Consider the following 135413-nt stretch of genomic DNA (forward strand, 5'->3'; position numbering starts at 1 on the left):
CCCGGCCGTCCGCGGCGCCCGGAGGCGCTGCCCTGCTGTACGGCCCCATCCCGCTCAGCTCGACAGCATCCCAGGCGGGATTGGTGACTGCTCCTCCCGCCAGCGGGAGACGTGGCAGTGAGACAGAACTGCCCGAAACGGGACTCGGTCCCGCATGAGTTGCGACCGTACTGCTCCTTGAGTGCTGGATCTACCTCATAATTTCTTGCCATTAAAAAATAAACAAAACCCAACCAACTAAGCGAGCAAGCAAACACCACCACCCTCCCCTCAAACTGTACTTTTGTGAATAAAATATGAAGTACTCTTTATGAAATAATTAATGCAAAGGAATATCTCGAAGGCAGATGCCAAGAAGATTGTGCCAGACCATTTTCAGTGGTGCCAAGTGACAGGATGAGGAGCAATGGCCATAACTAAAACACAAGTTTCATCTCAACATGAGGAAGAACTTTATGTTTAGGGTGGCAGAGCACTGGAGCCGGCTGCCCGGGAAGGGCTGGAGTCTTCCTCTCCGGAGACATTCAAAACTCACCTGGATGCATTCCAAAATATAGAAGTAATACAAGTAATCCTTTCTTACATCCCTACACACATGTAATGATCTTTATGTCCTTACATACATTCATGTGTACACATACAGTGGTAACCTGTGGGATAAGTAAGTAAATTGTCAAATGAGAACTGAGGCTGTTTATTTCCAGATTTATTTATGTCCTGGTACAGCCATTAGTAGTTTTTAACTTCCCATGTACAAGTTTTATGATTTAGGTAAGAACAGTTTCAAAGCCCAAGGCAGATGGGAATGCTGAGCATATTATACTTCAAGCATTTTGGATTTTATGGAATGAATTCTAAGCATTCTCTGATTTAAAAAAAAAAAAAAAAAAAAAAAAAAGGTGCTGTGATCCTCTTAAACTTTGCTAGTAAAAGTGCATCTCTTAATCAGCTGCCACAGCATGACAGGCAGCTTATCATATGGCTTATATCTAGACTACATAGTAGTTTAAAGATCAATACAATGCACTGCCTCCAAAAAATGAAACATTCCACTTCTTACAGCCACATTCTGCATGAACTGACATGTTTCATCATCATTATTCAGTAAGGGGAGAACGGTAAGATTGTCACAGAAATAAAGATACAGCAGTAAATACAGAGAAAGCATTGCTAAGACGATCAGTTACACCTCGTGAGCACCATTACCCAGTGCTCACTGGTGAGAGCTATGCACATTTCATTTGCAGGGCCGAAGTGTGCACGTCTTCACTTTGTTCCTAATTCTACAACATAGTATGGCCTTTCAGGAGCATGAATTGCATTAAGCATCATTTTATCCTTTCGCATCTCAGCAAAGCTCTAGGAATCCAGACACTCAACCACTAGCTCTATAACATCAATGTGCGCTGTAAAGCAATCACACATTCAGCTGCTTGGCCTAAGCAACTATATGTGCTTGTGTGTGCTTAAAGAGAACAGCAGAGTTCACTTCAAAGTATCCATGTATGATGAGTAATTTGCCACGTTTTCCTCAACTTTCACTAAAGGAGAGAAACAGAGAGCTCTAAGGTAGCCCAGCCTCACCTCTCTTATTTGAGTCAGCAAGTGTTTCCTACTCAGTGGAATGAGGCCACTGCTAGAGAAAATGAAGTGAATGCTTGTCTTTTGTCTGCATCTGTAAGCTCTAAATTCCTTCTTGTAACAACCTGAAAATTGGTCGATGGTATAACAAAATGGAGGCAATTCTAGTCATGTTGCTACCATCTTTGTAATTACCTTGTCCTTAAGCGTCAGGCTATTTCACAAATACTTGTAGGTACTGACTAGTGGTTGGATTGGACCAATTATTTTTGCATGCCAGAAAACAAGAGGGGATCAATCAAATTACAATCAATTACATTTCAAGCGAACTGTGTAATTTTTGCAGTCTCTGGCTGTATCTTAAGCCTAAAACCAGTAATTATTCAGTAGTCCCTAATTTATGCTTAGATGCAGGTTTTCTCCTTTTGCTAAAAAATACAAACAACACATATCGTTTTTAGGACCTTTATAGCAATAAAATGTGGGTGAGTATCTCAGAAAAGAGAGACACACCAGATTCTAACACAGCAAACCTGAAAAGATCATACTCCACAGTGTTCAAGTTGTCACCAAAAGCAAATACCTCACTTTCTTCTTTATGTGTATAACTGTCTTTGGGTTACAATTGAAAAATCCCTTGAAATGTTTAAGATGGACAGTGATGTCTCAAGATGCCCTGAGCGTCAGGTTGAGAGGCTGTTTTGGAGAAATCACTTTTCAGCCCAGGGTTTATTCAACACATCTGTGTGAAAGACTCTCCTTGAAGAATGTTTCACATCCCATCTCACATTGTTTCTGTGTTGTCAAAGCCACCAAGCACTAAATGTAGAATCTCAACTTTATTTCCTCCCAAAATTGGACAGGCTAATATTAAAATAAGCAAAAACTGTGCTAAAGAAGACAAAAAGCTAATTTTTTACATGCAAGTTTCAAAGCAGTCTGTAACAGCCTGTAAGACAACAGAACTGTATCTTATGCACACACAGAATCTTTTGCAGAGCAACAAAGAAACACGCTTCTGGTTTAAATATAACAGCTAAGGTTAGGCTTAGATCCTAGCTGAGGTTAGGCTTAGACTTTTCTATCTAAAATTGTCTTAAAAGATGGTTTAGTTCCACAGCAGCTTTTGCTGATGAGACTTGTGGTATCTGGGTCCTGCTCTAATCAGAAATAGTTGTTCTTTTTTTCAGCACTGATGTTCATCTGATCCAGGGTGAGAGAGTTTGGAGCCTTGAACTTGCAAAACCCCAGGAATCTCCTACATCAGTGATACAATATATATATAACCAGGTAAAGCTACACCAAATAAAACTTACATTACACCTCGAGGGAAAGAAAAAAACCATATTTACAGGTCCCCATCATATTAAATTCATTCTAGGCAAAGATTTTCTCTTTTCTATGGAACTATGAAGTTTTAAAACATGAACACCCCATATAGCTCAGAGAAAAGCCTAACTAGAAGGGAAGCATCTAAAAATAGCAGCTATTGAACATGGAACACCTCCCTTATTGCTCTACCATTTAGAAACAAAAAAAAAAGGGGATGTCAAGCTCTTCCCATTGATCTAGATTTTCTTTATGTTTTATCTCTTCAGCTCAAACTGTGCAACAACCACAAATGGAGAACATACCTCCTGTGTGAGGAATGTTTACAGCATTACATGTTCTTTATTTACTAAAGAAAGAAGCTAGTGCTACTCTCAGAAAAAAACAGTGCACAGTACTGCTCCTGCTATATAGATTTTTTTTGTAAAGGCAAAGAGGGAATTCTGAATCCTCTTCCCGAGGCTTTGTCTTCATTCTGTCATTACCTGGGATTCCTCCAGTTTGGGTGGGAGCCTTATATCTGAAATGAGCTTTGAAGAGCCAAAGTAGGACATTTTTTCCAACCTTTTCTCTCTGCCTCTGGTCTGGAGGATTAAAAATATTTTGAACATGGAAATCCGAAAACTGTTAGAATAATGATCCCTTGTAGACACTAGCTTGTACCATTCTAGATCTAAAGGAAGCTCAGATACACAGTGTGCAATCTTGTTTCTTGTGATAAGTATTACCGACGGTTTTAGTGCAAGGAACAAAGAACCTGGTAAGCATGTATTTGAATGAGTAGCTATGAGGAGAAACTGATACTTGTATTATTTTTCTTTTTACATTGTAAGAAAGATGAGTGATAGGGAGGCAAGCTCATTCCTACAATTTTCCCACCAGCTATAAGCCAGTATGATGGCAGATAGCGTGCCCTGCCTGAGCTAAGCTTGCATCTATTTGTATTGCTTTGTGTAATAGCCTTCCATTTTTACTGGCCACACTAAATTTTTAGCCTCACAATTCCAAATATTGTCACTGGTGTGGTTAACTGCCTTTTGTAAACGGAATGTTTTAACAGAAAGAACCCAGGGTTAGATTGAAATGTTTCTGATAATTGGAGAAAAGAGTTAGCAGTGTAAACCAGCTGAAATGATTGAAAATCATGAATGACAGCATGGGGAAAAATATTTCTGATGGCTTTCAGATTTTTTCAGAAAATGGAAATATCTGCAACACATACCTGCTTATGAGATACAGATGTTAATATTTCACTTTGCTTTTTTTCAACTTCAAGTACAAATTATCCTAGCAAGCAATGTTTCACAAAGCAGCAGCATTACAGAATAATTTTAAATTTGAAAGCTGAAACTCCAAGGTTTTATATGATAGGCTTACCAATGTAACAGGTATTTCTAGTTCTAACAGTTTGATACTGAAGAAAGCAGGTCAGAACTGACACTGTGAGGAAAGGTAAAATGGCAAAATATGCAACATGAGATTTTCAAGCTTTCTAGTGTCTGACAGTCATAAAACATTATAAAGGAGAATCATAAAGAACAACAAAGTCTCAGTGAGAGACAAAAAAAGGAATTGAAAAAAATCTATATAAGCACACACAAATCCTTCATACAGACATTGTGGGCTGCTTACCCTCCTGCTGACATTGCAGAGAGACAATAGGTCAGTCTTGAATTGCCTAAACTGCCACATAGCAGCTTTGTGTGTTGGTTCGTAGGAGGCAAAGACATTTGCTGCCCAAGACACTCCTTCAGCAACACACAGACCTTTATTCCCCCAACTGCAGCAGTTAGTGTCCTTCAAATCCTGCAGCTTCTGGTAGTTTGCTTTCTCAGTTCTGAAGCTATAGGTATTCTGTTGTATTTCTTGAGATTACTAGTTGTTGAACAAGAAGTTGTTTCCTAGTATCTGCAGTAGGTAACTTTTATGTTTCAAAATACCTGAAAGGGAACAGTTTGACCCAGGTTTCTGAACATAAAACACTTTTCAGGGCTTTATTTACCTCTTACGACAAAATCTTGTATTAGCACCACTGACAATATCTTTACATTGGAAGACAACTTGTGTCTGTCAGTTGAACTAAATTCACTATTTTACGGACTTTTTTTGAAGTAGATTCATTGTTGCCATGGCTGGATTTGTAAGTGATGGAAGGGCAAACCAGCATCCTGATGCCAGAAGCATCTACAATGAAAAACTATATAAATATACTCAGAGATCTTATGTACATTCTGAATATTCAGATGGAAAAAAAAACTCTCTAAAATGCTTTATCAGTATGTTGTGCAAAGTTTCACTGGAAATTGAGTGAAGCAAGTGAAAAATCTGGATTCTTTCAAAATGCAGAAAAAAAGTCCCACAAACCTATTATTAATAAGACTGTTATTAATAATTGCATGAAGTTTGTTAGCTAGTAATAACTAAAAAGAATAATAGCAGCTTAAGAAACCTAAGATAACAGATTCAGTATTTGAACAAAAATATTTTTAATCCAGGATTACTTTAGCATCATATTGTGCCCAGAATAGGAGAGGGCTCCAATAGCATTCAGCTTCAGCTATCCAATTCTCATGCCCCCAACATCTTGCGTGAAAGAGCTGCTACTAAGCCTCAGTGTTAATTTGTCAGCTCACAAATCCGCACAATTGAACCCCTCCAGTACCTACTTGCAATTCCAGACAGCTGTTAGTAGTTCACAGGTCTTCTCAGCACACAAAAGTCAAACAACACTGGTTGTGCACTACACCACAAAGTATTTGTTTAAATATAGTAGGAGGTCCCTGTTCTTACTTATGTTAATACAGAAATACAAACATTACACAAAACTTACTAAACTTTTATGAATAGTATTTCACTTTTTTATTTCACAATATGACTCAGTGAACAGCTGGAGTTGCTGCTGTGTTTACTTCTGAGGCAAGCATCCTGCAGTTCACTTGTAGGTGAAATTTGTTATCCTGTTGAAAATCATGAACAAAATATCCAGACTGGCAAGCCAGGAGTTTATCTAGCGGCATCCTGAAATGTCAATTTTACCAACAATGCAGAGTGTCTAAAATGTTAGCTTGAACAGATGCACCCCACAAGCCTACTGGAGGAAACTGGCACATGCCCCACAGCAATGTCAGAAGAGCTGCTGCAGTTTTCTAGCTGTCCTGCAAGATTATTGCCTCCTTCTTTATGCCAAGGGAAAGGATAGTCCAGACAGTTAAGACCACTTCAGGCAAAGGCAGCAGGGCTAGTTTAATTAGCTGATGAAGATTGCTTCGGATAATTGGCCTAATTTACTGTAATGGATTAGGGTGTACTCACAAGGTGTCTCCTGGCAGCAGAGCTGCAGAAGCTGTAACCTGCTGCAGGGTGGAAGGATTCAAAGTTTCTAGACCTCTAGGAAGCTGCTTATTCCTGTTTTTCATGCCAAGAAGTTTTGCAGTTCACAGGCACAGCCCAACATCTTAGAATGTTTCCATGGCCATACTGGAATGAGAAACCACTAAAGGAACTGGAAGCACTAATTCAAACTGTTTCAACTGTGTCAATGAAGAAAGAAAAAAAAAATGTCATCTGTTATGAAAAAATAAATCTGCCCTCATCACTGTGTGAGAGAAGTTTCACTATTCGTGAATAGCAAAAGGAAACTGTGATTAAGGAAAGCAATTTTGTGCTTTTTGGCACAATAATTTCTAAGTAGGCAAACAGCCCATTAGGCAGTGTTTCTTCTTGTCAGTGCTACAGTTTCTTCAATGGCTTAAGCTCAGAGACTGTTAGCACAGGCTGCCCCAGAAGCACCAGAAATACCCTGGACATCTATGCAGGAACCAAATTTTAGTACAATTGTTCAGTCCAGCTTTCCCACTTCTGACTTATCATCAAGATCTGAACATGTTCAGATCAATAAAAAGCCAAAACCATCCACAGAAAAAAACCAAACTCCAAGTTGCCCAACTTAACCTCAGCCTTACTACTGCTATGAGGAAAGGGCTTTTAACAATTGTTACTATTGATTAATAGATTTGGATACTACAGTAGATGAAAGACGTATGATAGAGCCAAGATAACCTAATCCAGAATTAAAATTTCTAAAAATAATTTAATAGAAAATACAAAAAATCCCACAGGTTCTAAACATTTAAAAATTATTTCACTTCCTCCACATCACAATAGATAGTGGAGAACTGTCAACCTACAAGCTCCAGTTCTGAAAGCTAGACCTGAATCCCATTAGGACCATCAAACATTGTTAATAAATTTCAATGATCCTTATTCAGATTAAATCCTCTGAAGTCTGAACTACCAGAAAAGATACTAAATTATTCCTTTGAGGGAGGACAGACAGGATATTTAAGAACTAACCTCAGGTCTGAGAAGTAATGGATAGCAGAACAGAATCAAGAAACTATATAAAGGCACTTGCTTCCTGCAGATTCATGCTTCTTTCACCAGAAGTGCTTTTGGAATCCTCACAAAGTCTTGGCTGGTTCCCCAGCTGTGAGGTATCTTCCTGAAAATCATGAACCCGAAAACTTGTGCATTTGAAAAAAAATGTGCTTGAGGCACTTTAGAGACTTAAACAGAATGGGTCTGTTTGCTTCCAGCAGCAGGATCCACGTTTAGCAAAGGGTAAAGAATCTGCACACAGGAAACACCTGAGAGACCACAGAACCAATCTTGTGCCCTGCTCATGACATTAAACCTGCACAGGCCCTACACCGCACAACGGGATCTATGGTGAACACCCTGAGGAGAATCAAGTTAGGAGAAATCTGAGATTGCTTAGATTTATATGTTAACTTCCTATTCAAGTATCTATTAAACCTTGATCAAAATAAAAGGGTAAAAGAAAACCCATACAATTGAAGTAACACTGTATCTGAGAATCTACATTGTTTATTTCATCAAGAAGTGCTCCCAAACCTAAAGTACAACATTTTTAAATCTACAACACAAAAATAGAAAATATTCAAAATGCACAGGAACACAAGTCACCTTTAATGTGATTAAAACGTCACATGAGATTTTTTTGCAGTTAAGTGGCAATTAAGGATGTGCTTTACAACACTGTATAGATATCTGCAAGTCTGCTGTACAGGTAGGATCCTCATGCTTGTGCAAGTCGTTCTAGGACTCTTCGGTAATCTGAAACAAGCTGTTGGAAGCTCTCTTCTAACTGTTCACGTTGCAAGTTTAGGTCTATTTGGTTCAACTGATTAGTCATCTCCTCTGGTCTTAGACACCTTCTCATCTTGGCAAGTTCTCTCTGTTTTTTCTAAGCAATCAAACAAACAGTAGTTTGAACACAGCCAGTAATTATCAAGAATATGGTATTTCATTATGGTGTTTCATTAAAGTTTATTCAATTCCAGTATCTAGTTCTTTAAATGCCCCTAATCCCAAGAGAAGCAGTAACCATGTTTGATTAGTACATTTGATCTGTTAAAGGCCCACAGTTTCTGTATTGCTGATGAGCTAGTGAAGGGAGGAATGGTTTCAATTTTTTTTCCTTAACCAAACAGATCAGGTCTAACAGTACACCTACTACTGAAGACATATGGCACGAAAAACTTGACTGTAGAAATCTGTCCAGGATATTTAGTCCTACATTAACATTAATTACACTGGTGTCCCATTACGTGACTGTTTAGCCAATGAATTTTTTTATAACTGACTATCAGAAATTAATTTCAAGCCTTCAGTACACAGAAAAAGTTTCACAAACTCTTAAAAATTATTCAAGTTACCAGGGACTAGTGGTAACCACACTGAAAAGCGGTAGAATTATTTGTAAGCATAAACATATTTGTACAGAAAGATGAGTTGTCCTTGCTCTTGTCACATGAGATTTTTACCTGGTTCTTAAAAACACCTCAAAACACTTCTGTATTTTTTTTACCCAGATATACCTTTATATAGCTGATACCTACTTCTGAACTACTCAGTTCTTCAAGTACTTTCCACTCCTCTGTCTTTTCTAGCTTTGTAAAAGCAGAATATCATTCAACACTTCCATTTTAAAAAAAGTACTAGGTAAGTCTGGTATCTTATCAATAAAACTTTGCAATACCTACGGAATCAATGTATTAAAACAACAACATTTCATCAAATTATTCTATTTCTAACAGTCTCAAAACCAAAGCCCTTTTTGGGTTCTAATTTTACGTTTATCTCACAAAGGAATATATGTTTTCTTTCTGTGACTGATACTGAGAGTCAGGAGGGAGGAGTGGAGACTACAGTAAACTGTAAATGAGTAAGACCAGAAAAATTTTTATAATCTCCCAAAGATTCCACAGATAGGCAAAGTTCAGTTCAGAAAAGGAGGTTCTGTACTCTAGTCCCGACAGGCATTCAGGAACATTTCTGGCCAATAATCAAGAAATCTTTCCTTGTTGAAAGGATGTGAAAAGCAGCAGAGATGTTCCAATTTTAGCTTCACATCAGCTCTATGCAGTCAAAATGAGTAAGGTACTTAAAACATATGATGAGCTGCCCAAATGAAAATAGAGATGAGTACCTTTCGGCCAAGCTTCTGTCAGTAGAACAACCAAAACCCTATTCTAGAATTAATTCAAAGTCCGCCTAACAGGAGTGTCTGTTTAGATTATAAACAGTAGTTCTGAAAAAAAGCGTGTCAGCTTTTAAATGCCCACTACAATTGATCCTGTAGTATGAGGCCATCTTTAAGTTCCAGATTCCTGCTAAAAAGCAAACTCTTTGCATCTTTCAGATAATCAGTTGTTTCAATATCCATTTCTCCCCCAAATATACTACAAGCATATCCAGGCACACAAGATTTTGAAAACTGCCATCAGTAACATTTTACCTGGGCAGCTTCAAAAGGATTCTTTGGGAGCAAGTTGTTGGGCTGGGCAGAAAAGCAAATTCAAGTAGCAAACAAAGTTTTACAATTATGAAAAGCAGTGTAGCAATGGTATTTACTTCCAAGAGGGATGACATGAAGACGTGATCGAGGACATAAGTTTAGCAGCACAATCCACTAATAAAAAGCAGAGTTTGTCAGAAATGGAGAAGCCACAGTGAAACTGAAATTTCACAAGCTGCTCACCCTTCAACTACCTTGGAGTGAAGCCCTGTTAACCAATATACCAATATCTTTTATTTCCTGTATTAATACTACTTATACATACAGCAACACATCCTGCTGCATCAGTCACCCCAATCTAGTGATGCCACCTGCATAAAGGTCTCAGTATCTTTAGGAACCACCTCCTTGCTAATGTAACAACTCCAAGGGGAATAAAGCTATTACATGTTTTTCCCCTGAGGTTTCTGCATATAGTGTTTTTCACTGCTACTGTTAGCCAGGAAATAATTCTAAGATGGAATACCATTTTTATTAAACTAAGGTAGCGTCAACTTAGAATTATTCTACATCTGTACAGCGCTGTTCAAAGGAAGCTATCAGTTTATGTAATAAAATGGCACCAGTATTAGAGTATGCAGTAATATTCCTGATTATATGTTAATAAAGTCTGATTCCCCCCCCCCCCCCCCCCCCCCCCAATTACCCTCTCTGTATTAAAAGCTAGTTTCATTACATCTTTGAAGACTTTTTGAAAACAGCACTGTGACTAAAATTTACTGGAAATTTTTTAAAATGAGTGTATGAGTAAGCTATTTACTAGGTAGAATTACCATAAACAAGATGACTATTTCAGAACATGAAATTTAAAATCAGGGAAAAGAGGTGTTGGCTGCTGTAAGGATTCTTTGGAATCCATACTGAAATAACAAAAAAACTAAAAATGCAATGTTCTAAAGTAGCAATATTGCATATTTAGCAATACATAATCCATTTCATTATCTATGCACTTATTGTGTGCAAAGACTGAAGTGGAAACACCTGCCAGAAGCACTAGTATTGAAGCTGCTTATGAACTTCTGGATTTCGCCTGCAGGACCTCAGTGATAAGTGAGTGAATTGAAACCATGTAACAGTCATGAAAAACAGTTGCTAAAAAATCACCTTATTTACAGTGGACATTGAGTGAAATTCAACAAATGACACAAGACACTTGTGAAAGAGTGTGTTTTGATTAAGGTCCTGGCACTCAGCATGACACAAAATTATCACCAGATCAGATAGGTATTTAATACAATGCTGGCCTCTCATTTCTACTAACAGCCCCTGTAAGCCCAACATGACTACAAGCAGTGTTTTGCCATCTTGCTGTAACAGGGTAAATGCTGCTTTAGGAAGCTTTTCAAGCTGATCAAGGTACTCCTTGTGCTCTGTGTACCTCTATATAGAAGATTTCAGTTTGCTAGGCAAGTACTTAATTGACAACAGTAGCTAACATGCTAGTTACAGCAATAAACCTAGATTTATTTGTGGCCTTTTTGACTCTTACTACAAAGACTGATGCCATTAGCAACTAAAATACAACTTTTTAAATCCATATCTCAAAGGGTCAGTTTATGTAACACAGACCAACCACATTGAAAATCCAGGATACATAAATGATAGGAACTAAGAGAATTACTTGGTACTATGTTTAATACTTGCTTGAATTTTACTGCTGGTATTATTTTATATTCCATCTGCATGGACTTGTACTATGTTGATGTGACTTGATTACTTCTAGCAAGCTGTTTTCTTAAGACTTAGCAAACAATTAGAACAGGAATCTAAGCTGCATGTAGTCTGCAGTGTAAACTTTACCTCTCTTCAAATGTCCGGCTTGTCTATTTAAGGTATGTTTTTAACCTCTTCCACGAAACTGACCATTTCCCCTGCTTAAACCTACCTGGGCGTAATGCCCCTTGTAGCTAGATAGCATAAGTTTAATAGTAACCTCCTGCTGGAACTGGACAGGAAACAGTCAGGAGCCAAGCACAGGATCTTCAGTGCTGCTGTGTACGAATGTCCCCTGCATCTGTAGCTATGTCAGCTGAACACTGCACAGCTAATAGTAGTTGATTGGCAACATAATTGGCATCAACTACACTTATGGAAATTAAAGTAAAATCAAGTATAATTAGCCTTGAAATAAATATTAAATGATACTTAAGTCATATACACCTTATAGGGCCCAATCAGTCTTCTTTTAACATCCAACCGATAGCTTCTGGACTGTTCTGCATCACCCATATTTGTTGCACGCAATCGGAGAATTTCATAAACTCGTCTTGTGTGTTGCTAATGAACAGAAAGGAGAATAAAAACCACATCTGAATAAAGAGGTCACTCAACAGAACACCACGTGGAGAAATACTGAAATGTTAGAGTAATTCCGCATCCTATCAGAAGACAGGGGCATGGATAAACCTGTCCTCCTATCTGGTGGGTTCAGTGAATCAACTTTTTTTTTTTTTTTTTTTACTTCAAAACCATTTTCTTCCACGCACCCAGTGTCTCATCTTTCAAGTGTTGCCCCAGCTGTAGAGGTGCTTCAAGGACTCTGCTGGACTAAGTGGACAGCAGAAAGCCCAGAAGCCAGAGTCCAAAAACACTTCTAAGAACAAGGACTGGAACTAGAGTGACATTAAGCAATACCAAGCAGTAGCCACCTTACTAATTTTAACAATCCACATACACCTACTACCCTCCACTAGGCCCCCTGAAAGTTCTAAATATGAACATGAAACAAGAATATTTAAAGTTTCCTATTTGCTAGGGAAGAATATTAATCAGCAAATGGAAAAACTGAAGTGCTCTTGCTATCGGGATCACAAAATACAACATCTGGGGAGAAAATTATGTTGCTACAATATTAATATTAACTTGCATCAGTATGAAAACAGAATTTAAGACCAAGGTTTTTTTTCTGAACAGCAGAACAAAAAAAAAGTTGTTTGTTTGCTAAACTACCACATTTATATACTGCTAAAAAACCAAGTGAAACTTATTTCTCCTTTCAGATTTAAAATATAGAAGGCCGCAGATGCAGTTTCCTTATATAAGCGATACCATTTTCATGAACAGATCTGATTATGGCTTCACACTGCCCACCCCTCAAGGTTTAAAGTCTTCAGTACAGCACATTCAAATATGTTTTTAATTAAGCAACTCTACTATTTCACTACCATACTCAAAAATGAGCATAATAACTTACGATTACGAGCAAATTTAATTGTTCAATTTAACTCTTTTAGTTCTTCAAGTGTTTAGAGTTGCATTAGTAAGTTGTTTGCCACTCTAGCATTCTGCATTCCCAAAACAACACTTATTTGCACAAATATTCTTGAAAGAAATCAAACCCATGTCATTACAGTAGAATTTGTAGGTTAAAAAGGCATTTATCTAAAACCATGAGCCATGTATCTCCTGACACACCCTTAAGAACTGTCAAAATTAGCCAGTGTGTAAATTCCATGTCTCTAAGTTTAAATTGTATTGTACTTGTTTGATAAGAATATGTCCAACTGCAACTGTACCGATTTAATACCTTATTTATTTTCAATTTTTGTTGAGCTTCCGTCACCATTTCTTGACTGAAACCTTGCATTAACTTTACTGGGGAAAAGCAAAGTAAATCTTGACAGAGCTTTACAAGAACAAAGTCTCTAAGCTTCACATAGTTCTCAGATGGATCTTCAGCTAGAAAGAATAAAAAAAGCTTATCAGCATTATTTGTTTCCTCATCTCTGGTATGTAATTACAAAGAACTATGGAAAACAAAAGCACATGCAGTACTCATCAGTATATAAACAACTGTGCTCAATTTTTAGCACCGTTATCAAAGGTTTTGATGTTTGACAGTAGACATCAAACAGGTCACAGAAAGAGAAACTTTTAATACTTTGTGTATGCAGTGCTGTACATATTCTACATATGTATTATGAAACTGACTTGTTTAAACCCATTTAACTCCTCAGAAAAAAGTCTAGCCTAAGAACCTTTTTTCTTGTATCTTTCATCTATTCTATATTTGACAGTGGTAGGACTACTAAAACACAAACAAATGGGAAGATGTGGGAAAAGATTGGTGAAAATATCCTATTGTATACAAGTAAACTAGCTGAAGACATGTATTGAGTAGGTGTTAGTCTTTGTTAGCAGGGAAGGCAGGAAAAGGTACAAGAACCCAAAGGACAAGATTATCCAAACTTAAAAAGGCTGAAAGGACCTAAACAAAACCTGATCACATCAAGTTACTTCCATTTCACTCAAAAAGACAGCTATACATGCATCAGTATCAAAACTTTTGCTTTAGAAAAAAACACTGAAATTGAGAACTAGCCTCAGTTAAGATCAATATGAGCCCATATGCAACAATTTAATGCAGAAGGAAAATATATACAACATTGTGAATATATTTCTTTTTTCCTTGCTTTAGACAAGCTCACTACAAACAAGTAGCGGGGCCATGCTTCCCATTTAACACTCATTTTTCTGGGAGCTAGCACTGTGGAGTTTATTGCTAACCAGCTTACATTCCAGGTGTGTTTTCCTTTAGTTTTGAGGTACGCCGCAAGCAGTTAAAATTTGCAGTTTTAGGATGATCCAAAGCAAAACAAAGCTACCAAGAAGGACTGGGACAGAAGCTTTTGGTATGCAGTGTATGTGGCACCACGCAACTAACAATTTATTTTTCTGGGTTGTGTTAAAATGTATTGTACATGAGTGGCTTAATTTTGTATGGCAAGCCTTATAGCACTTATTCTGCAAAAGAGATTGGAGAAGTGCACTAAAGTAAATAGATTCATTCTTTTGCACTCAGATTAGTTAAAAGAAAAATGAGGCAGTTTCTGTCCAGTAAGCACTATCAGCATACATTTTGCTTGTGTCAGGATGACAAGGTATAAGCAGAACAAAATATATGCTGCAAACGTGAAACTCAGAATTTTAATTAGTAAATCATAAGCTTTTCCAAAGAAATTAATTAGATCTTCATTTCCTCTTTACAGAAAGGTTAAAGGCTTTATTTCACACTTTTAGATGATATGTAACTAAATATCCTGCCATATCAAGACTGTCCAAGCCCAATGCCCCCCTCAAAAAGGACAAGAAATACTTCTCTAAGAGTTGGAATTTTCATAAAATGAATGCCATGTAGAATACTGAAAGCTTTCTTCTGCTTCATTCCACAAAAACATGGAACCCTGTTTTAGTGCACATTTACTGCTTGCTATAACCCTGCACTTAAGGCATTGAGCCATGAACATGTCATAGGATTTATGCAGTAGCATGTTAAGACTTTGTTCATCCTCAATTATAAAAGCATGGTTTGTACTACGAAAAGGAAAAAGTAAATGCATGATGCACATGAGTTCCTGTTGCCTAAACTAAGTTATATTTCTTAGGTTCCCACTAACTGGATTGAAATTATGAGGTGGGTTATTTTGTTATGATGATCCAGCAACAAATGCATTATGAAAGCAAGTGGTCTATTGCGTTTTAATTAGAATGGAGAATTATTTATAACCAAGATGGGACTACACATAGAACTGAATGCTCAACGCGTTTGAACTGCATTTCTTCCTTGAAACCACAGGACTGGTGTCATGCCTGTGGCAATTTTTAATGTTAGTTTTGCTACGCACATGGACCCTTTATTTGCCATTTCCATAATATTTTGTTTTTAGGTATTTGTGCACACACATCCAGTATCATGGATACTTTCAGCCAGTGAATGTGCTCCTAGAGCACAAATCTTCTACAAACTCTTACTGTCTGCAAAATTTCAGCTTGCACACTAATATTAATATGCTGTTTTAGTGTCCCCCCTCAAGTTCGAGTTTTGGCTAATAGGAGTAAGTTGGACAAGGAATTTGACAAAGCTTGATGTCTTGGCAAACTCAGCTGTGTATCTCACAATAAAATAGTTAATTAGCTGGTAATCCGTTCATGCTAGGGATTGAATTTTCCTGGTGTGCTGTTCTCTGAGTTAAGTATTTAAGAAGCTACACCATTTACACTCTTGTAAACCAGCAGAGTACTATTAATTCTGAACTGAGCAGAAGCTAAATCTTTAAAAGGCTTTAAATTCAGACAAATGAAGATAACTTTTATCTTATGGGCTAACAACCTGTGAAAGTTCCTTATTAAAAATATAACACAAACCTGTTATATCAAGTACCGTAGGAGATGACATATAGTATCTATGAACTGTTTCAAGCAGCTGAGCACCATGGCCTTCTCCTTGGAATGGTGGCAAGATCAGCATCTGGCTACAGACAAAGGAATGCATTTTCAGTTCAAATAAAATCATTTGGAAACATAACGTGAAGTCTTAAGAACAAAATCGTATTTCATTTTAGATTAAGGTATGTGCAATCTTTATGTTAAAATGTAATTTTTAACAGAATCCTAAAATTGTTAAATATTCAAAACTTGCTTGAGATTCCCTCTGCTTCAAGAAGGAAACAATGAAATAAATCAGTGCATAGACAGTTAATAATGGGGATTTTTTTAAACAAATCAACACTATTATAAACAAGTATTGGGAACTTCAGCAGTTCCCTCTTCTGAAATAAAAGGCAAGGCACGAGTTACACCACCAATTACCTTACACGTGGCCGGGTTTTGTCTGGGTACACATAGTAATTATAGACTGTCATGTAGCCTACGGTCGCAAAGAGCGTAGCTCCATCCTTATTATACTTCTCAAATCTGCAGATAAAACAGAAAGCCAAGCAGGTCAATTACAGTTGCGCTCCCATGCAGTGTCCATTTTCTTTTCCATTCTCCAACTGAATTTTCAGTGTCAGCAAGCTACTCTGTGAGGGCCCAATGGGTACACCTGCTATGTTCTGAATGTACAATTCACTTAATTGGTGTGCAGCAACTTGGATAAATCAGACCTCTTTACAGCACTTCAGTGCACTTGCCTATTATAAAGATGAATAGGTGGCAAGTAAAAGAAAACACAGGCAAAGCTCATTTTACTGTTTAAGCCTACATTCAGGGCTCTAACGGACAACAGCATTTAATTCAGCTCTATTCTCAAGCTTTCCCGAAGCATAATGGAGGAAAACTCAAGCCTCATAAACAATGTTTTTTCTTTCCTGGGAAAAATATCATTATACTGCTCCAATAATTGGCCAGCCACAATTAAAATGCAGGCTTTGTGGAGGTAATAAGGTCCACTGTTGCTTTAGAACTGTACTTACACTAGAAAGTAGTTCCATCTTTCATCATCTACATCAATAAAGCTAGCAGTTTCAATAAACCACATCAAGAACGTCTGAAGCCTTTCATGATATTCTCGAAAGCCTGGACATGTCATGTCAGCCTAGGGAAAAAGCCAGGAGAAGTCAGGTGAAACCTATCACAGATGCAAGAGGAAAACCTATGCAAAACCTAATTAAATTCTCTGATATAAAAAAAGCATGTTACTAATTAATAAATAGGTAAAATTATAGTATCTATACACTACAGTTGAATCACTACAGGAGGTGCATCTCTGCAAAATAAAATTGAATTTGGTCGCTCAAACGCAGATGCTTAACTTTACTTTTCATACCTTGTATATCTGATATGTTATATCTTCACCAGCTTCCTCATTATGGATAGAATATGTGTGTAGCAGCATTCCAAAGGGCTTGAAGTTGACCTCCTTCTCCAGCAGAGACACAAAGTCATCTGTGTTTGTGCAAAAACCAGGCGGAATGATTTCTCTAATTTTACTTTCAACATCATCTGCCTGAAGATTACAAAATGGGAAAGGATCAGTGGAAGATTAGAAAAAGACAGCATTGATGTCAGTGTTGTGTTCAAGAAATGAATGTATGAGATATAGTCATTTCTATCTCTACCAGTGTCATCACTGTATCCACCAGTAATTAAAAAACAAAGAGGAGAGAAAAAAAAAAGAAAAAGCAAGTATTCTTGTTCATTAGTGATCTTCCAGCAAGTAAAGGAGCTCATGAGATCAGAAATGTCACAATCCAGCCTTTCTAAGCATCAAAAAGCTCTTGGTTACAGCCTAAGTTCACAAACATTTTTATGTTTAGAGATTGTTATATTTGTTCAAGCTTGACTAAGAGCGTTGGTAGCTATTTTGTAAGCACAGCATGTTCAGAAGCCAAGACTTTCCAGACAGCAATTCACCAAGACTATGCTATGCTACACAGCCTTGCAGAACTCAGGTTCCCAAACAAGCAGCTTACAAGAGGTATTAGGTGATGCAGAACTAAGTGGAGAAAAAGGGACAAAGATCAAAAACGGTAGCTCCCAAATAGGAAAGTGACAGCTAGCACACTCTGGCATTCTTATGGCCCCCTGCTTGAAATGCCTGTCTATAGAATCAGCTGCAAAACACAGTACAAACTCAGACAACCACATCCTGCATTCTAATAAAAGAAAGTTTTGAAAACAAAGTTTGACATAAAATAGTACAACTTATGAATACTGTCAGCAAATCTGACCTGTAGTCTAACATACTGTAGAAGACAAAATATTCTGACACCAAAATTTAATTCAGAGATTATTCTTTTCAGATACCCAAAGTTAGAGACTATCAGCTGAGCAGACTTCATAATCCTTTTCAGACCCCCAAAAGACCACTTGATTGAATACATTTACTACTTCTTTTTAACCATGAATATTTGATGAAGCTTCACAATAACGTATTACTGCTTCTCACCAGGCAATAAAACTTAATGAATTGGTCTCAACTTAACAAAACCATACTCCTCAATACAACTCCTAAAAGCCTGACATTACATTCAACAAAATGAGCTTACATTCAATTCAAACTTTCCTCTGGACAATGAATCCAGGTTTTTACTTAATGGAGTTTGCCGTGAGTTCAGCTGTAATGTTTGTATTGTATCTATTTCCACAAGGGCGGACACAAGAACACTTTGTGTTAACTTACTAAGCAGCTCTTTCACACCGTTTACATGCATGATGGGTATTAGTTCAAAACCAAGACCCTTGCTACTTAGCATTCAAAACAGGGAAATTAAGATGCTTAGAACAAAATACACTACAAAAGGCTAATACAACATGCTACTAATTCCTGTCCTTTCAACCATGGGCCCTTAAGCAGAAGCAATGCACCTGCAAATGAATAGCACTTTATCATTCAGTTACATTTTTAGTGTAGAGAAAGACAGACTTAGTTCAGCACAAACAAGTTTTATTCTTAATGGTTTGGTACTACCAACATTTATATTTATATTTGGAGAGAGAGCTATTAAGCAGTTAAAATACAGCTCTACAATACCTGGTATAAGAACTCAGTAAAAACATGTACAATCTTTACACTCATTTCATTTTCAAAACAAAGATAATTTGTTGGCGCCTTCAGTATTCATCATAAACCGATATTAGCTAAAATACGTTTTCCTTACACTTACTAAGGGCATTACACAAAACCAGCCACTTCTTCAGAATCATTGCATTACATAAAAAAATGTATTTATATGGAACACAATTAAAAAATGCCTTTTTAAAAAATTGTGCAAATGTACTGTTTACACAGATCTTACGTCTGCTCTACTGACAGAGCTGTAAGAAACCACAATTAAGAAGCTGTTGCGATTTGCATTTTATATAGCTGAATTAGCATGCAAAAATAATCTAGAATTAAAACAGTCTTTCCAAGCAACAGTACAGTAACTCAGACTATGGAGACAAAATCTAAAAAGGGTGAATATACAGTAGGAAGTACTATCTACATAATGTTTAAGTAATTTTGCTTCTCCTCGCATTTGTAAGTTTCTTCATTAGTGGCGAGAAGGAAGCCTAACTGTGACCTGCTCAAAGCCTGTAAGGTAGCAGATCCATCACTGGCTGCCACCAGAGAAAAGTCTTGTTTTCAGTACAGCAGAAAGAATTAAAATATGACAGAGGCTTAGCAAATACAGCACTAGATAATGCTTCTTGATTCTATAGGACTACAACATATTTTCACCTATTGCCTCCTAAAAATTCTCTCCCCTTGGAATGGGGTCTGACACAAGAAAATAGAGTCTTCAATTACTTTTAGGGTTAACAGGATCTCTCCTTCTTACAGAGCAAATCCCAGAATCCTCAGTTTGAGCAGTGGCAGAAGTTTAAGCCATGCAATTTTCAGTTAATAAGACCTAAAATACTGGAATCTCGGCATATCAACCACATAAAAAAAGGAATTTATTTCATTAAAACCTGTACTTTTTAATGGAAACATTCATTACTCAGCATATCTTTTTCAAACGCTTCTCTTTGAGGTGCCCACAATCCAAGGAGGTACCAAAATGTGTTTACTGCCTTCCCTTGTGCATTTCTTTGACATTGGTGAGAAGCCGATTATTTTATCAGAGCAAGACACCCATATCTTACCAACTGGAATGGATGCACACAAGTTTCTCTTCAGAAAAACAATCCTGTTGGCTACTACAGCAACGTTTAACAGAGGCAAAGTCACTTACAAGGAAGCACGCAAAAACCTAAATTAAGCCAGCCAAGAGTTGTTAAGCCTACAGTTCATGGAAGTGCTGCCTGTAATGTTTTACCTTCACAATCAGAATCATGTGAGGTGGTGACAGGGAATTTGGTATAGGCTGGTAACTACACTTGATTTGTAGTAGGACTGCTGAAGTGTGTAATGTCTCTTTGTACATCACATTTGACTCTGGGTAATTTTAATTTAGAAATTATTATTGTACCAATAGGCAGCTATGATATTTGCATACCATGTAGATGCTGTTTCAAAGTTACAATTTAAAATAACTATAGAAGCACATCTGAGAGGTGAATTTCTCTAAAAATTGTATGCACGTATTTCAGAGGGGAGCAATGGAGTGATCAGCAGTATTACATTACAAAAGCACCAAATATTGAAACAATACTTTTTAATTAACTTTTGTATAAAGCAAATGCATACACTAAATGCAAAGCAAGATACAAAGTTTAGTAAAATACTTTACCCCTATCCCATCATAAAATGCAGATGAAAAGGAAGATACTGGAACAGCCACAAATCTCAAAGCAGCAAGCAATTCAGAGGTCATTGCTATTAATATTTACACTAGAAGAAAGCAGCTTCTCTTCAGTTATTTGAAAGAATTAACTCCATTCAAGGGATAAATTCTGTCTCCTTTCACTAAATGAAGTGCCAGCTTCTGTTCAAAACATGATCATCCTTTGCTGAGGCTTCCCCAATAATATAATCTCCTTAAAGATGAACCTAAACCATGTTACGATGCATAAGTATGACTGGAGTTCTGCCTTTTGACATTTCAGGGTTGTATCTCTTCTTCATGTTCAAAAAGATCTTGGACAAAAAAAATCAGTGGTATTAGGATGAATACTTCTGTCAGTCCCTAGTAGGAATAGCAGTAGCTGCTTTAGCAATAATGAACCCAAACTTAATATTACAAAATAAAACCACCTGTTGTTGATTGAACTTGTATGGGTATTTGGATAAAAATCCTCAGCTGTGAATAACTTTGTGGAGCACTAACACCAACGTGCTTGTAACCAGTTATGGTAAAGGCAGAAACCGCTGTCCTCTCCTTAATGCCATCTATTCACAACACATGATTATCTGTCACCTGTGGTGGATAGTCTGTATCTTAGTATAATTATTGTCAAGGAGGAGAGATCATCAAATAGTTAACTTAGAAAAAGAAATGTTAATATGCATTGAAATCAACATCCTGCTGTAATGACAGCTTATGTTCTAACCTCTGCAGATGCATTCTCGTAGGGTGGTTAAACTGAGGGCAAATACAAATGCAGAAAAAGACTGACTACAGTCGTATCTTTCTTCTACGTATGTTTAGATATAGCAATATAAGCAGCTTTTGTGAATGTACAGTGCAAGTAACACTAAGGGAAGCACAGGGTAAGCAACCACATTCTTCCCCTTCAGTCAAGGCATGTAAATCCTCTGGAAAGCATGCAGAAGTGCTGCTCAAAAAGATCTTTTTTGCCCCCATCTCAGTCCCTAAAGAAATTGGAGGAATAATTCAGTATAGGAAACAGGGCTTGAAAAAAGTAACCATTTTGAGCAATCAAAGAAGTTGCAGTGTGCATAGGGCAAGACAGACCTTGTTTAGACCTCCAGAGAAGTAAATTGGGTTTTCCATTTGTACAGAAAATAGATGAAGCAAAAAGGTTTTCTTCCTTATTTCCAAAGAATCCTTCATTAGATTGAAGAGCATGACCTTTCACTCCTAAGACATGTTGCTCTAGCCTCCAAAGTATTTCAGACATGTCCAGAAACTTAACTGTTGAACTGAGTACATTAATATATATATATTAATTATATATAATACACCTTCAAAACTAGGAAGGACAAATCTTTAAAATCATGTATTTCTCCTGTTACAATAGGCCTTTAAAATCTTTAAAATCAATGTATTTCTCCTGTTACAATAGGCCTTTCCTTGAAATTATTTAAATAAACTCCAAGGAATTTCAAAGTAGTAACTTAAATGCAGACTGAAGTCATATTTGGAGAACAGATGGACAGTAGGAGAGAAAGGAAAAAGAAAGCTATTCTGTAAGTATTCTATAAGCCTGGAATTTCTGCAGGAAAAAAGAAACAACCAAACAAAAACCCTGTAGGTAATCGTATTATCACATTCCTTTATGAAAGATATAAAGCATACATGATACCCATGCAGTTTATAATCTCTTTTCTGCCTTACTTGTTCCCCAGGTTTTAGAGAGAGACAGTCAAGTGTACCATCTCATGAAGTTCTTACAGAAACCTTCTTTTCCTTCTCACTGATTCTCTCCACCATAAACCCACCAATGACAGTCCTCCTCCTGGTCACAGTTACTATGAAAATACAGACTTGCTAAGTTGAAGTCTATTTTGTGGAACTGGCTTTGGCATCAGCACTTCAAATCTGACTGTGTTGTTCGACACAATTCTGATTTGATTGTACTGTCATCAGGCAATGGGAAATCTACAGATGAAGTTCAAAGCTTTTTATTGGCTTAGCAAATGGAAGCTTTGCTCGTTCCTTTGTAATTTAAACCATGTTTAGGTGGGCAATTACCAAACCTAGAACTCGTGTCCATACCAAAGTAAGCCTTGTCAATATTATGTCCACGCCAGAAGCAGAGTTGCACTCACCTCCACACAGTCAAACTTGTCATTGACTTTCGAAGTGTACTCGATGCGGAAGAGCGTTGACAGGTTTCCAGCGATGTAATACAAGAGGATCTTGAGTCCCTTGTAGCCAAAAGCAACTTCACTGAGAAAGGAGGAAACAACAACCAGGAACTCGATACATAACAAAACATTCACATCACAGTGGTTTCATTTCACGGGACACTCGTGTAATCTTTCCCAGGAAGGTAAAGTCAGCTTCCTAACAGGAAAAGGGAATCCAATTGGATGTGCACTACCTAGACAGAGAGAATGCCTGACACTGTTGCTGTAATTTTGCTCCTCTAGTGGAAATGTTCTCAACTCAGTAAGGCAGTGCCTGTGTCCTTACTGTGACAGCTCAGAAAGAATACCTGAAACAGTTAATACTGTGTTCATGCTTCTTCAACAGCTTTAACTCATTAACAGTTTTTTACATTCATTGACTGCAAACATTTCTTAAAAATTACTTTGTAGTGTAGTACAATATTTTGGAACAAACGACTTCAATCTATAGAGGACAAAGCACAGATAACCAGGTGTAGCAATTTGTGGAGTTTTTAGTTGATGGTTCCTATTTAGTTCTCCAATTTAACCAGAAATTAGTACAGGTAAAAGAAGTATAGAATACAAAAGACTTTTTTACACTTTGAAAATACACGTTGCCTGAACACAAACTCTATAACCTTATGAAGAACGGAGACTTTTTTTCTGAAAAAAAATGTGCAGAAAATAGTAATCTTCACCAAGAAACAGGCCAATTTTTTTTTTTTTTTGTTAAAGCATAGCTAAAACTTTTTTTACTGTGATTTTTCTTTTATGGCAGTACATTCATAGTTCAAAATTTGAAATGTAAGTGCCAGAAGAAGAATTTGCTTGTTAATTAAACTTGCAGACTGGAGATTTCTCTGATTACTAAAACTATAATTATTGTCAACGATAGCTGCAGTAGATGTCTAGTAGTGTAACTAACTTATTAGATTTAATGTAGGTAGTTCACTCTAATTGGAGTACTTAGCATGCTTTCAAAAGGAAACTGAAATTAAGAAACACAACTACTTAAAGAAGTCCACAGAAACATGCAGCTGGATTTTCCTGAGGGGGTTTTCTGTGGGTTTTTTTTTGTTTGGTTGGTTTTTATCTATGGCCAGATTGTTGAACATCACTCCACTGAAAACAGTAAATGACACTTCAGCACTAATTAATTCAGCATACTCAAAATAAGAGAAACAACACTTTTTTACCTACACTTCAGGGAAGACTTTGATACCAGCATTCTCCTGGAGAAACTGGCAGCTCATGGCCTGAACAGGTGTACTCTGCATTGTCTGGATGGCCATGGCCAAAGGGTGGCCATCCAGACAATGGGGAATGGAGTTAAATGCACCAGACAGCGTTCCCCTGTGGTGTTCCCCAAGGCTCAGTGCTGGGGACAGTCCTACTTAATCTCTTTACGAGTGATCTGAACGCTTTCTAAGTCAGACTGCAGTCAACACCAGGCTGGACATGGGTCACAAGTGACAGACCTGGGGAAGAAGAGCTGGAAAAGGAGCTGGGAGTGCTGGTTGACAATTGACTGCACATGAGTGGGTCAGCATGTGCCCAGCTGGTCACAAAGGCCAGAGGCATCCTGGCCTGTATCAGCAAATATCAGCAAAATCAGGGCAGTTCTTCTTCCCCTGCACTCAGTATTAGCGACATTTCTTGGTTTTTAATGATTTGGAAACAACTTTGCCGTTCGGGGCCTATTAATTTGAATCTGGAAACTTTAACTTACTCATCTCCAAACACTTGATGGCTGTACTCTGGATTAAATGTTGTGTTCTCATCCTCCAAATCCTCAGGAAAGCGAACTGAGAAAAAAAATAAGAGCATGACCAACTCACCACCTTCCACTTGTTTATCCAGACTCCCTGCTAGCTGTTCATGCAGGTGCCCACTAGAGTCAGACAACTTTAGTTAAGAAACTATGTGAAGGTGGCATACAAATGAAATCAAGGCATCCTATGCATGCATGTTATTTGAATGCTAGATGCATGTTACTTGATCTGAGAATATCAAATCAGGAATCAGACTAGAACTGAGAAATTGACACAGATGTATACATGTATGTATTTCATTGGAAGGCACTAGAATACTTCAGTATCACTTGTATAATATTTAAAAGGTGGTATTACCTAGCTTCAGCTGAATTGCTTCATTCGTATTACACTTGTATTCAGCCAGCTTCTTCTCCATAGCAGTAAGTCCTGAAAGAAAAAGGTTTTCTTAAGAGTTAAGAGATGTCCAACCTCTCTGTCACTATTACTCAAAAAAATACATTAGAAAAAGGATCATAAACAAGAACTAATACACAACACAAAACCACTGAACAAGAAAGATTGAAAAAGCTACTACATGCCACAACACATCAATACAGAGGATAAAGAAATATATCTCATCCACCTTCCTGAAACTAGAAAATATACAAGTACCCCTTTTTATTTTCTGAGAGTTAGTCATCGCTATTAAGTATTCTAAGTTACTAATGATTAAATATATATTTAATGATGTCAGTAAGAAAATAAGAATTCACTACAACATGTTATTTAAGTAACATGTGTCAGGACACTTTAAGTGTTTGCATTCAGTCATTCTCATAAACAGCTGCTAATGAACTACAGTGGCACGTACACCACTAGCAATTATTTAGCCAGCACTACTCTTCCAGAGCGGATGTGGAAGAAAAATGCAAATAAACTGTATTCAATCTGATTTCCAAAGCCTAATCCAGGACAGAAGACATGTTTCACTTCAGGTATGTTCCAAATGCTTTATAAACATAGCTCCCCTTCATTTCAGAAGTACCAGAAGTTCTACATCTTCAGGCAGCAGGCTTTAAGTAAACACGTCTTCGGGTTTTTAATTCCCTGCCCACCGCCAGCAAACTCGTGGCCACGGATACGGAGATACATTCTGGTTTAACACTACCAGACCGCGGCGGCCGTACGCCCGAAGACAGGCAGGAGCAGGACCATGGGAGCCGGTGGCAGAGGCAGCCACGCTTCCCCCCCTCACACCCCATTCCCCGTCCGCCCGCATCCGCCGGCCCCGAGCTCACGCTCCCCCGCCCCGCGCCCCGGTCACGGCGCTCCCCCCGGGCCCCCCGCCCGCTCCCGGAGCGGCGGGGCCGGGACTCACCCGCCATGTCCGAGTCCCCGCGCACAGCGAATCAACCCGCGCGCCCGCCCGCCGGAAATGAGGACGGGCGCACACGCGCTTCCGCTTCCGCCCGCCGAAACCCGGCGGGGAGCCAATGGCCGCCCCGCACGGCGCGCTCCGCCCTTGCGCATGCCCAACGCCGCCTCGAGCCTCGAGCCGGCTCGCGGGGCCGGCCCCGCCTCGCCCCCCCAGAACGCGGGCCGGGCGGCGCGCGTGCGCAGCGGCGCTCGCGCCTGTCACGTGCGGCGGCGCGGCTCGGCTCGGCGCGCGCGGCTGGCGTCGCGGGCCCGGTGCCGCCCCGAGCGCGGGGCCAGCGAGCGCCCCCGGGTGCGGCAGCGACCTCCGCGGGCCGCGTCCGCCCCCGCTCCTTCGTCACGCACAGACCTCGTTTCTCATTGCTGCAGTTAGCCTTTGGCCGAACAAACAACCGCAGCTTTGTCATTAGTAGAAAAAACAAAACGCTCTGTGCTGAACCCTTGCTGCAGCCACTGCGGGAAGGACCACGGGGATTTTTTGCCATTTTCTTTCAAAGGACTGGATTTTGATGTACCTTGGTATTCTAGGTGCTGGTTTGGACTGGCGTAGAATTACTTTTCGCAGTGGCTTGTGTGGGGATCGTGAGTTCGATCTTTGAGGGTCCCTTCCAACTCAGCTTATTCTGTGATTCTGTGATTTGTGCTGAACACTGGGTGGATAATACAGAGATGGTTTTATTATTGCTGAGCAGGGCTTATACAGAGCCAAGGCATTTGCTGCTTTTTGTGCTGCCATGCTGGTAAGAATGTTGGGGCTGAATGAAAGCTTGGGAAGGGACACAGCTGGGACAGGTGTTCCCAAGAGCCAAAGGGATATTTTTGACCAGAGGGCATGATGCTCCGTATATAAAGTGGGGAGAAGAAGAAAGAAGGGAGAGGATGTTTGGGGTAATGATGATTGTCTTCCCAAGTAACTGCTGGAGGTGATGAAGCCCTGCCCTACTGCAGATGGCTGAACACCTTTCTGCATGTGGGAAGCAATGAATTAATTCCTTATTTTGCTTTGCTTATATGCGTGGCTTTTGCGTTTCCTATTAAACTGTATCTCAACCCACGATTTTTCTACTTGCTACTCTTCCAATTCTCTCACCAGTCCTGTTGGTGGGGAACAAGTGACTGTGTGGGGCTTGGCTGCTGGCTAGGGTTAAACCACGACACTCTGCAGCTAGCATATATATACATGGATTTGCTGAACAAGATGCTTACCAAATAGGCATATTTCTAGCAAAACTGTTCCTGCTGTCAGCTGGGACATAGGCATATATGTAGTATACGAACTCTAGGATATATGCAGAAAGTTTTTGTTGACGTGTAATAACTAAAAGAAGTTGTTTTCCAGAGAAAAGTTGTATGACACTCAAGTGAGTCATTGTTTCATGACCATGATTATAAACTACCAGCTACTGTATTGTAGTTTAATGTCTCACTATGTTATTTGAGGAGTACCAGAATCTGCCCTTTTTAATGTTTTCCAGTGGCATCTAATGAAAGACACTTTGTTGGGCCCTTAAAATAGCACAGCAAGACAAAATATGCAGTATCATTTAAGTCAGGTTTTATAAGCACTGCTTGAACTGTTGAAACAAAGTATAAACTTACCCTTTCTTAAGGCTGTGACCTTCATGCTTTTCATTTTGAAGTGTAAAGCATATGTGTGGTCTGCTGATAAAAGATTATAAGACCCTGTCAGAAGTTACTGAGTTCCAGCCAGATTTTGGGCCTCTGGTTCTATGTTTGAAATATGGAACTACAGCCGATTTGCAGCCAAGCTGCCCGAACATCAGTCTATGAACGGTTTCGGCGCTTGAAACCAACAGGTACACCCCTGCTGACGCTCAGGGGCACGGCTGCATCTGTTACGCCAGAAATGAGATTCAGCAGCATTTAAAAAGGCTCCGTTTTGCGCTGTGGAGGTGCCACCAGCAGCCCCCGGCCCAGGCCGCACACCCGGTGCCGTGGCGGGGCGGAGGCGGCCGGCGCTCGGGGCCGGGGCGGGGCCGGGGCGGGGCGGGGGCGGGGCGGGGCCGGGGCGGGGCCGGGGCGGGGCAGGGCGCTCACCCCCAGCGCTGCGCTGAGGCGGCGGCTGCTGCGGCGGCGCGGCGGGCGGGCGGCTCCTCCTCCTCCTCCTCCTCCTCGGCGGGCGCAGCATGGCGGTCAAGGTGACTCTCCTACCCGCCGCTGGTGGCGGGAGGAGTCGGGCGGATCCTGCGCGGGGCCGGGGGCAGGCGGGGGGAGGCGGCCGCCGCCGCCGCCGCGGGATTCCCGCGGGGGCCGGGGAACGGCGCCGCCGGGCGCGATGATGGCGGGGCGGCCCCGGGGGAGCGGCAGCGCAGCCCGCGCTGCCCCCGCCCGCCGGAGTGCCCCGGGGGGCGCGGGCCGGGGTCCCCGGGGCGGCGGCGGCGGTGCTGGGTGTCCTGTGGGGCCGGGGCTCGGCGGCGCTCGCAGGCAGCCCGGTGCTGACAGCTGTCACCGGCGCGGAGCCCGGTGCCGTCCCGCGGCAGCGCGGCGCGGTCATGGCTGAGGCTGGGCCTGTCGGGCTGACAGGGCACCCCGTATTGCCTTTGGCCGGCGGGCGGGTTTGTCTGCGCTCTGACAGTAGCCCGGCTAAGCATTAATTTGCTTGTGTTTACAGGTGCATTCAACCAAAAGAGCGGATCCTGCTGAACTACGAAATATTTTTTTGCAGGTAAAAAGAGCTAATGTTGTTTGAGTGTCAGACTTCTGCGTTTTGCAGTTCCAGCAGTTTGCCACGGCATCAAACGCATGTCGTGCTGGTGGGACACTTAAAAGTTCACTTTGCAGGCACTGTGTATTGAAGAGGCTGTCAGGCATTGAGGAGAAACTGCTGCTGGCACAAATTGTGATAACCATTTCCAAATTATAATATTAAATAACTTCCTGAAGTAATTTCTAATTCTCTATAAAGCAAATAATTGTAACAAAGTACTGTTGTTGTTTTTTTTTTTTTTAAATACACCTTTATAGAATTCAAAAACATTCTTCTTCCATGGCTGTATGTTTTGTCCTTGGGATTTATACGTCTTCTTACAAATGTTTGGGCCACTGGCAATGTTTTTAGAACTTGAAATTGATTTGTCAAGATTTATATATTTTGTAATATTGTCCCTTGCAGGCCCTGAGAATTGACTTATATAAATAATAGTTTGAAGGTTTCTTCACTCCTGTAGTTTCAGTAAAGCATGATCAGAAAGGAAAGTGCAGTCAATCCTAAAACTTTGATGCTAAGGTTTGAATCGGGCATATGGAATGTGAGGAACAAGAGCTGTGTTTTAGGTCCATAATAGGGCCTAAATAGGATATTTCAAAATGACTAGCATATCTTTTTTTCTGCCAATATTGAGTGTTAGACAGTATATTTAAGAAGCTTTTCACTATTTAAAAATTAAGAGTATAAAATTAGAGCTAGTACTGTGAATAATAAAACCTATTATTTAACTAGTTATACCTATCTTCTGATTCTGCTATACCATCTGACAATTTCCATAAATGATGAGTAGTCAGAGAGACTTTTTTGCCTGAGAGAGAGGAGTTATATCCCAGCCATAATTTTGGTGGCCTTTTCTTTTGCTTACTGGATTACACTGTAACGTTGCTGGAGTGCCAAAACTTAGAATGCTGGCATCAAACTCTGGAAGCTCAACATGTAGTTTCTAGTATAAAATACTCCAGCACAGGTTCATTTTTGATTGACAGGGCATTCAGCTTTTGTGGATAAAGATTACAGTAGAGTATGTTAATAAAATTAGCAACATCAAAATATAACTTTTAAAACATATATTAATACAGTATAAAAATGTGATTCTACAACATCTTTTCCCAACTTCTTGCAAGATACTTTTGCACATTTGAATGAGAAAAAGTTAAATGAGGTGTCAAAACACTCTAATCAATTGTAAAAGTGAACTCTGTGTGATTCTTGACATCCAGTCAGTAGAAGTTCTTGCTTCTGGAAATAAACAGTTGAAGTTCTTGATAGTAGTCATACAGAGAACAGTGGAGAGGAAGAACATTGTACCACTAGATGTTGACATTTTCTTCCTGACAGTATTAGTTTTATTGACCTAAAAAGCAGTCTGTTTTTTAAAATTGACTTTTTGGTCTTCCCCAAAGAATGTCTATCTTGTTTTCTTCAGAGAAGCGTGCAAGGGAAGTTGTGGATTGTTTGGTGCTCTGAGGAATGAAAAATAGGACAGCTCTCCTCTCTCCCTTTGAGTATCTGAGATTTTGCAGTAAAAAAAAGAAGTACAGAAAAAGAGTTTGTATTTCTTCTGCATTCTGTTGACTTTGAAATTGTGTTTTTGTTTGATGCTTAGAAATTGAACTTAGTTGCAGGCTTTAAATCAAAAGAGAATCATTCTTTTCAAGACTAAGTTGCAGAAAGTCTTGTTATGAAATATTGCAAGTGTTTAGGGGTCAGATATGTTATACTCTTTGCTGAGAGTACTGGCCTCTTCTGTGAGCTTCAGCTAAAGGTCGTGCATTCCTTCCTAAATTTGGCTTCCCTTGGAAATGGTTAGAAGGGAAGATGTGAGCTCTAGGCCTCATCACCATCCACCTTAATCATAGAGCCTACTTAAATTTCCTTCTCTTCATGCTTGTCTTCTAGTGTTATACCTGCCTCTCACTGTGCAGTTTATGTTGTATCTTAAAGGATATTTGGTTTATACCTTTCTCTTCAGAATTTCTGAAGGGTGCTATCTGCTTCTTCTAACTGTTTTAAACTGTAAAAAGACGAAATTTGACTTGCATTGAAAAGATGTGCTGTTTCTCTTAATCCTGTAACTGTGAAATGCAGGCATTGAAATGTCATGTCTGTGCACCATAGAATAAGTTACCTCTTAGGTGTTTGCTAACCACAGGCTTCAGAAACAACCATAAAAGAACCAATTTTGTAACAAATTATCACAGAAGGATAAAAGAGTTGAGTGGAAAAACAGTTACCAGATTTCTTAGCGAATCTTCATTATTTTTCTTAGACAAGACACAGTCAGCATTTGGAAAATATTGTTGAATTATTCCCTGCCCGTTAAATTCTGGTGTAACCTGTTCAAGCAAGGTGGAGAAGGAAACAAAAAGAGATTTCCAAAGCATTGTTTCTGAAAGTGTGGTGATACCTAGCATCAGCTTGTAAACTAGAGTAGGGGGTTTGTATGTTTGTCTTATGTGAGGATGTTTTAAAAAAAAGTCTCATGGAAATTCATCAAGTGCTTACCTGAGGCAATCTGCAAATGTATACTAAAATTTTGTGTTATAAAGTAACAGAGTTCAAGACTGAGAAGAACACAAATTTAATTGATGTGTTATGTTTTATATTCAAATTAGGTTATAATTTAAAATTGGGCTAAAAGATTCTTGACGTAAGTTATCTGGTGCAAACACAGGACTAATATATGAACATGCTTAGCTACTTTGTCGGGCCCTAATTTATTGACTAGCTGCCAAACTCTTCCAAAATGCCATGACCTTCTCATATGGAGCTCAATGTATCTGTCAGTTAATTATTTTTGTCTCAAATTTTTTTAAACAAAACTTCCTCCAAACAGTTTTTATAGTGGAAGGTATTATTATAAATTATTATCTGTGATAAACTCAGGTAAATTGGTGTCTTGAGAAAAAAAGGTGGTGTTTAGGTTTTGACTGTCTTCAGTATGCACTCTACTGTCACGCAGTTGCCTTCAGTGATTCTTGAAGATATGTTCCATGCTCTGCATGTTTGAAGGGTCTTCATACATAACATTTTCTTTGGATTTCATGTCTTGCAGCAGAATTGTGCTTCGTAAGGCATTTTTCAGTCACTTGTGTGTACACCTGAGAGGAGAACCTTTCAGAGTTGATTCAAGGAAGCCACAGTTTCGTTATGCTGTCGTATTGGCAGTAGTGCTGAATTAAGGGATTCCTGTCCACTGCTTTGTGTTCCTTTTTTTAGTGGAAATACTCTATTTTAATTCTCCCTAAATTCAGTAATCTGGTTTAAAGTCCAGTCTTGCAAACAGCTGTCATCCCAGCTGTAGAGTGGAAGAGGAAGAGCTGATGAGGTGATGTGAGGAGCTGATATTGTAGAAGAGATACATGAGATGCTGAAGCAAGCACTGTGTGTGTAAATTTATCCTTAAAAACATTAGTTTCAGGATAAAAATTATTCTGAACATTTATTTCTCACAGAAAGAGAAAAGAAATAATTTATGTTTTCCAAAATTAATATATTAAGATCAGGAACAATTTTTCAGAAGATATCTGCCACTAGAAATTGTAAGAAAATTTACGTGCTGTGTTTTCAGTGTAGCTACAAATGGAACGCTATAGCATGGTTGTAATTTTTAGAGATTTTTGCAATTACCTGACAGTTTCTGAAATATGTAGTTTTCTTCTAGTTAGAAGATACTGGTCATTATGTGAACACATCTACCGTACAGGGAAACCTGACTGTTGGTAGTATAAAGCTAATACAGTAACACCTTTAGTTTAATCCAGCCCTTTAATGTCAGAGCAGTTGTGTGCAGAGAGTTGTGCACCATTTTAAGTTATATTCAGTAAAGATACTACTCTGGTCATCATTGATAATTAGCATCTAAATGGATTAATTTTTGTTTGTGTGGCTTTGGTTTTTGATTTTTACTGTAGTATGCAAGTGTTGAGAAGGATGGTGAGCATTACATGACCCCAGAGGATTTTGTGCAGAAATACCTGGGACTTCATACAGATCCGCATCACAATCCTAAAACAGTGCAGCTCTTGGCCGGAGTGGCAGATCAAACTAAGGATGGGTGAGAATTTTGCTTTCCATATGAAACTTGTAGTGCATTGTTAAATGTGTGAGTGCATGAGTTTGATAACTTCGTGTTCTAAAATGCGTTATTGATTTTACTACACTTTAGGCTTATTTAAATGAGAAGCTTTTTCACAAGTACAATAGACTATGAATTTGTGAAAACTGAGAAAAAGTTATGGGGTTTAGCACGGATTTTTTTAAAGCTAAGATTTATTTTGATGATATTTTGTTAAATTCTACAAAAGCTGAGGAAGTTGAACAGCAGGTAAGTGTAGTATGGTTGCCTTAGAAAAGTTTATTTCTGTATGTCTGTGTCCATCATCAGGTACTTTGTAAAGTCTTCAGTACCTGTAATTAAACACAAAAATACGGAAGAGCTTTCTTATTTCTGTGGTGTACAATTCAAATCCAACCACTGAGGTCTTCTGAAAAGTGCTGACTTTTAGAAAAGAGAGACACTAGTGGATTTCTGAAGGAAGAAGTTGTTTGCCTGATGAAGATCAGGTCACACCACATAAAGCTTTTCCAGCTGTGCTTACCGATGCTCCTGCTTGCTTTCAGACAGTTCCCTGAAACTAATTTACAAAATGCCTGCTCTGCTGAGGTAGTGTCCTCTAACTCATTTGTTTTCCAAGGAGCCTTCTCTTTTACTTTATGTAGGCTTCTACTTTTGGCCTTGGATTGTAGTAGGAGGCCTGGACATAGTTAAAGTAAAGAGAGAAGTTAAGATGGATCAGAGAAGAGCTCAAGAATGCAGGAGTGAGTTGTTATTTTTTTGAGAAGAAAATGCTGTTAAAGCAGTATACAATACATTTGTAAATATGTAAATATAACTTATTTTAAGTTGAAAACTCCTTAATTTCCTTGGTTACCTAAATTTTGGGTTTGTTTTCCTGCATTCTGCTGTAGAGCATTTTATTAGTTTGCTTAGTATCCTGGGCAGCTTGCAGAGTATCTGTGCTATGGAGCTGAAATTGTATGTACTTCTTAATCTAAATGACAAATATAGGATTTCCTGTTTGATGTAATGCTATATGATTTTGCTTTCCATAAGACTGCAGCACTTTGATAATATATTTGATGAATCTTAGTAACCTGTCTCTGTTTCCAATACATGGCTGCAGTTTGTTGCTTTATTATGGATTAAAAAGGTAATTTTGTATGTATCTGTTCAAATAATAGTTTAATTGATAAAGTAAACCAACACGCTTAGCATATTGTTTCTCTGAAAGCTGTTGGTTATCTTTTACGGTGTGCATTTCTTTGGAAAACATCTTATAAAGGGGTCTTTCGTACAGTAGGAAATCAGTTTGTTTTAATGCAACAACAGAACTTTTAAGCATTGCTTTTTTGTTACTTTCTCTGTGAGTAAGATTTTTGTTGATTTTTTGGGTTTTTTTTGTTTTTTTTAATCCAAGTAATATTTGAAGTGAGATAATCACGTATGGGTAAGTGTGCTTTACCACCTTCTTTATGGGAAGAGTGGAATTTTTATTTTGCACTGCATTGCAGTTCAAAGTGTAGAATGTTTGTGTTTGAATACTTGTCTGAAACTTATTTTCTAAATGTTTTAATCTATATTTATATTTAATCTATATTTCGTGTGAAGAATTTGTTATAGCCCCATTATCAACATCAGGGTTTTTTTTACATTCACATTCTTTCATTTGTAGTGAGCTATAATATATCAAAATCCAGACTCTAGTAGCATGAATAACTATTGGAGTCTTCAATTGAATTCCAGGATGCATTGCATCTTTCCATGGACTTACTTTATGAAGTCCAAGGAAGAACCAATACTCCTGCTCTGTATATACAGTTTTACATTAAATGACAGCCCAGTGTCATGCAGCAAGTCACTGAGAAGCTTTGGGTCTGTTACAAAATTTCATTCCTGCTATCATATTCTCTTAGCCTTGCTTGCCCTTGAAATAAATACTCCAGAGTGTTGATGGTTGCTTCCATTGTTAATATTTTTTATTTCTTTTAGGTTTAAGTTTGGCACTTTACAGAAACAGCACATTTTGGAACTGGCGCTCTGTAGGCATGTGTTTAAAAAAAAGTGGTTTTACATTTTTCTAATGGTAACTTGATCCTTACTTAGCTGTTCCAGAGCACTATTGCCTTCTCCCATTACTGCTGTACAAGACTGGTTTGCTTTAGTGGAAGTCACTAAGGTAGTTCTTAAAACAGATGACTGTTCATTTCGAAAATGTTTATTCCTCATTGTTACAAGTGCGTGTTGCTAGAAATCTATGTGATGACCTCTAAATTAGAACTTGGTTTAAACTTGCCTGTTATCTATATGTACTGTTACCTAGTACAATAGGATTTCAGTGATGCTGAAAGCACTCCTGTGTCTTCAGGCTGCAGGCACTGGTTTTGAAATTAGGATAAATTGCCTCTCTGAAGAATATACTTACATGCATATATGTGCTAAAACCAAATCTGAAATGTGTTCTTTAGTCTCCAAGAAAGAGTTCATATTTCACCTAATGGAGAGTCACAACAGAGCTATACATAATGTCTAAAAAGCTATGTTGTGTAGGGAAAAATTAGAAAATACTTGTAGTAGGGAAAAAGGAAAGATGGAGAAGAGTTGCAAACACATGGGTTACTTTGTGTGCTTTTAAGGGCTAGCAGTACAGAAGAAATCAGAGGAAAATAAATTTTTAAAAATGTTACGGATAAAACGAAAGGTGAGTGATTTTATATTGTTCTGGACTCTGTAATGCAGTGGGTTCACTGGATGATGCTTGAGTAGTGATTGGGTGGGAAGCTCCATCATTCTGTTCAATCCACGTCCTGTTATCTCTGCCCTAGTGGCTCGTGGAGGATCACAGAGGCTGTCCCTGCTCTCAGGCCTTGCAAGTTGGATATGTGGAAAGGGAATTGGATGTGTCTATCTCCTTTTGCTGTAGGCACTGTTATAGTGAGACTGGTGAAGGCATCTTCTCTCAGGTTCAGGCTTCTACAAATGCATTCTGCAGAGATCAGCACTTGATTTTGTCAGTTATAAAGCTTCCTGGTTAGGAGTTAATTTGTGTGTCAGCTTTATGCACGTCTGTGAAATGTATTTTGAAATGATAGTATTTACAATTATTTTAAAGGAACATTTGTTTCTTTGATGCTAACCGTTTATTTATCAAGATCATCCTTTGGATGAAATTGACTTTGCATGTGAAGAGCCGTTCTCATATCTCTGATTTTTCTGGCTAAAATGCGGTAAATATGATAATTTTGTATTTTCAGTATCTTCATTAATTATTTTCAAAGTCACTAGTTTTTTTCCTGTCTTTCTTATGCAGTGCCTATATACAAGAATGTTAATGTATTTAACCTTTTTAAAGTATATCAATTCTGCTTCATGTGTACTTAGAGAAAGACTAGATGTCCTAATGAATGGTGTGAATATTGTGATTTTTTTTTTTTTTCCTGTGAGGAACAGACTTTATAATTGGCTCTTTAGCAGTGAGCAGTAATGTTTGAAGTAATCACTATGAGCTAATGATCTCATATGATGAATACTAAGTTGAGATCAATTATGTACATTCTCTAGGAAAATTTCTAGGAAACAGTGATACTCTCTGCTTTAACAGCAATTACTGATACATAGTAAATTTTTTGTTGAATATAAAAGATGTAATTGAAATTCTTATTCCCATTGATTGTTTAATGCTAAAATATTGTAGTAGTTTGAAGGCAAAACAAATGAGAGGCTCCAAGTCAGAAATACAATTTAATAGGAAAAAAAAGAAAAAAAGGAAAGAAAGTAAAATAAAATCAATGCAATAATACAAAAGACCACTGACAGAGTCAGAATACAACCTGAGCGTAGTGATGGAAGCAGTCCAGATGAGGTGGTCTTCCTGAAGCAGTGATCCTGTAGAAAAGTCTGGTAGCTCGGGTCCTCTGGGAATCCAGTGGGTAAGCGCCCCCCTGGTGTTCAGAGTCTCAGCTTATATCCAGGCTGGAATGCTTGGTTTCTCCCTCTGGGCGGAGGATCTCACAATGGGATGGTGAGTCATGTGATAAGGCCTGATGGGCCCATTAACAGGAGGTAGTCCAGGAGGGGGTTATCTGTGAGCTGTGTAGCAAAGGTGCTGATGGCCCATTAACAGAAGATAAGCCAGAGTGGAGGAGGCAGGGAGCACTGCCTCACCTGGTTTCAACAGTTCTTGAAGATGGTGATAGAATATACTTCAACCCAGGACAAATATATATCCTGTCATTTATCCCATTATTTTCTTGTGCCAGCATTGTTCTTTATCTATGCTTAGTAAGCTAATCTTACTTAATCAGGTTTATCTTTCTGCAGCTGTTCATACATACAGCATTTGGATGCCTTCTGAAGGCTTTTTTTTTAATATATATTAGTCAGAATAAGTAGAGTTTCTCTAGAAAAGTTACTTATTATCCTAATAAGATGCCTGTGCATACATTCAAGTCTGAGTTTATATGTGGTGACCACAAGGACTTGGATTTACCAGTGCATCCTGAGTCACAGCACAGTGACTGTCTTGCATACCCAGCTCAGGATGTTGTGGTCTGCTGTTACACTCACATTCTCCACTGCCTTGTCATGTCTGTCCTTGAGTCCAGATGTTTTATGTTTGGCCCTGAGTACGTGACTTGACCATTCATGTTATTTTTGGAGTGTAGGATTCTTTCCAAATGCATAGTAAAGTGTAACTTTTTCTGAACCTCTGTGTTTTATAGTGTATTCCTGTACTTGCACTACAGTATCTTTTCTTAGTAGATACACATATGTAGTAATACAATGACAGAGCTGTAAATTTCCTGCTGTTAGAATTTTTGTGGTGTTTTTATGTCTTAATTTTCAGGTGCTGATTACATTTATAATTAAGAAGCAATAACCTGTAGGCGTTCAGTGAGAATTCAGTGGCTTCATAGGGGAAGAAACTGAGTTGCATAAATGTTAACCATTTAAACGTAACATACTTTTCAGTCTCTAGAGTGTTAATTATTTTAAGTTAGAATTTTATTTACTATTTGTATCACACTTTTTTCAAGAGTATCAAATGCAAATTATCATTGGTATTATGAACAATTAAAAAAAAATCTTTATAACTTTTCTGTTTTCCTTTCTAGGTTAATTTCCTTCCAAGAATTTTTGGCATTTGAATCAGTTTTGTGTACTCCAGATGCAATATTCATTGTTGCTTTTCAGTTATTTGACAGGAATGGCAATGGAGAAGTAACATTTGGTAAGAATACCTAAAGAAAAAAGTTTTAAGAAAGTGATTATAGTAGTATCTGTCATAATAATGGTTCATGACCACAGGTGCATAGAAATGCATTTTGTGCAGTACTGTACTCTTTTCCTAAGACTCCGCATGAGTAGAACTTCTTTTTCTCTCCCATTTCAAACTTAAGAAGTACACAGAGACAAAATACATTTTTCTCTGTCTTCTTGAATCAAGGTTTTCCATTTTCCTGAAGTAGTAAATACAGCAATGTTCAGTGTCATCCTGAGTAAAATTCTATATCCTGGACCTCAAACTCCTTCAGCCATGAGGGAGTTTTAAGATATGGTATGGATGGATCTTCACATACCTTTGAATAATTGTCATTTCATACAGGAAATGTATGAAATTCCTTTTCTTGAGGAGCAAACCTTACTTTAATGTTATAAGTGTAACTTATGACTAGATCATATACTTGAAAAATTAGGAAGAAAATCTGGCCTTTGGTTTTGTTACCTAATCACATATATTAGTAACTAGACCAAAGTCTTGAGGCTAACTATACTGCTTTGTGATTTTGCTAAATAAGTGTTACTAACAATGCAGTTTAAGGAGGATTAGGCTTTATTTTTAAAGCTTCATGTTTATGAAAATTAGATAAATCAATGGTAAGAATTTTAATAAAATGGAATGAGAATTAAATGTTATTTCTATCCAAAATAATAAAGCACTCAATAAAGAAAATACAAACTGCTTGGATTTGTAACCACTTGGTGTTTGTACTATTTCATTATTATGAAAATTGCTGTAACTTGTTGGGAAAAAAAAAGCAAAGGTCTTTTTATGGAAACAAATTGTTTGACTTATGATTCCTGTTAAATTACATCATTAACTGAAGAGTCAGGTACTAAGCAGTTCGGGTGCACAACATCTTGAAAAGAAAATCTTAAAAATTAAATAAAGGTGAAGTCAGTAAATGCAGTCATTAGGATTTGGACAAACTACTACAACCAGTGTGACCATGTTAACAGTGGTTTATTTAATAATCTTACAAAATGGGGGTTTGAACTTGGTAGCTCTCATGAACACACTTGAAATAGGAAGGAAAGGAAATTCTTGAGGAAATTTTTAATTCACTACTGGTTTATTGGATTTTTTTACAAAATTAATTGCAAATATTACTATATTTAACACTATTCTATTAACATAACATAGTACATATTTTTTGTGCTACAGTTTGCACATTCACTGCTGCTTTTTTGTCTTTGTTTGTAACATGTGCTACTTTTACTTCATATGCATATCATACATATTAATACAACTGTGAAAAATGTGAATGATGATCTGTGACGTCTTCAGAATATGGTAACCCTGCAGTCAGTTTCCAAGTCAGTCTTATGGCTGTTTTATAAATGTACCCTTTCATTTTCATACCACATAAGCAGAAAGGACAGGGTTTAGTTTCATGTAAAAACTGGACAATATAGAAACATAAGTTTTAAAGTTAAAAGTTTTAGTAAATGATTGGAAATATACTGAAATGGAGTAAGTTTTGCCAATTGGTGTGAGAATCACCATCAGACAAGTCAGGTCTTTTATGGACTGCGTACTGTATGCAGTCTGCACTTAAACTGTGTTGGTTATAAGAGCAAACGTAAGTCAAGATTTTCTAGCTCAGATGAAATGCTCTGTGGATGTGATTGCATTGATACCAAAGCTGTCTCAAACCAGTAAGTCTTGCCAGAAGCAACATGGATTTACTGTGGTTTTTCTGCCCTGTGCATCGAAAGTAAGGGACGGAATCAAGTGGGGTCTGTTACACCAGTAACTAGAACCAACGCTGGCCTTGTGTGAGGTAACATGTTCTCAAAAAATACGCTCTACTCTAATTTTCAGTTTTCTGGGGGAAGTTAAGTGTGCTTGTTGAATTTTGGAACTGTCTCTGTTTTTGAAAGCAAGCTGCTCTAGATGGGTTGGTTCACTTCTGTTTAGGATTTATTTACTGACGTGATTTTGAGCCATTCTCAAGCACTTCAGCATTTTACAGTCATCTTGACCCTCAGTCTGCTACTCTTAAAATACTTAGCTTCCAACTCTCCATTGATGAAACTGTTGTCACAGAAGAACTGTCTTTGAAGAAGACTTAAGATGCAGTTTTGTCGAAATACTTGTTTACTACGTTAATCACTGTCTTTGTTTGCCATATCATGTTGAAACATGAAGCCTTCTATCACTTTAATGTCATCTACTATTTTCTTACTGCTTTGGGACACTTTTCCAGGAGCTTTGGATATCCAGAAATCCTGTATGAACGACTGCCATAGAAGTGTAGTTGGTATTCTGCAACGTTTTTAAAGTAGATCCATTGCAAGAACATTAAAGTGGACCTACTTTGCCCGAGCAAACTGCACAGCATGCTCAGTACTCTCTATGTGTTTCACCTGCACTGGACTTGCTGTCAGCTTGGATAATAAAAAGCAGTAAAATGACTGTTTTAGTAACCCATTGATACAAGTGACAGTGTGGTTTAAACAAGTTTTTAATCATGGAGAAGTAGAGAAAAAGCATGTATTCCTAACCAAGTGCTCCTACATCTTCATCAGTGCTTCCATAGTGAATATTTTATGCTAAATGTGTTGCTGCTGAGCCCTTACAATACTGCATTATCCATAAAATATTTAAATGCTAACAGCTAAAGCTGATGAAGACAAGTGGGGTTTTTTTTTCAGGTTGTTGTCTGTAGCCAGAGAAGACTGACAAGCGCTTTGCTCCTTTGATTGTGGAATGTATTGACTGTGCTATTTAAGATGAGTGAAATACTCAAAAACACTCCATAAAATTAACACTATTCTGCTAAGGAATATTATTTTTATTTCTTTTCTGTGCAGGTCTTCTGACCTGAATTCAGGTTAAAGCAAACCTGAATATTAAATCTGCTCAAGCTATTTGTTTTTTTCTGATGTTGAAGCAGATAATCTTTACTGTGTTTAAAAGGTGAAGTCTGTGATTATCTGTGAAACTTCTCTGTAAAATAGGTTGTCCAACTGAAAGTAAAAGGATTCATTGTAATTTATCTCTCTGGCACACCATACAGTGATCTGGACTGCATCACTTTTAATTGGAATATACAATTTCAAGGCATTTTCCAGCTGTTCTTCCTTGTAGAGTCACCACAAAGAAAGCCATTCTCTGATGAACGAGAGAGTTTCACAGATGCTTTTTCAGTTAAATACACATGCTGGTATGGATAGAAAGATAGAAGTAAAATATGTTTGTGATTCTTCTGTATGCAGAATTATTTTGGAGGTAATTGGAAAATATTTATGGAACTGAATTTAAGACTTTTAAAAACATCCTGCACTCAAAATCTAATTACAACCATTTTGCAGGGTACAACAGCATCTTCTTCAAAGGCATTGGGGGGAGGAAGGCAATCAGATGCCTCATAATGCAACTATGAGAAAATGTACAGTACTGGTGAACTGAAATAATAAACATCAAATTAATAGTTTCAGCATTTGAGTATACAGGGATAGTGAAGTTTTGCCCAATCTGTTTTTTAGACAAGTTTTAATCTGAGAGGGAAAGTTCAGGTTTCCCTTAATCAGGACACAGGGTTTGAGAACACTGCAAGAAGATGGGCAAGAACAAGAGAAAGAAGTTGAATATGTGTTTATGCTTTGCTTATGAGTGTTATTTCTCAGGGAACAGGGATCACTTCTAGTACTCACTCTTCACCATATCTAAAAGGGCAGTTGTGTTGAAAATGCTGGGATTTGGATTTAATCTTAAAAGTTCTGCTTTCGAAAATATTACTGACAGCCATGAAGACTGGAAATATATTTTAAAAATCAAACAGAAAGATGCAGTCACATGACTACAGACATGAGGAGAGGATGGAAAACCCCACATTTTCATCAAGGACTGTAAACCAGAACTGCTGGTTTTTTTGGCCTGTTAGTTCTAAATTACATTCTACTACATTAGTTGCCTGTTTTCAAAGTGTCTTTTGCTTAACACGTGCAGATAATGTAGGAAATATCACTGTTAAGACTTTATTTTTTCCTTTTATTTTGCATTCTATGATTTTTTTCAGGCTTAAAGTACAGTTTTGAATGCTTCTTTGTGATGCAGAATGGGAACCCCTCTTACTACTGCTACTACTACTGCTAATGTTTTTTCAAAACCATAGTTCAACAAGAGGGAACAGAAAAGGAGAACTTCATGTTAAAATTATATGTATTGACAGCTTTTTATTATGGCTGTCATTCTTCTTTCAACAGAATCAGTAATCCTGTTAAAATAAGAGTAGAAATAAAATGTAACTATTTCTATTTAAACTTTCTCATGTAAAAGCAATTATTGTATTATTACATTTGGATTACTCTTTATACACTTCTCCTGCATCAGGTGCTACAAAAATGTCTTTTTGCCCTTAACTGTGGTTCCTTATTTTATCCTTCAAAGTGAAAATATGCTCTTAGCATAAATAGTGAACAATAGCAACACATAAATGTTAAAATTCATTATGTACATTAGGAGTGAATATGCAAAAATTGGACAGTAGATTACTGAGTAGGCAGATTTAAAGAAACCCAGAACAACTCTGTTAAACAACAAATCTTTACCGTACTTATGCTGCTGCTTAAAACTTACCACTTCTATATTTTTGTGTCCCTAAGAAGTGTGATTGCTTTTTATCACTGGTGTGAGGGAATGGCAAACTGTTAACAGGTTGATGGCACTGGAATTGTATGAGCTTTCCACTCTGCTTCTTGGGGAGCTGATAAGTCAAAATAAATAATAGGTACTGCCACAAGGATTACTTGGAGTATTGAGCTCATCCCCACAATGGGCCACCAACGAGACCTCATAGTGTTTATAATTTAAAGTATTCTTCCTCCTTATATGAAATTGATTATTGCCTGGAATCTTTGAGGTTTTGTATCGTTTTTCTGAGCCTGATAGGTAACAGTGTTTGATGGAAGTTGAGCCAGTCATGTGTGTGCTGCCTGCAGATAGCTGCTCCAAGCATCTATAATTTGTTTAAAATGATTGGGTGGGGAAATTCTGAAGCAATCTTGTGAGAATGTGTGTCGCCTTGGAGGTAATGTACTAGTACGCTAGAGTAGTAGGTTTATTGTTCCTGGGGCTGATGGTAAGTTGAGGATGTCATCAGGCTTCTGACTCATGTGCCTATCTGAGAAGAAAATGCATTACTATAAGCCTGGAAAGAAAGTTATCAGCTCAGTGGGAAAGAATTCCACTACAGAAAGGTGAGCAAAGACTAGAAGACATTAGTAAATGAGCAACATGTATTGACAGGGACAATGAATGCGTTCTGGAAAGTGTCCTACTAAAATGAAAGGCTTGAAAAATAATTTGCTGTTTGCCCCCTGCAGAATAGCTCTGTTGGAAATTTGAAACACTTGTAGTTTATCTTAATTTAGAAGCATTACTAGGTTTTGACTGAGAAAGATGGGGAAAAAAAAAAAAAGCAAAGCCAGCATCTGTACATTAATGTTGCCTCTTTTCTTTGTTGTCAGTGCTTTGCTTCTACTGTGAAAAAAAAATTAAAAATTGAACATTTGTTGATAATTCAGAGTGGTCAAAGTGTAGGTGATGATCACATTGTGTATAATTTCTGCAATGTGATTGGCTGTTTGCTGCTTCTTGTCACACAAGTTCTTAGCTGTGGTGATAGCCATTTCTATTAATGTAATAGAAGAGCCAACAGAATTGGATCATAAAGGTATTGTTGATACAGGGTGAGGAAAGCACCGCTGCTCTTGGGTAGCCATAGTCAGTTTTAGCACCTAACAAGAGGTGTTTGAGAATCACGGGTGGCTTTGGTCAGCTGTTCAGTGTTTCCGTGGGTTTAACGGGGTCAGTTACTTTGCTGTGGGGGTGGCGAGGCACTGGCATAGGTTTCTCAGAGAAGCTGTGCATGCTTCATCCCTGGAAGTGCTCAAGGCCAGGCTGGATGGAGCTCTGAACAACCTGGTCTAGTGGAAGGTGTCCCTGCCCGTGTCAGGGGGGCTGGAACTAGGGGATTTTTAAGGTTCCTTCCACCTCCAGCCATTCTGTGGCTCAGTGATTTTTCACAACAAGCACACAGTTTTGCCTCTGTACCCCAGGTGTTTCATAAACAGAGCCAACATGGAAGTAATTAAACATTATATACAAGTGTATATCTTCAAACCTAGACTAATTTAATACATGCAGAATATATTGAGTGTGAGAGATTGCCTGGAAAAGAGAAGTGGGTAAGGCACCTCAGTTTTCAGAGAGGCAACAAGCTAGTTTGGATACTGTTTATTAAAGCTAGTTTAGCCATTTCTGGAATTCATCAAGTCCCAATACACTCAACTATTGAATATAAATATAAATATAAAATTATTAATTAATTTAAATATTATTTTTATATGCTGAAGAATCTTTACTTGAGATACGTTGATGAGTAGTTGTTAATGTCTTTATGAAGAAAAAGATTGAGTATAGGAAATTGATTCTTGTTTTTTTAAGTAGTATAGTTAAATGCTTGAGAGTTCCGAAAACACCAGGGGCTTAGGTCTCACTAAAAACAAGTGAAAAATCTGTCTCAGTGAACATGGATGAGTAAGAAAACAGAATTTTTAAGTTTTTAAAGAAAAGAGGCTTTTTTAATCTTTCTCTAAAGTTAAGTAATTATTGGAAACAAGCGAAAATAAGATTTAAATTTTCTGGCTGCTTCAGCACATTCTCTTCTAGGTTTTCATTCGTGGAGCTCAGTGTGTATTAGAAGTCAGTTTTACATACATGTAAGGAGTAGCCAGTTGGCACCGTGTTTGTACACTAGTAGCCAAGCCAGTAGTGCCAGCCTGTCTTCTGCTCAGTTCGCGGTTCATTGCCTTTTTGCAGGCTCCATAATGAGCTGCACTGTCCTGTTTGTGTTTGTAGAACATGGAGACTCTAGCTTGGCCAGAAGCTGCAGTGAATTAGTGCTAAAGGGGAATTTAAATGTGCATACCTTGGTTTGCAACAATGATGAATAAATCTGCTGCAAACAGAACTTTCAGAGGAGCTATGGCAAAATAGAATAGTTTAGCACTGTGTGTTTGGTCAACAGTTTTCTAGGTTTCTTGTTGACCCTAACAAGTCCTTTAGCCAACCTTGTGGTGGAAACTGGTTTAAACTGTAGGGTGTTGGCTCTTGCGTTTGACCTTTATGTAAGGATTGATCACTAGCCATAATCTGCCCTTTGAATGTGTAATCTCAGTATAACTGTGAAGGAGCTGATCTAGCCAAGGAATCCAACTGTATACGCCTGGTTTCAGACATATATTCTAGGCCTTTCCTTTTTTCACTGAAAAGATGAAAACATATAATGGTTTCCTAGATCTGCTCTAGAACTAATAGACTACAGAACTGAAACTATAAATGAATCAAGTTGTCCTTTAACATAGAGAAAGCAATGCATTTACTTCAAATAAATATGACTTGATTGAGTTATCAAATAATAAGTTCTTCTCATTGTGTTTTGTCTGGCAAAACTGTTTAAAGATGTAAAAGGTGTGTTATCAGCTTAAATATTTTGTATTTTGTTTTAAATTTTAATTTTATGCCACATTTTATTCTGTTGTTAGCAGATTCTAGGTTGGTAAACCGTTTCAGGTACTGTGAGGGAGATCTTGGAAAGTGTTCATGTGGTATGGGTAGATGTCCTGTTATACGGTTCATGTGTTTGATAATCTGCACAAAAAGCAGGCTTGTTTTGCAGCATGGCAGTGCTGTGTATGAATAATGCATGCTGTTTTTCAGATGCTGTTTTTGCCTGAATTCAGATAATATATTTAGCATTGAGATTTCAGTTGTACAGTATACATGTGGAGAATTCCATAATCTGAAATGGCAGGTTTTTTCTTTACTTCATTTAAAGGAGGACATCTCCTTCTTCACTTATCTTAAAACATTTTAATAACTGAGACTACCAATTATGTTTTATAGGATTGGATTTTTGTGCTAGGGCCCTATCAAAAGCATCTAATAACGTGCTTTCTGCTGAGTTAATGATATGTTTTAGATGTCATTTCTTACACCTATCTTCAATAGCCATATTCAGACAGTGTGATTGTAATAATCAAGTTTCAATCAAACCATACTTAGTATGACAAATATTGCCTGGGATTGTAGTGCAGGTATTTCTGCTCTTGATAAAGGGCTTAATTTGACTCCTGGCAGAGACAGAGAACCACTATTGATTCTTATAACAGAATGCAAAATAATTTTTATTTGTCATGTATGAGGGAAATTGCCTCTTAATTAAAACTAAATAAAACACTCACTCCATGGTTTTATGCAGTAATACAAAATGTATCATTTGTGTCTCAAATGTGTTCTTTTACAGGTCTTTAATGGTTTAGTTAGCAATTATTCTTAAGCTAAAAACACTTCTTAAACAGCTGCTGAAATAATTTTTTTTTTTAATTCATCCTGGAATGTTTGTAGATTTACTGTACCCCAAGGCTCACCTGTTGTTTTTCCCTCCCCAAAGCAAATGTCAAAGAAATATTTGAGCAAACTCTTATTCATCTTCAAATCCCGTTCAACTGGGACTGTGAGTTTATTCGACTGCATTTTGGACATAACAGGAAGAAGCATCTTAACTATGCAGAGTTCACTCAGTTTCTTCAGGTCAGTTATTACCCTTGTTCCAAAGTTGGAACTGAAATTCATTTAACTTTTAATAATACACTAATGCCATTATAAAATTTGAGTTTATTCTGGTAGCGATAATACTTATCTGATACTAATCCTGACAGCTAATGGTGAATTGTTATTTCTCCAGACCAGTTTTGTAAGCAGTGTGTACTCACTGTGCTGTAACTTGAATACCATCCTTTAAAAGAATGGGACAAAACATACTGTTCATGAAGTTAACCATTTTACTGATTGTTGTTAAACTGAGTTGAGGGTCTGCTTTTTCTCTCATAGGAATTCAATAGCAAAGCTAAACTCTACCAGAGAAAGTTAGCGTCCTTAATATAGCCAGTTATTATTGACCATAAAAACTCCCCTGTAGAGGTTTTAGCTTCTGTAACATTTCTTTAGTTTTATAAACATTCTAATACCACTTTTTTTCTCTCACTGGCATGCATGCTAGCACACACATACTGGGAGTTCAGTCTTAAATGCAGCCAGCTTGCAGGAGGTAAATCTGGTTTCCTGTGGTGTTGCTGAACTACCCTTTAGGGATTGGACTTCAAAGAATTTCACTTGTTGAGCTGCACTTTGTGATAAGCCAAAAAATTTTAGTTAAAACATATTATGAATTGAACATTATACTAGAAGGAAGGAAAGGAAAATGTCATGTATAAAGGATGGAGAAAGAGCGAAGTAGGAGAAATTTACATTGTAATTCATGGAAAGGAAGTTTACAGAGTTGTTGGTAATTGCACTGAGTTCCATAAATTAACACACAATGACCACCTTGTGATATAACTTATATTGGCCTGTCTAGTGGACATGAAGAAAAATAGATTATGCCCTTCTAGAGCTGCCTTTGATGCAAGAAAGGTTTTGTATGTACTGTCTAAAAGTAAGGAGTGATAGATGTGCTTTGACATAATCTGTAATTATTTTTCAAGATAAAAATACCTCATAGGATCACAGAATATTTTGGGTTGTAAGGGACCTTTAAAGGTCATGTAGTCCAACCCCCCTGCAGTCTGCAGGGATGTCTTCAAGTAGATCAGGTTGCTCAGAGCTCTCTGACCTTGAGAGTTTCTAGGGATAAAACATGTACCACCTCTCTGGGCAATCTGTTCCAGTGCTTTACCACCCTTATTTAGTTTAAAATCATTACCCCTTGTCCTGTCACAGCAGGCCCTACCAAAAAGTCTGTCATCATCTTTCTGATAAGCCCTCCATAAGTATTGAAAGGCCGGAGTAAGGTTTCCCAGGAGCCTTCTCTTTTCTTTTCCTCTCCAGGCTGAACAGCCCCAGCTTGGAGCTTTTTCTCATAGTGGAGGTGCTCCAGTTCTCTATCATTTTTATGGCCCTCCTCTGCACCTGCTTCCAAAATGGTTTGTCGGGAAGTCAGAGCAGAGTTATAAATGTCTGTTCCGGTTTTTTGTTTGTTTTTCCAAGATACTGCCATGTAAGATACAGTAGCCTCTTACTGTCATCATATAATAAAAACCTTTAGTAGGGAAGGCTGGTATGGTTTGCAGTAATTTCAGTATGTACACAATTTGGATACTTTTATCCATCCTTTTATATAAGATTGTTTTTCTCTTTCGGTCTTTTGGGATTTGGGACTTGAATCAGAGTGGGTTTGTTGTACCCTGATCTAGAAAATGTTGTTCATGAGGTCATGAGAGTTGAGAAATTACTGTAAAGGTGATATAAGCTAGATGGTTTGCCCTCTTCTTACTGTCTGTCAGAATGTGGTCATTTTTTTAGTGGCTTCTAGAGGTCTGAATGACAGCTGAATGGACTTTATTGTTTGCTTGAATAGAAGGAAACAACTTTTTCTGGACATGGAATTTACAACTATCATTATTATCGGGAGGTTAGCTTACCACTGTGATCTTTGTATGAAGGTTTTTACAGTTTGTATAGGAGTTTTAAATTGTCTGAAATGAGTGACCATTTGTGACATTATGGAAGATAGCTGTTTGGGGCGATCTAAATCCATATTATATAATTTTCACTGTCCTCCTGTTTCTTTTCAAGTATTTTCCAGTGAGTTAGTATATAATAGCCTAGTCATATTTCATCTTGGATATGTAAGAGATCAGCTCACTTTGTGTCTTCAAGACCAGTATCAGAAGTTTTTCTGGCGCTTAAATATTTAATTAAGGAATACATAGCAGGCAGGACATGGGTTTATGAAGTTAATTTCTTAAATAATTTAGTGAAAGTGCATATTTCCTTACAGTTGAATTGAGGCTTTTCTTTGACAGAGGAATGAATCTGTGGATAAAATCAGTATGCAGATTTCTTATTTTAGTTGAGCTGGCCTTGAAGTTTAAACTGCATGCTATTGTCTATATGTCTATTGTCTATATCCAACAGGTTGGAGCATAAAAATATGAAATTAGTGAAAGTTTTGTGAACAATGGGTTGCAGAATTTGTTCCCAATCTGCTGTCTCTGAATATTCATTCTAGGAACTGCAATCGGAACATGCAAGACAGGCATTTGCTTTGAAGGACAAAAGTAAAAGTGGTCTGATAACTGGGCTGGACTTCAACGAGATCATGGTTACCATTCGCTCCCATATGCTCACTCCATTTGTGGAAGAAAATTTAGTTTCAGTAAGTGTTAAAAAAATTCCTTGAATTCAGTGTTTAATGGCTGTGATGTTTGAAGGTGGCACTGCTTCTCTCCCACTTCGTCTTCTACCTGTTTATCACTCACTGCCTTGGTGCTAGAGATTATCAGCTTCATAATAGAGTGGGCAGGGTGAAACATGGCAGCATTCCTTGGCTGCAGTAGTGAAAAGGTTGGCAGTCTGGTTTGCGTGTTTAAAGTGCCATTGGAAGCACTTTGAGTTAGTCTACTATACTTTCCAGTAGAGCAGGGCAAACTACTTGGTACAGAAAGAATCATACAATTGTAGAACCATGTAGGAAAAGACCCGTAAAATCATCAAATCCAAAGTAAGTTATTTAGGACAAAAGCATCTGGTTTTTATATTTGAATATATGACATCTCAGGAGCTGGAGACTACTTAGCGTTTTGTCCTTTTATATACTCTTGCATTCTTTTCTTTTTCAGATCAGAATGTGGAAAATCAGTATGTAGATTCTAGAGGTAGAATGGTTACAGCCCTGATAGTTGGGCAAGATCTGTAGGTAAAGTAATAACATACAAGTTATATTCTGAAAGCATGTAATACGAAAATTACATAAGAATGAAATTTATATAAAAGATAAAGTAATAACTTTTATCTTACTATCTTACCTATAAATCTTGCCTTGCCTTACTCATAAGGCATACTCTCTTCTATAAAATTTAGAGTATCCACTAACTTTAGACTTTGAAGTAAATGGTCACTGATGTATGCGATGCAAGAAATAAGTTAGTGCCTATATCTAAAGGCATTTGCATGCATTTCTCTTTCAGAAGACTACTCAGTGACACTTCTAATATGTCTATCAGATAACTTGAATAATAACCTACTTATATGATTATTTCCTAATTGTTTCCTAGTGTTCAATCTTTACCACAAAAATAGCATCCTGTCTAATAATTCTCCCCTCATGTTTCTATTAAAAATATCTTGAAATTACAGGAATAGAAAGGTGTCTTTAATTCGTTCATAATTTGCTTAAATGAATGTTTCTGTAATTGTAATAAGATGTTGTAAAAGTCTTTAAGGCACTTAACTGTTTTCATTTAATTTTTAAAGGTAGCTGGTGGAACTGTATCACATCAGGTCAGCTTCTCCTTTTTCAATGCATTTAATGCCCTTTTGAATAACATGGATCTTGTTAGGAAGATATACAGTAATATAGCAGGTTCAAGAAGAGATGTTGAAGTCACAAAAGGTAAGATATATTTCCTACAATTTATTAATTTTTTTGTTCTGTTCATTTTGTAATTGGATGCATATGAGTTAAGGTGAGTCAGAAGTGAGTTTATGGCCACTGGGAAAGTGTTTTTTTAGCTGTGGGTGAGGATTTTCATCCTCACAGGTTAGTAAGTATTTTCAGTTAGCTCATTAAGGAGAAGATTCTGGCAGGAGTTGTGTTGGCCTTATTGTTTGAATGGGTAACTGCAAGTCAGTATAATACTGTGGATTTTACAGCTCCTTGCAAGAGATGCATTGTTGCTTAGAGATGGGAAGTTCCTGGGGAATGTGGTGGAATGGGTTAAGTTTGAAAATTCGAGTGGTTTTATATGATATGGTTTTATATGAAAGATTATGCCAGTTAGTACCTAACAAATCCCTATCCATGTGAAAGGTTGCCATATTTCAGTCTTGTCATGTAAGAAGATGTAAGCAGATTGCTTTTGTAGCCATTTATGACAGATTTTATCACCAGTTTTACTACCTGTATGGATAGGACCAACTAAACCATTGTGTGGTAAAAAGCATGCCAAGTTCTTTTTAATCTTTTTCTTCTTCTTTGTTTATCTTATATTCATATGCTCTGCATATTTTCCCCTAAAGGAAAGCATAAAATGCTTGTTCTCATCCTCCAAATTGTCCTAACGAATTGCCTAGCAGTGTTTTTTGGTACAGATGCATGAATACCTCTTGCTTGGATTTGTATTGAGAAAAAAGGCTGCTGTGTTTTCACTGCTCAGACTTGTTAGCTGCAACTTGCCAGTTATGTTATAAATATGTTGTGTAATTTGGCCAGATGGATACCTAAGCTTGGAGTCATTCAGAGCTATGAGAGGAAGAAGTCTGGACATGATGGGAGTAGATGAGTCAGTTGCCCTAAAAGCTGTGAATAATGGACCGTTCTTCTGTTTTGTTCTGTTTTGCAGAACTTCAGAAGCAAGAATCACAAATTGTGGGTGTTGTTTTATTAAGCTTGCTAATTTGAGGATTTCTGTTGTCTTTGGTGAATACTTACCATAAATTAGAGTTGTGGAGTCAGACTTGGTCTGTGTTGGGAAGGCCTGTTTCAGGATAGATGTTCTATAAATGCCTTTTCCCTTTGCATTATGGGTTTTGCTTCTTGGTGATAGACTTCATTTTTATGATATTAAAGTTATTTGAAAGGATTCAAAGAGGATATTTAACAAATAACACAAATGTTGTATTTCTTTTTCCCCTTTAAATCCAGAGGAATTTACACACTCTGCAATCCACTTTGGACAAATTACACCACTGGAAATAGATATTCTCTACCAACTTACAGACTTATACAGTGTTACTGGGTAACAATCATGAATTTTATCATTTTGCAATCATAATTTTTGTGTTTCCTGTGTGACCTCTTATTTTTGTCCTAATTCTAAAAGGTTTTGTGTTCCATTATATTTTGTTACAGTAACTAATTCAATGGAAACTGATTTTATTGTGTGCATGGGTTTTGTAAGTGAATTGTGTATGTCAAGCACAATTATTAATTGTTGTATTATAGGTATCCATATGAAGTAGCAAAATACAAAACTCCCAAAAGGATACAATGCACTGATTGATGTTCTGCATGGATCTTTAATGTATGCAAAATCTTACATAGAAATAGCTAGAAATGGTTTAATTTGTGTATTGTATTCCTTATTGCTAGTAATGAAGAACTTGCTTCTGAATAATCCATGTTCCCTTCATCTCCAAGCATTCTTTAATGCAGTGTAGCAGACTTCTTAGGTCTGCATTCAGATATGACAAGTGTCTTTTTTTAAACTCTGATGTACTTTGTGGGGTGTGGCCAGGAATACTGTACTGAATGTGTTCGATGCTTTATGTGACCATAATTTGCTTTTTTCTGCCTTGTGTAAAGGCGCTTGACTTTGGCAGATATTGAGAGAATAGCACCACTGGCTGAAGGTGCATTACCTTACAACCTGGCAGAGCTCCAAAGGCAGGTGGGTAGGAAAAAAAAAGTTGAAATTGAGTGAATGTTAACATGTACTTGCAAATGAAAAATAAGAACAATGCACTTTAAACAGATTCCTGACAAGTGGAACATGCTGTGTGTATTGCTGTAAGGATAGAAATGGGGCAGGCTGTTTGATACTGTGTGTGTCTAGACGAGGTAGGAGATGTCAGAATGGCGTGTTTAGATATAAACGTATATGGATACTTGGATTCCTTACAGTGAGTACATTTGTTCACGCCTGGGAAGGCTTTTCACAGGACACAGCCCTCCCTGAACTTCCCCAGCATGAGTCCTTCCTGTGGAACCCAGTTCTTCACAAACTCCCCCAGTGTGTGCCCCTTCCACACGGTGCAGTCTTTCAGGAATAGATTCACATGGGTCCTCCATGCAGTTACAGCCTCCTTGGGGTGCATCCACCTGTTCCTGTGTGGGGTCCTACAGGCTCTGTAGCGGAAATCTCTTCTCCAGTGCCCAGAGCACCTCCTCCTGCTCCTTGACTGACCTTTGTACCAGGAGAATTGTTTCTCTCCTGTGTTCTCACTCCTTTTACCAGCTGCCCTTGCACAGGGTTTGTTCCCTCTTCTTAAATACATTATCCCAGAAATGCTACCACTGACACTGATGGATTTGGTCTTGGTCAACTGTTGGTGTTGGCTCTGTCAGACATCAGGGAGGCTTCTGGCAGCTTCTCACAAAGCCACCCTTGTATCCCCACCTCCAGCTTTGCCACACTACTCAATACAGGTGGTAAAAATATGAATATTAAATGTAAAGCTTATAAATGTGTTCTTTTTTGAAAAATGGGATGAAATTATTGGCTTACCCATTTACCTAGAATGATGCTTGAGTTTTACTGTACTTGCTGGCTATCCGATCTAGACAGTAGAAGGGAACTTCAAATATATTGGGATTGATGAAAAGGGTAGAATTAGAAGATGAAAAATATTGTAGTAGAATGTCAGCTCTTTATTTCACCAGAGGCTTACATTTATGTTTGCTAGCTCTGCTTTTATCATAATTTCTCAAATAGACATTACACATGTATAGTACAGCATAGGAGTTACAGGCTGTGCAGTTGGACGTTGAGTATAAATTGTTTATTACTTCAGTGGCTCTTTTTACAACAGTAAGAGCTAAAGATTTAGGACCAAAGATTGTGCAGGTGTTTAACTTACGTTGTTTTAGTTACTGTTATTAGAGCAGAATTTGGTAATTTGGTTCTCTTTCAAACATTTTAGTCTGGAGCAGTGTCTGCTCTGTTCCTGATGCTACCCTTCCAACGTCCCTGGTTGTCCTTAGGCAATTAGACAAATCTGAGCCAATACATGTCCAAAACCTGCTTAGTGGTAACAGTCTTCCTGTGGATTCCTGATGACAAGAATGATGGAATGGAATGCCTCAGAAATGTGCATACAGTGTTTGTCCAGGCTAATAAATATTTTTTGAAGAAGTTTTGTAATGACATTCCACTGCCAGCTTTGGTTTTAATCAGTGTTTTCGTACTCATCTCTCTGAGTGGACAAAATAGTAACTTGCTTCAATTTTCAGAACTACCTTTGTAGCCTGGCACTCTTCTAAACAAACTCACTGATGAAAGTTTCCCTCATCACTAGAACAGAATATACTCTTTTCATATTCTTGAAGTAGTACATTATATTTTCATCTTATTCTACATTCTGTGTTAAAACCAGACACCAGAAATCAAAATAATTCCATTTTATTTAGTTTATAAGGAACAGTCCTTTATTAGACCTTATCCTATGTGAACAGTAAGTTAAGTGTGTTGACAAAATGAAAGATTTCCGTTCATGAAGAGCAAATATCATCTCAGTCTGGTCCAGCTGTCCCTGGGAAATAAAACCAATTCTGTAATCAGTTTTATATGATTTGAAAATCCCTTTGTAAAGAAAAATCTAAATTTTTACAGAAAATCACTCTATATAGATCTGGTAGAAATGAAAATTAGCCTGCTTTCAACCATGTTTACTTTATTGTCAATTTTTTTCATTGTGTAAGATTTTTTTAAAGCTTAGCAGCTGAATATCCTATGGGGATGACAGCTAGAGTAATTTTCTCTTTATAAATATTCATGATTTGAAAGCTATAGCATTAATTACATTCATTTACATATCCATCTGAACACACAAGCAAACTGAAAACTTTGTGAACACTTATTTAATAATATGAAAGTGACATTTCCTTCAGAAAGAATTTGATTTTTAACGTTCAGTGATGCATTCACTAAGATTAATGTCTAAATGCAATGATTGGATTTTGATGAGAACCGTGTGAAGCTTTTGAAAAAAAAAGAATAATCTTTAACCAGCTGAAAGGCAGCAGGTGTGCTAAAGTAGGAGAAAATTTCAGTGGAATGAAGAACTAGTTCTGCTGCTAAGGCTTTTTGGGGTGCATGTGTCTTTTATTTACGTGAATCAAAAGAAATATATCTGAATTTTATAATTTATTTTTGTGGGTTTTGTTGGGTTTATTATCCTTTGGGAGGTTTTGTGTATGCGGTTTTTTTGTTGTTTTTTTTTTTAAATGAGAAATCATGGTGGTTTTACAATAATGAGGACATTTTTTTGATTTATTGCTTCTATTGCTTGTAAAGGCAGTACATTTGATTTATGCTTTTTTATGCTGGTCTGCATGTGCAGTGTGTAATTTGGTACTACCTGGAATTTCTCTATTCTTCTCTGTTAAGCTATATTGTGGGGGAGGAGAATGTCTTGTGGAGGGAAGTGGTTTTAGCTGTACCTTTTTATTCTGTGGAAAAATGGTATAAAATATAATGCATGGTTGTTTACAGGTAATGATCTCATCTTGACCTCATAGGCTTTTGTCCTGTATTGAGTGTATCTATAGCATGTAACACCTTATGCAATGCAGGCAGGCTTTTGCACATCCAGTGTAACACCAGCCCAAACAGAGTAGCTTGTGCTGAGGCAGGCACTGTCTTTCTGTGGTGCTTCAGAGAGCTGAGTGTACCCTGGCTGGGTAGCCTTGGAGGGGGAGCTGAGAAGCTGTGTGTGGTAATCTCTGTGAAAATTCCTAATGTGCATCAGTCTGGGGTCTGTGGACATTCCAGCTGTGTGACAGGAGCACATCTGCTAACAATACAGAGTACTTTGAGAAAAAACAGGTTTGTGTTTGGGAAGTGGACTTTAGTATCTGCTTTACTATGGAATTTAACAGTTAATATCTTTGCCCCCTAGATAGCCCAAACAAGCTATACTGCATAATATCAGTTCTTCTCTAATTGCCTTATTTATGTTTGGATGAAAAGTTAGCCTGTCTTATATACTTTATAGTGCAAGTTTGTGAACACATCTTGTTAATCAGTTACCTTGTTTCTAATAGCCATTTAATAACATAATTATGAGTCTCTGCACAGATATTTTCTGTGCAGACTGTATTACTTAGAATTCTTAACACATTTATAATAGTGTGTGTAATTGAAAGGACTGAGGTCAGCATTGCTCTGTAAATTAGCAACTGCATGAAAAAGTGTTGTGGATAATACTTTCAGGAATAATTGACTTTTTACTTGTTTTGAAGACATGAAATCTCATGTTTGTGCTATGCATTAATGGATATGTAATCTTAAAATATGTCCTGTGCTGATAGAGCCTGCCTGTGAGATATTCTGTAAATTCCTTTTGAAATATGAATTTTATTTGAGTCAAAGGGGGCTTCCATGCCTTACAAATTCAAAGGCAACAGAATAGAAAATAGCAAAGTTTTTAGAGTTTCTGTCTTCTTTTTCTTGAGCATCATTGTTTCTGTTATACCAGTGTACTGGTTTGGCACAACCAGGAATATGTAAGGAGTATTTTTTAAAAGGAGTATTTGGAAAATGTGCTTCATCCCGTAGGCACAATAGACATTTTTTCTTCCTCCTCCTGAACAAAAAGCTACTAATTTTTATCTTTCTGTACATTGTAAAAGCAATTCACAGATGCCTTTGTTTTCCTGTGCAGATTTACAAGCTCTTTTTCATTTCTTTTTCCCTCACACAGCAATCTTTTGGAGAATTAGGCAGACCTATTTGGCTCCAGATAGCTGAGTCAGCTTACAGGTTCACTTTAGGCTCAATTGCTGGAGGTGAGTAATATTTCTGCTTTCTGCTTCCGAGCTTGGGTTAATTTAACACTGTTTTACCAGACTACTTGATCTCATCTAAGGTAGATGTTTTGGTTATGTATGTGTAAAATCGAATGTTGGAACCATTTTGGTTGTGCTGTTCCCTTTCTTTCCTTATCACTTGGGATCTAGAATCCCTCCGCAGTCCTTTGAAACGATGCCAGTAACGAATTTCCTTAGTGGTAATTCAGCTAGGTATTCTTCATTCTCCACACCTTGTTTTATGTAACAGTGTCATCCATTCTCCTGGAGACTTTTTTCCTAGACCTTCATTGTTGTTCTTTCTTACCCCCAAGTTACCAGAGGTCTTACCAACTTATATATTCTTTGTGTTTATATAAATGCTGTAGAAAATGATCACAATAATGATATACTCCACCAACATTGACGTTGCAGAAATAATACTCCAGGTGCTTTCTTGCAGCTGTTGGTGCTACTGCAGTATATCCCATAGACCTGGTGAAAACTCGGATGCAGAATCAGCGCACCACAGGTTCAGTCGTAGGAGAGTTGATGTATAAAAACAGCTTTGACTGCTTTAAAAAGGTTTTGCGTTTTGAAGGCTTTTTTGGTCTCTACAGAGGTAAGTGAATTTAAAAAAACATATATACATCAAGTCAGTAATCTTCTGTCCCCCATTTTTTATTTTATTACCTCAACAGCTGGTTTCCTATGGGAGAATCAGAATACTTGGTATCATGTCTAATTTTGCCTTCATTTCTGAGCTCAGTATATATCTTCCATTGCGCACCCTTCATCATAAACAGTTGCTGGGAAAAACTGGGCTTTTTTTGTTGTCGTTGTTAGTGATTTACTCCTTGCTGCTTAAGTAATTTAAAAACCTAATTTTTGGGGTGTAATTGTTGAGAATATAATTGTAATCTCAGAAATTGAGGATTGCAGCTTTCAGCTGGGGTCAGACATCAGGAGCAGATTAGCATCTGAGGCATAAAGATAGGTTTTACAGCAAATATTTTTTGTTAAGGGACAAAAGACAGTAACTTGGAAACGTATCTGTGAACTGGATGCAAGATCTTATGTCTCACACTTTTGTAGGTAGTGGGATTTGTTTTATAATTTTATCTGGTGAACAGAAGTTGCATTCTGCTGTTGAATTATGTTGGTCTGTTTTACTTTAAAATATCACCAGCGAAACTCAGAAAATTGTAATTTTGAAAAAGATAAAACTCCAATATACAGGTTAAGAGTTCAGTTTCTTATGAGTTGGGCTAAGTTTTAATCGCATAGGTAAGGTGACTTACATACAGGGCACGTGCTTGCCAGCCCTCTGAATAGATACTTAGTTGAATTCTCTGTTTTTAATTGTAATTTCCCATAACTTTATGAAGCTGACAATTTTCATAAGGATCAGCAAGGTATTTATTAATTGGTACACCTGTTTCTTCAGCTGCAGTGAACTCATGTGGTGGCTACAGCATTTTGTTCTGCTTTGGGATGTGTTCAGGCAGTGGAGACACTGGACAGTGTCCTTTATGGACAGTATCTAAGAAGTTTTTGCATGTGAAAGTCTGTGTTCTGGCTAAAGAGTGTTTTGTGGTCTTTCAGGATTTTGCTATGAAAGTAAGTGAGGGAAGGAATATGTTGGTGCAAAGTTAATGAAAGAGCTGTAGTCTGTGTAAATTATGTCGTACTGGTATATAGTTTTCTTTTTTTGATGCTCAATCTTTCATAAAAGCAAATACTTGAGTTACATCTATGAGGCTGATTCTTCAGTGCTGTTCTACAGTACGGTTTTCTTTCTCTTGCCCTCCCCCCCTATTTTTGCACAGCAGCATCTAATATAACTTGTTATTTTATTTTTTGTTTTCTGACCTTACTCAAGCACATTGAAATCAAGGGTGATTCCACTGATGAGTTAAAAGCAGTGTTTAACACTTGGAAAAAATGTTCTTGGTTGAAAGAATGTCAGTTTGCTGCACTTTTTAATAGCCTGTTTAATAACTGTCTTTAAGATTGTTTAGGATAAGAAGTTCGTGTAGTTGTTCTGAAACTGTTACAGTTAATGGTCAGCATGTTGCTAAGATTTGGACTCAGAGATTTGGATGTTCTGTTGGAAGTGTGTTACACTAAACAGCAGAAACACTTATGGAGTTGACTGTGGGTCTGTTACTGGGTTCTTATATTCCTGAGCTGGATTATCCTAAGTGTATTGTAATATAACAGTACATCTATACCATAATATAATGGTACAATGTATGTGTTTCCTGCAGTTTAAAAAATAGAACTGAACACAAACTGGAAATGTTATAATTCTAAAGAAAAATCTACTAATTTTGGTCAAGAAAATGAAGACACCTTTGCTTCTTGGCATCCAACTTCAGAACTAATAAAGTTTCTTCTCAGGTCCTTCACTAGCCCATTCAGTGTCCCAGGCTCTCTGGCACGCCAGATGTGTGTGCCCAGTGAGTTCAGCTCCATAAGAAAACAGAGTGGGGGGATTGTCTTGCAGTGTTTGGCCCGGTGGTTTTGGCTTTTTTGAGTATAGGCATTGCAGAACTGGATTGCCTTTTCAGAAGATCAGAAATTCAGGCTGGGAAGGCACCCTTTTTTTTTTTATTGCTGTCAACCTTTCTTTCTGTTTAATAGCTACCTTTCCTCAGCATAGTGAGTCTGTAGATTGCACAGATAGTACTATGTTGGAAGAAAACACTACACTGCTTATGTTAACTGCCTCACTTTCTATTAAGGCACCTTTGTTCTGAGCTTCCTTTCAAGGAAGTAGTATAAAAATTCTGCAGAACGAGTACTTCTGGGAATTTTGAACATTTAACGTTTTAACTATGATTTCTCTGTACTTAGCAAATAGTGCAAGGTGGCATCGACACAGGTTTGTTGCTGTGGGGGTTTTTTGTTAGTTAACTGGCGAACACTTTTAACAAAATGATATTCCATAACTGTGGAATAACATTAGGAAGTGACCATATCTAATAAAAGCAACTTTAAGTTTTATGATCTATACCTCTGCCAAAAGGACTGTGGAGAAAACGGATTTAAAAATAACAGATGCTATTATAGTGTGTTATGTTAGGAAGTTAAGACTGCCATCTACTGATTTTTGTCTTAAACCTATTAGTTCCTAGAAAAGTGTATGTGCATTTTTCGAATGACAGTTCATTTTGATAGTAGCTATTCTCCAGGAGCAAGGGCCTTGCCAAAATCACCTTCTGTCCACTAATACCTCCTCTTAGCAAGATAAAAAATGCTTATTAGTAGTAGGGTTTAAAGAAGTTCATGCTACTATGTTGAACTGAACAAGAAAAAATCCTTTGTACCCTTAGTTGACTTGAGTCTTCAGAAAACTCAGGTTAATGAGTCAGGTAGAAGTGAGTTGATAATTTATCATAGTCATGTGCATATCTCACAATTACTGTCCCATTTTAAAAAGTGATTGCAAGCTTTATGGGAAAGTGATGCTAAGGGGCTAAAAAAGTCAAACAAACTTTTATGTAGTAGAAATATCCGAGGCATATGTTTGGTCCTTAAACTTTTTTCCTTCTGTACAGCGACAGCATCAGGCTTGTCTTGGTTGAGGAAGGCAGATCTGGTCACACATTTCATTATCATTTTCAACAGAAATTGTAATCTAAAATTATACTGGTATGAATATGCAGTGCTCTAGCAGCATCCCATACTTAAATGCCACCCACCTCAAAGGATATTCCCTGTGCAGAAAGGCATTTCTGTACAGCACTGATAAAATACTATTTTCTCTATTAGGAAGATAATGTTGCCTTATGATGTCTTTGTTTCTATAGGCTTGTTACCACAGCTGATAGGTGTTGCTCCAGAAAAGGCTATTAAGCTAACTGTACGTATCTTTTTTTTTTTTTTTATTCCTCCCTGGCATCCTTTTGTTTGTTAACATGCACAGGATTTATTTTCTAAAATGTGTCAAAGATGACCACTTACAAGCATTCTAATATATATGGCTACAGATGTACTTGATGTATATTAATAAGGAGGAAAAACGACTTAAAATAGTGTGTAATGTATTGTATCTTTATTAGGTAAATGACTTTGTCAGAGACAAATTTACTAAGAAAGATGGTTCCATTCCATTTCCTGCAGAGGTCCTTGCTGGAGGCTGTGTAAGTATCTGTCCTGTGTTCCTAGGAAAAATTGATTCTCAGTCATGTCCAGAATAGTTGGAATGACAGTTAATGGGTGTGCTTTGTCAATTTGAACAGGAGCTCTCTTTTTTTCTCCCAGTCACAAGAAGTAAAAAAAGGACTTTTTCTGTTTGGAAAGCTTAGCATAGTTCTCAGTTAAGTTCTCTCGGAATGATGTCCTTAAACAACTTGTTTTGGCCCAGTTTGTAACTTTCAGTTTCAGCTGTGGTTTTATTCACGAAGTCCCAAGGAGAGGATATTCTATTCTCCCTTTCCATATGTACTACTGGGTTGCCATTCATCATTTGGGAAGATACAGGAACTCCTTGAGAATGGATTATAGGCATGAAAAGATTTCCTTCAGGGGAGGGATGGAGATGTCTAGAATGGTTTAAGAAAATCGAATTCTTGCTGAAGATTTTAAGAAGGAAAAGAAATACACTTTTCAACTTGCTACCTATGAAATTTTTACTGTTGTGAAAATACGGAAAAAAAGAACAACATAGCCTTACCTTTCAGGTAACACGTGTGAGTGAATTGTCTGTTTAAATGACTTGGTATAAAATGCAGCTATGTTACTCCCAATGCTAATTACATCTCTCATCCAAATACAGTTAAAAAACAAACCATGTTTTTGTTGAAATGAGGGCTGTAATTCAGTGGATGTTTTAGCAATCTGTAAGTGGTTTGAATTGATATTGGTGATAGATTTCTTTTGGTTTTGCACATTGGCTAATTTCATTTGTGGGATTCCCTGACAGTTATTAACCCTATAATATGTTTAAGGCTTGAGTTGGGTTTCTTTTGTAGCAGAGAACACTAATGACTTCCAGTTGAGTAGGCTGACAGGCTGGTATAAAATCTCCTTGGCTTACAACAAAACCTGGGGCAGAAAGGTTGTTGACCTCTGCAAACTTTTAATTCAAAGAAACAGCCCTGGAGGGAGACTGCTTAAAGTTCTGCTTGATTGAATTTGGCAGCCTGGTACATGCTTGAGTCTTCACCTGTCAGTGTACAAAGTTTATTTTCTGAGAAATGTGAGAAAGCAGCTCTAATGTGTAGCTAGCAGAAGACTAACCTTTTTCTAGAAAGCTCAGTAATACAGGAAGCAAATACAAGTCATCTGTAATGGCAGAGAATATAATTCATTTGTGTTTGTGTTGTGCTTAAATTCATAAGTAAAACCAAACATCTGATAATGTATTTTATTATTTTACATTATTTTGTACTGAAATAGATAATACTAAATTCAATCTACATTAGAGCCTTTTTCATTTGCTAGGTACTCCTTTTTCAAAATAACTTCATTGTCTTACTGTAGTGAACATGCAAAAATGGGGGAAAAATTGAGTTTCAGATAAGCTTTCAGAGATTTGGGTGTTTTTTCAAAGATGAGCAGATTTGTACTCTGTCCAAGCATAACACCTTCTAGCTGACTGTCTGAGCTGATATTTTAATCTCCTTTTTCAAGATATTTATCTCACTCAATCTGGGAGAATTTTAAACAAAATTAGAGAAGAAGTGTTGGTCACAGTTTAGCAGCCTGAGGGATGTTTCTTGTAGCTTCCTGTGGATCATCTGATATCTTGCCAGTTGAAGATTTTTTTTTTTTGTCTCTACTGCTACTTAGTTCAATTTTAGCAATTCCACTTCTTCCTAAATAGCAGAATCTTTGCTAGCAAGCCTATAAGGTTAAGAGTCTGAAAGTATCAGTTGGCTAAAGCAGGGGCAGTTAGATATTAGTCTTTCTTTTTTTTCATCCTCAGGCCTTTTAGTTCTCATTTTGACAGCTCTTTTCTATGTTGACTTGCTTGGAAATAGTGTTGGTCTTCACACTTCCGTTGTTATTGTATTCTGTTGCTCTAAGAAATATTATGGAGTGCAACCAACAAATGCATCCAAGGAAAGGCCACAAGTAAGCTTAGTCCGTTTCCTTGCAGGGGCACAAAAGGCTTTGTGTTTGAGTGATGCTTTCACTTTTCCTTTGTTCTCTTCCTGCTCTATTAGTACAAAATGATGGGTTAATGTGGGAATGGTTGGATTTTATATATACCAGAATTATTTTCAGCATTTGCATTAGAGTAACTCAGGGTTTTGTGGCTTTTTGTTACTGTTTAACACTTAAATATTTCATTAATTGTGTGCTATAAATATAGGCTAAAATTAAAACATACTTTTTTAACTTGTCATAATATCAGAAGAAATAGCATTATGCCCACATGTAGTCCTGAGAGGTGGACTTAGTACTGTCTCTTGACCCTCACCTACCTGTGTTTAGTGTTGAACTATCTCCTCATTAACAGGAATACGCTGGTTTTGATCATTTCTGGTATGGAAATGCTGGTGGATGAACAAGATAAGCCAGGCTTATTTTCAGCCATTTTACAGAGTTTACAGCAGATACTTTTCATACTTTTAAAACCCTTCCCTCTTGCAAGACATGCAAAAGCACATTGTCCATGCCGCAGTCCTCAAACAGCAATCAAAAGAATTCTTGTGAGGAAGTGGCGGCAGCTTGGGAAAGGTTCCAGCAGACATGGCAAATTCTCCTCTCTGGATGGCAGTGCTGTATCAAAGCTTAGGTATGGTGTTACAGTCCTCTAAGACCCACACATAAGGACAGGTGAAACCTTTGACATTAAGACAGTGGTGCTTCAGGAGACCCTGTGTAGGCTGGTCAGTATCCTCAGCTCTGGGGTGTCTGGAAGCAGTGCTGTACTGTCCAGCAAAGGGGCTGCTCACAGGCACGTCCCTCCTCCAGAAATGCTAACCCTGAGAGACTGAATCTCTTTGGCCAAAATTTTGCTTTTCAGGCTCCAATCATTCTCAGTTTCTGTAAGCTTGTGGAGTAAAGTTGCATTCCCAGTAAGAAGAAACATCTTCATTCTCACAGCAGTTACCAGAGTTCTGCCCAGGCAGTGCCTTTTCCTATGGTCAGCTGCCTGTCTCTTGTGTTTCCTTCCTTACTGCAGGGCAGGGACCTCCCGCAGGCAGCCCGTGCCCTCTGCTCCTTTAAACCTACCTGCTGGCTGCTGGGCAGTGTAAATGTCACTGGGAGGTGCAGGGTCTGCTCTGTCAGAGCCCAAATATTCCCAGCTGCTCTCAAGCTGTAGCTGTGTTTGAAAACTGCAGAGTAGCTGTGTGAGGCAGCTCGGTTACAGCAGCCAGGTCACACCTGTCAGTGAAAGGGCTCTTGTCCTTGATGGATGAAACTGAAATCCCATCTTCCTACCTGCCTGAAGTATGCTGGTTTGTTAATCATTTACAGCACTATCCACATTTACACACGTTCAGAGCCAGCAATTTCTTTCCCTACTGTTACTGTAATTAATTGAATTACATTTCATTGTAATTCAGTGATTAACCTGCATTCCTGCCTTTGAAGTCTTCAGCTACCATTAGCTTTGAGTTGCAGGGAAACTGTGAGGCTTTGGCAATAGTTCCCTCTCCCCCCACAGAGGCCTGGGAAGCAGAGAGTGCATGCCTGATGTGGACAGTGCTTCCCACAGGAGCTCACACACATGGCTCATCTGAGTACATGGCGAAGGGCAAGGTGCTGTAGGGAACTGCTCACCCTCACCTGGGAAGCAATGTTGAAGTAGACATCTAATGCTGTGTGAATGATCCATGATTACTGTTACAGTAGACAAAGACGCTGGGATTTTAGGCTGTAATTCCTATGAGTTACACTGGAAGAGATGGATTCTTCCCATCCTGGGCGTGGTGTTTAGCATTTTGAATGGATGAATTGTGTTTCTTCAGCAAGATGTTTTGTCTTTATGCTGTAGGAACAAAGATGATGTGGAGTGCCAGTTAGAAAGGGTCTTGAGAACCTTTGGAGATGTAGGCAATGCATCTGTTGATAATTAGAGGTTGGGATTGTGTGTATGTATGTTTGTGTTTGCACACACTTACACAGAGAGGTTCAGATTTACCACTGATTTTGAAGTTGTCATAAACGTTAAATCTAGGATTCAGTCTAAATTTTTTTGGTATAGTTATAAGAAATAATTTCCATACAAATTATGCAAATATACATACATGCATACAAAAATGCATAGATTTTTATAGGTTTGTCAGGCAAATAGGAATGTGTCGAACATTTGGCTTGGAAAGAATAACGTAAAATGTTAATGGTTTTGTTTAACAAGCACAAAAATAAAGAATTATAGCCATCAGACTTCTTTTCCAAGCCTGGAGGCATGTTACTTCTTTTATTATACTTTAAAAAAACAAGGTTAGTAGAAGAATTAAACTTTACTACTTTACCTTGATTTGTATTGTGGACATTTAAAATCAGGGAGAAAATGATTGTTTAATAAAAGAGACAGTAAGCTCACTCTAGGTTCATGAACCATGTCAACTTTGCCTAGAGAAAGAAAAGCAAGTTCTTCTGATGTTTTTAAACAAGACTGTTTCAAGTAACATCTTATTTTAGCTGCTTCTGTGGGACATAGTTGTGGTCCAGGATGTGGTGGTTTCTAAAAGGAAGGAAGGAAGGGCTTGAAGTAGGGCTCTCCCCGTTGGAGTACATGCCTCTCGGGTGGAATTGGAAAGGGCAAGAGGTCTCATGTTGCAGGGTCATTTGTGTATTTCCTTCAGCCTTTGGCATGTCATGGGGCGTTTGCTGTGGGATCTCAAACTACATCTTTTCTCTCATAACCTTTGCTGTCAGATTTAGTTCCTTTACTTGCTCCTTGTAGAGTTATTTTACATGACATTAAGGTTAAGTAGAAGCTTTTATTACTGGTATTTTTGATGTGTATGAATAACCTCCATTCAGAAACAAATTTGTCAACCTTTTTTAAAGTGTCTGTTGCAATTTATGTGTGAAGCGAGGATTTATGAGAGAGAAATCTAGATTTACTGCACCGTCTCCAAAAGCAGTTCAGGGACTGCAATGTATACCTCTGTGTGCATATACACGTGCACATGGATTTAGCACGCATAGCTGACAGCTGAAGTAAGAGACTTTGAAAAAGAGTGATGCTGATTGCTGATGATTTGCACAGGAGCGTGGAGATTAGTGCTGCAAACCTACATGCTTCCAGTTCATTTTTATTTGGAGATCCTTTGTGTCATTCTCCTCTGCATCCTTTTCTGCAGAGTGTTCTTCTGCTCCCCAAGGCAGCACTCGCCTCTGCCTCACACGTTCTTTGTCAGATAGATAGCCAGCCACCTTTTACTTAAATAGAAAACACAGACAAACTAAAAAACCACCCTTGCATTCATTCTTGATAAAATACACAGTGAAAAAGTGAGTTTTCTTGTGTTACATGTTCTGTATTAAAGTCAGTGCTTGTCCTCTCTGTACTTGTGATCCGTTGAGGGACCTAAGTCATTTGTGCCACTCCACTGAATGCAGCTCCTCTTTGTGTGAATCAAACCACTGCTGAGCAGGAAAGTTTGCCAAGCTCCAAGTAAACAGTGTAAGTCAAGACTTGGATAGGACATACTGCTAGTAGGGAGTATTTAACTGCGTATCCAGGTAGTTACAGCTCTTTTTGAGGAAGCTGCCTGTTGAGAAGTCTCTCAGCACTGTAAATATTCAATGTTCATCGTGTTGATGTAATTAAAGAGCTTTTCAATGGGTTTTCTGCTGGTAATATAAGCATAGGGTTTTCCTCATATTTTATTTTGCTCAATAACCTGACCACCAAATTATCCTCTAATACTGTTGGAATACATAATTTCATATTAACTATATAGAATTTGTAACACTGTATTTCTAATTAGTGTTGATACTAAATTATTAAAATGTGTTGTGTTCAGAGTCTTTTGCTTTCTGTATCAGAAGAGGGCTATGGCTGATGCTAACAGAAAGGTAGGCAGCTGTGCACCTAGGAGAGGAAAATGTTAATTGCAGGAAGATTGAATTCAGGGTAGAAAATAGAAATGTTTACAAATTGGCCTATTTGTATTTCTGTGGTGGGTGTTAGGCAAATAGGAAAAGTTATTTTGGCTGCTCTGCAGGGTGTGCTAATTTTTAACATTAAAAATAAAAAATGGAATTTCACATACACATTTAAGCAAATAATACATATTTAATAGGCAGGTAGCTGGTAATTGTCTAGAAGGAGTGAATTTCTAGCTTAGAGTTGCAGTCTAAAGTTACTTGAATTTTTTTGTGTGGTCCATTGTATTATGTAGCCAGAACACACTGCTTAACATTTTATCTACTAAAATTATTTTTTTAAATGATACAGGGAAATGCTAGACATTTGAAATTGGTTTTGTGCTTAATGGAATACAAACAAACAAAAAAAAAGGTTAACAGAATTTGCCAGGTGAAAATTTTATTAATTTTATTTAGATTGGAACTTTGCCTAGCAAGACAGCCATTTCAACTTGCATGCATAGGTGTGTACGAACTGAAAAAGGTGAGATGAGAAGTAAAGAGAGTCTAAAGAATTCCTTTGGACATATGAGTGGTGTCAGAAGACTGAGTAAACACAATGCAGTAAGTCCAAGGAACAGAGAAGACGGGAATCCCTTTGGCTGGTCTGAGAGTTCTTGTGATCTTCCTGATGGTTGCAACAAATGTCCACAAAAGCGTAGGCTTTGGTTTGCTTTGGGAGAGGTGAAGAAGTGAGGGAATAAAATTAACTGTATAGACTGATTATTTGAGTGGGAAGTGTTAAAGACAATAATTACTACAGTGGAGATAATTAATCAAAAGCAGGGGTTGATCTCCCACTGTTTGGGTCAAGGTGCTTCAGTAAAGCTGTTGCAGTGGTGATTTTAAATGTCAGTACTGAGTGAAGTAATAAACGGGACTTGCAGTAAAAGGCTTTCAGTGCTCAGTAAAGGCTCAGTGAAGTACGGGATGCTTGGTCAGTGAAGGTGTGGATGCTTCTTGCCCCCAGCCCATAGATGCTGCCCAAGTGCTGGGTCATTCTCAGTAGGAGCTGAGGGTTGCAATGCTCTTCTGTCTCTAGGCTAGAATAATTTAGATTGCCAGCTTCTCAGTGGTGCATCAGGGCTAATCTCAGATTTATTCTGCCTGCTGCTGGAGAGAGGAAGGTTTTGCTGTATGCAGAAAGGATGAGTGTTCATTTGTCAGTCAGTTAGCAGAGAACACCATGCAGGCTGTCCAGGAGATGCTGTATCAGACTATTGGTTTTACTGCACCGCACCCCTGTATGCACATCCCCCTCCCAACCCCCCAGCATCACAAAAAGAGTTTATTGCTTGAGCAATTTAGAAGTGATAAAAAAGTTTTAACTGCAGATGTTCTGCATCTCTTTGCTTCACTAAAATTCGATGGGTTGGAAGAATCAATCAAAATTAAGAGGAGCTTTTATATTGTGTAAGAAATGCTTTTTATAGTTGGCTGTATTCAAGTGGTTAAATGCCATAATTTTTAAGGAAGTGGGTTTAATTTTTAAATGAAAAAAGGTGCCTTAGGAAGAGGGGAGGATAACAAGCTTAGTAAAATATAGCTGGATTGTGATGAACCACAAACTTCTTCAGAAGTGAATGGTAGTACCTACCGCAAACCAGGGAGAAATCTAAACATGTCATTTTAAACAGGTTTAAAAAGTCTGAAACCGAACTGTCACATTGAATCTCTCTCAAACCTGGGACACAGTTCTTTGAAAGCCTTTGGCTAAAGTACAGAATCAGAAGCAGCTTTACAACACTACTGCTAGGAAGTTTGCAAGACAGTCCTTCAGCACTGCCAACAGAGTATTTCCTGCAAGTAAAATCTGTCTTGCTCAGCTCAGAGATACGACTCCTGTTTCTATCTAGTATCATATTTTGAAATCTTAGTCTTCCTATTTAAATTTTATATTTTGCTTCCACTTAGGACTATTACAGGCTGCTAAACAAAACTCCAAACACCTTTTCTGATAATTTAAAATTACACTGTTAAATGCAAATTTACCATTTAAACAGCATCACTTCTAAATGCAAATAGCATGTCTACACATTGGTGATAGATTATTATTGAATAAACATAAGGTCTTCCTTATGTGTACTTGATGCTCTAGTAGCAGAAGTCTAATGATTATTTAAGTTTAGTATTTCCTGTAATATCTGATAGACTTTTAAACACAGCAATGACTTCTAGAGAGTGATGTCGAGGAGAAAAGCAGAGACAAACCAAATTAATTCACCTCAGGGGGCTATAAAAATATAAATGTAAAAATCTGTTTTTACAAACCCATGATTTCTGGTCTGAGGCTTTTGACTTCCAGACAGGTGCTTTATTAAATGTCTCTCATATATTTTTACATGAGAATATCTGCCAATGCAGTGAGAAGTGAAGGCACTCAGCACCTTGCAAAAGTCAGTATGTCACCACATGCTCTGGTAATGCAATTTACTTTCTTTTTCCTTGGGTTTGCAGGCAGGAGGTTCCCAGGTCATCTTCACTAATCCTCTGGAGATTGTAAAGATTCGGTTGCAGGTAGCAGGAGAAATTACTACAGGACCCAGAGTCAGTGCCCTCTCTGTTATAAAAGATTTAGGCTTTCTTGGTCTTTATAAGGTACGTACTTCTGCTTTGAGCGCCTTCATCATTTTATGCTAAACTTCTATATTGTTGAAACAAAAACTGTTAAAAACAAAGACATCTTTCGAATTTAAAACCAGTCTCTTCCTGCAGGGCAGCCCCACAGTGTAAAACTGAAGAAAACTCACTTCTATATTAATGGCAGTGGGATACAAAAAAATACTCCCCCATTCTATCCTTTGAGCTTTTATGCCAAGCTACAGGGAGTCCTGTATTGCAGACCTGCTGGCTTCTGGCACTGCTCATTTCATTTGGTGGGGTTTTGTGAAAAGTTTCTTTAGCTTTCCCTGTGTGTTTTTCTTACATTTATTTTGAATCTCTGTATCTCTATTGTTATCTTTGCAGCAGGATATTCTCTTTGTCTTAATAAATTGATGGCAGTGAAACAGCAGTGAAGTTTAGTAGGATTCAGATTTTTAAGAAGTTAAGTGGTGGGATTTGTCAATAAATTCCACTGAAAAAAGCCTGTTCTGTATGGTACTTCAGCAGAATGCCAGTCAACAGATTCCTTCCCTGCAGGTATACTTACTGCCATCATTACAGATCAGGTGTAATGGAGCAGAAGCTATTAGTTTCCTTAAACAAGGAAGAGTGTTTCTTCCTGTATCTTCTGCCAGTGCAAGGGGTAATACGTAAATTCAGCAGTTACATTAGCTGTGCACTTACGAAACATTGCTTTATGTGATTTGCCCATAGACCTGCAATAATACTATAAAAATGTGCACATTTACTTTTAGAGCTGAAGCTTTTGTTTTGAATTTGGTAGATGAGACTCGTGACTGTTGTGTTTCCTTATTAAACTGCACCCAATTTGCAGCATTTTTTCCTTTTTGCTTATCTTCCAGTGCAGCTTCCCTGGTCAAACAGATGATGATCAGTGTGAGGTCTTACAGTGCTCACTGGTATTTTAGTAGTGCCTTTGTGTTTGGTGGAAAAAAGGCTGGCAGGGACTTGTCTTCCTGTTTCCCTGGTTTTCAGAAAGACATAAAGACTGATCTTTGTCACTTCTTTCATTGCCTTTGGACACACAGTGTGTAAAAAGTATTTATCCTAAGTACTGATGTCAGGATTGATGTCATGTATAACTTGCTAAAATGATACGTGAACCTTGAATCTTCCTCATTCCAGACACTAAGTTTAGATACGCTTTATTCTTATTTTCAAGTTCCCTGTATCACACGTTTCCTGAGACAGTTTATTTTCTGTGTTATTTATGTGGTAGATCAAATGAGTTTGTACTTTCAGGGCTCAAGCTGCTTGCTGGATATCAATTTTGGCCTTATTTACAGAATTTATTTGCATTATGTCTCTTTGCTCTGTGTCAGGGTGCCAAAGCATGTTTCCTCAGAGACATTCCCTTTTCTGCAATCTACTTTCCGGTTTATGCTCATAGTAAACTGATGTTTGCTGATGAAAGTGGCCATGTGGGAGGGCTTAATCTCCTTGCAGCTGGAGCCATTGCAGGTAATTTTGCAGAATGTTTCCTAAAAGTATTTTTTTTTTCTTTTAGTGAGTAATATTTAATATTCATTCGGTAGCCCCATATAAAGGAAGGGTACTGTACCATTGTATCTGATTTAATCTAAATTTGATCACTTTTATCCTTAGTGGGAGGCGATGTAATTTTGATGAGAGCTAATTACATTTGCATAATGTGGATAAACAGCGTAATGCAGCTCAGCAACTTGTAGTCAAATTTGATCTGTCTGTCTCAATGGGGTTTTACTTGTTACTGAGCTCTCAGAGTTGAAGGCTAATTTGAATCTTTGATGAACATAAAATGAGAGATCATAAGAGCTAAGAAGAAAATGACTTATCCAGGTTTGGATTCTGGAAAAACTGAAAAGAAAGTTTGTCCAAATGTAATTGTTGAAAATCGGGCATTAGTTTGTAAAGAAGTTGAAGTACCATACTCTGAAATTTAAAATATTTTACAGCATCTCAAACAAGTTTAGTGTAAAGACAATATTCAGCTGTGATAAAAATTTGTTTTTACTAAAGACAAAGGGTTTAAAAGTACTAGATGTAGGAACTGTAGTGGTGGATATTTAAACATGCAGATAGAGCTGGCCAAATTCTGCACTGCCAAGGATGAGCTCAGCAGATGAAAACCAGGTGTCTGCACGCAGCCTCGCAACCGTGAATGATTCAGTGTCAGAATCTGCAGTTCAGAAACACCACTGGGCTGAGCAAGACCCTTTGCTACGTGTTACAGTTGTAAGGAATCACTGTGCAGATGTATATGGCAATTGTGAGCGCCTGTGTGTGAACAGCAGTTTCTCATATCGGACTTGACACATAGCTTGGCTGCACCTTCTCGGGGCCAGTTGGCGTGTTCCTCGTGCCAGAGGAAAGGGAGACCACTTAGGAAACATCTAACAGATTTGTAGCCCTGTTCATTCTTTAGTGCTGCAGAGCTGCCAGAAATGGAAAATTATTTAGCTTATTATACACATACAATACTCATATATAATGTATTTTTGTGTGCCCTGTAAGACTTTCTAGGCTGCAAACTTCACAGTTTCTCTTTGTTTCATTAATGTTTCTGTGTTGCTCATACTAAGGGATGAACCGTATTAAAAATGTAAATCTCACAGGCCTAGTTTTACAGCATGTACAGGAATCTGCCTCTCTGAATTGCAAATTTCACATTCTCAATTGCTCACTCAATCCCGGTTACACGTGCGCAGCAGGCAAGAATACAGTCTGAAGGGATCTGCCTCTAAGGAAAATCTGCATATGATTGCAGTCTGTGTATGCTCACAGGCTTAACTGCAGTGCTTGTGTTGTTTTCCCTTAGAACCTGAATTGGTCAGTGACACTTCAGAGTTTATCATCACCTATGCAATCACTGACTTGTTCATATTTTTAATTCAATATTAAACAATTGTAAAAGTTTAACAGAAGTCAAAATTAATTTCATGATTTTATGTCAGGAGATGGTTCCTCTTTGTAGGGGGATGAAGTTTTTATAGTATTCAGAAGTATTCAGAAATATCTCAGATAACACAGTTACATACTGTGGAGTACATTTCTGAAAACTTTCTCCTTTCCTTTGACTAGAAAGCCCAGAGTGGTGCCTTGGAAGTGGAGATTTGTTCTTCCATCACTGTTGGCTAATATCACGCTGTTGGTACTAAGCAGACTTGTAAAACACCTTCATTGTCCTCAGTCTTTTTATGGCTTGCCTACTGAAGTAAGCAGCATCTATTCTCCTACAGAACAGTCCAAACAGCAGTTTAGACATATTTCTGTAGAGATGGGATTTTAAGCAGTAGTTTTTCTCATCAACACTTTTAACAAACGGATGCATAGGATTCAATTTCCAAATCAATCATCTATGTAATTTGCAAAATATGTTGTAGAGTATAAATACAGTAAATTTGCACAATATATTACATATATTGCCGATTTTATTATCTTGTTTCAAACTACTGCTACGGCCAGACCACTAGAAGATGCTGAGAATGGGTTTTGATAGTTTATTTCTTTAACTCCCAGTTTCAGCCTTTAAATTTAGAAGAAAGTCAGAAGGATTATCTCAGGCACAACAGTTTATATGAGCATCGAGTTAAGAACCTGCATTTTTTTTTTTTGTAATGTCTAGCCCTTGTAAAAACTATGAAAGTTTGCACTTGTATTTTTCAGTTGTAAGTGTTTCATCTTTTACAAGATCCTCTGTGCAAATTAAATGTGGTTTTCTTCTAAAAGGTGTGCCTGCTGCTTCCTTGGTAACCCCTGCTGATGTCATCAAGACAAGACTGCAAGTGGCAGCTCGCGCTGGTCAGACAACATACAGTGGAGTTGTCGACTGCTTCAGAAAGATTCTAAGGGAAGAAGGCCCTTCAGCTTTGTGGAAGGGAGCTGGAGGTGAGAAAAAAATTGAAGGCTGACCCCAAACCTGCAAAATTAGCACTTGCTTTTTTAAGGACCCAAATCAGAGCAGTATTTACAAGGTCTGATTGTGAAAAATGTAACACCTTGTTAAAAAATGTTTAGCTTCTCTCCTGAGGAATTGCTCTATTTGTTTAACACTATGATTTGTAATGTTTAACAGCTCGTGTGTTCAGATCTTCACCCCAGTTTGGTGTTACTTTGGTCACTTATGAACTTCTGCAGAGATGGTTATATGTTGATTTTGGAGGCCAGTAAGTCAAGTATTTGCTATTTAGCTTGCACAAAATAACTGCCCGATTTAAAGAAGAAAACCCAAAGTTTTTCATGCATGAAACCCATTAAAACTTGCTGACTTTGAGCACCTGTACTTAAAATTGCAGCATGTAAAAAAATCCCCCCTGCCCTTATAATTGAGGGAAACTTGCATGCCACTTCTAATCAGATGAGATAAAGAACCATTTCGTATTTATTTTAGTGTGTTAATTTGTATTTCCATTGTAGCAAGATAGTTTTGTCCATTTTCCTCATGACGCTGGAAGCTAAAAGAATTTACAAAAGTATCAGTAAAAATGTAACTTCCATTTTGGGTTTAAAATTAAACAGTGATCTGACCTCATCCACTTGACCACAGGAGTCAATTAATTAGGGTCAGCTTTAACAGTCTTCCATATTCAGACAAAAGACTTAGGTTTTTAAGCCTGAATAAGTCCATTTAAAGTCCTTTCTAATGAAATCTAGACTAACAAAATGACCTTTTTTTTTTTTTTTGTCCAAACAGCAAACCTGCTGGATCAGAATCTACCCCCAAAACACGAATTTCAGATCTTCCTCCTGTTAACCCTGCACATATAGGAGGATACAGACTTGCTACAGCTACATTTGCTGGTATAGAAAATAAATTTGGTTTGTATCTTCCAAAGTTTCGAGCTTCTGCCACCACCTCAGCTCAAGCACACAGTAGCAGCTGAGTCCTGAAGAGATGTTTCGAATGAACAAAGCGATGCAGTGGAAAGAGTTCACAAGAGTACTGCTGTATTTTTTTCCAGTCAGCTGCATGTGTTCTAGCTGAACTGAGCTTGCAAATCTAATTGCTCCTTTCAAATATTCATACATACCTGCATTTATTTATTTACACACAAGGAACTGATTGAAGCTGTGGTTCTCTGCCTTGTTTTAACCAGTGGCATGAAGCTGTAGCCTAGACTTTGCCTTGCACAGCTTGCATTTAATGTTACTGTACATATTGTACATCTTTGTACAGAGACATCAGGGCATCTATACACGTACATTTATATAATGGGCATTGCAGTTCAAAATAGTTTGAAATGTACAGATGTTTTGAAGGTGTTTTGTTAACAATCGTGACAATAAAATGTTTAAAAACGCTTGTGTCAGTTTGCTTCTTTGAACTTACAGGCAGTTGTCCAGTATGATTGTTTTTCCCTCCACAGAGGAAATGTGAAGATCAAATGCACAGATGTATTTAATGAATGGACAGGACAGGACAGAGCCTCTGCAGGAATGGCCTTCACTGCTAGTTATAGCAAAGGAGTTGAAATGCAGTGTGCTGGCTCATAAGTGTTAGAGAACACAGTGATTAGATGAGCACATGCCAATATCTTATTGTGCAGCACTGCTTTGTGACAAGGAATTCTCTCAAAATACATGGCAATACTAAATGTGTAATAGATACTACTTCTATGGTAGCATATTCAAAATACTGTGAGAGATTTGCCAGTTACTAACCCACTCAAGAATTTTTACAGGGCTTATTATTCAGAGTGCCTTTTTTTCCTGAATAGAAAACTTGTTATAAAAAATTGAAAGCATTCTCTCTAGTTCTAGATTTACCATGTTTTACCATGAGATTAGGTTATTCGGTTGGGGGGGGGGAACCTAGTTTTGTACTGTTTTTATATGCAAAACTGACTGTTTTTATTTACAGGTGAGTAGAAGTAAAAGGAGAAAGTGAAAGCTTGAACTATTTCTGGCTTAGTGTCTGCCTAAAGTTTCCCTGGTATAATATTTAAATGCAAAAATGTCGGAGGAAATAGGGGAATTTAGACTGCTGCTGTGGGGAAAAATTAGTCCCACCATCTTTGCACCCAGAGATGAGATGGGTGGTTTCCAGTCTTGCTTACTGAAGTTTTACATCTTCCTTACGGGGTTAAACATCCTGGAATAGAGCATATCCAAGTGGTATAAACTGATTTCAGGTTCTGTTTTTTTACTTGGGTGACAGCAGGCCCATCAGGGATTAAGTCAGTTTATGAAGAAATGGCTTCTTAAGAACTGAGCACTACACAGACCAGCCCTTTTCCAGCTCTAGCCTCTAAGGAAGATTAAAATTATTTTGGTGCTGAATAATATTTAGTAAGCCAGAGGTTCCAATACACTGACCATGGAAGTTTGATCACTATTCTGCAATATGAATATAGGTAACCTCATTAGAAGGCTTTCTTCTTTATTTGTTGTATTGTGTTTAAGGAATTTCTTGTTCTGTACTGTTTCCTGGATAGAAACAGACTTCCTGAACTCTGTCCTGGATCTATGAATTTTGTCTTGTGCTTTTCTAAATAGAGACAAAACTGGTGGGGACCCACTGGCATTTAATCTTAGTCACAGCTTGTTGACTGCCTTGATCAAGGCCTCTAGGAGGCCTTGACAGTGCACAACAGCATTTGTATTTCTTGCAGCTCCAAAACTGGACAGTTTGGCTTCCAGAATCCTCATTTACATCATCTAGCATCACTTTTAGTCTCAACGTTGCAAGTATGGCTTTTACAACATTTTTAATCTGTACTCAACTATTCTGTGAGGGAGGACCACAAGCAGGAATAAAGGCAGAGCAGTAATAAATTTAATAATTGAAAATTATTGTAAGGTAGAAACTATACAAAATTAATGCCATATGACCTGCATGTGTGCAAAAGAAAGCCTTACCTACTGGATTTCTGAAAACAGAAGTGTGAGAGAAATGTATTATTCAGGAAAAAGTAATGTCAATAAAAAAACCCCACAAGAACAACCAACCAAAAACCCAAGCACCCCTCCCTCCAAAACCACCAAACCAAGAGACCTTCTGCTTGTTAAGAAGTCTTCTGCCTAAAGGTACAAGCCATCCCCTGCTGTGCCTGTTCTTACACAGCTCCCATGCTTCTCAGCTGAACAGAGCTGCTGCTGTAGGGTTGAGAACACACAGGATAAATGTCTGCAAACTGAGCAGCGTGGCTGCGTTGCAGACGGACACACACTTGAAATGGTAACACCAGTGGAAGCCTGAACACATTTCTCTTCCAGACCCACCAAAAAAGAAAACTTTCTGAAGACAGAACTGCTGTATCTCTATAAGCTGCTCATAATAACAGAACTAAGATAAGGAGAAAGAGGGAAAAAAAACAACAAACAACCCTCAAACTAAACAGAAAAGTAAACAATGAAGGAACAATGACAATACTCCTGGACATGAAAGTGATCAAGGAATATAAACCTATTTTTAAGCACATAAAACCACCTCTTCTGGCAAAACAATAAGCTTGTAACAGATTAAGAACAAACGCAGAGTGCTAAATCAAAGGCTACAAAACTGATTTAGTGCCTAATTAGTAAAACTCACAGTATTTATTAAAAAAAACAACCCAAAAGAAAGAGCCCCCCTGCAACCCGTCTTGATAGAAAACTTCATGTGCTAAGAAAAATAGTAACCTTTAACAGAAATTCCAACTGTTTTGTTTCAAGCCATTAAGAAGTTTTGTTTAAATAAAAATGTTAAACATCAATAATAATAATAATAATAAAAATCTTTATCTTAGTACAGAAAATTAGTACCAAGTCTGTAGTTAACAGAATGAAAACCATCATGCTATAGAAATCAAGTTTTAAATCTAGTTCCTTATCCTTTGGAAAAGAAAAATTTGATAACAGGAGGTTTTTTTGCTATTGGCCAATTACCATGGCAGTAAGGGGTGGCTGGGGGTAGAAAATAAGCCTGTGATGTGTGTAAAACAAAAGGATCAGCTCCCAGAAACTTTAAACTACTGCAGGGACACAGATTAGAGGTCAGGGCAGCTGACACATGCTCGTATAGTATTTATTTATGAATCAGTCTCACCTTTTAATGCACCAATTCAAACAAAAGGAAATTGGTATTAAATATGCATTTCATTAATTCAGATCTGATTATCACGTAAGTTTGTAACTACAGACAAATTTTTATTCACATATATTACCCACTACCAGACTCTGAGGTTTATCTATATATAAACAATGAAACTTGGAACATATGCATGCATATCATGGGTAATTTGAAGAGTTCAAATTTAAAGAATGCTTCAGAGATTTCTACCTATTGAAGGTTAGTCTGTAATACAGAAAGTTTCAGGAGCAGAACTTTTCCTTTTCAGAAAGATACTGTTTCAGATTGGACTTTACAGAAGCCAAGTAGCAAATTTATACCAGGTTAGTAGTGTTCCAGCAAAAGAAGATCCTTGCAAGGTCAAAGGTAACTGTATTAAAAGTTACACAAATCCAAGAATGTGCTTGTAATTTATATATAAAACATAACAATGCAAGATCTGATTTTCAGTGATCTTAATACATTTCAAAGTCCATTGTTGAATCCATATATGCCTCCCCTAAGCTATGATTAGCGCTGACACTCCAGGATTTGCATCCCATCATTCCCAAGCCGGGAGGGCTCTACGCCGGGATGCGGGTGGCAGCCTCCTCCTCGGCGTCGGCTCTGTTGGCGTTGATCTCTGCCAGCGTCCGGCCAAAGCGAGTCCACTCGTCCCCGCGAGGAACGGCGATTTGCTGTGACACAGACACGTTACTCAAACCTCCCGGTAAATACAGCTCAGCTCACGCTGAACGGCACTGCACTTCAGTCACGTTCAGAAGAGGTGCCAGTGGATAAGCTGACCTTTATTTTAGTGTAAGCATCAAAAGCTCTAATAAAAGAAGCAGAATTTGAGACTCCTGCATTGAAGTCTAAAATGATATTATAACCTTGTGCTATGTAGCTCCACCTGAGACTGCCTTCAAAGGGAATACTAATGCTATATCCTCATCCCATCAATTAGTCATGTACTACTGCAACACACATACTTGAAGTAGCAACAGCTTCCCTCTGAGAACAAAATCAAGGCTGCTCCACTGCAAAATTTTTTGCTCAGTACTTCTCAAGCTAGGATCAGAATTCACATATGCCACAGTTACACAAAAGATAAATTTTTCTATGAAAAAACATTGATTCTTATTTCACCAGCCTTAAAGTTTTTTTCTTTTTGACTAGATGACAGCACGCTAAAAAGTTATGCTAGAACACCTTAAATAAAACACTCCTAGGAAATATTAATTCAAAACCAGAAATGAAACCTAATCATTATTCCTCTAATGACAGGAGAAAAATGTGAAAGGCAAGCTGCTAAACAAATAAATGCAAATGTTTTGTAATATACTTTACACAATACATGACATACATACCTCTCCCACGTCATATATAACTATTTGTCCCTCTGAATCACCAACAGCAATCTCTCTCCCAGAATGTGTCCATCTCACACGGTTCAGAGCAGGATTGCCCTCCACGGTGATGCTTGCGGTAGGCACCTGTGCCAATTTGAAACACACTGCTGAAAATGCATCAGGTTTCCATGGGCTACAGATTACAGAACATTCCTAGACCATCAAAAGAAGTGCCCAACACTTCAGCCAGTGCATGGTAGTGCATGCATCAAAGACATTGTTCACAATACAAAGACCTCAGCGGCCTGAAGCTATCACCAGTGACATGACCGAAACCACACATCTGTCCCTTGGCCACAGTACAAACATGTGCTATCAAAAAGCACATCTGCACTGCTCTTGTGGGACAGGAGGCACAGACACGCTTTCAGGCAGTGACGAGGTACCCGGGCATCTCAGGAAGATGATGACAGAGGGCAAGGATGAAATCAGCTGTTTTGGCAGGTCAAGCCCTGCCCAAAAGGCTAGAACAGGTAATTCCAATTTAAAGTCACAGGCTGACATATGGTCCTACAACTTCCTTCTATATGCAGTTTTCAGACGGTGAAATTTAAGTGCTAAGTATCTGTCAGGTTTCTCCCCTGATCTACCTCCAGCAAATCTTGGAAAAGGTTTCTACTATAATGAAGTTGATAACCCACCCAGAAAACCAAACGTTCCATTCACTAAGTTAGAAACAAATAGCACTTTGACTGCAGTATTACTGTGGCAAAGGAGCAGCAGTGGTGTGTGCCAACAGGTTTGTTCACACTGTTAAGCTGCAGGCTGACAAGGCCTCAGGGAGGGAGGTCTATAATCACTTTCACAACATGGATCAGTGTTAACACCAAAAGATATTTTGCTGTCTTGTTATAGGTAAAACAATTTAATTACTGCTGTTAGTCATTAAGAGGAGCCATTTGTAACCCTGTAATCAAAGAATGCTATCTACTACACAGAAACTACTGGAACTGCAGAATATTTAAAACCAAAAAAAACAAGCTGTGGTTAAAAAAAACCCAAACTATGGTAAACACCTGACTTTTTTTAAGAGTACAAACAATTTTCCAGCTGAATTTGCCTGTTAACCTGACTTCTCACCTCAGTATCATTGTTGAGATTCCACAGGTCAAGCCTGCCCATCCCATCCACACAGGCAAACAAGGCAGGGTGAGTTGGAGACCACATCACATCATAAACATAATCCGAATTGTCTTCAAAGGAGTAGAGAGGTTTGTTATTCTGAAAAGCAAAGATAACAATGAGATACCCAAACTCTACATTTCAAAATTATAAAACTAACAGGTAAAGCAAAATACAGAACGTCAACAGTATTACCAGCACTAAGTAAAATAGATTTGCTTTAAAAAAATGCCACTGCAAAAATCAGCCAAAACCGAATGCTTTTCATTATTAAAGGAATGCTTTCCAAAGCATGCAGCCATTTTGCTGGCTGCTACTATAAAAAAAATCAATAGCAAGCCAATTGTAAATTGTAAATTTAATGCTTTAAGAATCTTGTAAATCAAGCCAATGATAATTCAGAGGCTATTACTCAGAGATTTTAACTCTGCTTCCTCTGCTGCGCATTCCTCAGGGCATCAGTCTAACAGAGCAAGAAGTAATTCTGGCAATAGAAATGACAGATATTTCAACTGTGAGCCTCATCAACTTTAACTGACACTAGTTTTGGTGCTGTCCCTTAGTCCTCCACAAAATTGTAGCAAAACATTTGCCTTATGAAATATTTGATTACATTGTAATCACTGTTGAAAACAAAGGGCAAAAGGTTCATAAGAATTTATCAGAAATATACAAATGATGTACAAGCTGAAAGCAAAGTTTTATGCTTTTAATCTTAGTTCTGCTCATCAGCTGTCTCCTCTTTGCAGGACTGCAGCTAAGAATCTTTGCAGTATTGTAGCTAAGCACCTCAGAACTTCACACAATTTAAATTCAGGTTTGTGAACTTCCTTAAGTAGCTTAAATCGTAGCACCACCTTGTGTCAAGGGCTATGAAGAAAAGCACTGAACTATCTAAGTTACCTTCGTTGTCCAAAGCTTTACTGTCCAGTCAAAAGAAGAGGTGACAAAAAGATGTGAGAAGTCTACAGGTCCAACTGCTGCATGGCAGTTGATACCTGTGATTGGTCCCTGGTGTCCTTCAAACATCTCACTGATTCCAGCTTTGCTGTGTCAGAATATACAACCAAGGTTAATTGACTTGGAAACCAAACACTGAAATGCAATTTAAATACAGCCACAAGAAGATTTTGCTGCTTTATATGGATGTTACCCCACTGCAAAAGGCTTCACCACAGCAGGATCACAGAAGACCAGGCTTGAAAACAGACCTTAAGGTCAACATGTATTTTCTACTAACTGTAAGTGCCAAAATATATCCTAGGGACAGGAGACTCACCCAGGTACCAGTCCACACATTTAAGTACGTTGCCCTCCAAGCAACAGCTACAACTTCAATTCATACAAAGAACAAAATCCAGTCTCAGGAATAAGCATAAAACTCCCATTAAATTAAGAGAAGTTGCATATACTTTAAGGGCACCAGGTTCAGACATAAACCACTAACAATATATCCTAATAGCCTCCTATCAGGGGTGATGAAAAAGGAGGGAAACAGATGGGAAGGATGTTATAGGAAAGTGATACAATTTTGGGTATTTTGGAACCAAAAAGCTGTGCAGCAAGGTGATGTGTATTTGAGATGAAACCTGGGCACTGAATTGTATTTAAGAAAGCAATTGATAAGATACAGTCAGACAATTTCAAAATAGATTGAACAGCAGGAGAACAGCTAGCCAATTTAAGATTTGTGCGTGATGTTACTGTACAATTATCTACAAAACTGATACGAAGTTTGGAATGTTCTGCTACAATTCAAATGAATAAAACCACAGTGACCTACGCTGTCCTCATCAACACAAGCAACTCATAATAGCAATTCAATATTACAACCATTTCTGTTTTTAATGAAGCTCTTAATCAGGAAAAAGTGCACAGGAATTCAGACAGAGATAACTCTGAATTCCTTCAGTGCAAAGGAGAAACTATGAAGTTTGAAAAAGTTTGAGTGTAAAGCATACAGGAACTCATCCTTTCACTATTTCTCTTTCACTGAAAGAATTAAAGTTTGTATTCACCTGCCATGACGGCATGCAGTGTACACTGAGCCTTCTTCACTGCCAACAACAAAGTTGTTGACATCTCCAATAGGGAAAGACATGCAGGTAACAGCCACAGCCTTGGACTGCTTGTGAACCAGCTCCATGCTATCCTGTAGTGAAAACAGCAGCAACTTACTTCATAAAAGAAATATTAACACCAACAAAATCTTCTAGATTTCACAACAAGAGGTTTTTCTTTTTATTTTACTTGGATAGATTGGGCAGGAACAAGGAAGTTTTCTTATTACATTTGTGTTCACCAGTAACACAAGTACACCAAAAGCGTACAAAAGAAACAACAGAAAATATTTGATTCCACAGGTGGGGAAATATTTTATCAAATATCAAGCTACCTTAATTCTGTATTGGGAAAATGTGGATTAATATTTATTAGATCAACTGTATTTTTTATAAAATATTAATCTAGGATAGTTACTTTATATATATGTGTGTGTGTGTGTGTATATCTATATCTATATCTCTCAGAAGTTTTCTTACCTGTGGCTGAGAAAGCATATCCAGACTCCAAGAGCATATTTTCCCATCAGTTGAGATACTAATCAAATTATGAGCATTCTGGGTCCCAACAACATTTACGCAGTACACTGGGTGCTAAGAAACAAAATATTATCAGAAAAGAATTTAGAAGTTATAACTGGTTCTGATATAATTAATGTACATTAAAATATACAACTTCACCATTTAACAAAGTACAAAAGACTGATCCTAATCAGAAGTACAAATGATACTCCCCTATAAAACTGATGCTTGTTTTTCTGATATTCTGATTTTTATGAATAGCCTGGTTCCTAAGTGTCAAAATCTGGACATAGACATTTAAGCATTGCAAATCAAGCGCACTGGACAGAATTTCCTCGGTGTTAAACACATCTCAACAGGGCACAGTCCTTGAAGATATTTCACCTCCTACCGTGTGAGCAGCAGCTGAAAGTGGCGTTCTCTGCACTGGGGTTCTCTTATTGCTGCGATTATCCCACAGCACTATCTGGCCCGAGTACGTGCCGCCAACCACCAGATTGGGATGAAATTTTGCAAATGTAGCTGACATCACTGCAGACTGAAAGGAAGAAAAAACAAACAACAAAATATAAGAACTATCATTCCTTAGTCTAAAGGAAATGAGGCCAAATATCAGAACAACTTCTTTGCCAAAATTTATTCAGTACGTTATTTCACTGCCCAATTACTTAGCAATTCACCCACCTTTTGTAACCCCTCAACAGTCTTTGTGTTTCAATTTATAGTTATAAAATGAAGTTTTCCTCCTCTTTTCTTTCACATGCATACATCTATACTCCTCCTAGCATAGTTTATCAACAAAGGAAGGTCCAGTAACATACAAGATTTTTAATAATGTTTTGTGATATTCTGTAGTGATTACTTCTTAGAGAATGTAGAAATACATTTTGATACAACAGAGTTACTTTTCTAACCTGGGCTTTGACAGTAATGTGGCAACATGAGGTTAAATTTTGATTCAACTGTGTAATTTTCCAAAACAATGGGAAAAATGTGGATATCTTGGGCTTGGTATAATGGAAGAGATTTGCATGTTTTTATCTTTCAGAAAACTACTAGAAAACCTCCATCTGCCTTTTTCCTGATGCATATGTTTCTAGTTTTCATCCTGGTTCCATTTCCTCAGGCTGTGTTCATTTTATTCAGTAAACTAAGCTGTAGCACACAATCCCACTCAAGCTCCTTACATACAAACCTATGTGATTCAACCATTACACAAGAAAGTTTTCCTGTTCTTTAAATAGAAAAAAAAAAGGAGTTCTCAAACAAGACTGAATTCTGAATGATGTCAGAAATTCTGAAACAGAATATTTCTCAGCTGAAGTCTCTAGCTATCAACATCTGTTGGCAAATAAAAGTGTTTAAAGCGAATGCCAGCCCAATGAAATTACTATATTGACAAACATAAGGAAGGTACTTGTCCAAATTCATGAGCATAAAATCCCTCCCAAGACAGAACCATACCTGGCAGTGAAAGACATACTCTGGGGTAGTTTTCTTGTACTTCATATTCCATACAAGGGCCACCCCATCAGGCTCATGAGGCGCATCCTCGTTGTTGTTGTAAGAGGCTACAAGTAATTCTGGATACTGCATGGTAAGAGAAAAAGATTCAAAGTAAGCAAGATGACTGGCTAATGGTCCAGATAACCCTAGAATCTTTATTTTCTTTTGCCAAAATAGCGTTAAAAAACACCTTGCATTATAAAGGCATGAAAAATTGTCAGTTAAAACTGCAATTTAGCTCCTAAACCAGCATTAACATACACATTAGTCTCGTTCTCTCCTCATAACTTTCTTCTAACTCTAAAAGCCATTATTTTTAAGTGAGCTTTATTTTTAGTGAAGCTGAGTTACCTCTACAAAGCAGTCCATAAACCAAAACCAACTTTCTTCACAATACAAACCTTTTGCTACCTTTCACAAAAGATTAACAGCTCCGTCTCCTTTCTGCAAACCATGGAGCACTTAAGGAACACATTCAGAAATACAGCCTGTATCAGCTGTGCTTTTATGGGAATCAAATGCACAGAACTACAACAATTTACAAAGTCAACCGTTCACTTCAAGCATTATGTTTTACCTGAGATGACCAGTCCAGACAACTGACAACACGATGCTTTGACCAACGTTCATCAAAAAACTGCCTGTTTAAGGACAGTTTTGCTCCTGCTTGAATCTCTCTATAAAGACAATTGGGAGATACTAGTATTAGATCACTTTTTCAATTAAAAGTATTGGAAATTCACAGAAAAGTATTTTAACATTCACATTACCCTTCTTTGTCCTCTAGGTCTCTTCCACTGTAGTCAAAGAAAATGTTGATTTGCTCAGAAAGGGCTCTTTCAACAATCCTTGTGGAGTGGTCAAAAAAACTTAAAAATTCTTCAGAATGCAAAATTTGTTGCTTTTCCTCCTCTGTGAGTTCATGAGGGGCAGCTGAAAAAAATTTACACAGACAATTTCTGGACTGCACGCTTTCACCAATTATTTTCAAGAAAGAACACTATCATGATTTTATCATGAAAGTATTTATCATGATTTTTAATAATTTTTGCATTTTATGTTTTGCTGGCTAATTAGTATTTAGCAATGAAATTAATTTTGAATTAATGGAACAAAAAGTTCAAAAATGTATTGATGGCTTTCTTTACAGCACACTCAGAATGTCTTGAGCTGAACAGTACCTTCTTCCTCTTCCTCTTTTTTTAGTGTTTTTTCTTCCTCAGGTTCAACCAATGGTTTTGGTGCAACCACATCATCTTCCTCTTCCTCATCTAAGGAGAAACATTATGGTGAGACTGTCAGTGTTTCTAAAGGGAACACTAACATTCTATATGAATCTCAAATCAGCTGATGTAAAATGGTATCGTGTAGCTTAAAATGGTTGCATTTTTAAAATGTAGTCCCAAGGATAACATTATCACAAAGCAAAATATCATTGGAACACTGTCTTCACCTCAGTATCAGTTGCACTGAGTTATGTAGTTGCATAAACTGAAATAAGACACACAGGAAATTGTAAAGAATCCAAAGTGGAAATCTGTCTTACAGGCATTTATGATTCCACACAGAACCATGCGGTGCATGCATGTTCTGTGGAACACACTGACACATTAATGCTGCGGAATAAAGAAAAATCAAATGTCTAAAATAGTCCACAGAGCAGCTGCTTACTTGTGATCTGAAAGCATCAGTCTAATGGGTCTGCACATGGCACGAAGATGGCTTACATTAGCTTTCAGGTTGCTATTCTGAGAGGCAAATTTTGCTAAAGATAATAGCAGAGAGATTACATTTTTTCTGTCATTCTAGATGCAAGTCTCATTATCTGTATCATGTTTGGCAATGAGAACTTTACAGGAAAATGTGTTTTCCCTAATTACAATGAATAACATAAAATGTTAATGTTCAGGAATACTGACAAGTCTTACAGCACTTTCTGCATTTCTACATTTTATTCTTTGAATACTGTAAACCAGAAAATACCTTTAAATTACTTAGAATTGTGGGATATGCTGGCTTTTCTTCATCCACTTTCTAGAATAAGCTGCTGAAAAGACTTGTTTTTATTGGTTAAACAGCTACGTCATCTGCTTATAAGGGAATGGCAGCAGGAGACTGCTGCATGCCTCATCACAAGTAATGACACAGTATTCAACAGGGACTAGGCTTGTTGGTTGCAGCCATCTCCCTGACCCATGTTCAAAGTTATCTAACACAAAAAGTGAAAAAAAAACCAAAATCCACATGCATGCACACAAAAAGAGTTAAAAAAAAAAAGGGTGGTCAAGGGATGGGAAGCAGCTGCCAAGCCATGGTCCCAGCAGCCAGGCCAGCTGACTAGATAGCAACAACCAGATGGTACTGCAAGGATTGTCTCTCTGCTATGAGGTGGCAATGGGATGGCACAACATTTTTCTGCCTGACTGCTTCCAATCATGTCTTTCCCCAATGGCAAGCCTGTGCAATTACCAGCACTCCAGGAGGTCTACAGACAAGCCTTTACCCTGCAAACAAAATACAGCTTGTAGGCCATACCAGCTGCCAAACCACACACATAGTGATAGGTTTAAAGAGGTCTGAAAATCTTTCTAACTCCATAGTATAGGCAATAAAAATATAACTGTACCTGCAGGAAAGAAAGCTTTAAATGACACCGTATAATGCACACAATAATACAAACTCCAACTTAATCAAAATGATAATGACGTATGCCAATCCTACATTACTTGAAATTGAGCGATTTTTATGTTCTGACAAGTTTACAGAACTAGGATAAATGGCATGAATGATTTCAATATATGCTCATACTTTTGAACCAAATGGTGAAGGTTAAAATCTTTCCTTTCAAGGGCCTCAATCAGCCACAAAGGAAAACAGTAATCACTGTCTTTTCAGCCAGCCCAACTGCATTTGTCAGCCCTTTCTCCGTCAATGCAGCCAGAGCAATCAACCTGCCAAACATTCAGAATGGAAAAACAATCTGAAAATACAGGGTATAATGCACCTGCCAGTGAAAATGGCCATTTCAAGAAAAGCTAGTGATCTCAGTGACCCTGCTGAGGAGGCGGTGGTGCAAAGGGGAAAGAACCCGTAAAAGAATTCTTAGTGATCTCCACTCTCTTGCACATTGACACTTCCTTACAAAGCATGCCAATTACAGCTTTTGTGCTACTTAAAAAAAAATGAAAGCTTTTTTGGGCAAAATAATCACACTAAGAAACAGAAAGACACTGCTCCTTTTTCGATGGATTCGCATGCACAGCGGACTCATAACCTGAAAACTGGATAACTTGTGGCCATTCCAAAGAAGGGAATTCTTAATGTCAAATAACTACCGGTGTGAACAATGATTAATCAAAAAATGTAACATGAGTTAACACACATAACTTTGAGAACAACACATACGGGATCACCTATTCAAATTACACTCGGATAAAAATCCCCCTCTTTTTTGCTCTGCCAATCAATCTTGCAGAATTAAATGATGCCTTCAAATTTGGAAATTTGCTTTTGGGTCACCCTGGATACATTATTCTAGCTTTGAAAGTCCCAAATTAGAAATTTCAGCCCAACCCCCTATTAGTCATACTACACTGATTCTAAGTACCATTTTCAGTGACAGGAGTCAAATTCTTGTCAAACGTAGATGGTCAACCCCTTAGTATTATATGACCTTCTAATCTACATATTTTATTCAGAAGATCATATAGTTGATTGCTCCTGCCTTTTAATGTTTGAAACATAAATGGCATATATTATACAGAGCTCTAAATTCCTTCATAGTACTTTCACTGCATACAGCCGGCTGATATTACTGCATTTAAATGCAGGATACAGCACTTATTTTAATATTCTCAAAGTATCAGACTTGAAATTGAACATGTCATCTCACTGATTTATCTGTAACTGCATAAATCTAAAACCTTTTCTCTAAAGAAGAGTCACATGCAAACTTGCTTATTAAGGGATCTGGAGGAAAAAAAAAACAAACAACCAAAATAATTTTTAAAATCCCCACATATACAAGTTCTTGACCTCATTATCCAGTACTAGGATGCTTTCTATTCCAAACCCAGGAAGCTTTCTCACATAAGCTGCGGGACTAAAAAACAAGGTAAGTATGTTTGTTTTAATTACTTTTCCTGTCTCTTCTTCATCTTGAATTTATTTAATAGCAAGACAGATGCTGGAAATTGCAAGGAATTAGCATAACAATAATACAGCACCCATCAAACACTGAAACACTGGACATACTATTTCCAGTCTAGTAAGTCAAGAACCCACAACAGTGTCATGCACTGCCACTTAAGTCAGCTACATAAATTTGAAACATTAAGGGCACTCCCCAACTGCACCCACCTTATTAATTACTGACTGCACCTACTGGCATTTTAAGCCACTTCAATTGTCAGTGTGCCAACTATGATTTCAAATTAAGAAAAAGCTGCAAAAACTAGGAAAAGTCACAGGGCCACAAAGACAGGAAACGGGACTCTATGTCACATCAACATAGCGATGAATATTCATTATAATATGCTAAAGGATTAACTCCATGTTGTTTCTGACAGGCAATCAGGGGATCTAAGGTTACAAACTGAGCAGTAAAGTAGCTGCTATTTTTATGCAATCTTTAATAGCAACAAATGCCTTGCCAATGAATGCTAAAACAGATTTAATGAACCACTGAATTTTTACTTTGAGTTAACATCAAAATTGTGATATATTTTGGCATGACAGAAAGAAAAGCAGTGCTGTAAATTAGGCTGCACCTAGCAATAACACTGTAGAGTGTAGTTCCAGTTGTCTGAGCAATCTGTTGCTGCAGAGTAGGTTAATCAAAGTTAAATCATCTGTGAAATGGGTGGCTTTTGTTAAGCTGAATGTCTTCATATCAAGTTTTCCTATCTGTATTTCTGTACATTGAAGGCATGTACTTGATAATATAGAATCACAGAATATTCTGAGTTGGAAGGGACCCACAAGGATCACACATGAATATACAATGGTCCGTTTTTCTTTAAAAAATATTAAAATGCATAAATCCTGCCCTGACTGTACCAGCATCCAAGAAGCAAATCCTATACATCATATTTTTACTTCTCTGCTTAATAATTTAATTCTGCGTCCTGGAGATGTTGGCAGACAATTATTCCTCAAAGAGTGGAGTTAATGCAGTAATACTGTCTGCAGTCAGCTGTGATTGCACATGCACAGTATTGTACAGCACTAAGTAGCAAGTACCCAGTTAGTTCTGGCAAGCCTTAATTGTGACAGCTGAGCAAAATCATATTCCCCTAGACACCCATTTTTCTTTGCATTAACTGATTTCTAGGAGAGATCCCGATTTTATTGTTTTATAATACATAAGAATCAATCTTCCTAAGGCAGTTTCTCAAATACTTTGAGGTCATAATAAATCAAATATTAGTACTGCAATAAAATAATGGAAGTTGTGAGAACTGTTAGAACACTAAATGCCTTCATCTCCAAAGGAAGCTGCAACATTTCAAAATTAATTTAACCGTTACATGAATCCAAAACAGGCATTTCCAAATGCCAAGTTTTATTTGAGGACATGAAGTCTCTCCTATTTAACTCACTTTGTATGTCTTCCCACAAATATTTCCATAATAGCTAGAAATGGTTTTAATCTAAAACTAGTTTACTTCTACTTCCTATCTGTCCCACCAGGCAGACTGGCTGCAGTTTGAATGTTTCCTAATTCAGCTTACAATGTAACTACATAACCGCTGTAGCACACAGAACTGGAACAAAGAGAACTATTTAGTTTGGTGATTTGCTTTTAGTTCATGTGCAGAATGACTGCAGAGCATATCTAATAAAACTGCTTCTATTTTCCTTATTCAAAAGCACAGCTCCAACAGCATTTTAAAATCTCAAAATATATTATGAAGGGTCCAGTTCACTTCACTTTATATAAGAAGCTGCGAACACTGAACTAACCTAGCTCAGATGCAACTTGCTGCTGGATAAGGGAGCTACTGCAGGTGTAAGCTCAGTTGCAAGCTCCACTTTCAAGTGGACTTCACAAGGTTATTTTTCTTTACAGTACATGCACTCAGATAAGCACAACTCAGACTGCAAGAAGAAATATGAATCAATAACATATATTTTACAGAATTTAAATTTATCTAATTGCACCCTGTAAATTCAATTGTTTTAAAGAGTTTTAAAATTTTCTTTTCCCAAGAAAAATCTCTCACCCAGTGACTCCTTTTTTGTATGCAGCATGATTTTTTTTTTAACCTACATCCTATTTCAGATATCACTGTAAAATGGGAACACAGAGCTTTGTTATTAATGTATTCAGGTGGTCTTAAGATAAACCTTAAAAAGATCTTCAACGCTGAAATGATGAAAAGACACCTGTGAATTTTGTGAAGCACATGAAATAAATATATTTTTAAAAATTATGATGGCCCTCAAGAAATCAGTCTTTGTAAGGTGGAATGGATCAGGAGACAATACATGCATTGAGATGCTTTCTGGTAAATGCAGAAATAGAGATGACCACTGTTCCACTCCACTGCAGCAAACCTCAACTACAGCCTATTTACTGTGAAACTCAGATCATACAATCCCAAGCAATTTCCACTGTCAGCAGGCAACAGAAGTAGAACTCTTGAAGTACATAAACTGTGACCTAAGTCTTCAGATTCCATGAACCTGACAGAGGGGAGGAAAAAAGACCCGAAGGATTAGAGAAAGGAAATGTTGAGGGCATGGGAGAAATGAAAGCAGGAAAACCCCAAATACCTACCTGTGCAGGGATACAGATAAAAAGAAGAACAGAGAAGAAACACAGAAAAAAATCATATCCTCTGGCTCACTGAATAATTAAGTTTGAAAGATATATCCTTGCATAAACACCCAAAAGTTCACATGCCAAAAAGCAGGAAAATGCAAAAATATGAATGTGGAAGTAGGTCCTAAAATTGCTGACACAGACACATACTCAAAAGTCAGTCATATTAAACAACCGAGAGATTTTGTTGTAGAACTACACACAAGCTATGTTAAGATTAATACTTTCATTTGCAGATAAATTCAAGTGTCTCAAGCATTGAAAATGAAAAGCAAATCTACTAGCCAACCATATTTTCTTCTGAAAAAATTGTTTTTTGACAAGCAAACAAGTCAGGACTGAAAGAAAGCCTCTGTTCAATTGCTGAAAACAGAAACTGCCTAAGTTATAAATTAGTTCCTTCTTTTAAAACTCAAAGTACAAGCTTCAAGGATAAAAATTTAAATTATTAAGTAGTAAGGGGGTTAATTGCTAAGTTTGTTGTAGGATACACAGTCTTCAAGTAAATTCATAGAACGTAAGGGGTTGGAAGGGACTTGAAAGATGATCTAGTTCCATGCCCCCTCCCATGGGCACGGCTACCTTCCACTAGATGAGACTGCTCAAAGCCCCATCCAACCTGGCCTTGAACACATGCAGGGATGGGGCAACCACAGCTTCTCTGGGCAACCTCTTCAGTGCCTCACCATCCACTAAGTAAAGAATTTCCTCCTGATATCTAATCTAATCTCTTCCAGTTTAAAGCCACTGCCCCTTGTCCAGTCACCACATGCCCTTGTGCAAGGTCCCTCTCCAGAGCCGGATGCAGCACTCGTGGAGCAGAAAAGAGGGGCAGGATCACCTCCCTTGACCTGCTGGGGACGCTGTTGGCCCATGACATGTTTGGCTTTCTTTTGGGCCACTTCTTGAGCTTTTCCAGGTCCCTCTGGGTGGCATCCCATCCTTCAGGCATGTCAACTACCCCGCTCAGCTGGGTGTCACCTGCAGATGTACTGAGGCTGCACTCAGTCCCTCTGTATGTCAGCGATGAAGATAATAAATAACACTGGTCCCAGTATGGACCCCTGAGGGACACCACTTGTCTCTGATGTACATCAGGACTCTGAGCCATTGACCTCTGGATGCAACCATTCAACCAATTCCTGATCCACCCAACAGTCTACCCATCAAATCCATCTCTGTCCAATTTAGAGAGATGGATGTTGGGGGGGATCGTGTTAAAGGCTTTGCAGAAATCCAAACAGACACTGTGTACACTTCCCTCGTCCACTGATACAGTCACTCCACTGTAGAAGGCCACTAGGTTGGTCAGGCAGGAGCTGTCCTTGTTAAAGCCATGTCAGTTACCTCTAATCACCTCCCTGTCCTCCATGTCCCAAGTTATGTGTGGATTCTTAAATGTCACAAATGCAAAATATATCCCATTTATTTATCAGCTGTCAGCTAATTAAGCAACTCTGTGTTTAATCTGAACATATACTAGGAGTGTGGAAGCACCACATATTAGTAGCAAGAGTGGTGTTAACAGAGATACAGAATGACAGTAACAGTTAAGCAAAACCTACAAAAATTTAGTAATAGAATTCATAGAAATCATCTCACATATCAACTTTAATTTATCATATTAAGTTTCAAGATCCCAAGTGCTAGTTCTAATTCAGCCAGTCATCATTACTGTATTAAAAGAAACCAAAAATAACTTAATAGTAACAAATGAACCATTCACCTTCCTTGGGCTGAGTCATAACAGGTGTTTGCGTCTCCTTTGTGTAGGTAACAATTTCTCGAGGAGGAAAGTCAACTTGTGTAATTTTGGCCATTCCAAGTTTAACAGGTCCACGTCTAAATAAAATTAATTTAAAAATCAGGAAAAGACCATTTAATTTTATTATTTCACATTTTGCCTAGAATAATAACCAAGTCATTATGTCACAGCACTGCTTAGACAAACTTAAATCAAAGTGGAAACTTTGAACAAGTATTTATACATCTGTCACCAAAAGGAAGATGTGCACATATAAATATCTGGACATTGGGATATAATTTTAAATTTTTGCTCTTTGCCCTTGACCAGAATACTGCCACATAAATAATACATCTGTGTTATCAGGGGTACAGATCTACTCACAGGTCATGCTTGTACAGCAACAGTTCTAGGATTATAAAGTTCAAAAACCAACTCAGTTATACTGAAGGAAAAAGCATTTCCAAGTATTTTAACTTTGCTGCCCTTTTTCGTCCACCTCTAAAATACTATCTAGAATGCAGAACTGCCAGGCTGACCTGGAATTCACACTGACAAATGGTTTATCCATAATACATTGTTTCAGAGCACAGTAATGAAAACCTCTGAGCTTTCTGACTTTAATAAAGGTAGATATAGCTAGCATCATACAACACATAATATATTCCAAAAACCCGCACAACATTAATTCAGTCATTGTAGCCTTCTGTAAAACCTAATTGCAGTATGCACCGTAACAATACTGCAATGATCCAACAATTTACCTATATCAGATTTAGTTTCTTATTATCCACTCCTCTCCCAAGATAAAAGCAGAAGAGTAACTCCTTTTGAAAGGTTTTGGTGGGCAGAATCATAATTCTTAGCACACAATACAGGTTTTAGTTAGTGCTTATAATGAGCTACAGCTTTTATAAATATATTTGTAACAAAGGATGGGAGTTGCTCTGTTTTTAAATACAGTCATGCTGTTTTATTATTTTAAATAAATGACTTCCTAAAGTTTACATTTTGTCAAAGAAAGACTCTAAGAAAACAAAACTTGGTTTATTGGAAATAAGCATCTAATGCATATTAAATTATATTAAAACTTCCCATTGCAAGCAAACCATGCTGAGTCTAGGGAGAGAGAATTTCTATTGTTTACAAAACAGTTTTTTAACAACAACAACTACAAGGGAAAAAATGCTCATACTTCTTATCCATAAGCACATGAAAGAGGGAATATAAGAAATCTATGCAATACCCCAGATCGGAATCAGAGTGGAGCTGAAGAACTGATGGATCAGTATCCCAATGCAGCGTCCTGGTACCCCAGGGTGAACAATCATGCAGCATTAGCAAAAAAGGCCAGAGATTAGTGAAGCATATATACACTATGAAATTCTAAAGTTACAGCAAGCTTATAGTTATTTCATTGTTCATAAGAAACAAGGCAATGCAACATCAGTTAAGGGACATTCAGCAAACATTCAGTGCAATAACACATGCAGTAAATACAAAAGTTAAGAAGCAAACAGAATTCAGAGCTATTAGCAAAGAATTAAATTATTTTAAAGGTTGAAAATTAAAGGCCTGCAAACAAATGTTGCCTTAATGAAAGGCAAATAGAAGTATTTTAAATACCGGTAAAAACCACTAAAAACTTGAAATTCCTTTTAATGTATATTTAGATTTGTTCAAGTTATATGAAGACAGATTTGTTAACATAACATAAACTTGCCCAGAGCAGTAAATATGTGGAGGAAACTGTCATATTGGTAAAGGAAATGAGTCAACACATAAGCCTTTTGGTAGTGGGGCAAAAAAGCATTTCCACTGGGATAGAGAACTGCTAGAGTTTCCAAGATGTGACACTGCAGTAATTATGGGTTAAGCACTGCCTTGGGCTTGCAAGTGTCATCTGAGTTAGAGCCAACTCCATCTAAGACACTTAAAATCTCTTATAAATTGTGGGCTTTATATTAATAACATGTTTCAAAGTCATATGGAATAACAAACAGAATGGATCCATTTCAAGTTGTACTAGAAGAAATAGGAAGGGGGAAATCAATATTCCCTCTACCTTCCCTCTTAGCCTTCATCCCTTCTTCAGAAATTTTCATGTAGTCTGCTGGCTATCAGGCTTAGGCAGAATTTTAGAAACACACTTGTAAGAGATTACCAGATTAACCTGCATGGTTTTTTTCTGACATTCTTGCACGTTATCTGCATTTTTAAAAATAATGTTTCTGAATAAAAACATTAAGAATATGCAATATTTTACTATGATAAGTCTATAAAAGACAATTTGAAATTTTCATACCATACACTGTAACTTTTCTATTAACCAGGTGCAGAATTCCTAAAGTTAAAGCTAAACTGAAAAATATACACACAATGCCATAAAAGCTCATAAATATGGGTGTGCCATGCACTACCTTGTTTTAATGGAAAGTATGCATTAGGGCTATAAATCATAATTTAATTAGGAATCACAAATCCACCATCTTCATATACAGCCAATCAACTGCATCCACAGCAATAGCTTAATATCCAAATCTCAAAAATCTTTTCATATCTTTTGTGTGTCAGAGAACACATCATTCCAGCCTAAAGTTAATTACTTTGAGCATACTTGTTCATTAGATCTCTGCTATCTTTCTTGACCAAGGAGATTTAAGCTTAAGAGTTTAATTTGGTGCCTGAGACTTGAAGCTGGGTATTGCTTTTATGTTGTTCAATCATAAGCAAAACCAAACCACCACCCCAACCTTTATGTTGCAAAGGACACCTTAGCTTCAGATACAGATGCTGCATCACCACAATACCTGTCAAATATTTTCTCAAAATTTTCAGTTGTGTTTGAGAGAAAATAAGGGCCAAGGCTACGAACATAAAACGTTCCAACTTCTGCACCTGTTTAACATCTAGCCCTTAATGAGGTAGCTTTCCCGCTTCCAACCCATTATCTTCACTTTCAAAAGTTGCTTCAGTTGGACCAGGGAGAGTCTGTCTTTTAAAACAGTTGAAGCTAACAAGTAGTACAGGAGATACAGTTAAACATTCCTCAGAGATATTCTTTTAAAACAAAGGTAACATTCTAAGATAAATTTCACCTATTATATCTGTACCAAAATGATGCAAAAGACTGTTTCTTTTATTTTCCAGTTTGTTTTGCCTTTAGTTCAATGAATTTATCTACAAGCTTCAGTGAACAAATTTCCCGTTCTTCCACATATGTCCAGATTTCTCTGTATTCAGGCACTTTCCTAACACCTCCTATATCTCTAAAATTTTTTTCTGTTTTTAAACTAATTCTATGAAGCATCCACCAGCCTAAAAGTAAACCAGCTGTATTCTTTTCTAGTGTAGGACTTGAACTCTTGACTGAGGAAAAAAAGAGAAAGAACCAGGATCAAACTAGTAAACAAAACTCTTTACTAATGAAAATAAAGCAAGACAGATGAAGTAACAGCAGGAGCACAGTCTGAACACTGCTCTGCCTACGTACTAGAGGAGTAATTGACAAGATTCAGCTTCCCAGAGGAGGCTTTATAATACACCTCATATTGGTAGGAGTCACCTATGAAATGCCACGTGTAACACCAAGGGATATTATACAGTCAACTTTCAAGTTCAAAATCCTTGAACTTGTACTAATAAACCAAGATATAGGCACCCATTTACTGGGGGAAGGGAAGAATCCACTGGTGGGAGAACAAGCAAGGGGACTCCAACAGGGATTCCGTAAGGCCTTCAATTTAGCTGTACATTTGTACCTCCATGCTCTAAAGATCACAATCCTGAGACAGATTTAAAGTTTGAAAATGCATTGAGCTTTTGAGACTCAGGATATGGGTTTTCTCAAGGCTTCATAAGAAAATGCATGCATGCAACATTGCATTACTATGTCCGAGAACACACAATCAGAGTGCAGTGCACTGATGAGGTGGAAATAAATTTAGTACACAATGTGGCATTCCATTACAGGTATGTGGCCCATATATACTGTTTTATACTGAATTTAAATTAGGTGTGAATGGAAAGCAAGTATTTTCCTTTAAAAAGTCACCATCAAATACTTCTTGGGTTTTTTTCTTCTAGTGAACATAAATACGAATATAAATATGTATTTTAAAAAGACAATTTAATAAGCAATTGAAAACAATTAAAATTTGCTTGCTACTCAATTAAGGAACAATCATATTGGTTAATTAACCTGACAGGCAACCAAGATCATACCGGAGCACTGTTAAAAAAAAGTCTGGGTTCATATCTGCTGTATTCTCTGTTTTAACTTAATGATTTCTAGTCAGAAATAGGCACCACCTTTGTTCAGGTCATTATTACCTTGAATATTTTCAGGTTAAGATGCATATAGTTTTGCATGCATAATCCCCACACATACAAGATGTTTCTGCAGTCTTTTTAAAAGATGTTTCAAAGAGGTCTAACTTCTGACTGCTTTTCCAAAACAACTACTCATACAACAACAGTAACTGAGAACTGCTGCAGTTACTGTGCTTCAAGTAAACTTCATCCACAATGTAAACGTACTAAATTTGAAGTACACAAACTTGACTTGCTGAGAATATCTGACCAATATTAATAGGCAGCTACTGCTCTTACTTGCAGACTGTGCATGGGAAACAGTAGAAATACCCTTTGGAAGTAGTGTTTTCCCACCTCATCACCCATCTATCACCACTCAAAATATTTAACAGAAATATTCATCTGACTCTTCTTTAAAGCAGCATGTATCAAACCATCATGCTCGAAGAAATGGTCAAACAGCTGTGACAAGTACTGCCACTGAAAAAAGACAAAAGTAACTGTGGCTGTACTAAGATGGACTTATATTTTGACAAAACAAGAGATTGCAAGTGCTGTAGATGTGCTACACAGATGAAATAAAATAATGAGAAATATGGTTCTAAGGGAAAAACAAAATCAGAAGTAATGCAAAGTATGTAGACAATATATTTTATTAGGTTAACTAGGTACAGGAAAAAGCAAACAGCCTATCATCCACACCCATCCCCCTTTAGAAAAAGCTGGGAAGAGCACAGAAGTTAGACTTTTTGAGTTTGTTATTGTCCGAAGACATTAATTTTACTTCAAACTTGCAAGTTTAAACAACCCCATGTTAATGCTGTCAACTTCAAATCAGGAAGTATAGCTGCATTTCAAATTTCAAAGTAAAGCATTTCTGCTAAACAGTCACTTTTGACAGATTCAACACTGTAACCTCATATTATTATAATCAAGCAATTAACCTTGATTTCTTCTAAAGCTTAACGATTCAGAATACAAGCACTGAGCAAAGGATGATGGAAAGGAAAGTGACATACCTGGATCCAACAGCACCATCCCCGGAGTCCTGGCTCCCAGCCTCGCTTGGTGTACTCACAGATTTGGAGGACGGAGAGGTAGGAGGAGGGACTAAATAGTGAAACAGACAGGTATCCGCTGTTACTACTCGCAGAGGGTGCACAGCTTAGGATGTTTGCAAATCAATTAAAAATGAAGTATTAAAAAAAAAAAAGTGATGGCAAACAAAAAAAATAAATGGATGAAAATGAACAGTAGAAAGAGAGGGGAAAAGACAATGTTAACAATTCATGCTGGACTTTCATGCAATTGTTCGGTATTTATGCATCTGGAGCGTACAGAAAGACATGGAGGGGAAGACATTTAGGAGAAAAGGAACTGAAAAAATATTTTTAAACAGAACTTTTGACAAATGATGACACTGATTTTCAAAGGGTAATTTCCACTGACTCATGTTGCGTAAACACAGAAAAGATAATTGTTAATACAGATCTGACATTAGTCTTTTTTAAAGATTACACAATGAATGTGTTTAACTAGCGATGTTATTTCAAAATGCATAATCACCAAACCGTGGACCAAAAAAGTGGTTGTGTCATACAGCATCCTGTTATTGTTTTCTAGTTTGAATCAAATCTTGTGTATTACAAAGTTTCTAGTACTAGGTCTGGAGAATTACTTTTTTTTTTTTGCTTGACAGCGAACAGTCTAGTACCACCGTACTTAAACTCCTTAAGTGACAGTTCATTTTCTGTTTGTAGACGAAGATTGCATTTACCATTTGAAAAGTAACATGCTTTCTGCAAGTGATTCACAGTGAATGGTATCATGCAATCTGATACAAGTACAAAGCTACTTTGGTATTTCTTTCAACTTTTCATTTTAGAAATGGTCATTTTTAAATGAAACTTAGGGTTTGAACACAAGAATCAACAGGTGTTTGGAAGGTCCTTATATGCTTCATTTTTCAGCCATATGCAAAGCATTCACTTCTTAGTAACCCTTAAAAAAACCCTTGAATCAACTGAACACAAATCATTTATATAAGCTGCTGTCTACTCTGTCAACGGTTAAGCATGGGAGAACTCTGAATTTAGGTCTGCAAGATTTCTACAGAATTTCTTGAAATCACAAGTATATTTTGAATTCTAAAGAATTTTTCTACCCCATCTCAAAACAGAGACATAGTTCTGATTGACAAAAATTCTCCCTTAATTTTACCAAAGTAACAGTAAACTCTTCAATTTACTAAAATTTCATTCTTCCGAGGGGAGAGATCTTTTTTACAGGTCTTGAGTTGCATTTCATAAATTCATACTACACACATTTAGACTTTATACTTATAAAACTGGGGGCCTGTAAAAATATATATAAATTCTTCAACTGATCCTCGCCATGCGCTGGTTGACCTGGAGCAGAGCGGCCGCCCCAGCCCTGTGCTTTGCCATCTGTGCGCACTTTCAGGACACGGCGACGCCGCGGCCCCAGCGCCCCTCGCAGGGCGCAGCGCTGATGCTGCAGCGCCCTCTTGTGGGGACAGCCATTCTTGGGAAACCCTTCCCAAAACTGAGGCGAGTCCCACTGAAAGATCAATAGTCTTACGAAAAGACCAGATGGAATTTCACCTACCCCAGAGGATTAAACTATCAAATCTTTTCGAAAATCATTCTGGTTCACTAACTTAAGGCTTCTTGTATGTTAAGTATGGTAGATATCAAAAACATACTAACCTTGATACAGTCCCTTCTCCCACAAGACAGCTCTCTCTCTCTAGCAGTTAACAGCACAGGAATTGCCTTAGGAATTAGCATAACTTTCTAGGAAAGAATCTAATGTCAAGCAACCCCCCTCCACTGACAGTGTGTGCCCAAGCTACCTCAGCTGCACACCGAGCAGCTCAGCCATGAGCTAGCATCAGTGCAGGCGAACAATCACTGTACTTGCAGCATCCAGTCAGCAGAAAAGGAGCTTGTGCCGTAGGCATGCTAACTGCAGGCAGCAAGTAGGACATTTTAACTTGATTAAGAATCCATATCACGTCTGGTTATCTCGAAAGGAAACAGAATGAATTCCCTGTGTACACTGAAGGGTGTGATTAAGCAGCAGCTCAGTGGCATCAAACACAACATGCAGGGTGTGCCCCATTCTTGCACGTCAGCACCTCGGGGTTTTTCATGAACACCTACTCTAAGCATACATATTAACTTGCTTTCAGGCCTGGCTACTCTGTGGCTTTTAGATTCTCTGCCAGAAGTGAAAAAAGCAACAACCACACACATTCCTACAAAAATTTCATCAATTGCCTTAGTACAGTATCATGAAAGGGAAGCGTTCAACTATTAGTCTACCAAAGAAAACCTGTAGCAGGTCAGAACTGATTACTTAAACAGCTGCACACTGGTGCTAACAGCCAAATGGAGTCTCTCGACTACTAAAACAGCTTGAATTTAAAAAAAAAATGACTGTTGGGGCTTTTGGAACGTGAGCAGATATAATGGTGTTCACTTTTGAACACTTGAGGATTATACAAAAGCAATTATGAAAATATATCTGTATGTCTAAGAAATTATAATCACTTTTTTATTTACAAACCCCGTTGAATAGAGCCCCACCAAGAAGCCAAACTGATAAGCTTTGAAGCCCTTTGATTTCAGAGATGGAGACAAAAAGCAGAGTTGCATTATCAAGTTCCTTGCTTTCATCTTCCACAGGGATCTGCCTAAGTACAGGCAAAAAAGCAAGAGCCAAGATGCTAACACATCCAAGAGCTGCACAGACACCAATCATCACCCTTGGAAGCCAATTTTTATACTTAGTGTTGCTATTGCTCCGTCAAAGTCAACCAGGTATTTGAGACCAGAAAAACTAGGGTGTAAAAGATGCAGAAAATAAACAAGCCAACTTCATAGAAAAATATCAGCATTAAAATTTGGTATTGTGGAAAAGAGTAAGGAAAAAAAAAATACAAGAGAATAATGAGCATGAAAAATAGGGGGGGGGGAAACAAAATGCATACACGATACTTACATACTTTAACTAATATACTTCTAATAATCCACTAAGTGTAAATGGTGTTATTTTATAAAATAATGTTATGTAATGTGTACCAAAGCACATCATTTGACATTTATAACAGATCATGAAGGACAAAAGAGTGTAAAACCCAGACATGTATAACCCCCCAAAAACTGTCCAGAGAATTATTATGTTAGTTTTACAAATACCTCAATCCTGACAAAAACAAACCAACCACCCCCACAAAAAAACCCAACGCAAAGCCCCAAAAACCACTTCACCCTCCCCAAAAAAAGACTGAACAAAAAACTCCTAAATATTTATTTCAAACAAATAGTAACATTCCTACCAACAGGCGACTCAGGTGTCAACCCCATGCTCTGAAGTAATGCTTCAGCTTCTCTTCTCTTCTTTTCAAGATCAGATTCTTCTTGTACTGGAAGAACTTCTTTCTTCTGGTCAGTCTAAAAATTATTTAATAATTAAGTTATAGAATTTAACCTTTAATTTATTTTGAGAGCCCACAGGGTTTTTTGTAATACTGAAACCTATGATCGAGTAGGTTAGATATTCAATTTCAATAATTCTGTAGGTTCTTTTTTGTAGACAGACAGGAATAACAATGTTCCAAAGCTTTGGCACTGTCTTTAAAGGACATATATAAACATGCAAAAAGTGTCTGCATATTTAACAAAATGACTAACACTTCATCAGATTAAGAGTACCTTTTTTACATTAATCCTAAGCACTGTAAAATGCAAAGAGTGAAAAAAAATCCTGTACCTGGGTATAAAAGTATTTTAGAGACAGTCATATGGTTCCTTTTTTAAATGACAATAACTGTGTCAAAGAAAAGTAGTTTTCTTTAAGTTGTGTTATGTGCTAGATATAAAAAAAAATACACCCCCACTCTCTTTCATTTAGAAATAGTGCAAGCTCTATTGCACAAGATGCTGGATACTCCATATCTTTCTACTCTTAGCTGCTTTTTAAAAAAGCAATTCTGGCAATACACTGCTACAAGATCATTAGGACATAATTTGATCTATTTCTTTCTCCTTTTTGTCTGAATCATGTAGTTGGCAGCCGCCCAGTCTTCAGTCATACACTGATTTAGAACACCAACTAGATCATAACCAAAAACACAGGAAAGTAATGAAAAAGTACCTCAAAACATACCAGCAAAAGTTTCTTTTATGAGATAAAATTTGCATTCAGGAGAAACAGTAATCTACCACTGATTGTCCCATACTTGAGCAGTGAGAAATCCAGAAGACTGTTAACAAACTAAATGTAACACACAAGTACCATATACATCCTGAGTGTTGCTCTGATTTTAAAATTCAGCCTATAGATAGGCCAAAGAGCAAAACACAGCACATTGTTTGTACAGTAATACTGACAGTCAGATAGTTCCTACAGACATCCTCAGAACTGTACTTCAGAAACGAGTCCTTTAAATAACACCAACCACAACTCATTAAGCAGAGTTTTCATGTAACAGAACAGTGATTTGATTAATGATGTCACATGCACACAGATGGTTCTAGAAACCTGGACTTTATGCTAGTGTAAGATACTAGTTTTTAAATTTTTTTTAAATCCAGCTTATTATATGGACAGTTAAGAACAGTAAGTTTTTACACTATCAGAAAATGAAAATTCTACATTTATATTAGCACCAAGCATTAGACACTCCCTGAATACGACACAGAAAATTATTATGTGAACCTCCTCTTAAATTCTGGGCCAGTTACATATGCAAGTCAATTTTCAAAGTGAAAATTATTTCTTACTTCTTTCTTCTTTCTCTCTTCCTCCTTTCTCTTCTTCTCCTCTCTAATTTGAGCTAATCGTTGCTTCTTGCGCTCCAACTCCGCCTTCAGCTCACTTTTGTCAGACATGGCTGAAACACTAATCAACAGAAATCACGTCACTGTTTGGCTTTTGTTTTCTTTGGGCTTGTTTGGTCCAAAGTAAAGGTTTATTAAAACATTTAGTAGAATTACTATAAATTATAAGGTAATGTAAGTACAAGTGTGGTGGTCAAAGAAAACTGTAAAACACATGCATTTTAATTTTTTTTCCTCAAAACTGTTACACTGCTAATAAATTGGTGGATCATTTAAAGACAAAAATGCTACAAAAAGTGTTGCTATGTAACTAACTCAAATACAAACACGAAGGTCAAAAGCAGAAGGCGGAAACTCTGTGTAAGTTTAGAACTTCACAAAGGTTTAGAACACAGGTAAGGAAAACTGTGTGAAAAGGCTAGGTGAAGAAGAACTTCATTTTACTGTTTTTAAGCAAAGTCAAGTCAGCAAAGAAAATGCACAAGTGGTCGTACAACAAATGAGGACACCACAAATGCTTTTACAGTAAGCTTGACAATAAGGATATAAGATTAGCATTAGTAATACGACTATGTGCTAATTCAAGATAAAGAATACTTCCAAGTGTTTGCACAGCACAGCTAAGCACAGAAAGGGATGCAAAATGTTGCAAGCCTCATATGTCTAACCCCACATCTTAGTAATACGTATACTGAAGTGAACGTATGTATTCCTTCATGTCGTCTGCTAGCACTAATAATCTATAATCATCTAAATAATCGACAGTCAGCATTTTCAAATGGCATTCCCGTGTCCCTTTAAAACAGCACCCGGAAAGCGCGTTGTCACACCGCGGATCGCCGCCCGTCCAGTGCCGGCCCGGGGAGGCGAAGCAGCACAAACCGAGCGAACCCGAGGGGGGCCCGGCCCGGCCCGTCCGGCCCAGCCCGTCTGGAGATGACCGCAGTACAAACCCGGTGCCGCCAGAACCAAAGTCCCCACCCAAACCGCACGGGGGTTGTCCCGGGGAGAGCGCCCGGCAGCCCGGACAGGGTCGCCCCACGCCCCGCGGCCCGGGACAAGGCAGCACGCCCGGCCTCCCGGTGCGCCCCGGCACGGGCCGCCCCCGGCCCCACCCTGCTGCCGCAGCCCTCGCCGCACAGGGCGAAGCCGAATGAAGGCGCGCTCCCACCGGGCGGCAGCAGCGCTGAGCGCGGCTCGGGCCCCTGCGCACCTGCCCGCGGCTCCTGCCCGCGGCTCCTGCCCTGCGCCCGCCGCCCTCGGCCCCGCGCCCCTTCCGCCGCCGCACAAAGGCGCCGACAGCTGGCAGGCGGCTGCCGACGGCAGACGCCGAGGGTCAAACCAGCTCCGAAGGCGTTGCGGGATGCGCAGAAATCTACGGGACGTGCGGAAGGACACCGAGATTTGTGCACTACAACACTCAAGATCCCACTCGTCCGCACCGTCAGGGCCGGCACTCGTAAAGGAATTAACACGGGGGACGAGCGCAAAGCGACGCGGGGACGGGGCGGTTCCCGAGGTCCGGCGCCACACCCCTCCCGCGGGGAGCCGGCTGGCGAAGCCACTTAGAGAACAACGACACCCAGCATGCAGCGCGCACCGCTGGATGGGCCTCGTCGCCAGCGCTCCCCGGGCGTGAGCGCGGCGCGGCCGCGCGTTGCACGATGGGAGTCGTAGTCTTCCGGAGTGGAGACTCACCGGCAGCCCGCGCTCGGCGCCCGCAGGGCGCGGGGAGCGAGCGCCGCCGCCGCCCGCCGTGGAGTGCGCGCGCGCATGCGCGCCGTGCCCGGGCTCGCTGATGGCGGGGGCGCGGCGGGCTCCCCTCACGGTGGCCTCGGCAGCGGCCCCGGGCAGGGCGGAGCGGGCCGGGGTGGGATCCCTGTGCGGAACGGCGCCCTCGCCTCTGCATTGGCTTCCAGGCAGTGAGGGACCATCCACGCTAGGCCCCTCCCGCAGCCGAGCGTGAAAACCAGTCCTGTCGATGCGGACGCTGATTGAATTTACGGCTTTAACCGTGGGGCCCACGAGCGGCCGGTAGCCATAATCCCTCCAGTGACCTGGGGATGACGAGTATAAAAGCCTGACGGGGTGAGCGCGTCAGGCCGGTGACAAAATGGCCCCCGCAGATGGTGCTTCCTCGGCCGGTGGCGCTGGGCCGTCCTGGCCACACGGCGGTTCGCATCACAAGCGTCGTGCAGAAATGATGTTACACGGCTCGTTTTGATACAGCTCCAAACTAGTAGCAAGTGACTTTGCTGTTTCCCACTCGTCCTAAACATATATTGTTATTTCTATCCTGTGGAAACTTGATATCAAAATCTTGTACCTGTTTTTGTTAACTGCTGTGCTGGTGCTACTGACTTCAGAAGAACATACAAGTTTTCTTAAATATTCAAACAGTATTAAGAAGTAAGCATTTTAAATGAAGGCAAGTTCTAAATTTATGACGTTAAAACATGACCTCCATAGGGTGGAAATATTTATCTGAACTCCTGATATGCACTAAAGCAAATTTCATATTTACTTCCATTGGGAAGGCAAACTACTTTTCATAGAAAAGGATCAAAAACATCAGAGTGGATACGGTGTGTTAATAATAGGAGGTGGGACAATGAGGGTAGAAGAACTGATGGGACACTTACGGTTCAAAGAATTCAGCATTTTTCATTTATGCTGGAAAAAAAATGTAAATGATGTCACCCTCGCCTCCTAGTGCAAAGTTATCTGCCAGACAATCACTAAGTGATACCACTGACATTAAAATGGCAGAAATGTTATTTACTTTTATTTATTTCTTTTGGAAATCTTACAATATCTTATTGCAAGTAAGACAAAAATCCACACATAATGGTGAAAGAAACAAAGGTTTCTCTGTAGTTTCAATGCTGGATTATTGTTCTATCTCAAAGCTAATTGAAATCCAAGATGTTTGTATCAAAGCTGTAATGAGACAGACAAATGTCTTTCTGCCCCAATGGAAATGTAATCTTTCTATTGAACATTTTGTCCTGGTAAATTCCATCTGCAATAGGCACAGGCATTTTGCATTTGAATCAAGAAGGTCAGTCCTTTGGATCAGATGATACAGTGTACACTCCACTTGCCTTTAGATGAAATTGATCCTTTACTGCACTGAACCTAAGACTGTGCATTTTTTACGCCTAATTATCTTATTGTTTCATCTAAATGAATTTGGGATGCTAACACTACCACCCCTTTTTGATCTTTGCACGTATCAGTGAGACAATATTCTGAAAAGCCTTATCTCTTAGACAGGAATCCTTTAAAAATACTCAGTTGCATTTCTTTGCTGAATAAACCAGAATAAAATCAGTGTTTCATTTTTTGATAGAATTGAATCCTTCACAGCATTTTCCTCACTCTTGCAGCAGTAACACCATAGTTCTACATATAACTACTCAAACTTGTGTGAGTAATCTTCTTAGTATCTAGTAACTAGACTACCTATTCAACGTTTTGGTTGTTTTACTCATAAATAATGCCATTGACCTCAGTGAAGTGAGGCACCATAAAACTGAATGGCAGTTGCACTGTGTTCGCTCTTCAGTGTGAAAAATTTCATTACCTTGGGAAATGTGTCATTTTTTCAGTTTTTCATATAAAGTAAATTGTACTGAGTGTATGTACAGAAGAGTGTAGATTATTTGTACAAAACAAAGGCCAGAAGCTGTGGAAGGAAGGGCTACTGTGAAATACATAAATAGCCGCTAGGTCTCTGCAGGTATGAACCTGTTTTTATTTAAATCAATGGAAATTTCACTGCTGACTGCTGTAAATGCTGCATCAAGACCTCAGTTCTTTCCAAAAATCAATTAGACACATTCTTAATAGGCTTTCACGCCTTTGAAAATCTTTCTTTAAATTGTGGATAGAAACCAATCAATTAGACCTTAGAGTTCATTTTATTAAAATAAATCCCACAATATTGTGCAAAATGAAATATAATGCTTAAATTTACTGACTTTTATTTATCCAGAAAGATTAAGCAATATCTGTGATTGTCAAACCCCCTTGTTTTATTTGCTAGAATATGTAGGACCCAACAGAATACTGATGTGACTCTGTGTGTTTTGAATTGTTTCTACACAGTGAAGAATAGTGCTGGTACTAGGAAGCTGAGCAATGAGAAATTGCTCTGCCTGGACATGGGCTAAAGTTAATTTTTGATAGACTTTTATGTGATACTGTAGCAATTGAAAATTCTGATTCAGTATCTGCTAAGAAAATTTTCTTAACCAACTAAAGTTCAGTAGTAGTAGATACCAAAAATGCAGTTATTAAGGAAGATTAAACAGTATTTAGTGTGAAAAGTGGCTTGTTCTGATTTGTATTTATTTGGAATCTTTCATTGCTCACAGGAGATCCAGTGATGGCTGAAGAGTATATGACACAAGCTGGCAGGTGCTGCAGCATAAGGTTTGCATAAAGCTAAATTTTCCATTTCTCCCATCTTTATCTGTCATTCAGGTGCCATAACCTGTTTCCTTAAAACTGCATTACTGTTAAATGTATGTATATCTTTATCACCATGAGATCATAATGTTGTGTGCTTCACTGTGCTCTATTTACCTAGAATGTATTCTTTTGAAATCTTAGCTAGTTATACTGCTTTTATAGATTCAAAGTTACATCATAAACGTCTGTTTTGTGTTTTATAATGTGCAATTAAGCTGTATTTTACATAGGTATGAGACAGCATATTTATTATTACAAATATTTTATAAACTAAAATTATGTAATGTAGGTAACATAGCAATACATGCATATAGTATGCCTGTTACTTTATGCATACTTCTTATAGTAAGGATATTTAGTTTGTTATTCATTTTTTTCAATAAATTCAGATACCAAGTCAAGTAAAAAGATGCTCTAAATACCTTAGAGCTGTTAGAAAACTAGACAGAAGATCAACTTCAGGAGGAATTTCAAAACAAAAAAAATTAAAAGTGGTGATTGAGGTGCTGTTATATCTTATTTACTTAAAATTAGGAGGGAAAATATTTTTAAAGGATAAAAATAAGCAACTACTGCATTTGATAAGTATTTATTGAAACCAGCTGTATCTGTATATACTTGAAAGTCTGATCCTCACAAACCACTGAGTGATTCTCTTCAAACTAAAAATGGAAAAAATGTGACTGTTAGCCTGAGAACAAGCATGGTAAGTATTGGTCTAGAGATAATTGCTTTGGAAAGTTGTTTTAAGCTAATGAGAAGTTCATAAAAGAAAAGTGCCATTTCAGCCAAATAAGTGTAATAATATCAGCTAATGCAGAAACACATTCTGGGGAGAAAAAATAAGCATTGCAAAGCCTGGAATGGCCAGTATGGAATATAGAAATGTATCCAAGTGAGTAAGCATCAAATGAAGGATTATCCCTACTTGTGGAGAATCCATTCCAGCAAGAAATTGAACCATGGACTACTGCCTCTGAAATTTGTAGGACTCCCTAGAGAGCTAAAGGGGACTTTGCAGATTCTGTCATCAGTATGCCAAAGATCTCTGCTCTGTACTGTAGTGCTCAAAAGTAAGGCTTCCCCAGATTTCCATTTTTAAAGGACTTCTTTCAGAATACTGATCAAACCTTGGTGTTCTGAGATTTTAAAGGTACAGTGAGGTTCTCTTTGCTGTTGTTTTGTGTGTGAATGCAAGAAAGGTTCTGATTAAGGTTCTAAAATTAGAGAAAAAATGTTGTTATGTTCTGAAATAACTTGAATGGTAAATAGAGTATTACCAAGTGTGCAGGCTAACCACAGAAAAAGAGAGAGGCTGGGCGTTTAAAGAGAAATACTTTATTCTGTATTTAGCTTGAAGTGAGAAGAGACTGTGCCAAGCAAATAACAGAAAGACAGCCAGGTGTGCAAAACTAGGTGACAGGAGACTGGGAAAGTGTGCAGGATGAAGCTTCTGAGTCTGCTAAATAAAGATGTTAGGTATAAATTAGAATTGATTTTGTACTGAAGGGTCTGCCAAAACCATGATGCTAGAATGTATTGGTGCAGAAACATCCTACATATGTTGCATCTATGTCAAGCAACTTCTAGAACATTGTGCTAGAGCACACATCTGTCTTTTACTGGGATGCCTGTTTTGTTTGGAAAAGGATTGCATCATGGGATTCTGGCTCTGAATTCAAGAGGTAGTGTCATCTGTGGAATCAATACTACAAAAGGCTTCACAAGACTTAACTTTTTTTTTTTTTAACCTTGCGTTTTGTATTTTTCCTGGCACACATTCAGATGCAAGGCTTATTACAGTGTGTTAGATTTCTCCTATCATCAGGAAACCTGTGACACATTTTAAAATTTATTTTAGAAACACAGTGACTCGGTTCTCTCAAACACTGATCACTGATTCATTCTGCAAGCTTTCTTAACTTGATTTTGGTTTGGTCCTGTGTACTGCTGCCTAAAGACAGTGGATTAGGGTTTATCATACACAAAGCTATTTTAAAGAATCAAGAGATTTTAGCAGAATCTGCCAGCAACCAGAACTGTGCAGCCAAGTCCAGTTAAATACTTTTTGCCAACCTTGAATAAAAACCAATGTTGTAAAACTGTCAACAGCTAAGAAACATTAGAAACATATATTTAAGTCAATGAAAACTAATTGGATGAGCTCTCTGACATCAAATTCAATGTGATTTGGTTGTATATCCAGAAAGGAAGCTTCATATTTATGAAAGCCAGGTTTCAGGAGACATTGTAATGAATTGAAGCACATCTCTGCCAGTGCTTCTTGACCTAGTCAAACATAAAAGATTTTTCATTTTGTTTATTCTATAATAAATGGCTGCACGTGTATGATAACACTGTATAAACAGCATTGACCTGTGGAATGTTAATCACACTTTCTGGGTAAGATTTTTCGTTATTTCAAGCAACAATGAAGTGTTCATAATTTTATCTTTGGGTGGATTTACAGTCAGTTCTACTGCAGAAGTGTAGGCTTAGACCTGTTCTCCAGTTATTGAATTTAAACTTATAGACCAAGTAGATAATATTTCTTTTTCACTCAATTATGTTATTTAATTTTATTTATTAGATGTATATTATTTAATTAGACAAATAACTGGAATAAATTAAATTACCTGTTAATAATTACATTTGAAAACCTATACCCTCTCAGTGCCAAAATCCCTCTAATTACCTTCTGCCCTCAGTATTTACTGTGTGCTTACTATGGAGTCTTGCCTTGCTTAGGAAGTTCCCTGCATTTTGATGCAAACTTCTTCCAGTATCTCAAAAAATTGTATTTTCCATGGGCACTGTAGGTTAACAGAAGACAACTGTCTGCCAACTGGCTGTAAATGATTTCAAGTTGCACAAGTCTCCCTTATAAGCAAAGACCTTTACCTGTTTAAATATCCAGAGAGTGTAATTAGAAACTGAAGAATGTGCAAAAAGACTGTACAGACAATGAATTGCTGAAATAATTGTAATGATGCACGGTTCTACAGTCACCCTTTTCTCTCTGCTGAAGGACCCTGTGTGGGAGGCAAATCTCTGGCTGACAGAGTCTGATGAGAGTTTTTGTTAATGTCACTCACGTTTCAAGGGGCACTGTGTCAGTTCTGTATAAAAACAGTACATTGCTTCTATTATAGTTGGACATTTGCATGAAACCACAAATAGTTTCCTTGCTTATCTGTGTTCCTGGCTTGAGAGCAGTAGCTTTCTTGCCTTTTATTAGTTGCAACATAATCTAAAATAGAGGATAAATAAAATAATTGACCAAGAATATAGCTTCAGGTGTTACTGTCTAGGTGCCCCACTCTGTCTTTCCCTTTTCTGCCTCTCCCTAGGGGAAAAGCAGTTATCTTCCTTATGCTAAATCCTGTTCCTATCCACAGCAATCATGTAAATCTTGGCATCAGTCTCACAGCAGAATAAAAAGTCAGATCAGCAGGATGCTTCCACGTAAGAGCAACAGGCAGCTCCAGGAGGAAGAAAAAAACCTAAAAGAAAAAAATCTTTTCAAACTCTTCCATGTATTTTCTTTCAAAAATAAAGGGTTCCACTCATTAGAAACCCTCAGGTTTTCTTGTGTTTTCAAAGATAATATGCCTTCAAAGAATAACAACTTATTATTCAGCCAGCCTTTCAAAGTCTTCTATTTCAAAGCTTCTTTCTGAATAAACAAATCTATAAAGAGAACAAATTGAAGTTTCTGCTTTTCCTAGTGTTTTACATAGAGGCTACACAAGCTGTCTTTTCTCAGAATGAGTCAGACCTGAAATTACAAAGTAATCAAAAATTATTTGATGTAGCTGGTGGAATTAATTTTATGTATTTTACTTACAGACCGGCTCTAAAGCCACGAAAATATTTTTAAGTGAAAATTCAAAATGTTAGCTCAAAACCCCAAGGTATTTTTTATTATTGTTATTATTTGCCTAAGGATGTTTTAAATGTTTAGAGACAGGCAAAGGAAGACTAAGTATAATACAAATTACAATCATAAACATGGCAACAATGTAATAAAACTACAAGTAAGGTTTGTGATATAATTTGAATTTGTACTTACTGGACTGATGTACAGAATGTCTTTGTATCTTAGTTATTACATTCCACAAGAGCTTATTTCAGAGTGAGTTAGTCCTGTAATAAACTGAGTTACCTGCCCCAGGATGAGAAATTGATTAGGTTTTAAACCATAAAAAACATACTGAGAAATATTAAGATTTTGTTGCTAGAGCAGAGATTCAGGGAAGACAAAGACAGGACTAAAATGTCCTCAAAAGAACTGGAGAAAGGAGTTTGGAATAAGAAGGAAAAGTTAATCAGTGAATGGAGCACATGTAACTCAGGGGCTTGGAAAGCATAGTGTTAGTAAGTGCAAAATAATTCAATTTGTAGGAAAATGTGGAGAAATGTCTGAACTCTTACAGGATTGGAGTCACCTCTGCACTTAGGAAGAAGACTGAGGCATTGCTCTGATGAGCTCAAACCACGTGTAGATTCCTTGATAGAATATCCTATAGTTAGAACCTGAATTACAATTGAAAATAATAAAAAAAAAGAGGTTCAAACAGTATACAAGACTCCATGATGGCTGACATAGCCTTACAAAACAAGAAGTCAAAAGAAGCACTCTCTGTGATCCTGTGCCAGAATATTCGAGTTCATGTTAAAAGCAGGTACAAATGGAGTAGAAGTGCAGTCAGAATACTGGAGTAACAGGGAACTCTCCTGTCCCTGAAGTCAGCTAAAAACTCTGGAAGCAATTCTTGCTCAAAGATACCTTTTTTTTTCAAAATGAAGTAACTCAGTGGAGGGGATTTGAACAGCTGCTGAACGTGAGAATTTCTGGCCACCTGTATTGCCTGTGAATTTTCTCCTATTTATTCGAGGAGAGGACAGCAGTGCTTAGGTCCATATGCAAACTTATTCACTGAAATAGTGCTTGTGGTTATACAGTTGCAGTCTCATGGATAGGCAAATTCTTCCCAGGCTTTTGCAGTGCCATCATCAGGTTTCTGCTGCTTGGTACCAGAGAAGAGTTCATCCAAATCCATGTATAACAATGCCTTCTTTTCAGAGCTGCAGACTTTTTTTCCACTCACCAGGTACATAATTGTCAGTACAAACCAAGGAGCTAGGAAAACTACTGCAGCATTTTGAGATCTGCTGCTGTTGTGTTTCACTAGGCTCTTGCAACTTCTGCTTACAGCATGCAGTAAAGTGAGGACAAGATTTTATCTCTGATTTCACATTGCTGCAGATTTTAAAATAACCATACTTTTCTACATGGAAATGGATGTTTCATGCTGCTAATCTTGTTAGGTGTGGAGACCTGTGAAATGCTGGTATCATTCAGTATAATTTGAAATGCAGAAACAAAAGGTGTTTTATTGTTGTTGAGTAGCTGTCTGGCAAACTTCTTTGTTTGCTCTGTGCACCTCATCCGTAATTTGTAGATTGTGACTAAAATATAATTTTAAGGCTTTTTAAGCAAAGTATTTCCATAAAACAATATGAAGAGAAGAAACAGTTGTAAATGGGGAAACCACTGCCTGTCTACTGCAGATACTTCATGAAGACTGATCTATCCAGTTCAGAGTACAGGCTGAACGTGCAAGGAGATTGCTGGCAGGGTGCAGTGAGGAATGGCCAGCAGCAGGGCAAGCACGAATTGCAGGAAATGGCAGCCAGGTTCAGATGCTGAAACAGGTTCACAGTTACGCTGGAAAGTCAATCCACAGGTCATAGCCTGACATACTGAGGGTCAGAGTCCTGTGGTCACTAGGCAGGTCGAGGGTGATGGGTCCAGGCAGAAATCAGACTAGGAAGTCAGGGACAAGGGGATGCAGGCAAGCACTGGAACACCCACGTGGTGCAGGATTAAAGGCCCTGGACTCATGAGCAGCAGTGTGGGGGTTGAGGCTCCCAGGTGAGGCTGATCAGGGACATTAAGACCTATTATTGTGTTCAGGGTCGTTATTATCCATTGGCAGTCTTGTATTTGAGAAAGACTAAAATGATTACAGAGGCTGTGCCTTACTGAACTTCTGTTCAAATTCCTCATTACAGATGCAGTGATCACTGCAATGAATAGTCATGTAAATTTTCTTGTATTTTTAATCTTGTTCTCTACATCTGATCAGAAACAGGAGCCAGACAGTATTAGTGCTCCCATTGCCACAGTGATGGATGAGCTGTTCCTTAACTGCAACAGCAACTGCTGTTTTTAACAAAGAGATCAAGCACTCAAGCTGAATTGCTAGGGTATTTTAAACTAGTATTTCTGCCAGATACAGTAGTCATAACAATAATGAGAGCAATGTCCTGGGGAATCAGAATTACATGAATTTTGCCACTTTGTTGACCTAAACACGAATAGCAAGCTTTGTGAAAAACCACAGTGCCTTGTCTATATCTACTAGTTAGCCATAGGAGACAAAATAACTTCCAGTGTAGACTGAGAGAATGGGTAAGCAAGTAAGATCAGTAGTACTGAAACTAGTCTGTTCAGTGGGATAGATCAGAAAACATCACCAGAAAACAAGCCAGTATCCACAGAGAGATTAAGAACAGAAGCTGTTAGCATGTATCGGATGGCAGAAGTGCACTTTTTTGTTATTTGAAATTGGCACTCATGTTTAGTTTATCACGATCAATTTTTTTCTTTTTTCAGTACTGCAAGGTCAAATGGTAAAATTACTGGAAGTTCCTGATTTTTTCCTAATTCTTGCTACTTTCGTATCTTGTATATGAGCTTATCCCTAAACTTTCATGCTTTTCTGCTCTTGTTGTTGTGTCCTTCAACCAAGCTTGTGTTTGCACAAAAGTTCAAAACAGAAATTTATGAGCTCTGAGGTGGAGCACAATAAAGAACAATTTCCAACATCAGGGATGAAGAGCTACTATATTCTGAGTGGGCCCTTTAAAAGAAAAGTGAGTATATAAATTCAGACAAGACTGTGTTTTATGACTGCTAAACTTGCAATTTTGTTTAGAGGCAGGCAACTCGTCATATTCTATCACCTAAAAGTAGGGCTGGTCTAGCATCTGCCAAAGGCCGTTTTGGTAGTGCTTGCCACCTAGTGGATCACTGCTTGTATACACATATGAGCAAGATCATCTGCCACAAAAATATTTGACCATCACACTATTCACCACACTAATATTTAATTATATCCTGCAGGATTTGAGTACTACTCAATGGATTTTTTATTTTGTTGAAATGAAATGCTCGTGAAAATTGAATTACAAATTGCAAATATTTTCAAAACTTTTATCCATTTTCTGACAACTGTATTTGTAACTATGACATGACTTGGTGTCCAGCAAAATATGGAATTTGAGAGCCAATGAGTGGTCAGTGTACGTGGCCATGGACTCAGCTGTAAACTCAAGCCCCACGCTAAGCTGTGTTGGCCGGGGCTCTGTGATGAGTACATTTGGTGAACATAACTGAGCTTGTGGAAATTTATACCCACTGTTTCTGTTTCTTCTGTAAGAGTTAGCTGGGTCCCTGTAATTGGTTTAGATTTCTGGTTTGTATGCAGTAGTAATTGGATTTTCTCAACATCACCTCTTCTCTTCCCTTAGCTGAATTGCCTGGAATGGTTGTCATTCATTTTGCTGACCGGGACTTGAATTTCTACCTGACTAATAGTTTACCTCTCACTAGTGCCCACTAGTCTTACAGAGATCATGAGTGTTGTTCATACCATAACACAACGCAAATATTTGTGTTGTAAGTTACAAGGGTTCCATCAACTACTCCCAGAAACCATTTTTCCACAAAAGTGTAGTCCTCCTGCCAAAATTTGAGTCCCCTCTTTCAATTCTCAATACAATTGAGGTTTTACTGAATTTTTTATTAACGTATTTTAAAAACATAGACTATTTTACCAGAATTTCCCCCAACACGTCCAGCCTACAGGCAACAGTTAAGCGAAGTTACCAGCTGCAGGGAATTGTCAGGTTTGAATGCAACAGATTTTCTGCTACACTGATATTTGTAGTAGTATTTTCTATTTTTCCATGATGATGAAATTGTTGGAAAATTTTAGCCAACAGCCAGGTGATATTCACAAATAATGAATTTATGCTCTACACTTTCAGGAGAATTTCCAGTTAAACTTCCTAAACCCAAGAATACCTTAATTCTTAGTTGTTACGGATAGGTTCATATAGATGATTTTACTTTCATAGCATTTTATGACTGTTAACCTATTTGTGAGTAACTTGATATGCAGATGTTGAATTGAGTCAGAAGATTCCACGGGGTTTGTGCTTAGTCTGGCTCTTACTTATCTGAGGGTATTCCAATCTTACGGTGCATTACGTTACCATTATATATCAGAATTCATGATCTTCCCATATTTGCAATCACATTCTCATGACAGGATAGTTTTGGTTTGTTTTTTTCTCCCTCTAACAACTGCAATGAGGAATTTCTGTTAGGATCAGGAGGTGAAATATGAATTGCTTATACAATGAATTCTTTCACTTTCTGTTGTACAACTGTCCTCCTCTTTACAAAATCTAGGAATAATTTGACCTTTATCCAAATTTAGAAAGTTATATTTTAGTAGCATAATGAAATCTGTACTCGGTAGTATCACAAGCTCAAAAAATTGTCTTTATTAATATACTAAAAAAGAATAAGGAAAACAGACACTGTAATTAAATATTTGCTCTCATCTACAAATAAGTACATTGGATAATAAAATAATTTTTTAAGTTCCTGTGAACAGTTAAAAACAGAGGAAGAAATTTTCTGAAATAAAAGCAAAAGAAACTTCTGAAATAAAAAAATATTTGGCAATATCACTTAGTCACTCAATAAAATATCCATGTAAACAAGTAATCCGTATTTACATTATCATATAAAATATTCTTGGTTACATGTAGTAAGAGGTACACATGTAATTACATTCAATTTTAGAATCCAATTTGCACCATCATTTGTCAGTTTCATCAGTGTTGGAAAAAACACTCTTCATAGTGCTGCATGACAGAAGGTAAATATAGTATTTTTTTCCCAGGCATCTGAAAAAGATAGCACTTTCAGTGTTAGGTTTTGTAACTTCCTGGCTTTTTATAGGAATCCAAACCTGGAATGTAAGCTCTACAATCATCTTCCTTAAAAACAACCACGTAGATGATTTCCAAACATGCAGAAAAATCCCGATTAAAAAGCTGAAGTTCTGCCTTCCATTTCTATGTTTGAAAATACACTTTTGTTCATTTCCTATGTTGCTACTGCATTTATATTACTCATAAATACAGGTAAGAAAATTTCCATGAAAGGAAAGTTAATGAAAGGCCACTTTGAGGGAGCAGGTTTAGGACTACTACTCACCAAACACCTGTGTATTTTTTCAGCATTGAACTAAGCTCGGGTTTTTTGGTGGGGTTTTTTTGGGGTTTTTTTGGTTTTGGTTTTTTTTCGCAAGGATACTTAGAGGCCTTTTTAATCACTTTAGAATTAAGCCAAAAGTCTATAGTATGTTTTGTCAGTTTTAAATTGCACACACTAAGGTTGATCAAGGTTTAGGAGCTCACAGCTTCTGCATCTCATGGGGACCTTCCAAAGATCAGCAGCCAGCATCCCACAGTTCATGTACATGAGATATCACTGGTTATAAATTCCCCAGATGGAATCTTCCAGCTTCTGCTGAGTTTCTACTATCTTGTTTAACTCAGTTGAAAACCAAAATTATGTTCTGGGAGGCTCCCCTCAAAAGGTTGCTAAGCCTTGATTTCCAGTTAGTTTTATATCACATAATCACAGACTGGTTGGAATTGGAAGGGACCCAGAAGGATCATTGAGTCGAACCCTTAAGCAAATGGCCCATATGGGATTTGAACCCATAACTTTGGTGTTACTCGTACATTGCTCTTCATGAGAACAGAGAAGTAAAGAAATGCCACCATTCTTTTTTCAAGTAGCATTCCCCTTGAACAGTACATGGAATACAATGGAAACCAGGAGGCATACTGGTTATTATAGCTTAATTTTAACAGCATATAGAACCAGCTACCTAAAAGTTGTTCATTTCAATACATTCAACTCAGTGCTGTAACAAAAGAAGTCATAGATTTTGTGTTTTTTCCCAGTAGACTGTACAGTTTCTTCCAGAACAATCCCTAGGCAACTATCTTCCATACAAACGTGTGCTTTTATTATGTGACCTAGTCCTATGCAATGATTGAGTGAGCTTATTTTCGCAGGTGGATGAGACACAGTAACAGGCCAATACATAACAATTTGAAATACTGTTGCCTCTGTGAGTGCAGTAGAGAAAGCTGCATAGTAAATTACTGCAAGTGAGCTCATTTATTCACTTCCCCTGTCATGCTTCACTGTGTGATTCATTGCACGTAGTGGTACTGGAGGAGTGCTAACAAAATAGTTTAGTAGTTTAGGTTACTGTTCCTTCTGTCATACCTGAATTGTACATTAAAAGCAGGCATTTTCTACAGTGTAAAAATATACCAATGTGAGGTTGATCCCAGTCATCCACAAACCTTTAAGTGAACACATAGAACTCTGGGATGTAGTCCTGGAGTACCAAATGGTACAGCAGGAAAGTTTTAAAAATATTTTATTATGCTAGCTTTCTGTACTGCATTCACCAAATAATAAGATATTATTACAAATCGCATAACAGGAGCTGAGGTGCTTCTTGTCAGAGAAGACTCAAATAACTCATGTCCAACATAGTTTGTACTAACGCACAGTGAATTACAAAAATGGTGCATTTGTTGAAGAGAAATATATTAAAACGTTTTAAAAAGCTGAAGTAGATAAAAAATCTATGTAGTATTTAAAAAATAGGAAATTATATGCTGTCTGAAACTAACTATATTTCAACATGAACAGTGGTAAATTTGTATTTCTAGTGGGCTCTGCAGCTTTTACAAGAGATAATAGAATGTCTCATCATTTTAGACATATGCAGTCCAAATAATCTACTATAATTACTCTTCTATAGTATAATATTGTTTGTATCTGTGAAATTAATGAATGAGCATAATACATTAATACTTCAATTACTACAAAGAGCTATAAAAGTAAAATGCCAGTAGGGACTCTTCATTATGTAGAGAAAACTGTGTTATTTGAAACTGTAATTTGAAATTAAAAAGTCATAGAGTTTGTATAGATTGCTTATAGACTAAAGCATGTCTTCATGCCTATGATAATAATGCTTTTGATGTCAGTGTGGAGATACCCACATTTGCTTTCAGTTAACAGGTAGCATTTTATTAAAAAAGCAAAGCTCACCTGTGTCTTGGAGAAATCGTTTCCCACGTGAAGCTATTTTTTTTTTCTGTGAGTTTGATAGCAGATTTTTCTGGTTTCTAACCTCCTAATTTCTAGTCTAGAGCCATAAATCAACAGAACTGTGCAATCAAATAAGGAAACTAAAATGCTGCCTTCTGGGTTAAAAGGAAGACTTACTTTAAGTGATACATTTTTCTAAGTGTGTTTCTATAGCTTTTCAAATAAGACAAATTCTGCATTTGGTTGTCTTAAAATTTCCTTACATTTCAGTAATAATTGCACATAATTCAAAGCCAAATATTGTCTGCATACAGTATGTTTGTTAGGATTTGTTAAAAGGCCGACAGATACATTCTGATTAAAATAAAAAACCCCAAACCAAACAAACAAACAAACAAAAAAAACAATACCAAAAATCTCCAGAAGTTTCTTCAGGAAAAATAACATTTTATGAAGATATCAAGCTCTTTTTTTAGTTAAAAATTTTAGAAGAAACATTTTTATGAAGCAGCTGGTGAGGGGGTTAATCACCTGGAGAAATTAGAGCTTTAAAAAAGTGAACATTATCAGAAAATTGAAAAATTATTCTGTCTGGTCTACTTCATGGCTGATTCATAACCTGCAAAATCACTCAAGAGCAAAATTTAGTCTGAATCTTGTTAAATTTTTCATGTCTATAGGAGATATAAGCATCAAATTAAGAAGTGCTAGGGAAAACAGTTTCCTGTTATGTGATTTTCCCATTATATGATGTCATTCATGCTCTTGCTTTTTTAAACAAGGCATGGACTAGTCATGGACCAATAAAATATGTTTGGGAGTTACAGGAATTTAAATCCATATGCAGAAAACTTGAGTAGCTTTCAGCAAGCTATACTAAAATTGAACCCCCAACCTAATTACATATGCATATAACTAAATTAGAAGGCCCCTCAGCAGGGGGAGTTTGGAGGCATAATGGTGCTTTTATGCTGTGTATTTTCTTTACATAGTTGTTCTTTGTCCTGCTTCATCAAATTTGATGTTTTCTTTTCTGGCTGCTTCAGTATTCCTCCTCGGATCAGATTTATCTGCATTACTAGTGTTTGTCATTGTGGATTCTGCTTCTGTGCCTTCAGGGATTGCTCCAATGGGCCTCAGAATTTTAGCGTTCTCTTCTGGGGGCCGCTTCCAGTGGGGCCTGCTTGCCATCCACAGAATAAGTGAACCAAATATGACAAGCAAAAGACCAAGGCAGTTGACCAAAATTGCTTCTGGTGGGGATTCACTGTATGAAGGATTTTGCCTTTGAAAGGGGAAAAAAAAAGAAGAGGTCAAAAAAGACTGTTGTAAAGACAATCCCGGTCTAAAAACAGCAGTCTCCTGCTAGGTAGGTCTTTTTAATACAAACAAAACAAAACAGTGTCCCAATACTGGATGCTTATTATTCTGGGCAAATGGAAGTATATTTGCAGTGCATAACCTTAATAAACAAGTGGACACAAATACTTACAACGAAAATATAAGCTTTTCTGTGATTCCCATGAGAGCTGTTGCAATCACAGTTGCAAAGATGGTGAGACCCGAATAAACATGAATCGGCATGAGAGCTGCGCGGAGACGGACTGGAGCAAACGGGAGCAGATAGACAGCGAAACCGCAGAAAAGCTGAAACCAAAACAGACTCATAGTTAAGGAGAGATGGAAAACAAGCTGTACTTCTCAAGCACAATAAAAATAATCATAAAAATTCCATTCTGAAATGTCTTCGGGTAAAAATTTGAAACGAATTGTCATTTCTATATTTGGATGTGTTTCCTGTCAAAACCAAAGCAAAATTCTGGATTAGCATTTGGGAAGCAGACATTAAATATTTTATAACTTACTGATGGTGCTAAAACTCCAGCCAAACTAAGTACTGGAAACACAGATTTTCGGTGTCACTAATTCACTAATATAGCGGAGGTGTGAGGAGCCATACTTTTATAGTCTCATCAAGTCCTGTTCTCTGCTCTTGATGCAGATTTGCACATAAAGGAACGTCAGAAGGCAGTCTAATCTGACTTGAGTGGATTTAATAATTTTATCTTGTTAGAATTTCAGTTAAATTAAAATGCCTATCTTTGGAAGGGAAATGATCTCTCAATATATCGATCACATGGCATTTACAGAGTGAAGACATGTATGGGTGGCATCAAGTTATTCAGGGGACATTAGTCCCCCTATTAACACTAATTTTTGATGGAAAATAACCCATCATGGTTGCATCCACAGGCTTGCCCAGTCGTGTTGAGGTTGCAGCCCTTCTTTAGTCTGTTCTATCATTACTCACCCCTGCTGCTAAATTAGACACAGTGCATGAATTTGTATTTCCTCCTGCTTTAACTCAGTCTTAGTCCTTGTTTTATCATTCCAGATTAGAGAGTCTGATATTTTCTCCCCGGGAAGCTTTTTAGTACACCGTAGTCAAATCATCTCTTAATCTTAGATCTGCTAAACAGCTGGAGTTTTTAATTCTTGCACTGAAAGAAAGCTTTTCCAGCTTTCAGATTACTTTTCCAGAATTTATTTCAGTTTGTTGCTTTTTATTTTTCTGATTATTCTTTTATATTTTTTTTAAAAATCCGTAGTATTTCATATTAGTTTCACTAATGCCATCTTTTTCCTGTCGTCACAGCATTGTGAGAACTCATTTAGAGCTTCATGTAATTTTTTAGTACTTCTGGAGACATCATTTTCCAAAAGACAGTTTCATTTTACCTTTTTGCCCTTTTCTTAAATTTATGTCGGTGTGCTATACTGTATTAACCTACATTTGGCTTAATTACAATATAGTTACAATATGGTAGGCAGAGTATTATGTGAGCGTACGACTGACATGCCCCTTGTGGTAAGTGCCAAGTGTCTTCTCTGTTAACGAAGATACCACTTTATGACAATTTTTTTGTAGTGCTCAGTCACTTAGCAAACATAAGTCTCTGACTGGAGACTTACATCCCAGACTGGAGGAAGGAACACCAAGGATCTTCTGATGTGACAGGCAAGGCATTAAGTGCCATTGATCATGTTTATGGTAGCAAAATGAAAAGTGGAACTAAGATTTTAGTCCCAATTCTTCATTTAACCATTAGAAAAAATACTGATACTCAGTGTAGTGGCAGCACAGACTTCCTTGAAATAGCTGCAGTATTAGGACAAACCTAATTTTAACATTGTTCTTTATTATTCATTCATATTCATTCTTTTTAATTTGTTCATCTATAGAGAATATACTCAACAATGCTGCATTATGCTTTCTTTTCTCCTAAATGTTAAAGATACTGTTTCAACACTGTTCCCTGTACCTCTTGGCCTGAGCAGTAAAGGATAAAGTCTAGAAACCAAATCTCTTGGCTGAGGCTTTTCTGTGCTTGATCATAGATAATTAAGTCTTTTTTCTTTTTAGTGTTTTGGGAAAAAAAAAAATTTGAAGGAACAAAATTAAGTTCCATAGTGTAATAACACAATATAGGGAGTTCAGAATGTATATGCAGAAGCATCTGTATGTGTTCTGTAAATTTCAGGGCATGGTTGCTCTTCTTTGCCAAATTCGAAATGCACTAAATTAGCTCATTTTACATTACAATAATGCTAATTCTCTGCCAAGAGGAGCAGCTAAAACCATGCCCAGGAACATCTATCAAAGTTCTTTCTGCTGATTCAGGAAAACTGGTTAGCCAGTAGTAGCTCAGTCAGATGTCAGATCCTTTACATCTACTGCTCCCTGATGCACTTGTTCTGCTGATTAACAGAGGTTTTGAGGCCAAGTGACTATTTAAAGTTATAATAACTGAAAAACAAAAGAAAAAAAAAGAGAGAAAAAAAAGGAAAAGCTGTTAATTAATTTGAAACTTCCTTTATAAATGCTCTGACTATTTAAATATGCTGCCAACAAACCAAGTAACTTGCAGTAAGTTGAGGAGTTAATAGGGCTTAGAAACGCACTACTGTGTAACTATTGTAATGGCCATTATGCCAGCAAATAAATAAAATATGCTTAAAAATGCATTTTTCTTCAAAGTCAGTGATCCAATATTTGTACATTTACATGATAATTTGCCAAAACAGATTGTAAAATGGCTATCCCAGTAGTTAGAATGTGCCAGCAAGAGCCTATTGTGCCTGAATTACTCAAAACATTCTTCAGATTTACAACCTGTTTATAAATACAGTTAGATTCTGACCTGGAGGCAGTAAAATATAACAGCAGCCAGCCCGATCCAGCTGTGCAGACTGTACATGTTCGGATTGTTGTTGGCATTGTGGAAATCAAATGCGGATACTATAGCAACAATTGCAAGAATCATAGCTATGGTATTTAATCCAGCATGTATGAACTTCATCAGAAGTTTGCTGCACTTCCAGGTCCAGGGCAATCTGTACACAATAATAGCTGACAAAAGAAGAGAAACAAGGTTTTAGGCTTCATAGGATAATTTCTTTCAGATGTTAATAATTATGCATAATTCACATAGTTACATTCATTGTAAATTACAGCAAAATCCAACCTTAAGTCTTCTAAAAAGTCTATTAAAAGGCTTTTTCTCAAAGACTTAGCATAGCATTCTCTGAAAATACAACTGAGGCTACAATATAGCTTTCAAGGGATTTTTTCTCTATCAAAAATACCACAAATTTAAATGTGTTTCAAAAACAACCCCAGTAAATAATTTGGTGTCATCTTTTCCTCAATCATTAAATTTATCTAACGGGGATTTGGTGCAGGATTTTGATTTTCTGCTGCTAGTCAGATTGGAGTAATATAGTCTGATTCTTATGTTGAGAAGACCACTTGTTGAGAAAGTGTGAAGGATTATTTTATAATATTTATTCTCTTCGCCAACTTTGGATAATGCTATTCTCTAATTGCATAGATCCTATATAGATAGAGTATGACTATTACATTGATATCAGTAAGATGACTTAGAATGGGAAAATGCTCTTCAGCATAAGGGAATCATAGTCTGAATTTAGAAACAAAAGCATTTAACAAATAAAAGTCTTCCACCACTACTAGATGAATGTAGGGAAGTTTTGCCTATACTTGAATTAATGACTCTAGCAGACAGTGTTTTGTCCAGTCTGAACAAAACAATAATACCCATTGATCTAACTCCAGGTGGTCCATAAGAATAACTTAACCTAGAGCTGCTTCTTGCTGAGTTTTCTCCAAGATCCCCACTGTGCCTATCCTGCCACAGCTGTCCCCTGTCATAGGATCCAGATGCTTTCCACAGGGGACACAAACAGGCCAGATTACATCACTGAAGCTCCAGGTACATCTGATTACAATCTAGATAGTAATTCTGGATGTGTGATGGCACATAAGTATATTCAGCTAACAGGGGACAAATATTTATGAGGACAACTGATAATTTGACCAATAAAGACTAATGACCCTGTATAGATACCCCCTGCCCGCCTCCAGGGGCTTTACCTAGCTCAGTTATTAGGAGGCTTTAGAGGGAATTATACCAAGGACGAGATAAAGATATCAGAAGAGGCCCTTTCCCCAGGACCTTTGTCCCAGGGGTTTATTCTTCAGAATTCCAGGAGAGAAAGAGAGAGAACAAGGAAGGGCGAGGCATTATGTAGACCCCCGCTCAGGAAAAAGATAGTTGGACCACAGCCAATGGGGTCAGAGAAGGAAGGAAGGGTCACTCTATGTGGTAAGGAACTCCAGGGGGTCAGAAGGGAGAAACCATTCCCCTAGAGAATTACAACATGACCCCATCTATAATGTCTTGCCTGGGCAAAGTCTGAGCTCCATCAAGTGTTTCATCATATCGTAATTTAAGGCTTCTGCTTATGAAATTACAGCGAAAATTTTATATATATATAGCTATAATAAAGCGAAGGAGTAATAAGATATGTAGGTTTAAAAAATCTGTTCCAAACATTAAGAAATAGAAAAGTATTACCTGATAAATGCAAAGATTAGAAATTTACTTAAGTGATTCTCACATGCCCGACTTATTCATTACTTCCCCATAACCCTTGCATTTTAGGTGAAAATTTTTTAAAATTCACTTTTCTAAAACTTGGATGCATTTCAATAAATACAGTACTACACTAAATAATTCACAAAGAGAACAGTCAAATTTCCATATTATGATCAGATTTTAAATTAATGTATGCTTTTACATACTGTGTGAAAATATAATACTGGAATGAAAGCATGCCTTAGAATATTTATAATAAGTACAGCACTTAGGTTGTTGTTGGCTTTCTACTTTAAAAAGCAACAGCAGTAAATCCTACAAAATCGGGAAGATAGAAACCTTGTTTTAAAGATGATTTGACTGTCTTAAAGCAATCTATTACATAAATATGATTCCGTATCAAGCATATCACCTGCAACAGTTTCCCAAAGTGCATTACATGATAATGTTAGAATCATAGAATCATAGAATCGCTAAGGTTAGAAAATACCTCTCAGATAATTGGCTTTGGCCATTAGCCTATCACTGCCATGTCTACGCTGAACTGTGTCCTGAGCACCACATTTATGTTTTTTAAACACTTCCAGGGACAGTGATTCCATCGTTTTTCTGGGCAGCTGTTTCAATACCTGACCACCATTTCAGTGAAGAAATTTTTGCAAATACTCAATCTTAACCTCCCCTGGTGCAACTGGAGGCCATTTTCTCTTGTTCTATCACTTGTTGCTTGGGAGATGAAATTGATCCCCACTTGCTATATCCTCCTTTCAGGCAGTTCTAGAGAACGAAAAGGTCCCCGCTGAGCCTCCTCTTTTCCAGGCTAAACAACCCCAGCTCCCTCAGCTGCTTCTCTTCAGACTTGTGCTCCACACCCTTCACCAGCTTAATTGCCCTTCTCTGGACACACTCCTGCACCTCAATGTCTGTCTTGTATTGAGGGGCCCAGAACTGGACAGAAGATTTGAGGTGTGGCTTCACCAGTACTGGGTACAGGGGGAACCATCACTGCCCTGGTGCTGCTGGCCACACAATTTCTGATACAGGCCAGGATTCTCTTGGCCTTCTTGGCCATCTGGGCCCACAGTGGCTCATGTTCAGCCACCTGGCAATAATATCCTGCATTAGACTATTATTAATCAACTTAGTACTAATGATGACTTGTAATTTTGTAAAGCAAATGTGTCAAAAGACCTCAAAACAAGCTGCAACATCCCATGTGGATTTTCCCAGTAAATCCTCCTTACCATATGTCCCACAGTATTGTCAATAATGTATTCACAGCACAGCAGAGTACTGGACTCTCTATGAAGAAAATTTAATGAGCATAGGTCCTGGTCTCAGTTTTTAGTCTTGGGTCTCAGAGGGTCAAGTTTGGGCTAAACTTTTTATATAATATTTTCTTGTTGTCATCTAGCTGACTTAACTTCCAAAAGCACTATCAAACTCCCTGGTCACTTGTCCACATAGGCCCAAACTCTGGGCCTTGAATTTTCTAAGTTGTTTCCCATAAACATGACAATAGAAAACCAAGGTATAACTGACTAATGGTTTGGCCAGTTGTTAACTATACCATTCATTACCATGTTACATGCCACAGCCCAGGCCATATGCATGATATTACAGTTTGGTTTAATCATCTTTCTGTGAGGGTTTTGTGTGAAGTTACACACTGAAATTTCAGCAGATTAGTTTATCACTGTGAAAAGACATGGTTTGATTTCCCCATCACCACTTCTGTGTGCTTCTCCCTGCCTTTCTCATAACTGATGCTTTTCGGATCTGCAGGAGGAAACAAGACAATCTGGGGAACAAAGGGGAGAGAAGGAAGAGTCACCTTTCAGTGAGTACAAGCTCTTAAAAACTTACTCAGAAGTGATATGTAATTTCATGTCAAAATTTAAACAGCCTAGGGCATAGGCACATACAAAATTAGAATGTTTGGCAGTGACATGGTAAAGCAGCCTTGTGATGAGCTTTCTCAAGGCAGAACATCTCTAGTACTGTTAAGAAATCTGGCAGCCTAGGCACCCTAGGCACACCTTTTTTGGCTCAGATCTTATCCTTGATTTGAACTATGATTTTAAAATACATCACAAAGGGCAGAGTTATCTTGCAATATCTTTATATGGCACGGGACATCTGTCCTTTTACAAAGGTACAGGGCAAAGTTCTAGAGTTATTGACCAATAATTCAACATTTCCATCATTTAGATTATAGACGAATAAACTCAAGAAACAATTGGTTTAATTAATGTTTAAAATGCTCTATTCAAATTTAACCAAGATTTTTTTAGCTACACCTTTTTACTTTCAACTACTTAAAGACTTCTTTTTCTTGTATGTGTCCAAAGAGGTATCTGATTTTCCACTCTCATGCAAATTGCTTTGAATTCAGTGGCAGACTTCCATCAGCCAAATTTGAATCAGATTCACAGTGATATCTTCAATGTTGATATTTCATCTGATTTACTACAATATCCCTTCAGTCTCCAACTTTGCTTTCCCTATTATGTAATAGGACTTCCTCCCTAAATGATTCTGTATTATTAGTGAATTCCTTGTATGCGTGTGGTTTCTTAGCTATGATAAACTTCCATTTACTTTACATATATCCTTGTCTATACAGGGCTTGGGGCAACCCTGTTTCTCCGTGACACAGGAAAAAAACTGAGTTTCAGAGGAAAAAAAAAATAGAAAATACATGGGAACAAGCTGCAGAAAGCCTCTCCCTATTTTCTTCGAAAGTTCTATGCTTATATAAAAAAAATAGGTTGGGCACATGAAGTATTATAGATCTTAGTGAAGTCAACAGGTGGTTTTCATTGCTCATTTATAGCCTGGAATTACACTTCGGATTGAGCAATGTTATGTAAAACAACTTCAAAATATGGTTTATTGCTCAATAGTATTTGGCAGCTTGAAGCCACAAGCAGGCTGAGAACAGCCCCACTCCCACTGAAAATCACAAATTTACAGTGTATGTTCAAATCACAACATTCTCTTCATAGCCAGAACTAGACAGCCTTCGGCATCGTCCAGCCTTTTAGCTGGTTGGAAGTGTAATGGGAAAATGTTAATCCACAACTGAACTCCATGAAATTCAAAATTCATACACTCTTAAAAAAAGGGGGGGGGGGGGGGACGACAACCCTGTACCTTAATAATTGTATGTTATTTAAGCAACAGAATAAATGATTAATTTAAGAGATACACTTTACGAAACAATTCATCCTAAGTCTAGCCTGAAGAGCTGCATTTTCGTAGTGCTTGTGGTGCTACGTTTTCTCTGGCTCCATTTTCCCTGCTCCTGGATCAAGCTTCTGTGGTACTGAACTTGCCTTTCTCTTCTTGGGACATGGAAGAGAGCCAAAAGAGAAACTTTCCTAGGGCAGCATTTCGATTTGCAACTTGCATAAATTCCAGCTACCTAGGAAAAACACACCTCGCAAGCATTACTCAAAGTGCACGGCAATCCCCAGGCCAGGATAAACAAGTACTTACAGAAAGAAAAACCCCAAAACAACCCAAACCCCATATGCAGCAATTTTGGCTTATTACAAGGGTCTCTTTGTCCCTTCTCTGGGAGTGCTGGCTTCCCTAAACCGCGGACCAACTGCTGCGCTCCCTCTGTCACCCGCTACCGGCCCCGGGCCACCGCGGCGGCTCCGCCTGGAGCCTCCCGCGCCCTCCCGCCGCCCCGGCCCCGCCGCCCCGGCCCCAGGCAGACCCGGCTCCCCCGCAGCTCCGTGCCCACCCGGGCCCCCGACGCACCGATGCCCTGGATGAAGACGAAGCCCGTGACGATGAGGACGGGGTGCCAGTTGAATTCCCTCGAGCTGCCGTCCCAGCTCAGCCCCCCGCGGTACTGGAAGACCCAGACGAAGGAGAGGACGACCGACACGAAGCCGACCAGCAGCGCAGAGGCCAGCAGCGCCAAGAATCGCCCGTAGCCCTCCATCTTTCGAGCTCCGTGCGCTGCAGCGGGCACCGCGAGGGAATGGCGAGCTGGCGGCCGGGCGGGGTCGGACTCGTGCGCGGGGTCGGGCCCGCAGGGGACGGGACAGGACGGGACGGACACGGCAGGGGCGGGAGCAGGGCGGCACTCCGCGCTCCTCCGCGCCCCTCCACCCTGCCCCTCCGAGCGTCCCGTCGCATTCAGAACTCCGCCTTAGAAAAGAATCTTCTGTGTCAGCCTGTCCCCTGCCATGGTGGCAGTCCGACTGCCCTCCCCCGGCAGCCGAGGAAGGGAGCTGGTGGTCACGGGTTTTGTGCCGAGAGGCTCTTGTGGAGGTTGGGGAGCTCACAGACCCGCCGTAAAGATAAGCCACCACTGTCATAAGCGCTTACAGTTAAAGCAGGAGCGTTGTTACGGTGAAGAGACTGACAGCACATACAGAAAATGCAGAGGAGCAGGAGCGCACTTAAAGACGCTGATGTTCTTAGCTGGAAGACAGTCTTGCCATCGTGATCGCCCCCTTCTCACTGGATTCATTGAGTGCTGCAATATAGAACAGATACTAACCAGGTTCATATGTGGAGTCTGGCCTAAGTATGCAGGAGGATGGGGACATTGTTCTGTTGAATAGCACAAATATATCAAATATCCACTAGCAAAGAAAGGGAATGCATAAAACTAGTTAAAAATAAACAGTTCTATGAAACTTAAAATAGTTTCAGTAGAATACTACCAATTCAAACACCATACTTACTAAAGTGTTGGAAATATCTACACAGAGACATGAAGACCAAGCCAGATGGGAGGGCAATGCAAATATATTTCTTCATTATTATCTTCAATCTCCTAAAAATAGGCGCTGACTTTTTAAAGAAAAGTTTGGCCTTAACAGCACTTGTATAAAGATATTTAGCTTTAGTTTGCATGGATTTGGTGTGACCTGCCCTCAGGATTTAACTGGTTGCTCATTCTACTCACAATGGTAAGTAGAACACTTGTATTGTTAAATTTCAAAAGTCACAGCATCTCAGAGAAAATCTAAGCCCTAAATCTTCTGATGAATGCACTGATGCATAATTTTTCAAGGGTGCCAGATTGTCATTAGCTGATGAGGCACACAGGTCATCTCAATTTTATGGTCAGAAAATTTTTACTTTTGTCTCTGTAAAGCCTAGAAACTGACACAAAAGTTTATTTTAATTTGCCTCCTATGAACCTAAATCTCCCAATTGCAAAATGCTTCCAGTTCCCACTGATTTCAACAAGCTTTGATTACATCCAGGATCCCAACAGTCCCATTTAGGAATCTTCTACTCAAGTGGATTTTACTTAAGCTAAAACTAAATCTCTCAGAAGACTTTCATGAATTCCTATAGCTCAAACTGTTTTACCCTGTTAAAGCAGCAAATAACAAGAGCAGACACAAAATTCTATCGACCTGAATATGAAGCCTAGTTTTTCCAAGTAATGATGAACAATTTTTTTTAATAGAATTGAAGAAATTCTAAATCTTAGAGATTGTTAAATAAACCAAACCAGAACAAAGTGCAAAAAATAAATTGTTAGATGAAGTGAAATGTTCTTTATGGAACATCTGTAATGCAGAAGAGATTTCAGGCAGCATCATTAGTAACTCTGGCCTGTATTTTTCCGCATTTCCTGTGCTGCCACCTCTTCTTGGCCACCTGGTGCAAATATCAGATTGGTACAGAATCAGAAGCAATCCTTAGCACAGCTATGATGTCCCAGTGGATTTCATGTTTACTTGGGGGTGGGAATTCAACATGATACAGTTGACTGCAAAGGGCTGAATGACGCACTTGATAATCTGGACAATAACCCCCCACTGGCATAAAAATGAAACTATCCTGGATAGGGCTTCCATAGGGCTTGGATCAATGAACACCTGCTTTTGTTAACCATTACTGTGGATAGGTTCTGCAGCAGTTCACAATCTCTGTTCTTTTCCAGAGCTTCTGTCTCCTAGAGACAATGATATTTTTATAGTACATTACCAACTCTGTCACTGTGTGTTCCCTTTTAGCAGTTCTGTTGGGACATGATCTAACATGCACTTTTTTCTTTGGGTTGCTGCATTGTCAGATGTAGGATAACTGTGACTCAGACCTGGAAGAACTTGAAAGTAGACAGAATAAGACCTGTGAAAGAGATTCAGATTATTATGAAGAGGTAGCAATGGATTCCTGCCAGTATTACATGTGTGGTACCTGGTGACTGCTGTCATCATTGCTATACATACATTTTGAGAGCAGCAGCCTAAACATAAATGTACATAAATGCCTATCTAAGCAACACACCATGTCACCATAGGCCATTATTCTGTGCTGCTGATGCAACTTCTTTAATACAGGAAGTGTTTCTAGTTTCATGTGACCAATAACTGACTTGTCAGAGCTGTAGTTAGGGTAAGACTAGAGTCTCTTTTACCAGCTACAACTTTACCCCTTTTTTCCATGCTGTACAAGTCATTTAAGATCGAAGCCTTAGACCTGGATATTCCAGATAAGTTAGTATCCCTTAAAGCATTTGCATGAGTTTTTCAGAAACCTGATGGCTGTTCCTTTTTGTAAACAAACAAAAGTGCTGAGATTGTCCAGTCAGCTTTGTTCGGGCAGCTAATTTAGCTGACTGTTGTGGAAGCTTTAGAAATACCTCTGTAGAAGTTATCTTACCAGGAGTAATACAGACAAAGGAGTTCAAGTAATTAGTGTTTGAATGGCACAAACAAACCAGAAGGATCCTTTTACACTTTTTGGTAAAAAAGAGTTCCATACCTAAGCAACAGAACCCTTTGACCTTTGCTAGTGAGAACCTCACTAATTTGTCTTTCCAAATTGCAAATTGTGACTGTGGAACAAAACTCTTCCAATAAATTATGTTTACTCATTCTCCACCCTAGAAAGAGCTCTAAGTGAGATTAAAAAAGGCACATAATGTACCTTTTGTCCAGAATGCTATACTGGTTCTAGGCCAGTCATTGTTACAATGCAATGAAATGATCTTCAATCTATAAACATTTTGCTTCTGTGAGTCATGGGGTATTTTTCTAACCATTATTTTATAGAAGCTTTATGAAGTTGTGGAACTGTGCGACAATAGTTGGAATTGTCAAAGCAAGATTATGAAGTTCTACAGCTTCCAGTTTTTATTTGGCTTGCACTTTCTTATTTTCTTCCCTGCCACTCACCAGCCTTGCCAGTGAGTATGTGCTCAAATGACAAGAGAAAGGCAGGATGTGCACTCTTTTTATGGTCAAAGCAAATGTAATCAAGAGAAGTCACTCCTTCATATCTTATAAGTTTCTAGGCCGGGAAATTCCACCTGGGTCTCTAAACAGCTATATTTATCAAATACAAATAAAGGGCTAGCATCTTTGGGATTCCATTTTTGCTTCTTTGTCCTGAGCCAATCATTGAGATGTCATGGTGAAGTGGAAAATAAAAAGTGATTTTGTTGAAGTAGAAATGCTGGAAGTATGCTGCTTTGGTCCACAAAACAAAATGTTCCTAAGCCATAAAATCACGCCAGCTTTCAGGCAGTAGAAAGAAGAGGCAGTGGCATTACAAAGGGCTGAAATAGGAAGAGTGTGGTGTCAAGATTCAGGAGTTTCCTAGATTTTCATCGCCCCAGAGCATGGAAATGTGAGTAACCATGCTGCAAATTGCATGTTAGAGGCAGGCAATATCCAAAGTTGAGACTAACTGCAGATCCAGAAGATAACAGGGAAAATTGCCAAACTATGAGTCTGAATATGGAACATCCAAGTAAACACGTTAACAGAATATTTTTCCTGCCTGTCTTCTGGCAAGCAGCTGTTACTGGGGACTGTCTGGAGAGCCTGCAAGCCTATCATGTGGAACACATTGCTTCTCCTGCAGCATCTCAAGTATGCCAGAGTTCTTGAGTCACTTTGTGGAGTAATTCCAGTGAATTTTAACTTTCATGTTTTCTTTTTTCTTCCTGAGAAGAGTGTGCCCTTACTCTTCCCTAAAGATATAATATTCTCAGCAACACAGCATTCCTTCTCCACTCCAGCAGGAATAAGGCATTTGTACTCCCAGTTCACTAAATGAGTAACTAAGCTATACCAAGCGGTTCTTAACAATCTCATTATTGTAACTCTTCACTCTGCTAGGATACCTAGTTCCTTTTATTTAAAAAAAACCAACACCCCCTCCCCAAGCAATCTATTTTTGCAGTTAATCTTTAATTAGCCAAAGCAAGCACATTGACTACTTTATTAAAGCTATCAATATTTGAATGCACTAACATAAAATTATTTTCTATATTCTTTCTAATTCTTTCTATATTCTATAAGAATATAATAACCTGAAGATTTTGGTCATCATTTTGTAATTTCAGTAAAACAGAAATAAATAGTATAGTTGTAAAAATGCCAAGTCTAGCAAGCAGAGAGCTTCAAGTGGTCCCCTCTGAATTGTTGATACAATTAAGTTGTTCTTGGTGAGGCATTGCTACAGACATATTAGATCAAGTCCAGAAAAAAATAAGCTCTTTAAAGGTTTTGCAGTGTGGCAACACTCGTCAGTTAAAAAAGAACTCAGTTGCTGTTCTGTATATTCCTTTGTGGTCAGTCTTAGAAAACCAGTCTTACTACTTCCCCTTTTGTGCACTTACCATTTAGGATTTGTTCATTCTGGGAACAGAACAGCAGAAAGTTTGTTTCAAACAACCTTTGGTGCAATCCAACATGAATTCACTAGTCCATGACCTTTTTTAATTACTAGACTAACATTTTGCTTGTTGCAGGCAGAGTGCTCAGAGACCCTGCTTTAAGCAGCAAACAGCAGTTCCTCCCAACTGTTCTTTCAGAAACCACTCAGCCTACATGCCACCCTACACAGGTGTCCTTTCTAGCAGGTATTCCTTTGAACAATTTTTATTATAACTGGGAACCAAAGTCATTTATGAGCTATTCCATCTTGTGCGGTAGCTGTTACTGTTCCATAAGAGGGGGGAAAAATCTTGTTGAGGTTTTGGCAACTGTTACTGTTAAGTAATATAAAAGGTATTTTTCTCAATAACAAGAGGAAAATAAAAGACAAAATGAAAAGAAAATGAGGAAGAAACTGTGCTGTTAAAACACCTGGATATATCCAGAAACAAAAAACCAAAACAACAACAAAAAAACAAAACCCCAAACAAACACCAAAACCACACACACACGAATTTCTCCTCACTGAAAATGCAGAAAGTTTGGGTGAAGTTACCTAATTGTGAATGCTGGCAAAAGTGGCTAAGATCCCTTCAACTCTGTTTGAAATACACATTTGAGAGTCTTTCCTCATATTAACAGTTCACTTATACATTTACATCTCTCTGCATAGGTATATATAATCTTTTTCCCTTGGGCATCTAGTGCTAGTGAAAATCATGGGAGCATAGGCCATAAGCCTTTCAGGTTTGATCTTTTAAAGGATGCACTTGAAACTGAATTTGATGTAATTAATTGAGGCTTTATCTGCATACTCTGGAAACCACGGCATGAGTGCTAAGCATCCTCTGAAAATCACAGGAAGCAAGAGTACTCACAATTTCACGCTAACAGTTCCTTAGTCTGATTTTTGTAAAATAAAAACCTATCAGTAAATAGGTGTCCTGATCATGAAGGAGTTAGGTGCTGCCTATGAGAAGTGAAGAAAAATTTTGCCTTCTCTTACTCTAATCTAATGTATTAATTTACATTTAATATCAATTTGACACTATACAATAGCACACCCCTGACAGCAACAGTGACTAAAAAATGTTTGCATATAAAAACTCTTGGCAAAGTAAAGTACTAGCTTTTTTTCTGGTGGATGAGTTTTGTTTAGAAACTTAACTTGAAGTAAAAGCAGTTGATTCAGATAGGCTGCCAGCAAGCAGGCAGGTATCTGTGTTTGGTTTAGATACAGTTATTTTAAACAGTGTAAAAACTACTGGTTTGTGGTCAGCATTTTCCTCCCATTTAAACACAAGATTATTTTCAGAATATTCTGGATCTCTGCATAGGTACAGAAGGCAACTCACAGCTTGAAAAACACAAACCATAAGCATTTAATGATTCTGCTTCTTTAGTGTGTTCCAGACTATAAGCAGAGTCCCAAGACACTCAGGAGTGTTCAGGGCTAGTCATTTGGGATTCTCTATTCTTGAATAGCTTTCAAAGTGTTTTAAAGTAAATAGAAACCTCTTCTGTTTCTGAATAAAAATGTCTACATGGGACCTGCCAGAATGGAACATCTGCTGTTATCTGTAGCACAGCAACACAATGTGCATTTTGAGTGATAGAATTTCTTACACAAGACCCAGTCATCATCAAAGTCTGGCCTACTTTTGATCACTAAAAATTGCTGCATTAAAAAAAAAAAACAAAAAAACAAAACCCAACCAACCAACCAACAAAACACCCCAAAACAAAACAAACAAAAAACCACAACAACAAAACCAAAAAACAAACAACACCCCCCCCCCCCACCTGACATACATTTATGTATTTAGCAGACTTTGTAAGTCTGCCATAGCTTAAAAATTAGCCACTAGGACACATAGCAAACTTCTGAAAGCTTATTTTCATGAACAGTACTTGCACTATTTAATAAATGATGAAGTGTCAATGTCTTTCTCTTGGGAGGAACTGCTTCAAAAAGCCAAACAGCAATGAGCATTAAATTTAAGTATCTGCCTAAAAGTTGGGTCTTCTGTCTTAAGAGTACAGCTTCATATTAGTTTTCCCCTTCATATATTACTTACATAGTTACTTGTAAAATAGCCATAAAGGATAGGTGCTCTTTCTTGGACCCAGAGTGAAAACTTATGGAAGATAGGGTGGCAGTTGGGTGTTGCTGCTGCCC

General features: G+C 38.0%; 4 protein-coding genes across 8 annotated transcripts; 1 reads left to right on the forward strand and 3 right to left on the reverse strand.

Annotated features, from left to right (window-relative positions):
• Window positions 1-7781: 7781 nt before the first annotated feature.
• On the reverse strand, window positions 7782-26147 carry HAT1 (histone acetyltransferase 1). Its single transcript, XM_066189942.1, has 11 exons — window positions 26085-26147; window positions 25082-25153; window positions 24682-24757; window positions 22890-23010; window positions 17337-17516; window positions 16984-17105; window positions 16379-16483; window positions 15935-16041; window positions 13317-13468; window positions 11951-12067; window positions 7782-8176 (listed from the first exon to the last, which is right to left on the reverse strand). Exons 1-11 carry the CDS (start codon window positions 26089-26091, stop codon window positions 8009-8011), a joined length of 1227 nt encoding a protein of 408 aa, XP_066046039.1. The 5' UTR covers window positions 26092-26147; the 3' UTR covers window positions 7782-8008.
• Window positions 26148-28219: 2072 nt separating this feature from the next.
• Window positions 28220-74771, forward strand: SLC25A12 (solute carrier family 25 member 12). 2 transcript variants are annotated; one of them, XM_066189943.1, is made up of 18 exons: window positions 28224-28299; window positions 28773-28826; window positions 32783-32925; window positions 38043-38158; window positions 46671-46810; window positions 49290-49436; window positions 50534-50672; window positions 51924-52017; window positions 52584-52668; window positions 56702-56786; window positions 57250-57408; window positions 60602-60654; window positions 60854-60934; window positions 69309-69449; window positions 70799-70937; window positions 73185-73343; window positions 73531-73621; window positions 74149-74771. In XM_066189943.1, the coding sequence occupies exons 1-18, from the start codon at window positions 28288-28290 to the stop codon at window positions 74336-74338; spliced, it is 2028 nt and encodes a 675-aa protein (XP_066046040.1). In that variant the 5' UTR covers window positions 28224-28287; the 3' UTR covers window positions 74339-74771. The 2 variants fall into 2 exon arrangements, with proteins under 2 accessions (XP_066046041.1, XP_066046040.1); XM_066189944.1 differs by lacking the exon at window positions 73531-73621 and having other exon boundaries at window positions 28220-28299; window positions 74149-74318.
• Window positions 74772-76689: 1918 nt separating this feature from the next.
• DYNC1I2 (dynein cytoplasmic 1 intermediate chain 2) lies at window positions 76690-104388 on the reverse strand. Of its 4 annotated transcripts, none has more exons than XM_066189947.1 (17): window positions 104300-104388; window positions 102801-102918; window positions 101354-101468; window positions 98010-98100; window positions 93923-93982; window positions 92659-92774; window positions 85288-85377; window positions 84877-85039; window positions 84684-84783; window positions 84065-84190; window positions 82992-83138; window positions 82559-82672; window positions 82037-82170; window positions 80922-81066; window positions 79977-80117; window positions 78855-78980; window positions 76690-78182 (listed from the first exon to the last, which is right to left on the reverse strand). In XM_066189947.1, exons 2-17 carry the CDS (start codon window positions 102906-102908, stop codon window positions 78069-78071), a joined length of 1890 nt encoding a protein of 629 aa, XP_066046044.1. In that variant the 5' UTR covers window positions 102909-102918; window positions 104300-104388; the 3' UTR covers window positions 76690-78068. The 4 variants fall into 4 exon arrangements, with proteins under 4 accessions (XP_066046044.1, XP_066046043.1, XP_066046045.1 ...); XM_066189946.1 differs by lacking the exon at window positions 104300-104388 and adding an exon at window positions 104071-104174; XM_066189948.1 differs by lacking the exon at window positions 104300-104388 and adding an exon at window positions 103667-103764.
• An 11588-nt stretch (window positions 104389-115976) lies between these two features.
• On the reverse strand, window positions 115977-128796 carry CYBRD1 (cytochrome b reductase 1). Its single transcript, XM_066189950.1, is given in 5 exon segments — window positions 115977-119908; window positions 120116-120270; window positions 122826-123034; window positions 128355-128631; window positions 128634-128796. Coding segments are annotated over 5 exon segments (1047 nt in total). The 5' UTR covers window positions 128739-128796; the 3' UTR covers window positions 115977-119607.
• Window positions 128797-135413: the final 6617 nt, after the last annotated feature.

Source organism: Chamaea fasciata, unplaced genomic scaffold, assembly GCF_029207755.1.
Source record: "Chamaea fasciata isolate MVZ Bird 193981 ecotype frontalis unplaced genomic scaffold, bChaFas1.0.hap1 SCAF_8, whole genome shotgun sequence".
In the NCBI taxonomy this organism is placed as follows: Eukaryota; Metazoa; Chordata; class Aves; order Passeriformes; family Sylviidae; genus Chamaea; species Chamaea fasciata.

Excerpts from the sequence above, each read along its gene's own strand:
- HAT1 (XM_066189942.1), bottom strand. Across the intron at positions 16,484-16,983 it reads AGATGGAACTACTTTCTAGT|ATTTGAGAAGTATAATAAGG; the intron begins GTAAGTACAGTT and ends TTTTATCTGCAG. Across the intron at positions 13,469-15,934 it reads TACGGTACTTGATATAACAG|CTGAAGATCCATCTGAGAAC; the intron begins GTTTGTGTTATA and ends TATTCTTTCTAG.
- SLC25A12 (XM_066189943.1), top strand. Across the intron at positions 46,811-49,289 it reads AGTTCACTCAGTTTCTTCAG|GAACTGCAATCGGAACATGC; the intron begins GTCAGTTATTAC and ends TATTCATTCTAG. Across the intron at positions 60,655-60,853 it reads AAAAGGCTATTAAGCTAACT|GTAAATGACTTTGTCAGAGA; the intron begins GTACGTATCTTT and ends TATCTTTATTAG.
- DYNC1I2 (XM_066189947.1), bottom strand. The coding sequence starts at position 102,908 with ATGTCTGACAAAAGTGAGCTGAAGGCGGAGTTGGAGCGCAAGAAGCAA. Across the intron at positions 93,983-98,009 it reads GATGGTGCTGTTGGATCCAG|GACGCTGCATTGGGATACTG; the intron begins GTATGTCACTTT and ends CTGGGGTACCAG. Across the intron at positions 85,040-85,287 it reads AAAAGAGGAAGAGGAAGAAG|CTGCCCCTCATGAACTCACA; the intron begins GTACTGTTCAGC and ends AATTTTTTTCAG.